The 113,491-nt window shown below is 42.5% G+C and overlaps 2 protein-coding genes across 2 annotated transcripts; one reads left to right on the top strand and one right to left on the bottom strand.

Annotated features, from left to right (window-relative positions):
* Window positions 1-2,452: 2,452 nt before the first annotated feature.
* Window positions 2,453-73,864, bottom strand: LOC135712624 (adenylate cyclase, germination specific-like). Its single transcript, XM_065235577.1, has 7 exons — window positions 73,034-73,864; window positions 4,754-4,889; window positions 4,469-4,683; window positions 4,057-4,188; window positions 3,498-3,978; window positions 2,884-3,439; window positions 2,453-2,817 (listed from the first exon to the last, which is right to left on the bottom strand). The coding sequence occupies exons 1-7, from the start codon at window positions 73,378-73,380 to the stop codon at window positions 2,594-2,596; spliced, it is 2,091 nt and encodes a 696-aa protein (XP_065091649.1). The 5' UTR covers window positions 73,381-73,864; the 3' UTR covers window positions 2,453-2,593.
* On the top strand, window positions 30,731-31,825 carry LOC135712642 (uncharacterized). Its single transcript, XM_065235596.1, has 2 exons — window positions 30,731-30,852; window positions 31,174-31,825. The coding sequence occupies exons 1-2, from the start codon at window positions 30,731-30,733 to the stop codon at window positions 31,823-31,825; spliced, it is 774 nt and encodes a 257-aa protein (XP_065091668.1).
* Window positions 73,865-113,491: the final 39,627 nt, after the last annotated feature.

Below are 113,491 nucleotides of genomic sequence, written 5' to 3'. Positions count from 1 at the left end.
AAAACCTCTGACGCAGCGTCTCGCGTGCCAAGTGAAAATCAAATAAGGAAGCAACGCGATTGAAAACCCTTTGAAGCCCATTAGCCCATAGCTAGTGGTTGAACGTTAACATCGATTTGTTGTAGTATAGAAGGACAATCGATTCTGCCCTGTAGAATGTCTGCCACAAACAGGGTCCTTTTCGTATCTCTTCGACTCCACAAAGGATCCAGGTGAATTAACTGGCACCGACTTTCGTAGCTTGGAAGGCGATGAGGATCCCTCCAATGCAATCGTCGAAGGGCAAACCTGATGAATTTTCGTTGAATAGACTCTACTCTTTGTAAACAGTTTTGGTAATTGGGATTCTATACAGGGCAGCAGTATTCTAACACCGACTGGACGAGGGAGCAGTAAAGCGACTTCAAACACTAGATGTCCGTGAAACTTTTAGCTATCCTGAAAATGGAACCGAGCGTTCTGGATGCCTTGTCGATCACGTACGAGATATGCTGGCTGTATGTGAGTTGACAATCTAAGATGACTCCCAGATCCTAAATGTGGTTCACACGAAGTACGTCAACGCCTTCTAGGATATAACCATAGAGGTAACTCTAAGACAAGAAGGTCCCGAAGAAACGTGCTAAACTTTTTGGCTCAGCTCTGGTACTATCTTCGGTCCCAAGCTAATCGAGGACGAAATTGACGTCGTTGAAATATACTAGAAATATAAACGGGCCGAGGTGACTACCTTGCGGAATACCCGTAGTGGCAGGGAATGAAGGAGTCACAGAAGATTGGAAGTAGTCGACCGCCCTGCCATGAAAACATGCTGGTCTTCGCTCAAGTGCTGTTTGAAGTGAGAGACTAATGGTTCCATAACGACCAACTCGAACAGTTTAGACATGGCACACAACGATGTGATGCCGCGATAGTTGTCGATGTATCTTTTGCATCCCTTCTTATGCACTGGAAACATCTCAGCTGATTTCCAGCAGGAAAGAAAGATGTGTTGCTTGAGAAAGACGGAAGGAACTCCGTCAGGTCCAGGCTTAAATGAAGACTTCAGTTGCGAAGCCACCCTAGTTATTATAGCGAGGTCGATGTTGATAGCTGTCAAAGACTGACCAGACATTGGAACATTACTGGCTGCTAGAGAAACGTGCTCGTCAGGTAGGTTCTCATCCGAGAATACACACGCAAACCTGGTTGAGAACAGACGGCAAATGTGCTGAGGGGATGAAGCTTCTTCGCCGTTCAGTACCATAGTCGATGGAAGGCCAGACTCCTTTTATTGCTCATTCACATAATTCCAAAAAGTTTTCGGGTGAGATCGAAGCTTCCGTTGATAACGCCGATAACATTGGCGACTGGTTCGTTGATACGCATGATTGATCCTCGCATAATGGTCCTTGACTTGTAGGGTGTGGTACTTGGTGTATTTTCTTAGCGCGGCTCTTTTGGAAGACTTTAACATACGGAGTTCACTTGTATGTCAAGAATGATAATTACCTTGTTTAGGAACTTTTTTCGGAGAGCATTTGGGCAGCTGCATTGACATCGGCAGGGACGAGTATCATGTGTAAGTCCAAATTCGAAAGAAGTTCCCCGATACTGTCGTGGTCAGCATTTTGGAACGAGCTCAGGAATTTGGTTGCCTTAAAGTGATCGCCAAGAAATTACCGGTAGATTGAAGTCGCCAATGATTATCATCTCGTCAGCAGCTGTTGCGATCTCCATTATAGCTCGAATAGACTGACTGTGGGATTCAATTAGCGTAGAGTCACGAGTTCGATTCGGATGAAAGTAAACTATACACAAAAACAAAGTGCGGTCAGCGAGCTTAATGGCAATCTAAACTTGTTCCACACAATTCCATGAATCCGTTTTCGATAACTTTTGCCTTCAATCCAGAGCCGACCGCTATGAGAACGCCTCCACCAGTAGATTTGCGGCTGTTGTGCGGATTCCGATCGCATCGAAAAACCTCGTATTCGGAACCTAACACTTGATTTGACAATGAGCGAGTATCGAGCCAAGTCGTCGAAGCAACGATCCGAAACCGCTGAGCGATAATCATCGATGTTGGAATTCATCCCACCAGCGTTCTGGTAATACATGCAGATGGCCTGACTGCGACGATAAGTAGCCTGGCGGGGGCTGCATTGCGATCTAGTATTGGCAACGACACCAGGCAGGGGATGTTCCAAGACAGACTGATTAACTCTGGTGTCAACTTCAAAGCAGCTGGACATTCTTGATCGGGATTTAATCCTCGGATAATACGGGTTGGCACTTACCACCATTCAGGTAGTACAAGACCGAAATGCCCTGGAACATCTTAAGATTCATAAATTTCGTCTGCTAACTTCCAGAACTTGGATTTCGGAGCAATAAAAAGTGTTTGATGATTTTTTTTTACTACTACTGACAGTACTGGTACTGACGTTTAAGGAACTACACATCACTTCATCAGACAGTTATTTGTTGGACCCTCTAAGAGATTCTCTTGCCCCACTGTGTAGGGGGCTCACATCGATAACAATCATTTCACTACACAAACAGCTAACCATTTTCACGTCCTCGTCCTTCACACATACTCGCATGTCCATTCTCAGTAGATTATCTGCAGAAAGTCCGGTTCCGTTACGACTTCCGGCTTGTATATCGGAATCACCGTATCCGGTGACAGGTGCTCGTATGTGGTATGACCCAACAGCCAGAAGGTATCCATCGTTCCTTTCCCCTTCACTTCGATCGTACCGCGGTGTTTGATTTTGAACCCACCGAGCTTGTCCAGGATTGCCTTGGTGTTTTCCGACAGGTGAATCTTCATGGCTGCCATAAAAAAAAAGTTGTATAATTTCATAAGAGACCGTCAAATAATATCATGAGAGAGCTTACGTTCCCCGGTGGACTCCATCCTGGACGCGGTATTGATCGTATCGCCAAATAGGCAGTACCGTGGCATGGTTGTTCCAACCACCCCGGCTACGCACGGTCCCGTGTTGATTCCGACTCGTATCTCCAGCGTCCTGTTCCTCATGTGCGGTATGATGAATCCGGAGATGCCGCACACCAGATCCAGTGACATCATCGCAATCTCGCCGGCATGCTTGTCGCCGTTGCGCTGTGGAAGCCCGGAAACGACCATATACGCGTCGCCGATCGTCTCCACCTTGTAGACGTCGTACTTCAGGATGATGGTATCGAACAGCCGATACAGGGTGTTCAGCATGGTGACCACTTCCATCGCCGTACTGTCAGCGGATATGAACGTGAATCCAACGATATCGCTGAAGAAGATCGTTACCGAATCGAACGTCTCTGCCGGGACTTGACGCTGTTGTTTCAGTTGCCGAACGACCGCCGGCGGTAGCATTTGGTACAGCAGACGATCTGCTTTGCTCTTTTCGCTGCGAAGCTCCAGGGTTCGGGTGATCAGTTGATTGGAGAAGTCCTGAAAATGGATGTTGTTGTCGTTAGCCGTTTGATTGCAGTGTGTACCGGTAGTTTACCTGAATTGTGTCCGTAGCATTCCGAACCAGGATTACCAGAACCGGACTGATGAATATGGTCAACAGTACCAGTACGATAGAGATTGTCTGGTACAGCCGGGCGTCACTCATCTCTTCGTCAACCGTTTGTAGGACCGTTACCTGAAGATTCGTTTGAATGGTGAGCAGATTCTGGATGAACTTGTTCACGGATTGGTAGTATTCTACCAGGCCTTCCTCTCGACCAACGGTAGATGAATTCATCAACACCTGGTGGCGCCACTTGCTCAGTACGGCATACTCCTTGCTGTTCGTAATCTCGACGTTGGCCATGAAATTTTCCGCCGCTCGTAGATGGTCCATGGCAGCAGCGTCTCTGCGGACAAACTGTGAAAAGTCATCCAACCCGAGACGACTTCGCTGGATGAACTGAAGCACCAAGATGGCGGCGATGTTGATGTTCTCAACCGCTTCGATTATGTTCTTGTACACGACCAGCTGTCTATTGAGCAGAAGAGAAGCGAAAAGATCAACTTAGGTTAGCATTCAGCAGAACAAAACACTCTTACGAAGTTGTTACCGCCAAATTACTCCACTTAAAGATAATCCCACGCTTTGGCTAATCTGGTCTATTAGGTGACGGTTCAGGTTGTTGTATGATTCAAAGTACACCCCTATTGAGGTATTAATGATCTCCGCCGGAGAATGAGGTCTGTAACCAGAGAGGAATTTATGTTTGTTAGAAAATACACATAATCTATCACCACAGACAAACAGACGTATCACATTTGCCAGGAATAAACTAAGCTTCTGTTTTAACGCATGCAATAACTAAAATGTTGAACGTCTTTTTGTCTGTAATGCCATCCTTGAGGAAAAGTGAATGCTTTCACCTCATCAGCAAGTCCCTGGTTTCGCTTGAAATGTAAATCTTTGCATAAAAATCGGGGCTCAAATTCATAAAACGAACAATTTCATTAATCTTTCCATACCTGAGATCTCCGGCGATGGTCTGATTGGAGCGCTCGTCGAATTCGATGTCCCATTCCTTGCTGCGGGCAATCAGTCCGCTTAGGACCAGATCCGTTTCGACAAAGGCTTGCTCGACGGCGGGTCGGTTCTTCCGGGTCAACACAAAGTAGGTCAACAGTTTACGCTCAGTCTGCACGACCCGCACCAGGCTGGTTATGTTGATGGTCATGCGGATCTAGAGAGCAAGACTCAAACGAAGGCGGATAAATAAAAGGATTGAGTTCTAATTTATAATCATCCCATACCTCTTCGCCAACACGCTTCGTTGTCTCGTATTTCGTAATTTGCTGGCGCAGTAGGATGCTGTTCTGCAGCACGACGGCCACTATCGGTATTATCAGCACCACGAGCATGTGGCACATAAACAACCGGCGGCCTTCTCTGAAAGAAAAAGGTTATGAGAAAGGGACAATTAGCTTCACAGGATCGCAAATGAATAGGGGGTGATGATTGTTTGGTGGCGTTTATAATGCGATTAGAAAGTGGAAAGTTGCCAATTTGTCGTACACGCTCATAGGGTTTCTCCAGGTTTCAAAACATTTACTGATTTGGGTTGTTGAATAGGGTATTTTGAAACCAATCGTCATCGAGATGAACGAAATGTCTTCACATGTCTGCACCGTTACTTTTAAAATTTGCGTTGGATGCAGGTAGGTTAAGAGAACATCATTTGATTTCAGGCTACTTCGTAAAAGTTCAGGGGATCGTTGTAGGAATTGAAGAAACTTCGTAGATCTTCAGAAGACTTCGTAGAACTTCAGGAAGCTGCGTAGAAGTTCAAGGGACGTTCTAGGAGTGTAGAAGCTCTGCGAGCTGTGTTGTATTTTAGGCCTAGCAGTTGAGGCCTTAATAGTTCTTCTATCGAGAGTCTGCGTCATCAAATTCACTGAACTCGTGCTGCAGTGTTTCACAGGCAGCGTTACAGCAACAATCAATACGAAACTAACGATTTTAAATTGGCTCACTACTTGACTAGCATATTGGTCCCAAGCAAATCGATTAACGTACCCCATTCTAGTCGAAATTCTAGTACTACACAATGTTTGTTTTGAATTGCTATGAAAGTTTGACAGTTTTCACCATCGGTTCTGTTCAATCGGTGCTCAAGCTTTCCGTTGACCAATAAGAATAAGGCACTTCGTTCACTTGAATTCAGCTGTCACATCGTTATATTTGTCCAGATTTGCCGTCAGTTTGCTGCTAGATACTGACGAGTAACACTCGGTGCTTCCGTTTGTTTGATGAAATGGACAATCTGCGGGCGACATCGACATCATTCGCCTTATACCACTCTAGCACGTCCTTCGTGTAGGGGCATGATGCCAAATCCGGCCAGAAGATCATCAAACCGTCGTGAGCCTTCAGGAGAGGGAGAAGCCGCTTTTGGAGACACTCTTCCAAATACACCTGTCCATTCATGGTGTTTGCGGTAACGAAAGGTGGACTCCGCTTCCCGCAAGTACAAATCGCTTGTCAAATTAAGAACTTCTTGGTGAACTTCGACATCTTCTGTGTTCGGAGGTTCTCGGGAACATCACACTTATCCTTATTGACAGTCACATACAGGTTTCCTGGAATCTGATTCAAGTCTGCCTTCACATATGTCTCGTCATCCATTACGCAGCAGTGTGGTTTCGTTAACTTCTTCCGTATTCTGTTTCTCGTCACGGTTTGGGGACTTCTGAACCTTAAACGTACGTAGTCCAGCTCGAGTTTTGGTATTTTGCACAAAAGTCTTGCTCACATGCAACTTTTTAGCCACATCTCTGAAGAGGTTTTCGGATGGGCAAACAAAGGAAAAAAAACTCACGGATTGATAGAGAGAAAATAAAAACAACGTGTATTCACTTGGTTTGATTTGGTTGTAATAAAAACGGAAATGCAACTGTCAAAACGGCCGCAGCCGAAAATACTCCAGTGGTGTGGAAAAACAGTGGGGGCACATGGAGTGCAGTGGTTGCCATCTCAACACCCCTGCTCAAGCACAGCACGTCTCCAATCCTAGCTTGGACTGAAGAACCTTGAAGACAGCTGCCGGTAGACCCTTAGTCATAAGGTCCGCCTGTTGCTCTGCCGATCGCACGAACTTGATTTCGATCTTACCTTGTTGTACCAACTCACGCAGGAAGTGGAACTTGGTATCGACGTGTTTCAGCCGCTTGTAGTCCTTAGAATCCTCGGCGATCTTGATCGTGGACTGGTTATCCTCATAGATTGGGACAGCTCCGTTCAACGGCTTCCCCAAATCTGCCAGCAACCGCATCATCCACATGGTGTGACACGCAGCTGTGCATAACGCCGCTAGCTCCACCTCCGTCGATGACAATGATACGGTCTGCTCTGCTGTTTCCTCGTAAGCCAACTGACGGTACTCTCATACAACTTCATCACGCAGCCGGAAACCGAACGGCGATCATTCGGATCGTTCGCCCAGTCCGCGTCACAGAAGACTTGCAGCAACGGTACATTTTTTTCCACCTTATACACTAGACCAACGTCCGTCGTTCCCTTGATGTAGCGGAGAATCCGTTTCAGGTGGATCCAGTGTTCTTCATTCGGGCACGACTGGAACTGGCTGAAAAAGTTCACAACCGCCGCCAGATCCGGTCTCGTTGTGATCGACGCGTACGTCAAACACCCCACCAGTTCGCGGTAGGGCTTAGACGTTCTCTGCTTCTCGTCTCCCTTCTTCAGTCTCAGCCGGTTCTGCATCGGCGTCGAAACGGGTTTGCAATCCACCATGCCAAAGCGTCGCAACAGCCCTTCGAAGTAGTCCCACTGACTGATCTTCAGAACTCCTGCCTTCCGGTCACGATCGACTTGCATACCAAGGAATTGTTTGATCTCACCTTCGTCGGTCATCTCAAACTCCTCCGCCAACTTGCGTTTCACTGACTCCAGCATCTGCAACGACGAGCTGGCCAGCAAAATATCGTCAACGTAGATCACAAGGATCATCTTCTCCTTCCCAGTTCCACGCGTGTAGAGGCACATATCGTTGGTGCTCCGAACAAATTCCAGCTTGCTGATAAAACTATGGAACCTGTCGTTCCACGCTCGGGACGCTTGTTTTAACCCGTATATAGAGCGGTTTAGCCGACAGACCAGTTCACTTCCTTGCTGGAACTCTTCCGGCTGGGTCATATAAATCTCCTCTGCTAACTTGCCGTTCAAAAACGCGGTCTTGACATCCATGGTGTGAACGAACATCCGGTTCTCGTTGGCCAACGCAAGTACAGCCCGCAGCGTGTCGAGCTTCACTACTGGAGAATACGTATCTGTATAATCGAAGCCTTGCTTCTGTGTAAAGCCTCTCGCAACGAGCCTTGCCTTGAACCGATCCGACTTCCCGTCGCCGCCACGCTTTACCTTGAAGACCCATTTACAGGTGATCGCCTTCCGCCCAGGTGGCAGCTTGACCAGCGTCCAAGTTTTATTCCGCTTCATGGAACTCATCTCCTCGTTCATCGTAGTCTTCCACTTTGGCCAGTAATAACGCTACTTCAACTCGGCGATCGAATTCGGAATGTCCTCAATGAAGTTCATGGCGTTCAAAGCAAAACTGGCGTATTCCACGTCGAAATCCTTATGCCATGCAGGTGCCGACCGTACTCGTTGAGGCCGTCCGTCTCCAGTTTGACCAGGGGCTTCATCACCCAAGTTGTCATCATCAGCTTCTTCACCATCAGCGGAGTTGTATTAATCGTCTGAAACGTCTTCTTCCTCAGGACCAACGTCGCAGTCGTCGTCGATCTCCTCGACGCTCGCCGGTGCCTCTTCAATCAACTGCTTGTCGGCATTGATCTGCTTCCGCTGCGGACGCCCTGTTTCGACGAAGTCTACATCGCGCGCTGTCACGATTGTCTTCTTTACAGGATCCCAGACACGATATCCATTGTGCGCATAGCCGACGAGGAGTCCTTTCCACGCCTTGGGATCAAAATCCGCCGTAGTTCCATCGGCACGTGAACGAACACATCACAGCCGAAAACCCGAATGTTCAACACATCAGGCTTTCTCGATTCCCACAGCTCGAACGGAGTTTGCTTCTTCTCGAGCACTGCAGTCGGACTCCTATTGACTAGGTAGGCCGCCGTCAACACAGCTTGCCCCCAGAACCTCTTGTCCACCGCCGAATCGTCCATCATGGCTCGCACCTTTTCAACGAGCGTCCTATTCATTCGCTCGCTCAGCCCGTTCTGCTCCGGCGTATATGGCACCGTCCACTCGATTTGGATGCCTTTGCGTTTGCAAAACATTTGGAATCGCTTGCCTCGATATTCGCCGCCGTTATCGCACTTCAGCCGCGTGATCAGACGCTCAAACTTCGCCGTGACGAATGCCTCGTACTCCTCGAAACACTCCGCTACCTCGTCTTTCGACTTTATCAGATACACCACCGTGAAGTGGCTCCAGTCATCGATGAACGTCACGAAGTATTTCATTCCGTCAAGTCCAACCGGCGTCACCGGCCCACAAACGTCCGTATGCACAAGCTCGAGCACTCGCGACGATCTTCGTTCTTCACGCGACGATAAAGGCTTCCGCGTTTGTTTACCCACTACGCACGGTTCGCAAACGATGGTATCACCGGTCGCACCAGTTGCATTCAACTTCAGTCCCGATACCATTTTGTTCTGCACCAAACACTTCAAGCTTCTTTCATTTAAATGTCCATACCGACGGTGCCACAGTTCGAACCTTTCTGCACTCGACCACACGTCAACAACGAGGCATCATCCGCACTGTGCCTTTCGGAGTAAAGGTCTAGTCCATACAATTTATTCTTCAACGAACCGCACGCGACGATTTCCGAACCACTGTAAATGTTTACTTTTCCAGTCTCAAAAACGACGCGCATTCCAGCCTGCTCGACGCGAAACACCGAAAACAAATTGCAACGCAGCTGCGGAACGTACAGAGCGTTTTTAATTGTACAGTCTACTGGCTTACCTTGAACCACCGCTACCACCTTCACCATGTCGGAGTATTCCGCTCGAATCGTTTCGCCATCCTTAGCCACCGCAATCTCGATGGGCTTCTTCAAACGATGCAACTCACAGAATAATCCTTTGTCACGCACAAGATGATCCGTAGCTCCCGAGTCGATGAACCGCTGCGTTCGGTTCTCCTCGGAAAGGTTCACTCTGTTGACACTCACGAAACAAACACTCTTCCGTTCGCCAGACTCCGCCATATTCGCCTTCGAGTTCTGCTTCTGCTTCCGAGTGGACTTGTTCTTCTTCTCTGGACACTCGGCCAGCTTGTGGCCTTCCTTTTTGCAGCCAAAACATTTCAGCTTCCTTGCCGGCTTCGATCCGTAGAACGCTGCACCCGATTCGGAATGGGAAGACATATCCATGCCTTTCCGCTTCGTCTCTTCGTCAAGCAGGCGACATTTGACGAATTCGAGAGACAAGTTCTCCTCAGGCATGGTCTCCAATGCCGTCACAACACCGGCATACGACGATCTCAGCGTGAGGAGCAGGTGACACACAACGTCCAAGTCATCCAAAGCAGCCCCAGTGGCACGGTACTCTCGGACCAACTTGTCAAACAAGAGGAAGTGATCCTGCAGTTTACCTCCTTCGAACCGCATCGTCAGCATTTGTCGCTTCAAGTGCATCCGGCTGGCGATGCTGCGACGCTCGAACACCCGGTGGTGTGCATCCCAGATGTCTTTCGGTGATTGCTTGTCGTGGATATACTCTAGCTGCGAGTCGTGTATCCTTGAAACGAGCAGCGATTTGCAGCGGCGATCTTTCTTAATTCGCTTTTCCAGGGCCTTTTTCCTTTCTTCCTTCCTCTGCGGCGTGTCGCCCCGCTGCTCCTGCAGCTCGTCCAAATCCGCGACGTCAGTCCGCACACGCTCCAAAAGCTCGTGCTCATCTAGGAGTATCGCCATGCGGAATTTCCATGCCGCGAAATTAGAGCCATCGAACAGCGACAACAGCAACACCGATTTTTCCTCCGTCATAACGCCCGACGAAACCGATAATTACTTTCGGACAAAAAACACGCGAAACGTAACCTGGGCCCATAACCTGAAGAGGTTTTCGGATGGGCAAACAAAGGAAAAAAAAACTCACGGATTGATAGAGAGAAAATAAAAACAACATGTACTTTGTTTGATTTGGTTGTAATAAAAACGGAAATGCAACTGTCAAAACGGCCGCAGCCGAAAATACTCCAGTGGTGTGGAAAAACAGTGGGGGCCCATGGAGTGCAGTGGTTGCCATCTCAACAATCTCGAACCACAAACGAAGTGACAGACGACTAACTGACCAATTAAAATAATATGGTTCGCTGTAATAGAATTTTCTTAGAAGCTTGTGCCAACATCCACCAGATGGGATAGTATTTTTGTATTGGTTTTGCACAAAGTTGATTTTGTGTTCAATGATTCTTTGACAGTGTGCAAAGAGTGTATCATTTTGTCATTTTTTATGCATTTCAGTTTTGAGTAGAGTGAAAGAGATAGAACCAAAACATTCTAGTACATTTGGTGAAAATGCTAATTCAAGCCAAGTGGTACAATCAACAATCAGTACGAAACTAACGATTTTAAATTGGCTCACCACTTTAGTAGCCTATTGGTCCCAAGCAAACGATTAACGTACCCTATTCTAGTCAAAATTCTAGTACTACGCAATGTTTGTTTTGATTTGCTATGAAAGTTTGACAGATAAAATGAGGGGTTATTGGTTTTTCCTATGTTTTGAGGGGTGAATCGATTAGCTTGGGACCGAAGAGAGTACCAGAGCTGAGCCAAAAAGATGAGCACGTTATTTCGGGACCTTCTTGTCTTAGAGTTACCTCTATGGTACAATCCAGTAGTAGTGGTGTCGCCATGTGGTACACTGAAAAATTGCAATAGCAGGTTAGTCACCAAAGTTTTCGAGCCGCTCCGTCTGTCACTTCGTTTGTGTCTCGAACTGAGGCGTTCGGTTTCCGTTTAAAGCCCCAACCACGCGTTTCTTATCGTTCTCGTTGACCTGACGGCTTTTTTTTCTGGATCTTCGCTTCCGATCAACAGTCAGCCGTACTTCGAACCGTTTTATGATACCAGACACCGTGGAATTCACGATTCCCAACTTATTTTCCGCTGGCACGATGCGACAGATCCTTATTCTCAAAGTACTCGTGCAAAACTTTTTCGGGCACGCACTGTTCTTTCGCCGCCATTTTGAAAACTTTTGCGCACCTGATGGAATAAACCCACAGAGTTTAAACAATACAAATTAAAGTATGTCTACACAGAAAAAAATGTTGTTGAATATTACATCCAAACTGCTGCAACCAGGTCAATCCATCGGTTGTGTAATATAACGTTGTACGATGTACATCGATCTTGCGAACAAAATTACATCCATTGATGTAATATTGTATCTGATTTTTGCTATTACATCATTATTTCATACATCAGCTTGAATTACATTAATCGATATTACATTTTTTTTTTGCTGTGTAGGCAAAATTTCAATTAATTTTACCCAACGGAACAGACGTTAGAGCAATTTCAGTGAGTGCGGATTTTAAACGGTACACCCTTTAAGAGGAAGTGGAGACAATAGGGGGACTTTTATTAACCAATTTTCTGTCAAACGTGAACCAGCGCCTGATTGGTCGGGCGAACGTATAGAAACGCTAGACTTTTTACAACCGGTAATTTTTTTTTTTGTATTTTGACAGTCGACTGCGTCCCTCGTCCATAGTGAAATAGTTTTTGCACGGTCATTTCCGCCAGAGAAGAAGAACACGTCACAGACAAAAAGAAGTCAGTTGTCTCTTCTTCCTCTTAGATAATACATGGAACAGACCTAGGGGCGTCTCACTTTTGGAATACAGGTTCAATATGCATTTAATTTAAAAATAAATGCATTTAATTTCCATCGTTTGTATCAACCATTCTGTGGGATGTGAACATCAAAACAAAGCATGCGCTTTTTTGCTGACACCTCTACATGCATCGATGCGAAGATAAACAAACACAACAGGAAAAGAAAACTCTTCGCTCTTCACGATTTCGGTGGAGTAGAGAATTCACGAGAAATTTCCTGCAAGCGCCTCCGGCAGCAACGAAAATCTCCAACGAAATCCTGCAGAAGCTCCCTCCAGAACTTCCACTTCCACTGCCAACATTGAAATCACGCAAAACCTGCTCCGCCGAGAACGCGGGACAACTCCGTCGAAATTCCGTAGAACCTCCGTAGGCATCATCGGAAATCTCCACCGGAAACATGCGGAAGCTCCTCCACCGAAAACACGAGATAATACCGTAGAGATTTCCTGAAACTTCCGTTGGCAGCACCAACAATCACCACCGCGAATGCGAGAAAATTCCGATGAAATTGGTACCTCCGCTGGCAAAATAGGAAACATCCATCAACATTGTGAAGAACATTGTGAACATGGCATCGGAATTTCGCATTGGTTTTTGGGTCATACTTTATGTAATTTTAATTTATTTATTTGTCAACAGCAACAGACTCAATGTAGCCTCAATGTAATTCATTTAGTCAAACCGAGTCAAACGTAATCCCGGTGGATGAACCCTTTATCAAGACAAACAAAAATCCTAGAACCTTCGTTGGCAGCATGTAAAATCTTCCCCGAAATCATGCAGAAACTTATCCGCCGAGAAGGCAAGGAAAATCCGTTGGAATTCCCAAGAACTCCCACTGGCAGCATCCAAAATCATCGAAATCACGTGCAACCTCGTCCGCCGAGAACGCGAGAAAACGCCGTCGATATTCCCTGGAACTTCTGTCAGCAGCATCCAATCTCTTCACTGGTATTGTGCAGAACCTCCTTCGCCGACAATGCAGGGAAACTCCGTCGAAAGTCTCTGGGAACCTCCGTTGGCAGCATCTCAATTTTCGCGGGAAGTTTCGCCGGAGTTTTCACCTGTTCATGGCTGCGAGGGTTCCGGTCAATTTCAGTGGAGATTTTCGGGGCTGCCAACGGAGGTTCCAGCGAATTTCAACGGAGTTTTCTCGCGTTTTTGGTGGAGGAGGTTGTGCACGATTCCGGTGGAGATTTATGATGGTCGAGGAGCTTCTGAAATAAATTTCTTGAGTCAGGAGTATGGATTTGAATGAACCAAGGCGAACAACAAAACAGGACAAAACTTTTCATGCATGGATGGATGTATTACATTAAATACATTTAATTGTTTGATGTTACAATAAATATACCTCAAGTGATCTTCCCCTAGGAACAGACTCACCATCTACGACGGACAACAGTCGTACCAACCGGAGGAAACTAACGATTTTAAATTGGCTCACTACTTGACTAGCCTATTGGTCCCAAGTACATCTATACGCGTACCCCATTCTAGAGGAAATTCTAGTACTACACTATGTTTGTTTTGATTCGCTATGAAAGTTTGACAGATAAAATAAGGGGTTCGTGGAATTTACTGTTTCGAGGGGTGCATTGATTAGCTTGGGACCGAAGATAGTACCAGAGCTGTGCCAAAACTTGAGCACGTTTCTTCGGGACCTTCTGGTCTTAGAGTTATCTCTATGATTGTATCGTTAAAAATCAAAATCTATTTTGTCTCCCGTACAATAATTTAACAATACATTTTAATGTACTCAAAATTCAACAGTAAAAATAATGGTTACCCTAATAAAATTGTTATGGTTATTTTGCTTAACGACGTGTTCCGGGTATCATCCAAACCATTTGTGGAATAGTTCTATTATTTGGGTTGTCGTTCGTTTATGGTTATTTTTTATTAGGGTATTTCGTTGTTTTATTATAATTATTTTTTTCGGGTAGCGAAATAGAAAGATTACATTTCAGGGAAAACATGTCAGAAGGGTATAACCACAGACAAACAGACATAACACATTGAATATTTCTCACTGTAAAACATCGTCGCTAAAACATTACCGCCATCTGTTGAGTACACTGTGGTGGGTAGTACGCTGAACAGATGGCGGTAATGTGTAAACGTCAAACTCAAGGGAAATGACTATGCGCGCCACAGGTGGCGGTACTACCAATTACGATACGTTTAAATTGACCGTTAAATGCTTGTTCGATGAACAACTTGCGAGTGTTATGTCTGTTTGTCTGTGGTATAACCATAGAGGTAACTCTAAGACCACTGGGTCCCGAAGAAAATCATTATTATTTTTGGCTCACTCAGTACCAGAACAACGGTCCCAAGCAGTCCCAAGCTATTTCACTCACCCCTGCATGTTCTGCATGAATCCACACACCCCTGATGTTATCTGTCAAACTTTCATAGCGAATCAAAACAAACATAGTGTAGTAAAAGAATTTCAACTAGAATAGGGTACGTTAATCGTTTGCTTGGGACCAATAGGCTAATAAAGTGGCGAGCCAATTTAAAATTGTTAGTTTCGTATTGATTGTTGCTTTGAGTTAGTCCGCTTTCCCTAGGTCGATCACTTAACACCCACAGTCACTTATAGTGACAATATTAACACCTGCGTCTGGCGCAGACGGCGTTGACGGCGACTCTGTAACCGCAAACGAAGTGACAGACGACTAACTGGCGAAGAAATCATTTAAAATAATGTGGTTTGCTGTAATAGAATTTTCTTATAGAAGCTTGTGCCATCAGCCACCAGATGGACTAGTATTTTTGATTTGATTTGAACAAAGTTGATTTTGTGTGCAATGATCTTTGACAGTGTGCAAAGAGTGTATCATTTCAGGCATAACATTTGATAACGGCACAAAAGCATTTGTAAACAAACTTTCTAAGGCCCTTTACACGCGAACCACAAACGAAGTGACAGACGACTAACTGGCGAAGAAATCCATTTAAATAATGTGGTTCACTGTAATAGAATTTTCTTGGAAGCTTGTGCCATCATCCACCAGATGGGTTAGTTTTTTTGTTTTGATTTGAAGAAAGTTGATTTTGTGTACAATGATTCTTTGACAGTGTGCAAAGAGTGCGTATCATTTTGTCATTTTTTTATGCATTTCAGTTTTGAGTAGAGTGAAAGAGATAGAACCAAAATATTCTAGTACATTTGGTGAAAATGCTAGTTCAATCCAATAGTAGTGTTGCCATGTGGTACAATCCAGTAGTAGTGGTGTTGCCATGTGGTACACTGAAAAATTGCAATAGCAGGTTAGTCACCGAAGTTTTCGAGCCGCTCCGTCTGTCACTTCGTTTGTGGTAGGAACTCTTCTGCTCGAATGTTCATCTATAGAGTTCTCTACCACCGATATTATTAGCATAGAGGTAACTCTAAGACCACTGGGTCCCGAAGAAAATCATTATTATTTTTGGTTCACTCAGTACCAGAACAACGGTCCCAAGCAGTCCCAAGCTATTTCACTCACCCCTGCATGTTCTGCATGAATCCACACACCCCTGATGTTATCTGTCAAACTTTCATAGCGAATCAAAACAAACATAGTGTAGTAATAGAATTTCAACTAGAATAGGGTACGTTAATCGTTTGCTTGGGACCAATAGGCTACTAAAGTGGTGAGCCAATTTAAAATCGTTAGTTTCGTATTGATTGTTGGTATAACTCAAAACGTAAACAATGACTTTGAACGTCGATTTCCCGTGAAAGACCACACACCCACGGGATCTAACTACACCAGTTCATAGAACGATCATTTCTTTGTCAGATGATTTAGTTAGTTTGAGTGGGTGTGTTAACAATTGTCATTCGTAAGAAACCGACGATCCAAGTCATTGTTTACGTTTCGAGTTAGACCCTTCTGACATGTTTCCCCTTATTTATTTCTCTTCACTTACAAAGTTGTCAAGTTGGTAATAGAAACAATACGAAATACACACACATAGACCTTTTTGACGTTTAATCGTCTTTCTCTATCTAGCACACATGAATGAATGGATGGTTTGTTTTCCCACTAAATGGTGCAGTAGTGTGCACCGATTAAACGTCAAAAAGCTCTATATACCAAGGGGGGGGGGGGAAGTTGTCTGTCAAATACGAACAATCTACGCCTACCTTGCATAACTGGTTCCAAACGTAAACAAGCCATAAGAAACCTACAGGATTTGTTTACGTTTGGAACCAATTTCACACAAGAATTATCAGTAGGCTGATTTGACAGCACGTCCCATCCCAGCTATATACACGCAGCAGTTGGACAATAACACAGAGTTGTCCAAACCTGCTAGGGGTACAATGATGGAGGTGCGATGATTGCAGAGATTGTAATTCTCAACAACCTATAGTATAGTATCCCTATGACCATAGGAAAAAAGAGTTTCTGCTAACCTTATTTGCTGTTGGCTTTTAATTCTGCGTTCCTTTTCGGATGGTTCCATTTCACTTTACTCTATGCCATGTGCTAGATGACGTTTGAGCAATGTTTAGCTTGCACGGCATGCAGATTAGCGGGGTTTAAACTAAATAGTGTTCAGATTTAATACGGTCAGATTACCGGGGGTCCACGGTATTTCAATGTTCAATCAAAATCAACCATAAAATGTTACCCGGCAAATAGTTGAGAAACTCTCATGAGATCTTTTATGAAACCCCATACAACCACGAATTAAATCTTATTAGCACCTCTTTCCAAGAAAATTCAAATCATATAAAACGAACACCGAGTTGTTTTTGTGTGTGCTTTGTGAGTACCGTAGAACAGGGGAAACATAAATCTGAAAAGAATTTAACCTGCTCAATAAAACAACGTGGAATCTGTGAGATTAGAATTTTCCTAAGAACGGCTTTATGTGGTAAATTGTTATTAATTGTCTACAATTAGGCGTCCCAATCAACTTCCCCCCCATTTACGGTAATGACGAAATGGAATCTTATAAATCCTGTTCCAGATACCTCCTCTGCGACAGGCATCCAGTGAGCGATGAACGAAAATTAACTTGGAATCATTCCAAAAATAAAACCCATCTTCTGACGAAGTGGACAAGTAGGTTTATGTCGGGATTTACCCCCCCCCCTTGTTGGTATGATGCGTATTTTTTAATCTTAACGGTTTCTCTTCTGTTCTGGGTATCCGCTTGTGTCTATCCTCACATCAAAGAAAGGTTTTGTTTTAAGTGGCTGCAAAAATTGCTTAAACATGGATGTTGTCTATAGATTTGAATACACAGCCACATGAGACATGAAAACCCTTCGCGAAAACCGCAATGACGCAGGATGGTTCGTTGTCTTTGCGGTAATCATAAAGTAAAATCAACAGCTACCTTTTGAACCATTTTAGCCTAACCAGCCTAACCTATCCCTTATTTTTTTTTCGAAAATGGGAAATGTTATGTATTCGACCTCTGAAGAATGTTCGTTTTGGTTTGAAATCAGATATGTATTCTGAAATTTGGGCAGAACGTTGATGTTTAGAGGTCGGACCTTAAGAACTGGTTATATGGACGACCCATTGTGCAGTGACAAACGCGTCCAGTTTTTCCAATGCGTCATTTGACGTGGAACTGATCATTTTCTTTATGTGCATTATTTGCCATAACGCCAGCCATAATTTTGGGATCAATTGGGTTCTATAACTTTGAAAAATATTAGCGGTTTTTATACAACGTCTGAAATAGTCTTGTTTTCTGAGCACAACGATTTTTTTTCGAATCCATATACTTTCATCTTGATTTCAAGATTTAAAACAAAATAATAACTTCACTGTTAGCGTTAGCGTTGTTATGATATACTTCGTAGATTGGATACTAGCGACACTCACGTCTCTTCTGAAATTCTCAGTTAGACTACTTTCATGAATAATGCTGGAGAGTAAACATTGGGTCCAACCTAAACAAGAGTAACAGAAGCATGACTGTCGCTATTCCCGGCCACGCCCATCTTTACCATAACTAGGTATAGGGAAGGAAATGTTGATGTAGTACTTACTTAACGAAAGGCCACCGACTTAGCGACACCCTCATAAGTGCTACGGAGTTGGAGGGTTGGGTAGGGTATTCGGTTAGGATTCACCTCAAGTTGGCGATGCAACCAAAAGTATGTATTGTTTATTTAATCTCTCGATAGCCGGCTATCAACAGAACATATTCATTTTGTTTAGTGATCATGAATTTTAAGAGTCATGACGAAGAGCTTGGGATTAAACCTATGATTTTCTGCTCAGTTAGCAAAAACGATCCCTCCAGGGTCATCGAGCATCTCAGAACCATAACGTTTCGCGACAATACAGGACTACGTTTTCGCTTGATATGCAAATAGTTTCCGAGGTTAATATTCAATATCAAATATACAAATGATGGTGGCGATTTATTGTGCTGTGGAAGAGCTTGGGGTTAAATCCATGATTTTCTGCTCAGTAAGCAAAATCGATCCCTCCAGGGTCATCGAGCATCTCATAATCCACACTTACTTACTTACTTACTTAAGGGTCCTGTGCACCACCAGCGGTGCAAAGGGCCAACGTGAAAGACTTCCATCCTGGGCGGCTGCTCGCTTTTGCCTTGACCTGGGCCCAGGTCAGATTCCTATCGACTTGCTTAATTTCCTTATTGAGGCTCCGCTGCCATGAGCCCCTGGGTCTGCCTCTGCTGCGATGTCCTGCCGGATTCCAATCAAGCGCTTGCTTGCAGATTTCGTTTCCGCCCCGTCGAAGTGTGTGGCCGACCCACCTCCACTTTCGCTCTCGAATTTCTGTTGCTATCGGCTTCTGATGACATCGACGATGGAGCTCGGCATTCGAGATCCAGTTGTGAGGCCACCAGGCACGAATTATATACCGCAGGCATCGGTTGATGAAGACCTGCACCACGTCTCGCTGGCGTATAACAAGACATATTTCACGTTCGAGTTGAAAATTCGGATTTTGGTGCGTTGACTTATCTGGTTGGATCTCCATACGTTTCGTAAACTCATAAAGGCAGCCCTCGCCTTCTTGATTCGTGCACCTATGTCGCTCTTGGTCCCGCCGTCCGACGCTATTTGGCTGCCATGATTTTGGAAACTTTCGAACTTCTCCACTGCTTGCCTCGCTACCGTAAAGTTGGAAGGGTTGCCCGTGTTGATATAGACCGATTTGGTCTTGTTGACGTTGATGGTGAGACCCGCCGCAGAGGAGCGTTCTGCTAGGTCATTGAGCTTACTCTGCATATCAGAGCGCCGTTGTGCTAGTAGAGCAACATCATCAGCCAAATCGAAGTCGTTGAGTAGATCCATGGTGATAGGCTGCCAAAGCAGCCCACGGTTCGGTACACGGTCAATTGCACCTACCATGATTTCGTCGATTACGATGAGAAACAGTAGCGGTGATAGTATACATCCTTGTCTCAAACCAGCGACTACCCGGATAGGGTCGGACAAGGCTCCGTTATGCAGAACTCTGCATGTGAAAGCCTCATACTGCGCTTCGATGAGGTTGACGATTTTATCCGGGACTCCCTTGCGTCTCAGGGCGCCCCACAGATTCTCGTGATTGAGACGGTCGAAAGCTTTTTCGTAGTCAATGAATACCAAATAAAGGGACTCTTGGAATTCATTGACCTGCTCCAGGATGATGCGGAGCGTGACAATATGGTCCACACAAGATCTTCTGGCACGGAATCCTGCCTGCTGCCGTAGGAGAGTCGCGTCGATCTTCTCCTGTATCCGATTCAGGATAACTTTGCACAGAACTTTGAGAACAATATACAGTAACATGATGCATCGCCAATTGTCGCACACAGTCAGATCCCCCTTCTTTGGGACCTTCATTAAGATGCCCTGCATCCAGTCGGCCGAAAAAGTCGCGGTGTCCCAGATATTACAGAATAGTTGATGCAACATTTGTGCTTTGAGCATCTCTGCTGATATGCGATCGACCCCTGGAGGCTTGTTGGATTTCATGCTTCGGATAGCTGCTTCAATCTCCTGCAGTGATGGGGCCTCGGAATTGACGCGAGTGATGCGCCGCACCCTAGCCGGATCATGCCGAGATGTTGATGGCTGGTTGGCCGTCGAAACTTGAAGAAGTTGCTCGAAGTGCTCAAACCAGTGTTTCAGCTGGTCAGTGGGGTCGGTAAGCAATTGTCCAGTCGTGTCCTTCACTGGCATCCTCGGGTTCATCCTTGCTCCACTCAGGCGTCGTGATGTATCGTAGAGGAGGCTTATATAGCCAGTGTTTGCGGCTTTCTCCCCTTCGTCGGCCAGGGAGTTCACCCACGCTCACTTGTCCCGTCTGCAAGAGCGCTTGACTTCCTTCTCTAGAGCCGAGTACCGTTGACGGGCTTCGTTCTTGGCTCCTCTGGTTCTCGCCCGCTCTATCACGGCTTTTGCTTCTCTACGCTCCTCACCCTCCTAACCCAAGGTATTCTCGCTTGTTTCTATAAAGGCATTCTTGATGGCCGTCCTGAAGAAGTCTGCATATTGTAGACGAAATACACGTATAAGTCAAGGATAAGCAAATAAGGTAGTGGAATTAAATGGAAATTACCAATCCTTCTCTCTCTCATTATTAAGAATTAATCGTTTGAGGCATATTGAAGCATTAAGAAGGTGATATGTGTCACTATAAGAAATCATCATCGTGGCAAATATTAAGAAATTAAACATAACCCTTTGCTTCTTCTTCTTCTTCTTTCCTTTATTTAACGTCGGTCTCTGTTCCGCAATCTAGTGCCAATCACCGACGGACATCGATTGCCATCCATTGACGGCAATCGAATGTGCAGGAAGGCAGCGTCCACACCTGCGTAGGATATCACACCCATTCAACACACATGGGCCGGGACCAACGGCTTTACTTCCCTTCCGAAGGAAGACGTGACCAGAGATTTTTATGCCTCAGAAAAATCCCACCGACCTCGGCTGGGATTGAACCCAGACCCATCGGGATGTTGGAAAACAGTCACGCTACACCACCGGCGCCGGCAACCCTTTGCTTTAGTACCGTCAACCTCCATGTCCATGGGGAGGGAAAACAAAATAATAACTTCACTGTTTGACACAAAGCTAACAAATTGACAGTTCACTCCCGTACACTCAAAAAATTCCACACGTTTGATCGAAATGTTTAAGCACTTGATTTTCTAAATGCACAATCACATTTACTTTAAGTGTATTTGTTAAACACGTGTAATGTGTAATGTGTAATGTGTAATGTGTTAAACACGTTAATTTCTAGTGTTTCAAACTTTGAAATGTTGAAAATCTTTCACTATCTATTCAAGTGTATTGCACATTGAATCACACAACTGTTCAAAACAGATGGATTTAAAGTGTTTTGCATTTCAATGCGATGTGAATTGCTTGCTCAGAAAGGTAAACATCGAAAACAAGAGTTGTGACTTTATCCTATCAACCCGCCTCATATATGAGAACAACCGTGGCACAGTGAGATAGAACGAAGACTCCGGCAGCAGCACACCCCAACAATCCATGATCGAATCCCAAATCAGACCCATTAAAAAAAAGATAAGTGAAAGCTCTGGCCTCTGGCAGTTTTGACTATATATTTATCGATTCATTTTTAGGGACGGCAAAGTAGAAGTTGATAAAGTAGAAGTCGATAAAGTAGAATATTGTAGAATATTGATCTGTGATGTGCAAAGCTATTGATATCACCATATGAAGCACATATAATCCAAGTGTGTCACAATTCAAATCCATAATGTTCAGGCATGATGCATAGCATAAGATTCACACATGAAATGGATGTATTTCACAATAAGCGCAAAATTAAGTGTGAGACACATGATGATGACGGGTAGAATTTTTTGAGTGTACAACGGGGAGGGCATTCTAAGCAGTCATTTTTCTTTGTGTGGTGGCAGTGCCGACAGTTCCAGTCATCGAGTTTATCACTGAACAAAAACATCCGCAATACTTCGACTGATTATTTCATTGCTCGAGCCCTTTAACAATCTGCTTTCGAATTTCGGATGATTGCCTTATGGTTGAATTCGTCATCAGCTGATGATTTATTTGAAAATTGACTGTAAATCAAACAGCGCTCAGAGGGCAACAATTTAAGAATATGATGTCATGTAAATGCTTTAAATTAGATTTATAATTCGATTGTTTACATTTCCATATTGAATATCCATAGAATTCCAATATGGATATAAAAATCGCTTGTCGGTAGAGGAAACTACCTCCACCACGAAATAGACAAACTTCGGTTTCCACGCTTTATCAATGTTTGTACCACCTCTGATAGCGATGACAATATGTTTCTACCTCGTTTATCAGCTCAGATCAGCAAATGGCGTTCGATAGAATTATTTACATCATCATTTTGGATGATTTTCGTTATGGGACTCAACCAATACCGTATGCATTTCAATTTGGGATGACAATCATTGTACATTCATTCATGCCGGATGCGTAAACCATGGTAAACTATCCCACAAATGGTTTGGATGATACCCCAAACACGTCGTTGAGCTCTTTTTTATGGCTATTTTTTTATTAGGGTTACGTATATCGACTGAGGTCCGCTCGCTTCTCGTATAAATGTTCATCCTGTATTTGGGAGGAGTATCATCTGATTTCAAAACAACCGTCAACCGGTTGCAGCTATCATTCGGAAAAAGCGATTTTGATATTTCGTTTTGAATGGTCTGGGGCTTCATTCGAACTTCGATTCGAACAGAGGATGATGTTCTGGTACAGTGTACTTTGTTTGTTTGTGAATAATTACATGGTATTTTGACAGCTCGAATGTTTTGTTTTTCTCGCTGAAACCGAGAATAATACCAACCGGTGGAAGCTAACGATTTTAAATTGACTCACTACTTGAATAGCCTATTGGTCTCAAGCAAATCGATTCACGTACCCCATTTTAGTCGAAATTTTTGTTCTACACTATGTTTGTTTTGATTCGCTATGAAAGTTTGACAGATAAAATGAGGGTTCATGGATTTCCCAATGTTTCGAGGGGTGCATCGATTAGCTTGGGACCGAAGAGAGTACCAGAGTTGAGCCAAAAAGTTGAGCACGTTTCATCGGGACCTTCTGGTCTTATAGAGTTACCTCTATGATAATACTGGGAGCAAGGTGGCTACATATATATAGGTATTCTAATGTGTCAAATTCATGATTCAGCCATGTTGGATTTTTGTTGGGACAGCGACCGAGTTTGTTTACAATTTGCTCTAAAACCGCACTTTTTCCCCCGCGATCTCCTCGCCCATGTAGTGATAAAGCTGCATCACCATGTATATACCCACCATGACTGGGAGTACGCTTTGGAGTACGCGAACCGAGACATGGGCCAAGCTGCGGGATGAATTTTCCTAGATTTGCGAAACGTTGTTGCACCGTTGCAACTTTATATGCTGTACGATGGATTGGCCGGTGTAGCTGCAGCAGCAAGCAACCGCCGTGGAGGGAAGCAATCAGGCGAAAAATAACAGCTCAGAATCACGACGAGCAGCTTCAATTGGAAGGTAATTATGACGGCTACAATGTTTTGGTTTTTGCTATTGACCTTCCGGAAATTAGTCCACAATCAGTTGTTTGTAGTGTACACGGAACGGATAGAGCTCAAGGAAATGTGGTCGGGTTTTTAGATCTGGGTAATGATTTTCATTACGCAGCAGGAGAGTGCATAACCGAACTTTTTGTCAGTGCGAACCTCAACCTGAGCTGGGTTTTAAAAACAAACGAATAAACTGACGTTTGTCTGAAAACAAGCAGACCCAATCGTGATACCCGATCCAGGTTGGAACTGAATAATAAACGAATTCGCTATTAGCAACCGGTGGAAACTAACGATTTAAAATTGGCTCACTACTTGACTAGCCTATTGGTCCCAAGCAAACCGATTAACGTACCCCATTCTAGTTGAAATTCTAGTACTGCACTATGTTTGTCGGGAGCAAAACGTACAACCATAGAGGTAACTCTTAGACCAGAAGGTCCCGAAGAAAAGAGTTCAACTTTTTGGCTTAGCTCTGGTACTATCTTCGGTACCAAGCTAATCGATTCACCCCTCGAAACATAGGAAAATCCACTAACCCCTCATTTTATCTGTCAAACTTTCATAGCGAATCAAAACAAACATAGTGTAGTACTGGAACTTATAATAGAATGGGGTACGTTAACCGATTCGCTTGGGACCAATAGGCTAGTCAAGTAGTGAGCCAATTTTAAATCGATAGTTTTGTATTGGTATTTGTGGTATCCTAGATTAGAGTGCATGTGAAAACGAGGAAGAGTGCAGATTAACGTGTCAATAAAGATAGATGTGATTGTAATATCATGAACTTCGTACTTAAAATATACCAGTGATTTTCGGAATACCACATTGGCGATCCTGCCATGATAGAGGTGCACTGGATGAGTATGGTGAACTTCAGAAAATATGCAATTTTTTGCGACCGGCAAGTAGTTTTAAAAACAACATAAAGATCATGGAAATGGACGGAAGTTTAATTCCCCGGAAGTGTTGCTAGGAATGTTGAAAACGTGAAATAAATTAAGGAAGTTAAATTATATAGTCTTTTCGTTGATTTATGGAGAAGAACATACCCAACACTCCAAGAAGATGTATGTTCTATTTTAATAAAACACACTAGATTTAGTTTAGTAACACTCAAATAGTCTCTTTATTCACTAGCGAACTGTACTCTTCGATACGCAGTAGAGTTATGAATGAATCAACAAAAGCATGAATGAAGTGAGAGGCAAGAGAATGAACGACAACCCAGAAGGGGTGCACATACTCTGTAGGGATGTTCAAGTAATGCAACATCCTCCCTGTTTCAACAAAACATCACTTGTACTCAATAACATAGTCCATCAGCTTCTCTGGAATACGAGACACCCGTTTCGGACGACTGTTGATGGAACTGGATGCTGAATTCAAATTCTCCTTAGGCTTCGGTGACTGACACATACGAGGCGCTGCGATCGGTAGAATCGGCGAAGTCGAAACTGGCACCACTGCCTGAGCTGGTGACTTGTTGTGAGAATTCTGGGTGAGAACTGATTGAGAACTGTCAACTGGATAACTGCAATTTTCTTCTTCGTTTTCTCCCTCCGATGGCTTTGGAACTGTGTTTGTTGTTAAATTTTCTGCCGACGATTCGGGTTCCTTACGCGGCTTCAAGTGAATCAAACTCCGACGATAGTTGCTGCCATTCACATTCACGGTGTAAGACCGATCACTGAGGCGATTGGCAACGGTTCCCGGCGTCCACTGTTTTGAAATTTCCGGATTCATCTGCACATAAACGGGTGATCCAGTCTGTAGGTCAGGTAGGTTTCTTGTTTTTCTGTCGTAATTCAATTTAATCTTCCTTCTGTTCTCCTCGATTGCTTCAGGAACATGTTCGACAACTTTCGGCATAAGATTCGCCCCGGATGTTGGTATTCCACAACGTGTAGAACGAGAAAACAAACGAGCAGCAGGACTAGAGCCAATCTTATTCGGGATGTTCCTCCAATGCAAAAGTGCATACCAGAAGTCCGTTCCGGTTTCCTCCGATTTCTTCAGTAAGCGCTTTGCAATCTTCACGGCTGCCTCCGATTTCCCGTTAGCCTGCTGATGATGAGGAGCCGAAGTGATGTGTTTGATGTCCCATTCCGTTGCAAACTTCCTCATTTTCTGGTTGAGGAAGTTCGTTCCATTGTCGGTCAACAAGGTTTGTGGTTTTCCATGTCGAGCGAAATTTCTACTGCAAGCTGCTATAACCGATTCCGGTGTCAGATCCTTTAGGATATCCACCTCAAAGAAATCTGAATAGTGGTCGACGGTGACCAGGAACTTCTGATTGCGACCACGGAACTCACTGAAGAAAACATCCATCGAGATCAACTGGAACGGATACAGGGGAATTTGATGACTCATCATGGGTGGATTCGGCTGCGACGAAGCAAATTTTGCGCAAACCGGACAACCTTTCACGACATCCTTGATTTGACTGCTCATGCCTGGCCAAAACAGGTTTGCTCTAGCCAACTTGAGAGTCGCTTCACTCCCATTGTGACTAACGTGACACTTTTCGATCATCTCTCTTCGCAAAGCATGTGGAACAAGAATGCGATCATGTCGAAAAACGATTCCATCCTGTACTGATATCTCATCCCGATACCCGAAATACACACGGAGTCCATCTGGTACTTTATCAGCCGTTCCAGGCCAACCTTGCTGAACAAAAGTGATGATGCTCTGCATACAAGGATCCCTCACCGTTTCATCCATGATCTCGTTCAGGCAACTGTCCGATATGTTAAGAAACTTCGTAAGCTCCAACCCTTCGACATCATCAAACACTTTGTAAATGTGCATCTTGTTATATTCGTCTTTCACTGCCTTGTCATCGAACGGTGCACGGGATAGCGCATCAGCCACAACATTTTCCTTTCCTGTGACGAACTCAATTACCAAATTGTAACGTTGTAGGTTGAGCAGCATATGTTGCAATCTTCTTGGAGCAGACAACAAAGGCTTCCGGAAAATGCTGATCAAGGGCTTATGATCGGTCTTCACAATCGTTTTCGGATTTCCAACCACAAGTTGGTCGAAACGAACACACGCAAACAGAATCGCCAACAGCTCCTTCTCAATCTGCGCGTAGTTTCGTTCAGTCGCAGTCAACGTCCTTGAGGCATAGCCTATTATTCCTTCATCCTGGTAGACAGCAACTCCCAATCCAAAGCAACTTGCATCGCATTCAATGGTCAATGGTTTTCTTGGGTTATAGTACTGCAAGGTTCCAACGTCTGCAACCAAGCCCTTTACTCGGTTGAACTCTTCCACCTCAATATTCGTCCAGCGCCAGGGAACTTCATCTGAAATCAGCTTACGAAGGTTTGTCAGGTTGCTGCTAAGATTTGGAATAAATCTGCCCAAATAGTTCACCATTCCAATAAAACGGTGTATTTCCTTCCGGTTGAGAGGTGTAGGAAAATTTTGGATCGTAGCAACCTTCGACTCATCTGGTAGAAGACCTTTGCTTGACAGGACATGTCCGAAGAATTTCACAGACGTTTGGCAGAGCTTGAGCTTCGTTTTGTTCAGTTTTACGTTGTGCTCTTCCAGGCGAATTAGAAGATTCTTCAACTTGCTTCTCAGGGCGATCGGAACACGACGAGGAGGTTGGATTGAAGGTGTAACAGAATGGTCTACCTCCAACGATACTTCCCAACAAACAATTTTAGCTGCAGATTAGCTTATACAGCCAAAATTTGCCTTATGCAGCTAATTTTTGCCTGTATAAGCTAAGCTGCAGCTAAAATTGTTTGTTGGGTTGACCTTCAAATTTTCCGTAACCAGAAAAGATTCCTTTGTGGCCTTGGATAATCTTCTCCGCTTCGATCCTGTGAACATTCAACAAGTTTGGCGAATTTGCTTCATCAGACTTACCGAATGTGACCGATTTGCAGAACTTGACGAAGCCCAGAACACGTGATGCCTTTGCCGACAGTAGGGGGCAATGGTCCACGTCCACAACTTGCAGAACCAATCGGTATCGACGCTTCATCCGACGGCACGGTATCTTCACTTCCCCAAGCACTTTGATGGGATTCCCACCGAAGCTTTGGAGCTTGTACGTCGACGGCATCATCTGCGGGGTTTCCTCTCCTGTGAGTTTGACCAACCAATTATGGCCAATCAGGCTGGTATTAGCTCCGGTGTCCACTTCGCAAATCACTGACTTCCACTTGTTATCAAAGTTGAGATCCAACTCAGCCATCACGCCACCTCCTTTCGATGAATTATCGAAAATCTTGCCGATTTCGTATTCGTCCTCGCTTGCTTCCGATGAACCTTCATTGCAAGAAAGTGCTTGCTCCTCCGAATCAGTGCTTTCGTCCTTCACCTCCTTCACCTTACGAGACTTCCTGTTCTGGAATCTGTTGCTGGCCTTGCATACCTTTCCGAAATGGTTCCTTCCGTTGCACCTATGGCACCGCTTACCAAGAGCGGGACAGGAACCTTTAGAGAAGTCATGACGGTCTCCGCAGAACTTGCACCGCTGTGATTGAGGCTTGGAACGGAACTTAGCTTTCGCGACTTTGTTCACCTCTACTTCCGGATAGAAAACTGAAAGTTCCTGGGACCGCTTAGTCGTGATCTCCTCCGCTCGACACATGTCTATCGCTTTCGTCAATGTTATGTCTGCAATGCTTAACATTTTTGATCGCATACTTGGCCACTTGTTGGACGTGACCACCTTATATGCGATAAGGTCCGTCTCTAGCACTCCGAGTTTAGCCATTTTTGCCAGAGTCTTGAGACGAGAGGCATAATCGTCGATTGATTCTCGAGTCTGCTGTGTCGTAGAGAAAAAGTCGAGCCGGTCCACTATGACATTCCTCTTCGCAACAACCTTCTCTCGTATGGCGGCCAATGTGGCCTCCGGATCTGCACCTTCCGCTGCTGTCAACTCGAAGTTGAAGTACTTTTTCCTTGCCGGCTCTCCTATGACCGACAGCAAGAAGCTTACCTTCTGTGGGTTTTCTTCTGGCGGCCACCGATCCATACCAATGGCCTTAGCGTAGTCTTTCCAGCTTTTCTCAAAAAAATCCATGTTTTCCTGCATGTCGCCTTCCACTGCTAGCGGCGATGGTTGCGGAACCTGCACATTCGACGCACTTGGCCGCTGCATCGCTTGAGCCTGATTCTGCGTCGCTTGCATTCCCTCCATCATCTTCGTAAACATCTGCATTTGTTGCTCCAACAACATTTTCATTTGATTTGCATCCATTTTTATGCGAATCACTCTTCACTCCCGATCCCGACCGAAAAATACAAAATGGCCGCTGACACGACGCGACTTGAGAACGATTTTCCCCGGACCGATTTCCGATTCGCGATTTCGATAATGACGCGAATTTTCACTTGAAGCACACGGTAACTTCTGACACCATGTTCTATTTTAATAAAACACACTAGATTTAGTTTAGTAACACTCAAATAGTCTCTTTATTCACTAGCGAACTGTACTCTTCGATACGCAGTAGAGTTATGAATGAATCAACAAAAGCATGAATGAAGTGAGAGGCAAGAGAATGAACGACAACCCAGAAGGGGTGCACATACTCTGTAGGGATGTTCAAGTAATGCAACAATGTATGTATTCAATTTTTTATGCGGAGTCATCTTGAAGCCTAAATAGTTGAGTCGGGTTAAGCCCAAGACCAGCTTGTATATATAACACCATGATGGTTATAACGCGCACAATTGCATAGTTCCATTTTCAAGTCCTCACTTTCGCCCAGCCAAAAAAAAAAATTTTTTTTTGATTGTTATTGTTATCCGCACTTTCGGACCATCAATATTCGCGCATATACAATAAACTATAGATAGTTCACGACAAATCAATTTCAAGACTATGTTGAGTCGGGTTAAGCCTAAGGCCATTTTTTTTGCGCCGAGTTCAGCTCAAGGCCAAAACCGCTTAATTTGAAACAGTTGAGTCGGGTGAAGCCCAAGACCACCTGATATTTTTTGAGTCGAGTTCAGCTCAAGGCCAAAATAATGCATTCGAACATTAAAAACATAAGCCGGGTAAAGCCCAAGGCTAAGTGAGTTATACATAAATGTGTCTGCGCCGAGTTCAGCTCAAGGTCAACGCATTTATAGCCAAAGAAGTTGAGGAAATAAAAGAGGAAAATATTGTGTATTTAGTGAGTCGGGTTATGCCTGAGGCGAAGTGGAATCAAGATAAAATAAAAGAAATAATTAATGGCCACACTGCTTACTAAAAGCAAGTGTGTAGTGGAAGGCGAGTTTACAATGCTAAAATAAAGTGATCAAGCAAGACAGCAAACGTTGACGTTTGGCGAATTCGAGTTCTAGATCGATGCATAGTATGGAGTGCGCCAAAAAGAGAGGCAATACAAAAACCAACGATCAGGATTCGTTTTTTTTTTCTCACTGAACCACAGTCAGCGAGCTGGTTAGTTGAAAAGTGTGTTAGTGTTTGTAAGCTGAGTTATCCGTTCAATTGAAATATTACACTCACATATAGAGCTGGAAACCTCTAGTACAGCATAATCATAATTCTCTGGAAAGCGTTTCAGTTCACAAGATATCGTCCATTTCTGAACATCGGTATTGAAATTTGGTAAAATGAGTGGTTTGTGGCATGAAAGTGACATCTCTTCATCCGACGAGTCGGGTTCAGCCAATTTAAATTTTGAAAGTGTTGAGAACGGAAATGTTCCAGAAAAAACGGTATTACAAGATTCCACCGTGGGAAAATCTCTATGCGGTGCTAACGGAACACATCAGACGAAAGCTAAGCATGGAAAAGTGGCTGCAAAATGAATCAGTTTGAGCGAATTTCCGCCTGCAAGGAATCTGTTGCACCTGCCATGCAGCTGGACGGATTGAAAATCTTCGCTGGCAATTATTTACTAAGTGTAATCGAGGTTCAAGAAAATCTTTCTGCTGGTTCGGATGATATTTATAGCGCAACAGTATCGGCGCTAAACAGGTAAAGGTTTTTTTTTGTGTTGTGTTGTTTTATATTATGAATTTCTTGTTTTTGTTTGTCGGAGAGTAGAACAGTGTTTCTCAAGTGGTAATATACAACACCTGGAAGGGGGTTTTGCAAAACTTGTAGATCGTTTTATTTTAATTTATTTTATATTTTTTTTTATCAACGTCGAAAATTGTGAAAACTTTTTAATATTCATTATTTACTTACGACAAAGAACATGATTTTGAATAAACGATACGAGTCCCTGAATCCATAGTTGAGAATCACTGTTATTGACTGTAGTCTCCCTTATTAATCTCCCTAATATTGTAATAGGTATTTTGACCAAACGTGCGACTACACGAAGGAGAGGATGAAGTTTCGTGAAATGCGAATGGGCACCTCAGAACCATTTGTTGATTGGGTTTTGCGATTAGAGACTCAAGCAAAGTTTTGCGAATTTGAGGCAGAGCAGCGAAACGAAGAATTTGTTCAAGCATTAGTTCGACGATCTGTACTGCAAATCGCAACAAAGTTGTACGAAATGAGCAATATCTTCAACAACAATCTTGAGTTGATTACTGCCCACGGTAGACATCTTGATTACATTCGGATGGAATCTGAGGAATCAAAGCAGATAGTCATGAACGAAGGTGGTAGCAGCATTGAAGAACTAAAGACACATGAAGGGACTGTTGTGAAGCCAGTTAATGCAGTAGTTAGTCAGAACTCGCATTTCGGTCCAATGCGTCACGGTTCATATCGAGGATCACGATCGGAAGCCAACAATAGGAATTTCCGATTTCAAGGTGTGAGTTCTCTTGGTCGTGCAGGACGGTTCAAAAATACCAGCCAGAACTGCTTGAAGTGCGGCAGTATTCACGGTCCTAAGCAGTGCAGGGCCTATCGCGTCAAATGTTACACATGTGGGAAAGAGGGGCACTTTGCCGAGTTTTGCTTTTCGAAAAACAGCGCTACTAAAGGGTGATACGGTCAAAATTTGGTCAAGGCAAAACGCGTGTAAATCGGTGAAATCGTTTATTTAAAAAATCAAATTAAATTTCTTTTTCAAGTTCAATTAGTATAAAATTCAGGAAAAATATTCAGTTAGGCTTCCGCTTTTCCAAATCCGAATTGCCGGGCCTTACGCTTGACCCCTGCCATCAGATTTTGTACAGCCACCTTGTCCACCTTCTTCGCCGCAGAAAGCCAGTTTGCCTTGAACTGCTGCTCGCCCTTAGCAGTTTTTTTTGTCTTCTTTAGGTTCCGCTTGACAATAGCCCAGTATTTCTCAATTGGGCGGAGCTCTGGCGTGTTGGGAGGGTTCTTGTCTTTGGGAACCACCTGCACGTTGTTGGCGGCGTACCACTCCATGGCCTTTTTACCGTAATGGCAAGATGCCAAATCCGGCCAAAACAGTACGGAACAACCGTGTTTCTTCAGGAAAGGCAGCAGACGTTTATTCAAACACTCTTTCACGTAAATTTCTTGGTTGACAGTCCCGGAAGCTATGAAAATGCTGCTTTTCAAGCCACAGGTACAGATGGCTTGCCAAACCAGATATTTCTTTGCGAACTTTGACAGTTTCATGTGCTTGAAAACATCTGCTACCTTTGCCGTATAAAACTCCTGTCCCGGAAGCTGCTTGTAGTCGGCTTTGACGTAGGTTTCGTCGTCCGTTACCACGCAGTCAAACTTCGTCAGCATCGTCGTGTACAGCCTCCGGGATCGCGCTTTGGCCGTCGTATTTTGTTTATCATCGCGATTTGGAGTCACTACCTTCTTGTAAGTCGATAGTCCGGCTCGTTTTTTGGCTCGATGCACGGTTGTAGACGATACACCCAGCTTATTTGCGGCATCTCGGAGAGAGAGGTTAGGGTTTCGCTTGAAACTACCGGCAACTCTCTTTGTCGTCTCAGCGGCTTCCGGTTTTCGATTTCCCCCCGATCCAGACTTCCTGGCTGTCGACAAACGTTCCCCAAACACTTTAATTACATTTGTAACGGTTGATTTGGCAACTTTTAGCGATTTTGCCAACTTTGCGTGCGAGTAGCTCGGATTTTCGCGATGCGCGAGCAAAATTTTGATACGCTGCTCTTCTTGCTTGGACGGCATTTTGACAACTGAAGAGTGAATTACAAAATCAAAATAGGAGCAACATTCTACACACACACACCTTCAAAATGAGGGGTGTTCAGGTTTTTAAATGCAAAATTGAAAGAAATACGTCAAGTTGATATTGACCAAATTTTGACCGTATCACCCTTTATCATTGTTTAAGCTTTTATTTTTGTGTGTTTATATTCTTATTAATAATCGTTTCAGCTTATAACTGGGCGCAAAAACTCTTCACTAGGACATGAAGATCCTAGACTTGTCAGTTGTAAGATTGGAACAGAGAGTTTCCAATTTTTGATTGATTCAGGTGCTACTGTCAACACCATGACGAAAAATGGGTGGCAAATGATCAAGCGTAATTGCCGTTCAGTTATTCAGGATTTTGTGCTTTACCCTGAAGAAATTTTGCGAAGTTATGCAAACCAACAACCACTAGAAGTAGAATGCTCATTTAAAGCGTACATTGGGGTGAGCAATCAACCATTGCAGCTGGCAAAATTCTTCGTGGTCAAGGGAACTGAGTTATCGTTGCTCAGTTACGAAACAGCAAGTAATTTGAACTTGATTCGTATAGGGCTGCAGGTTTCACTCTTACATAACAGCAGGACCGAACCGAACACTTTGCACTCAATCTCTGATACTCGATTGGAGCCCAAAATGCTCGACATTTCTGTAGCCCGTGAAAACGAACCGCAGGAGTTTCCAAAGATTCCAAATGCCGCCGTGAAATTCAAGGTGGATGATTCGGTCATGCCCAAACAAATCATCCGGTACAACATTCCAAAGGCGTTTGAAATTGCGACGAATGAAAAGTTGAGACGAATGGAGGATAGGGGTATTATTGAAAGGGCAGATAAAGAACATGATACAATAACATGGGTTTCACCGCTTGTGTTAGTTCCGAAGGGTGTCAATGATTTTCGAATTGTTGTAGATTACCGTGAGGTAAACAAGGCGATCATTCGTGAACCATATCCAATGCCGTCGCTAGACAAGATTTGGACCGATATTCCAAATGGTACGATGTATTTTTCTAAGCTCGATTTGAAAGATGCTTATTTTCACATCGATTTACATGACGAAGTTCGCCATTTTACAACCTTTATGACAGCCAATGGATTGATGCGGTTCAGAAGACTTCCGTTCGGATTATCATGCGCTCCAGAGCTTTTCCAGAAAGTGATGGAGAAACTACTGATAAAGTGTAAAAATATCATTATCTACCTCGATGATGTTTTGGTGCATGGCAAAAACGTACCAGAGTTGAGATACCATGTTGCCGAAGTGAAAAAAGTGTTGAATGTTAATAATCTCACTATCAATGAGGAAAAGTCGATGTATGATCAGAAAACAATAGATTTTCTGGGATTCACAATTGATGGCACTGGAATTTTACCAATGCGAAAGAAAATATCGGATGTTAAGTTTTTCGAAAAGCCGAAGGACACGTCTGAAGTCCGCAGCTTCTTGGGTATGCTGACCTACATAAGTCCATTCATCAAGAATTTCTCGCATAAAACTAAACTGCTACGTGATCTCCTAGCAGAAAACACGAAGTTTGTGTGGACTTTGCAACACCAGGAATCGTTTGAAAAACTCAAGGACGAAGTCGAACGCGATCTAATTAAAAGAGGATATTTCAAAGAAAATGATCGAACTGTTCTCTATACGGATGCTTCACCTTGGGGTCTAGGAGCAATCTTGGTGCAAGAGGGGATACAAACTGAAGAGCGTCGAATCATTGCTTGTGCCCCCAAGAGCCTGACAGAAGCAGAGTGTCGATACCCACAGCTTCATCGAGAGGCGTTAGCAATCGTTTGGGCAATGGAGAAGTTCTCTTACTATCTATTAGGTCGACGTTTCACCCTACGGTCTGACAGCGAGGCACTCATGTTCATGACAAAGAACAAAAACCGTAAAGACGTCGGTAAGAGAATCTTGTCGAGAGCTGAGGGCTGGATGTTGTAACAAGTGTAAGCGTTGCGTCCAAGATTGGTGAGATTAATCGCGTGTAGTTTTCGTATATTTAGTTATTAAATTCTAAGAAAATGTTTAAATGTTCGTAAAAGGTAATACGTCCCAGAATCCTCACGAACGCAGCCAGTAGGAGACACTTCCCTATAAACTGTAGAACAATGCCACTAGCCACCACCAGAGCACGCTGTGTGTAGTCATGAATGGACGTCCATAGGGGTGGCGTAATCGGGCCATTGCGTGGAGAATTCGTGGCACGTACGACGGTTCAACGGTCACGGTTCGGGGTCATCGTCCACCAAGAGGCACAGTCAGAAGCCTGGTGATCATTATAGACTACGGTCACATAGCGTTTGATAGCGTTAATAGTTTGAAGGTGAAAACTAAGTGCTAAAGTGAGCTAAGTTGGAAGTTGTAGTTGAAGAAGTTGTAGAGGAAGCTGCCACATACCATTGGACAGCCAGGTAATTACCATCGCCAAGAAAACCCCGAACCAATCCAACCGTTGTCAGGTCGATAACCGCCATTTCGAATTCTCCTTCGCGCCCACAGGACCTCGCGGTTTTATCGTAACGCCAGTGAATTCAACGAATTTTCCGGAGACGACCACGCCAATCGCCGATAGTGTGTCCGAATCGCAGTTCCAGAATCTGATCCCTCAGCTACAGTGTGCGCAACCAATCCAGGCAAGTCAACTTACCCTTGTGGTTCGTTGAAACCTCGAGTCCGTCACCATACTCGAGGGGCGTACGGGACAGGTAGAGGCGTCCACCCCTGGCCCAAGAAGGTGATGCGGTACCAGAGGAAGGAAATGAACGACGACGACGGCAGTGGCAGGTGAAGTGGCCCCGAAGACAAAAGAAGAGTAGTGCTAGCACAAGGTAGGAGTGGGAAGTGGGAGACCGTCCGTGAAGTGAGTGTCGTCAAAACGAATAAAGTGGGAGTTTATCTTAAGTGAACTTTGAGTGTTTTCTTAATTCGCGGAATAATCACGAGCGTGTGCCGACCCTGAGGCTTGGAGACGGGGGTCTCATCAGTGCTGGGAGTAACACCGCACTGGCACGTTACAATGTTAAGGATGGATCATTTCGCTTATGATTTCGATCACGTTGCTGGCAAAAACAATATTGCTGACGCTGCATCGAGAATCGGTGTTAAGCGAGAATATCCACAGTTTGGTACTGAAAAAGAGCCACACGAATTATTTTCTGTCTTCGCCAGCCCAAGTGTTATCAACGACCAGTTGTTGGCTTTAACAAACACAGAAGTGAAAACTGAATTACTCAAGGATCACGAGCTTAAGGCAGTCATTGAATGGCTTGGAAAAAAGGAAAAATGGCCCGCACATATTGCAAAATATCAGGCATTCCAGGGAATGCAAGGAGAGCTATTGATGAAGCGTGAGAAAATGGTTTTACCGGCATCATTGCGGAACCGAGCCCTGCTTTTGGCCCATCGTAGTCACCCGGGTATGTCAACCATGAAAAATTTCCTGAGGCAAGGTTTATGGTGGCCAGGCATTGATCGAGACACAGAAGAGTTTGTTAGAAGTTGTCCAGAATGTCAGCTCGTTACTGTCACTTCAAATCCTGTTCCCATCGTGATGACCGAACTTCCTCAAAACCCATGGGATTATGTATCGATGGATTTCTCCTCGGCATCGGATGTGCATAACTGGAAGGCACTAGTTTTGATTGATAATTATTCCCGATTTCTTGTTGCTTTGCCAATGGATAAAACGGATACGGAAACTGTGAAGAGAGCACTCAGAAGAGTTTTCAACTCGTATTATATCCCGAAAACATTGAAAGCCGACAATGGGCCTCCCTTTAACAGTGTAGACTTAAAATCTTGGCTTAAGAATGTCTGGGGAGTTAAGTTGATTAACAGTACCCCTTTAAACCCTACGGAAAATGGTCTTGTAGAAAGGAGCATGCAGGGCATTAACAAAATCACAGCCATTGCTAAACTTGGGAAATTAAACTGGAAAGAGGTTTTATCGGAGTATGTGGCGGCATACAATTCATGGCCACACCACGTAACGAAGATCCCTCCGGCGGAATTGATGTTTGAAAGGGCTGTGCGAAGTGTACTGCCAAACATCCGTACTGATCAGCAACAGTTGGTTGATGAAGAGCTTCGAGATCGAGATCAGAAGGCAAAGTTTGACCGTAACACAAGAGAGGACAACGTTCGTCGAGCTCGGCAAACTGAAATCGAAGTTGGAGATACGGCATTGGTCACACAACAAAAACGTGATAAGGCTGACATGCCATACAAAAACTCTTTCCACAAAATAATTAAGATGCAGGGAGCTGGCAGAGCTACCGTCATGGATACTATCACAGATAAAACATACGACCGGAATGTTAAGTGCTTGAAGAAGTACGTGAAACGTAAGAGTGACTTGGACGATTATGGTAAAATATTTTTTTTTATTTTGGCACACCGCCGCATCACATTTCGTCTTTTTGATTTCCTTTTGCATTTTCCTTATTTTTTTTAGTGCCACCGGTGGAAGAAGGTTCTGGACAAAGACAACGGCTAACTAATCAACCTTGTTCAACTGATGAAACGACAGTGAAGGATACTACAAGAACCCATCCGTCTGAAAGTAATGTATTGGATAACGTGGAACCCATTGCAAAACGCCGTAATATCCAACCGATTCGAAAGCCGCAAAGATTCCTTAACGTGGTTGAATAGTCTGCAAATTGAATTAATTAGTTAGGCTATGTACTACTATGTTGTTGTTTTCTGTCAGGGGAGGATGTGGTATCCTAGATTAGAGTGCATGTGAAAACGAGGAAGAGTGCAGATTAGCGTGTCAATAAAGATAGATGTGATTGTAATATCATGAACTTCGTACTTAAAATATGCCAGTGATTTTCGGAATACCACAGTATTGATTGTTGCTTGTACCACCTACGAATGGGTGCTACTTGCTCAATGCGAATGCACTCCCAGTGTATTCCACAAAGACGTAGTCCTACGTCAAAAAAACAAAGTCATTGACCGCGCTTTTTATCTCCGTGCTCTACTCGCCACAGCTGTATCACCTTCCCTGCTCAAGTGGAAATAAAAATAAGGACACACTAAAATGCTTATTTTTTATCTGAAATCATGGATCGGTAGACATACCAAATAGTTCGTGTTTAACAAATGACTTGTAATTCCAACTGGTTCTGGAATTCGGAAAAAAAACATGCCTTTTCGCGTGTCCTCATATTAATTTCCTCTGGTGTATAACGGATGTCCACATCCCTGTCAATCATCCTGACATTATGGTCTAAGGCAAAAGAACCAAGCGGGTAACCTAAATTGTTCTTGGAATCGTCTTACGTTCCCGTGAACAGCTGGAGGAAAGAAGAAACATCATACGGAAAGAAGTAATTCTTGGAACCATGGTGTATTGCTCTGCTTGGCTGCTCATAAGAGAACTGAACTAATCCAGGATAGGTGAAAATTTGCAGCATTTTTGCATTTTACGAAGATACCATTGAACATTTATTATTTTCAATGCCATACCCCATTTTTCTAGGAACCCATCAAGTACGGAATAGACTGTCCTGCCCCCGTGAAAAAATCCTAGCTTCGCCAGTGTACATCCCGAATCTCTGACTCTTTCTTTTTCTGGGGTACAATCCTCGTCTAGCGTCCGTTAATCTCATCAGTAAGCAATTTATCAATTAGTGTATTTACTTTCTCTCTCTATATCGTATACCGCGGAATATGAGATTGGATTAACCCAAGCGTCTTCGAACTGGTATTGATTGGGCATTTGGCGGCTGACTTGAATGTGCTGGATAGCTCTCGTGAAATCATTGAATCGTTTGCCGAAAAGCGTCCATTTTGCAGGGATCAATAGGCGTGGTAGCATAAATAAATATGAGCATGCTTAGAATAATATTTAACATTTAATATTGTTCTGGCGAGTCACCTGTTGACATTGAGCGGGGGTGGCATCATGGCTGGAGGGGAGACCTTGAGAGGCTCTTGTGTTTACCGTCCAACTTCACTCAAGGGTACTAGAGTTCAGGTGAGCTTAAGGTTCAATTTATTTTGATGGATTTTCGAAAAATTCAAAAGCAGTTTTGTTTCGAAGCCCGCGTCATTGTATTCCTTTTGCTATTTTATACAAAACTGCTTTTGAATTAAATTAAACCTTAAAACCCTGCCAACACGGAATCTGCAACGGTCAGCTCTGCATGTTGCGATATTAAAGAGGACTCCATCGATGAGATAGAGAGAAATTGAGGCAGGGTAGCTGAACAGCCTGAAGTGTTTACAGGACCCGGCATAACCAACGAGATATAGAGCTGCTGTGGGGGTTTTGCCTCCTTTGCACTAGTATACCCACTCCTACCTACTCGTTTTAGAAGGGAATCTTCTTCAGCTATGCATATTCATTGAAATTAAATGATGGGAAACAGCTGGTGCTAATGCGTTAATTCTCTGTAGAAGCCTTATATTTTATGTGCGTGATAAGCAAGAAAAATATTTTGCCGAAACCGTTGCACTTGTATCACCCTTGTATGCTATCGGATGGAATTATCAAGCTCCCCTCATTTTTGAACGGTTTCAAACGAAAAAGTGGCCCCATAAGAAGAAACAAAACCACTCTCAATATTGAATACATCCAGTTCCGAGAATAATGTTTAGCCAATAATTTGAGGAGTTTTCACGAATGGCATTCATAAATTATGCTTAACAACCTCCCACCACCCCTCCCCCTTCTGTTTTCACTCTTACGTACCGTTCTTATATGTCCGTCGCAGCCCCCGATTGTGATTCGCTGGCCGATCATTATCATCAATTTACGACCCAACTACACGGTAAGACAAAAGTACCCAACGGCCAGTGCACTTTTACCTTACCGTCCAGAGTGGCCAGATTATTTTTTTCATTATCGGTAGGTTCTCAAAACTTTTATCGGTAGTTATCGGTAGGCCGAAGGCTTTCCCGAAACTTCAAACCTTTGTGAACGGAGGCGGGGAGGGGGTTGATGAAAACAAATCACACGCAATTGACCACTTTGTCAAGCAGTTCTGGCGTGACTTTCTACCAGCGATTTCACAAAACTGGACCAACTAATTTCTATTTTTTTATGAAACGTACAAATGTTGGCTACTTTTCTCGTGGTTCTAGAAGAAAAAATCTCATTGGATTTTCGAACCGATGTTTTTTGAATAGGGTGAACGCATCAGTATTGGTCATATTCCTATTTTGGCCACCTTTTGACGATATTTCACGTTGTTCACAATTCTGAGATGTTCAGTTGCGTTCAGTTTGTTGGTACAAATCATATTCATCGGTGTACATAAACATTTTGACCACAAAATGCACAAGAGATGAACTAGCCTATGGCTAAAAATCTCTTTAATAAAGAAAAAAAAAAAAAAACCACAAAATGCACGAATATTGTAATTTAATCGGTTTTCTGAGGCGTGGCCAAAATAGGAACTTACGGCCAGTACCAAGTAGGGAGAAGAATAAGTTCTTGGCTATGTCTATACAGGTCAAGGATACCAGGGTTACGCTGCGCATTTGCCTGTCGAACTACGACGATAAAGCGAACGTTTTACAGTAAGAAATTGTTCTACGCTTTTCGGGGAACATACAACGGAAAACGGGGTTAATTTAGACTGATAAAGTAGTTTAATTAGCATTTTGCTAGTAGTCGATGTTTTCATTTGAACATAAATTGCCCAGTTTTAGCTATTGGAACCACCAACGACAAGGTGCTGGTGATTGAGGATTGCAAAAACACTAGCATCGTTAGCATTCTGATCCGTGGTGGCAATTAGATTATCCCTGTTAAATCGAAGCGAGACTTATACAGCTCGATCTTCGGCTCGATCGTTCCAGAACGCGACACGTAAAAAAAGTTGATTGGTTGGTTTTTTTTATTTAAAAGTTCGAACAATCAATACTCATGTATTCACATGTCATGTGTTAAAATAAATTGATTAAATTTAAGTTTTACAATTGTTGCTGTTAGCTGATAGAATCAATGAAAAAATGAATTCAACATCAACACATAGAATATATGGCTTATCAATCATGTCCAGCTCTAATAATAATGGTTTAACATATGAGAATTGACGGTTCCAAATTCGAGGAAATGTAGCTTGAGCTTGAGCTTGATTGACCGCCCACGGTTGCTACTCTGTTACTGCCAGATCAGCTGTAATTACACAGAGAACCAATAGACGATGCTTGGGACTAGCAATCATCCTCAATGTGTAAAAACTGGTGATCTTAAATTAGGCAATACCAGCGCCGGCCGCGCCCGAACACAGGTCAAGAAAGGAATGGGAAGGATTGTGTTGACATGACACTCGCTTTGATGGAAGCCGAGAACACCTCTGCACTTCCACGAGGAATCACTGGGATGTTGGATAAGATGGTTGGGTTTGCAGCAGGGTTCGTTTTGGTAAACGATAAGCTGAATTGATGTCCTAACGATCATATAACGCGAAGGAGCTTGGGACTAAACCCACGGTCTTCTGCTCAGTAAGCAAAAACGTTTGCCACTAGGCAGACGAGCACCTTTTTAATCACCGAGTTGCTATTATTACCATGTAGTCATATTAACAAATAAAACGACTGACGAATCTTGAATGTGGATGGGCCTGAGATTAGACTCATGATGTTCTGCTCAGTAAGCAAAAACGGTTGCTCTAAGGCCACCGAGCCCCTCATATCACATAATACCGTTGCTCAAATTTGTGTATCCATTCAAACCCGGAACCAACGACAACAACGAGTTTCGCAAAATACACGATACACAAGCGATTTTACCATAAATCTCTTTGATATGTAAGGACCTGGGACCGCGTTTTTCTGCTCAGTAAGCAGGCCACTGTAACCGACGATCTTTCAAATCCGAAAACTAAAAACTACGAAAAGTACTTAGGCCTTCATTAAGTTCCACTTTCACGCGACGTTCAATGACAGGGTCCTATCCAGGATTACATCTGAAAAATACAAATCTGGCCAACGCCCACCCTAAACCTAAACCTGTTCTAATCCACCTGAAATGACTAACGAATGGAAGACTTTGACTACCCAGCCATGCAATAGTCTCATTCCGTGCCTTATGGCAACTTGATGATTCTATTGCGCTCATCTTTTGGCACCACCCAGGGGAGACTTGGTCCTGTACCCAATGCTTACCTTATCTCCATTCCACTCAGCTACTCGCAATTTCTTGTGATATAGTGGGCGGAATATTATTATATGAGACAATTCAATGCAGACGTCTTTCCAAATTTGGCAGATCGACAGGTAATCGGTGAGTTACCACGATAGTTGCTATTCAACAACTCGACAACGTCCCATCGTCAACGCCTGCTATGAGAATTTCCCATTGCAGACGCCAACGAAATGACGTCATCGAGCTATCGATCAACTACCCTGGTTATCGCCTGGTACCTTATAGCACGATGCTAGGAGGCGAACCGGAAGAATCGATGAGCTACCTCTTCCAAATTCGAGGAAATGTAGTTCATATTTACAACATGCTTACTATATACGGCAAAGTGCCATAATTCTGCGCAGCACCTAATTCCATGCATTTCGCTAAAATTTTGCAGTATTTTACAGTTGTATCTAAATTTATATTGCACATGCACAAGAAGTTAATACCTACCATAATGTTCAATTAAATTCAAATTATATATAATTTCTAATTATTTTAGAAATTTTCAAAACAGCCCGGAATTAGGTTTGCGCAAAATAATGGCACTTTACGGCAGAATAAACACGTTCGGTGGGAAGCTACAAGATGCGACTCTCCAGATGCCACAAGCTCGGCAAAAAGTACAATGCGAATGGTGTGGAAAGCCTTCACAACTTCTTCGATAGTCCTAAGCGTCTTAAGTTAGTGTTACATGGCCAAATCATAACGGTCTAAAAGTATCGAATCTTATAACGCAACGATCGAAAATACCAAACGAACAACGAGGGAAAGGTTACATGATTGTCAACCTGACTGCTTCCTGTAACATGTCGAACGGATCATGCTAAATGCATATCAAAGTGAGACGTAAATGTAAAAGTGCAGGTATAATGCAAAAATGGTGCAATTCGGTTCTAAATTGGAGAAATAATCAGCGGCTGTTTTTTCCACCGTTGACGATTCTTCTCCACTTTAATAGGTGTATCATTTTTTCAATAAGCTTCTCTTATTCAAAGATCGTATCTTGATGCCTACAAAACAAAAAGAAACATTTGAAATAGTTGTTAAAGCTTAAAATATTAACACTGCAGTTTTCGAATATTCACACAAAATCCTTGACGACATCCGATAAATAAACAACTAAAATGTGTTTAGCAACGGTGGTCACAACCTAATTCAAAATATAGGTTAAGTATTTTAAAGTATTTCCAAGTATCTTAGGTATTTGTAAAAACTTTCTGAGTATAACGCAAGAAATATAAAGTTTAGAGTGGGATGCCCCCGAGGGGGGCGACTCTATCTACGATGCAGGAAAAATGGTGTTTTGTTGTGATTAGCTGCGCGCACGCTGAGTAGATAGAAAAAAGATTAATGATGATTCTGAAAATTTCCTGCAAAAAGATGATATGATTTCCTGCAGGTAAATGCGAGAAATGAAAGAAGATTTGTTCGAAGATTGGTTTGCTGGTGTGAGATTTGTTGAGGATCTATAATTGAGATTTAGATGTGTCGCCCCCCTCGGATGCCCCTAGAGTACACTCAAAAAATTCTACACGTCATCATCATGTGTCTCACACTTAATTTTGCGCTTATTGTGAAACACATCCATTTCATGTGTGAATCTTATGTTATGAATCATGCCTGAACATTATAGATTTGAATTGTGACACACTTGGATTATATGTGCTTCATATGGTGATATCAATAGCTTTGCACATCACAGTTCAATATTCTACAATATTCTACTTTATTGACTTCTACTTAATCAACTTCTACTTTGCCGACCCTAAAAATGAATCGATAAATATATAGTCAAAACTGCCAGAGGCCAGAGCTTTCACTTATCTTTTTAATTGGTCTGATTTGGGATTCGATCATGGACTGTTGGGGTGTGCTGCTGCCGGAGTCTTCTGTGCCACGGTTGTTCTCAGTAAATGTGATTGTGCATTTAGAAAATCAAGTGCTTAAACATTTCGATCAAACGTGTGGAATTTTTTGAGTGTATAAACATATTTACATACTTTTCGGTACAACTAACTTACTTTTGGATAGAAATGTACACTCTTAGCTACGTTTACCTAAAATATTCGGTAAAAAGATGTCGGTATTTTTTACCGATAAAAATCGTTACTTTTTACTTTAAATAGGCTTTTTTTTTACTATAAATTAGGTAATATTTAACGTTAATTATTGGTAATCCATGATTAACGATAATTTAGGTATGTGCACTTTCTTCGATTATCGGTAATTTCTACCGATATTTAGGTATTCTTTACCGACTTTAAGGTATGTGCATCTTAGCGAGTAGGGCTTTAGCTTTACCTACTTTTGGGCAGAGTGGATGTTATAATAAGAGTCCCACCAAGATAAATGTTGCGAACAAGCAACACTTTTGCTGATTTATTTTTCGTCAGAGAAAACGGTAACCAGATTTTTTGCGTTAGCATCGGATGACTTTCATTCAGAAGTGAAAAATTTCATGTCGATAACGGAGCTTCTGCGAGACAAAAACAATTATAGAACATGAAAAAGGCTCAAACAAGTGCTTGGTATAACTTATAATTACCACAATGTACTAAATAATGCGAAGAAATGTTTTTCATTTAAAATTACTAAAATATTGTCAGTAATGAAAGCAATACTTGTAGTTCACTGGCTGTGGGAACAATGATGTTTATTTACTTTGCTTGTTTGGTACCTCACCTGACAGTTCCATTGGTACTTCTGGATTCACTCTTGGCGGGACTCTTATACCTTGTACAGACATACAAAGTTCACTGTTGTACTACCGTTGAACCATAGAGGTAACTCTAAGACCAGAAGGTCCCGCAGAAACGTGCTCAACTTTTTGGCTCAGCTCTGGTACTCTCTTCGGTCCCAAGCTAATCGTGTTGAGCGTGCACTGTTTCACTGCTCCTTATCAGCGAACCCCTCGGTGGGTAGTCGAGCGCAGCCCTATTGCGCTCGCGCAGCTCTATCGCGCAGCCCTATCGATCGCGCCAAAACAACAACAAGAGTGTTGACTGTACTTTTTGCATTCCAAGCATTTCCATCGCCGCGTACACAACGTGTTTATTTTATTCGTTTAATAAAGTTAATTTTCTACCGAAAGTATTTCCGCGAGTTCATTCTTTTCGTACTTCCTATCCCGGAATCCGATACGCTGGTTTTTCTGCTGCCGTTGTCCCTGATCCGCCGTCAGGTTATGGGCCCAGACGCGGAACGGAATAGAAAGTGCGAAAAGTGTTCCGGCCGAGAGAGCCGAGGTGGTTTGTAGTGCCAGTGATTTTCCGCTCCCTGTGGACTTTGTGCTGTTGGAGCGACGTGAAATAAACCGCGGAAGAGCGAAGAAATTCGGACAATAAGTGAAAAAGAAAAACATAAACAATGAGTGATGCCAAGTTTGTGATCCCGAAATTGAACGGGACAAATTGGCAAACGTGGTCCGTACGGGTGGAGATGCTGCTGTGCCGCGAGGATCTGTGGCAAGTCATCGAGGACGACCCGCCGGATGAGAACGCAGTCGTCGATTACGCCAGATGGAAAACGACCGACCGGAAAGCGCGAGCCACGCTGGTGCTGCTGTTGGAAGACAGCCAGCTGCCGCTCGTGAAGGGAAAAGTGCACGCCAGGGAGGTATTCAGTGCGCTCCGAAGCTATCACCAGAAAACGTCCAGATCCGTCCGGGTGAGTTTACTCAAGAAGCTTTGTTCGACCAATCTACCGGAGAATGGCGACCTCGAGCTACATTTGATGGTGGTGGACGAAACGCTCGATCGCCTCACCGCTGCTGGTACGGACCTGGACAAGAACACGAAGATATGCATGGTGCTCCGCAGTCTGCCCCCGTCGTATGACAGCATCGTTTCGGCACTCGATTCACGGTCGGATGATGACCTGTCGCTGGACGTGGTAAAGGCGAAGCTGATGGACGAATACCAAGAAGCCCGGCCATATTCGCCGGTATTGCAAGAAGCTGCTTGCCTCCAAGAAAGAAGGTGAGTGCAGTTCAAAAAGTGAGCCGAAAAACGAAGGGGCCAAAGCCGCCCACAGTGACAGTCGGAGTGTTGCATTCACTGCCGGTGAGAAGTGTTCGTCGTGGGTCATCGATAGCGGGGCGAGTGCCCACATGACCAATGACAGGTCGTTTTTCGAGGAGCTGCGGGAAGTTCCCGGCGGCTGGATCACGGTGGCTGATGGCAAGAAGGTCCAGATTCAAGGCGAAGGAAGCGGAGTGCTGATAGGCGTCGATGCGGACAACAGAACCGTCCGGATTACGATGGCGGATGTCAAGTACGTTCCGGAGCTGTCGACCAGCCTGATTTCCGTCGGCAAGCTGGCGCAGAAGCAGCTGACGGTGTGCTTCGACGAAACGAGTTGCCGGATTGTTGATGCTGCGGGTGATGTTGTTGCTGTAGGTGGTCGCTGCGGAAATCTGTACTATCTGCGGTGCGGAGAATCCTCATTGAAGGTGAGTGAAGGCCATCATCTCTTGAACTGCCAACACCAGTGGCATCGTCGGTTGGGCCACCGCGACTGGGCAGCCATCGAGCGCATCAACAAAGAGCAGCTGGCGAGTGGCGTCAAGGTGAGTGATTGCAATTTGAAATTAGTATGCGAGTGCTGCTTGGAGGGCAAATCTGCCCGTAGTCCCTTTCCTCCGGTGGTCGACCGGAAGTCGTCTGCCGTTTTGGATATCGTGCACACAGACTTGTGTGGCCCGATGAAGCACACGACGCCGAGTGGTAATCGGTACGTGATGCATATTGTGGACGACTACAGCAGATTTACCGTCACGTATCTGCTGCGATGCAAGAGCGAAGCTGCTCAGAACCTGAAGGATTATGTTCGCTGGACAGCGAATATTTTCGGCCGCAAACCGAAGGTTGTTCGTTCGGATGGCGGCGGCGAATTCGACAACGGAGAGCTTCGCAGGTTCTACAAGGAAGAAGGAATCAAACCGCAATTCACCACACCCTACTCACCCCAGCAGAATGGAGTGGCCGAACGGAAGAACCGGTCGATTACCGAAATGGCCACATGTATGCTGCTGGATGCTGGGCTCGACAAGCGTTATTGGGGTGAGGCGGTGCTGACAGCGACCTACCTGCAGAACCGTCTGCCTTCCAGATCTGTACCCAAGACGCCGCACGAGCTTTGGTGGGGCCGCAAACCCGATTTGAGCCATCTGAGGGTGTTCGGTTCCCAAGCTTACGTGCATGTTCCGGACGTTAAGCGCAGCAAGATGGATAAGAAGGCAACGAAGTTGGTGTTCGTCGGCTATTCGCTCGAGCATAAGGGCTATCGTTTTCTAGACCCTGAAACGGATTTGATTACCATAAGCCGGGACGCGAAGTTCCTGGAACTCGGCAATGGTACGTCTTCCGTCGAGATACCAATGGATCCCAGTGAGAAACCTGCAGTGGATAGCGAGATTCAGCTAATACCCTTCAAGGAGAAGATCGAGGAGCATTCTGAGAGTAATGACTCGGAAGCTGACGAATATTTTGAAGCTGCTGATCAAGAAGAGGAAGGAACTGCTGACGGCGCCGTTCGGCGATCCCGTCGACAAACGCGCGGAAAGGCTCCGCGACGTTTTGATGATTTTGTACTGGACTACGATGTGGGCATGGCTGCTTGCGCCTTGGAAGAGCCCGTGAGTTTCGAAGAAGCTGTGAAGAGCCCGCACTGGCGTCGGGCGATGGACGACGAAATGAAATCGCACGAACGGTGCGGAACCTGGAATCTCGTCCCACTACCTCCTGCAAGGAAGACCGTGGGTTCAAAGTGGGTATTTCGTCTGAAGCGGAACGAGCACGGCGAAGTGGTGAAGCACAAAGCTCGTATCGTGGCCCAGGGGTTCTCCCAACGCCCTGGCATTGACTTCGAGCAGACTTTTGCGCCGGTTACGTGTCATGCTACGCTTCGCACGTTTCTGACTGTAGCGGCCAAGAGAGGGTACGTCGTCCAGCACTTCGACGTTAAAACGGCGTATCTCTATGGCACGCTGGAGGAAGAAGTGTACATGAAACAGCCCGTTGGATATGAAGCTAAGGGAAAGGAGGAGATGGTGTGCCGCCTCCGACGGAGCATTTATGGTCTGCGACAGTCGGCGAGGTGTTGGCACCGGAAGTTGAACGAGATCTTGACGAAGTACGGATTCAAGGCAGCCAGTTCTGATCCGTGCCTCTACGTCAAGCAGACTACTACGACTACTGTGTTCCTGTTGGTCTACGTGGATGACCTGCTCATCGGATCATCAGAGGAAGCTGAAATCACGAAGTTGTTCGAGAATCTGCAGCAGGAGTTCCAAATGACCCGTCTCGGCCAAGTGCGCCATTTTCTTGGCATGGAGGTGGAACGCGACGGTGATCACTTCAAGGTACGTTTGGGAACTTACATCGACAACTTGATCAAGAAGTACGGCATGGTTGATGCGAAGACAGCGAGATCCCCGATGGACGTGGGATACCTGAAGTCCGAAGATACGAGTCAGCCTATGGACGATGCAACACGATACCGGAGCCTTGTAGGGGCGCTGCTCTACTTGGGTGTCGTAGCCAGACCGGATATCGTTGCGAGCACAGCAATTCTGGGGCGGAAGTTCTGTTCGCCCACCGAAGCTGACTGGAGCGCCGCAAAGCGGCTGCTGCGTTATCTGAAGGCAACTCGAGACTATGCAGTACGGCTAGGAGGAGATTCGAAGCAGGACCTGATCGGTTACTCCGATTCCGATTGGGCAGGAGATCAAGGCACGAGACGATCGACTTCGGGGTTTGTGTTCCTGTTCGCTGGTGGAGTTATATCTTGGGCCAGCAGAAGACAATCAAGCGTCACACTATCAACCATGGAGGCCGAATACGTGGCGCTCAGCGAGGCATGCCAAGAGGCCATCTGGCTGAGGCAGTTGCTTCAAGAGTTCGGCGAGAAACAAGTGAACCCCACAACCATTATGGAGGACAACCAGTCCTGCCTGACTTTCGTGAAGAGTGAGAGGCAGAGTCGTCGGTCAAAACATATCGACACGAAGCAGCGGTTCGTGTACGAGCTGTGCGTTACGAAGGAGATATCCCTGGAGTATTGCCCTACAGACAAGATGTTGGCGGACGTTTTCACTAAACCATTAGGTCCGCAGAAGCATAAGAGGTGTTGTGAGCTGTTGGGTCTAGGAGATTTCCAGTGAAGCAGTTCCACATTGAGGAGGAGTGTTGAGCGTGCACTGTTTCACTGCTCCACATCAGCGAACCCCTCGGTGGGTAGTCGAGCGCAGCCCTATTGCACTCGCGCAGCTCTATCGCGCAGCCCTATCGATCGCGCCAAAACAACAACAAGAGTGTTGACTGTACTTTTTGCATTCCAAGCATTTCCATCGCCGCGTACACAACGTGTTTATTTTATTCGTTTAATAAAGTTAATTTTCTACCGAAAGTATTTCCGCGAGTTCATTCTTTTCGTACTTCCTATCCCGGAATCCGATACGCTGGTTTTTCTGCTGCCGTTGTCCCTGATCCGCCGTCAAATCGAAGTACCCCTCGAAACATAGAAAAATCCACAAAACCCTCATTTTATCTGTCAAACTTTCATAGCGAATCAAAACAAACATAGTGTAGTACTAGAATTTTGACTAGAATGGGGTACGTTAATCGTTTGCTTGGGACTAATAGGCTAGTCAACTAGTGAGCCAATTTAAAATCGTAAGTTTCGTATTGATTGTTGGTTGCACTGCTTTAAGCTAGTACCACAAATTGTACATTTTGAGGTACTAGATTAAAGGAGTACAACCAACAATCAATACGAAACTAACGATTTTAAATTGGCTCACCACTTTAGTAGCCTATTGGTCCCAAGCAAACGATTAACGTACCCTATCCTAGTTGAAATTCTATTACTACACTATGTTTGTTTTGATTCGCTATGAAAGTTTGACAGATAACATCAGGGGTGTGTGGATTCATGCAGAACATTCAGGGGTGAGTGAAATAGCTTGGGACTGCTTGGGACCGTTGTTCTGGTACTGAGTGAGCCAAAAATAATAATGATTTTCTTCGGGACCCAGTGGTCTTAGAGTTACCTCTATGGTACAACGGTACTAATTTGTATGTCTGTCTGTGGTATTATTATAACATCGACTCTGCTTTTGGGTTCCTGCACTATACACGCTATTTCAAAACTAACCCAAATTTGGGTAAAATCCACCCAGATCGGTCAAAACTGAACCTACCCAAAAAATGGGTAAACTATGTTGAGAGTGACAAGTTGACAAATGGACAACATCGGCATGAATCCGATCGACCAAGGTGACTACATATAGGTGTTCTAATGTATCAAATTCATGATTCAGCCATGTTGGATTTTTGTATGGGACAGCGACCGAGTTTGTTTACAATTTGCTCTAAAACCGCACTTTTCCCCCGCGACCTCCTCGCCTATATAGTGACAAAGCTGTATCACCATTTATATACCCACCATGCGATCGACTTTGTTCATTTGTCAACTTGTCACTCCCAACACAGTTCACCCATTTTTGGGTAGGTTCAGTTTTGACCGATTTGGGTGGATTCTACCCAAATTTGGGTTAGTTTTGAAATAGCGTGTATAGTGCCGAGATGAGTGAAAAGAACTTATTGCGCATTCCACACCAAATTGGACTAATAAGCGCGTTTTTACTTATTAAAAAGTGTGATAAAATTGCAAGTTTACGTCTAATTGTCTTGGTGTCTCCGGTGTGTCTTCCTTATGATGCAAGCAATAAGTGCTCCGAAGACATCAAAACTATTTGACGGAAACGTGCACTTTTATCACACTTTTTGCATTTTTGGGATAGTCCAGTTTTAGATGCAATCAGCAATACTTTTGGGTACTTTTTTTTCTTACCGCACTGAACAAAATCATCCTCCTGTTGTAGAATGAATTCGCATTCAGTTGACTACCCCAGAAAAAAAAAGTTGTTGAATATTACATCCAAACTGCTGCAACCAGGTCAATCCATCGGTTGTGTAATATAACGTTGTACGATGTACATCGATTTTGCGAACAAAATTACATCCATTGATGTAATATTGTATGTGCTTTTTGCTATTACATCATTATTTCATACATCAGCTTGAATTACATTGATCGATATTACATTTTTTTTTGCTGTGCAGTTTCTATGTTTCCAAATTGTGAATGACAAAACCATTTGGATGAATTTCTGCACAAGAACGTGTATTACTTTCGACTGACGAATGAATATTAACATATTTTTCGAATGTGAACCATTTACAGAGCATATGCTAGGTATAATGGGTAGTTTTCAGCTCAAAACAGAAAGAATTTCTTTTACAAATACAACATTGGTAAAAACATTCGATATATGCGAGGGGGACGAAAGTAATCCATTCTACATATCATTTAACAGATTTCAATAAAATTGGCTTCATAAAGTCGATTTCTGTGGATTTCTTCGAATCGTAAAGAATAAAAACACGTGCTTGCCGATATCATCCGATTTCATCCGCTATTCATCGATAATCTTGAATAAGTCAGAATTATCTAACCATTCTCTCATTTAATTTTTAGAGTGTATTACGGTTTGACTGTCTGTTACTTTCTTTATCGCATCTCGGACCACTCATAGCTAGCTAGCAGCAGCTGCTTTTTGATATTTTCAAAAAGTTGTGCGGAAATAACCAAGGATATAACATATCCCACCAAAATTGTACATTCCACAAACCATCTACAGCAGAAGCACACTCTGAAGTTCTTCGTATGAAGCTCCCAACCAACAAATTTCTTTCATAGGATCTCACCGAATACTTCCAAAATCCATCCATCACCCGAAACTCGTTTGCCTTCGCAACCACTCCCACCTTCGACTTGGAACACCTCCAAACCGTGACATTATCATCATCCTCATCTTTTCGTTTTCCATTGTTTTGCTTCATTTTTTAACTGTTAAATTCCTCTCAATTGAAAACAAAAGATCTTTTGGTCTCTTACCCCATACGACCACTTAATGTGATGTAAACATGCAGGGGAGGCAATGTGATTGTTTCTCCATTGCTCCATCAACCAATCAAACAGCGGGAGAATGAAAGCGACGACAAAACCGCAATGTTTACATCGCGCTCAATACCGTAATCTGTCATAAGATTGTAAAAGATGTGATCCGATATTATAGAGATGTGGTCGAAAAAAAACGATACTATTAATTTTGGAGATTATATATCGGATAAAGGGGCATTATTCAGATATGATATCTTTTCATAAAACTTGAATAAATCTAGGAGTTTCGAACCCCTCGGATATATGTCATATAATTGCTCGCATTCTAACTTTCTACATTTGAAAGAAACATGGTTAAACACGCGGTACGTGAAACTTTGGTGGAAGTCACATAGGAAAGTGGAAATTTAATTAAGTGTTCAATTGTAGGCGTGTTGGTAGGCAAAAATACTAATTTGCTGTGTCAACATTTTGCCAAATAAAGGCCCAAGCGCAATGACAGCGGAAGCGGAACGGCAGCGGCAGCGGAAAAGCCCGATCTGAGTAAGCCTACTTGTCGGATTTAAAACTAGTTAGAACCAAATCGACTTCGGTTAAGCATCTTGATGTCTTTTGTGACAACTGTCAAACTTTCCGTTTCCGTCCACATTGCGTTTGGGCCTTAAATATGTTATTTTTCAGATAAGGATTTAGGGCAGAAACAATAACACCATAAGTTTTGTTCAAGCAGAGCATTCCGAATATAAGCTACTCCCAAAATAAAAAAAACATGGTGTGAACATTTGTTTTTTGAAGTTTTTTTTTATTTTGCTATGTATCAATCGCATGTTATGGACTCATCTCCAGAGAAGCAAAATCCGTGAATTTCAGAGTAGTCAACAACCTCTGGAATAAAAAAAAATAACGATAAAAATCATTCAGCATGAGATTTAGCCATGCCACCCCTGCTAAAGGGTGATACGGTCAAAATTTGGTCAATATCAACTTGACGTATTTCTTTCAATTTTGCATTTAAAAAACCTGAACACCCCTCATTTTGAAGGTGTGTGTGTGTAGAATGTTGCTCCTATTTTGATTTTGGAATTCACTCTTCAGTTGTCAAAATGCCGTCCAAGCAAGAAGAGCAGCGTATCAAAATTTTGCTCGCGCATCGCGAAAATCCGAGCTACTCGCACGCAAAGTTGGCAAAATCGCTAAAAGTTGCCAAATCAACCGTTACAAATGTAATTAAAGTGTTTGGGGAACGTTTGTCGACAGCCAGGAAGTCTGGATCGGGGGGAAATCGAAAACCGGAAGCCGCTGAGACGACAAAGAGAGTTGCCGGTAGTTTCAAGCGAAACCCTAACCTCTCTCTCTCCGAGATGCCGCAAATAAGCTGGGTGTATCGTCTACAACCGTGCATCGAGCCAAAAAACGAGCCGGAATATCGACTTACAAGAAGGTAGTGACTCCAAATCTCGATGATAAACAAAATACGACGGCCAAAGCGCGATCCCGGAGGCTTACACGACGATGCTGACGAAGTTTGACTGCGTGGTAATGGACGACGAAACCTACGTCAAAGCCGACTACAAGCAGCTTCCGGGACAGGAGTTTTATACGGCAAAAGGAAGGGGAAAGGTAGCAGATGTTTTCAAGCACATGAAACTGTCAAAGTTCGCAAAAAAATATCTGGTTTGGCAAGCCATCTGTACCTGTGGCTTGAAAAGCAGCATTTTCATAGCTTCCGCGACTGTCAACCAAGAAATTTACGTGAAAGAGTGTTTGAATAAACGTCTGCTGCCTTTCCTGAAGAAACACGGTTGTTCCGTACTGTTTTGGCCGGATTTGGCATCTTGCCATTACGGTAAAAAGGCCATGGAGTGGTACGCCGCCAACAACGTGCAGGTGGTTCCCAAGGACAAGAACCCTCCCAACACGCCAGAGCTCCGCCCAATTGAGAAATACTGGGCTATTGTCAAGCGGAACCTAAAGACCAAAAAAACTGCTAAGGGCGAGCAGCAGTTCAAGGCAAACTGGCTTTCTGCGGCGAAGAAGGTGGACAAGGTGGCTGTACAAAATCTGATGGCAGGGGTCAAGCGTAAGGCCCGGCAATTCGGATTTGGAAAAGCGTAAGCCTAACTGAATATTTTTCCTGAATTTTATACTAATTGAACTTGAAAAAGAAATTTAATTTGATTTTTTAAATAAACGATTTCACCGATTTACACGCGTTTTCCCTTGACCAAATTTTGACCGTATCACCCTTTATAGGCTGTTTCTATGCACCACCAATGCAGAGTGCGCTAGGCGATTATAAGAGGAAACGTCAACCAAACCGTTTGCTTACATCAAAATTACAATTTTTACTTTTCAAATTAACGCATATTGTTATGCTCAAATATGTTCAAATTAATTGCATATTTCCATTGGGAGGGGTCTTATTTTATTATTTTTCACAGGGGAAATGCAGGTAATGTCGGCCTAAGTATCCCTAATTTGGGCCCATAGATAAATTCAGCAATCGACTAAATTTTCAATAGCAACCAAAAATATCCATTCGTAACGTCCCAATAACGCATTCATCTAGATAAAATTGATAAATAGCAGATTTTTAGCGATGGGCCCAATCTTAGATCCATAGGCCAACATTAGAGACATTTCCCCTATTTGAATGGATTTACAGCTCAAATAGCATCACATTAAAAATCCGGAATATCATAACCGCTGGGGTAGTTTTATAAATCTTCACTTTTCTTAACAAAAATATGTGGAAGCGCCAGCCGGATCACAGTAAATAGATACAGAAAACACAATATTCCATGTGGATGATGATTACAACGAGGATTACAAGCAGCTGCGATGGATAAATAATCAGAAAAGGTAAAAACATTTTCCTCTTCGTATGCTTCACGGCGAAAATGCCAGCCCTCATCACTGTTTTGATGGTTCCCTTATTCACCACCAGAGGCTGAAACGATCGCTTAGTTTCTATTGGATTCGTCTATAATGTCAGTCTGCCCAGAAAGTCCATTTGTATATAAATATAAGCATATGAAATTAATCTTACCATTCGAGATCAATAATCATTCGAGAGACATATGAACACTATTTCACTATTAAATTATTTTTCATTTGATTTACGTCTACGTAGGCTTTCAAAAATTGAACTAAAATCATCCAATATTAAGATGACAAGCATCCGAATTGGTTTGCTATGAATCGAATGACGATCATCTCAATATCATCTGATAAGTGGTATAGGGCTTGGGTAAGCGAATAATCATTCAAACCAAAGATGACGTTTAGGTTCAGTGCGGGTACAATTAGGTAGGGTAAGTGCACGAATTTTGGCCATAGTTTCCTACTCTGCCCTAATAAATAAGTACCATAAACGAACTGTATCCCGGATGGGTAAACTATCCATCAAATGATTTGGATGAAACCCCGAACACGTCGTTAAGCTCTCCTTTATGGTTATTTTTATTAGGGTGGCCATACGTCAGAAGAACAAAGCTCTGAATATTTGAACAGTTCATCAGATGGCGGTTACCGGTTACAGAAAAGCATGGAAATTCTGTCGAATACCCCACAATATGGGTATTTTTGGAATCGGAGTGAAGTGCAGGAAGCGGAAATCGATGTCTGACGCCAATTTCAAATCCAAGATGACGGCTTTCGGTTATAGACAATCTGGGAAATACTGTGAAATACCCCACAATATGGGTATTTTTGGAATCGTAGTGACGTGTAGAGGCCGGATTTCTTTTTAGTTGCAATTCAATTCGTGTCATGCCATCTCAAGTGACTGTTAAGAAATACATTTCACTGCGCTGATATTATCACCATCACGAAGAGTGACATGGTAACAATAACAATTTATCATTCAACTAGTAGCTTTCAACTGATCTAGATCAATACTGACACATCGGATGATATAGTATGCAATATTGTATGGAGAAGCTTTAGTGGCAAACTAGAAGCTATACAACTTGTATATAACCTGCTTATAGTATTTGAATGTGTGCTATCTCCAATATAGGCAATAGGGAGATAGGGAGTGTGAGAATAGGAAGCAAAAATGAACTATGTTAATAATGAACTATCGATATTGGAACATGTTTAGCCTTAGTAACCAGACGTATTGAGTTTCAATATAATCAAGAGTATACCATTATTATGATTATTATTATTCTCGAAGTTAACAGGTAGTTAAGATAGCATAAAAATCAATCCTTTTAATTTGTTGAACCTCTTAACGGAATCCCTATATGAAGAGCTTTGAGTGTGTTGGTTAATTTCCTTTAAATTCCGTTATAATTACTTATCTTTTGACAGATACGCGTATTTCGTCTACTACTTACAGACTTCATCAGTGCCAAGTACTCAACATCAATCTAATCAATACTTATCAATATGTATTAAAAATCAGCAGGTATCCACTGCCATGTCACAATTTACCTAACCAGGGGCACAATCTGACAAAGGATAGCATTAATATCCTGCGGAGTGTATCTTCGCCTTGGAAACTAGACGTAGCTGAGAGTTGTTACCGTTGCGACCTAATATCAACAATCAATTCGAAACTAACGATTTTAAATTGGCTCACTACTTGACTAGCCTATTGGTCCCAAGCAAATCGATTAACGTACCCCATTCTAGTATAAATTCCAGTACTACACTATGTTTGTTTTGATTCGCTATGAAAGTTTGACAGATAAATGAGGGGTTCGTGGATTTTCCTATGTTTCGAGGGGTGCATCGATTAGCTTGGGACCGAAGATAGTACCAGAGCTGAGCCAAAAAATTGAGCTCATTTCTTCGAGACCTTCTGGTCTATGCTAATATCCCAACTTGCTTGCCTAATAAAAACGTATTCGTATTAAAACTTCAATGATTAATTGTTATATGTCTAATTAGTATTTGTATAGGTCTAAAATTAAATATGAAAGTTAATATAAACAGTAACATAAAGTTGCATGCACACTCTACAAGTTAAAATATTGTATTTATGTATAATAAAAGCAAGAACAAAGTTTGTTAAAATACAAATTTAGTACACACAAGAACACGTTAAAATTGCTGCAGGGGATGGTTATTGGATTGTCGCGGGTGGATATAGGACTAATGGAAAGAGAGGAACAAAAAAGGAGGACGGCAAGCTACTGGGTCTTGAGCGATAATCGAGGTTTTTTCCCTAGTAGACACGGAAGTTAGAAGACCATCGTGCGAGAATTATAAAAGTAGCTAGAACCTCACGAGCGATTGTAGCCGTTTTCCCTAGACACTAGAGTGATGCAAAATTTGAAATTTTCACTCCACAATACATAAACGATTCCAAATTTGAAATTTGTATGGGAATTACTATGGTGAAACCAAGATTTTTGTTCATGTCTATCTAATAATTCACCATATCGGTCTGCTTCAAAAGCTTTCAATTGTGCTTGTAGGAAATTTTCCCAGCTACAACTTTGTTCAAGACCACTTTTTGATTAAATGCAAGGATCGAAATCTATCAATGGTTCAATGCGCTGATGTCTTATGATCATCATCAATCAACTGCTCAGCAGGCCACATTGGTGTTTCTGGGGCGTTGAATAGGACACACAAATCATGGCTACTATGTCACACTGCAAAATACAGTGTTGCCTACATAGCAGCTGCTTGATCATGTCATAAGTTTTCCAATCTCTTAAATAATTAATAACTTTTTTCTGTCTCGTTTTACATAGAAACGATCTTCTGCAAAATTTTAGCTGAGAAAATTTTCTATAAAAATGGCTATCGAACTGTTCCGCAGCTTATTATGGAAAAGGACTAGAAGGCAATGAACAAAAAGTTGAGATTTCTCATAGTAATTTACATGTAAACTTCAAATGGCTTGTGCGAAGTCTGTTTCTAACCAAATGAGTTGTAACTTTGGGAGGCTAAGATTGGACTCTTGAATAGCGATTCCATGACAAAAGCCGAACCTGAGAGCGAGAGGCCTCAAGCTCGAGCTAGCCAGTAAAAAGAGGTGGATGTAGCCCAACCCAGACGACCTCCGTGGCTATACCAGTGGAAAGGGGAACCTTTAGACTAGCCCTTCTGGTCAGTCAGTAACAGAGTTTAGAAATATTTAAACATAATCCATCAACATCGGTTAATAGAGATCAAGGAAATGGATTCTCGAAACTCTTTAGCATGCTACCTAAAACCACACATCGTAGCATGCATCTACCTGTTGGAGACTGAATTTAGGTACCTGCTTAGTTAAATTTGGCATGGCAGTGGATACCTGCTGATTTTCACTACATATTGATTAGTATATAACTCGTAGATAAAAGATGGATTCTTCAGTGGTGTTGAGTACTTGGCACTGATGAAGTCTGCAAGTAGTAAACGAAATACGCGTATCTGTCAAAAGACAAGCAATTATAACGGAATTTAAAGGAAATAAACCAACACACTCAAAGATCTTCATAAAAAATCAGTGATTAACTGATCATCAGAGCAGCAGACAACCGTTGGACAGATTAGTGGACCTTAGGTAATTTCCAGAAGGATGGCTGTAGCCCATGATCCGCAAACGCGACGCCTCAGTACTGTTTTGGCTGGATTTGGCGTCGGTTTATTACTCCTAGGACACGGTAGCCTGGTATAAATCCAACAAAATCCAATTCGTACCCAATGAGATGAATCCGCCAAACTGTTCCCAGGCCAGGCCAATCGAAACTTTTTGGGACCTGACGGAAACATGTAAAGGCAGGGGATTCCGTTACAAAGTTTGCGAAAGACTGGGAAAAAGAATCCAAATTTGTTGGAAGGCATCTGTGCTGAAGAAAATGTGTAACGTGAGATCAAAAATCCGCTCCTTGGCTTACGACTGATCGGATCTCGGATTTTCTACGTTAACCTGTAAGAGAATACTATACTACCGAATTAGCTGTAAACAGAGTAACGTTATCGTGTTTTTTAATCGTGCTTAGACATTCTGTTACACCCTATATTATCACTAAAGCACAAAACCGAAGTTGGCTGAGAATTTTTAAATGATTATTTTTTTTATTTTTTGTAGTTCCCCGCTAATATGAATATGAAACTTCATGCATATTAAAGGGATTCATTTTTAATTTGCACTTCTAGCAACAATCAATACGAAACTAACGATTTTAATCTAGCTCGGTAAAATATCCAACAGCCGATTACCTCGGCATTTACTTTTGCTGATATCATCTGTTTGTTAGCTGATATCTCAGCAAAATTTTATTTGTTAGCTGAGTCTCGGCAATTGTTTTACTGAATCACAGCAAAATAAATTGCAGAACTACTCGGCTGTTGGAATCTCGGCAAAAAGAATTAAGTGTGCAAGCGAAATGGAACATTGCGAAACAGAACGCAGAATCAAAACAAAACAGAAAGTAAGGCTATCAATATATTACATTCATTTCTGATACTGATAGGGTTACTAGAAGCAAAGAATAACACTCTTTTGGCTCAGAAAGAACCAGATCTTCGGTCCCAAGCTAATTTTAAGCACCCCTCGAAACGTAGGAAAAAATAAACGAGTCCCTCATTAAACTCTGTCAAATCTATAAGGCGCATCAAAACAAAAACAATCTTTGACAGATTTACAAACTTTAGTACGAGAATGTGATACGCTTATAGCTGTACTTGAGACCAATGGGCTAGTCCAGTAATGAGCCAATTTAAAATGTGATACTCTAAGGAAGCCTTAGCGTGAAACTTTAAAGGCCCAAATGTCAGCTTCCACAAAACATACAAATTTGAAGTTGCTACTCCTTGTTTGCTGTGATACTACAAACAGAGAGTAGCAATTTCAAGTGTGTATGTTTTGTGGAAGCTGACATTTGTGCCTTTGAAGTTTCTCGCTAAGGCTTCCTTAGAGTATCACCAGTGTGTGCCTTCATTTTATGTGCTGAATGACGTTTGAGCAGTTTTCGTGTAAATTAAAAAGTGTTCAGAATAAAAGCGGACCCGGAGGTTCACAGTATGAGCGATATTTTGTTGAGGGATTATTTTTAGCGCAGAAGCCTACTATGGTGCGCATTGCAACATAAGTCGAAAAAAATGCCTTCCCACCGGACCATAATTGGGGTAACCTTCTATTCTTATCGTATCGTTTTCTTTTGTCGGTTCATCTTCGCGTCGTTGGCACTTGCAACCCTTTTTGGTGAATTTTTCACTCAGCCTTGAGTGGGGAACTCCGTTGGGCCAACTTATTTTTATTTAATTAGGATTTTATCGCTCGACCCTTGTAACCGACGGACGGCTGGCTTCTCATTGCCATTAAAACTGCTGCCTGATTAGGTGTGAGATTTTTTTCTTGCTCCCCTATTATTGAACAGATCCAGCAAAACTTTTTATGTTAAGGGTTGCAGTTTGTTGTATTCCTTTTCTTGGAAAAGTTTGGTGCAACCTAGAAGAGAATATTATTGATTGGTTAATTTTTTGTCTGACTTATTGTTTGAATTTTTGTTAGGGTTTCGCCGGCTACTGTTGTTAATTAATTAAAAATAGCATTTTTTTTAAATTGTCGGTTTCAATAATTTCATGAAGCAATAATTGGGTTCTTTAAGGGTATTGAGGTAAATGCATATTCGTAATCTGCATTAAAAATGGAACCCAAACCCAAAAATTCATCAATTTTGGCACACTGGAACTATTTTAAATAAGTACGATTACATTTGCAAACATCACCTAATTAGCGCCCCTCGGTGTCACTTTGTATGGGAGCGAGCTGTCAGTTTGTCAGTTTAGTGTCAAACAGTGAAGTTACTATTTTGCTTTAAATCATGATTAAAAAATCGAGATGAAAGTGCGTGGGGTTGAAACAAATATCGCTGTGCTCAGAAAACGAAGCTCTTTCAGATGATACATAAAAACCGTTTTTTGTTTTCAAAATTAAAGAACCCAATTTCATGAAGCAGCTGGCGAGTCAAGTCAAAGTCAAATTGTGCGGAGACCCTATTGAAGGGTCTCTGCAAACCACTGATTGCGCTGAACGTGCTTTAATTAGTTCGCTGTATGAGCAGGCGCAGCATTGAATTATTCTGTAGGGCTCTGGGTTGAACATTGATGTCAATTTGCTCAAGGAGAACAGGGCAATTGGTGCGTCCTTGCAAAATATCTGTAATTAGCAATGCCTTTGCTGTATCTCTTCGGGCCGACAGGGGCTCCAGATGGATCAGTTGCAAACGACTTTCGTAGCTAGGCAATCGGAAGGGATCCGTCCACGGCAGTTTACGTAGCGCATATCTCAGGAACTGTCGCTGAACAGACTCAATTCTTTCGATCCCGTTGTTGTAGTGAGTAGTCCAGACAACCGAGCAGTATTATAATATGGAGCGGGACAAGGAGCAGTACAACCAACAATCAATACGAAACTAACGATTTTAAATTGGCTCACTACTTGACTAGCCTATGAGGTAGCATTGACTAGCATAGAGGTAACTCTAAGACTAGTAGGTCCCGAAGAAACGTGCTCAACTTTTTGGCTCAGCTCTGGTACTATCTTCGGTCCCAAGCTAATCGATGCACCCCTCGAAACATAGGAAAATCCACGAACCCCTCATTTTATCTGTCAAACTTTCATAGCGAATCAAAACAAATATAGTGTAGTACTAGAATTTCGACTAGAATGGGATACGTTAATCGATTTGCTTGGAACTAATAGGCTAGTCAAGTAGTGAGCCAATTTAAAATCTTTAGTTTCGTATTGCTTGTTGGTACAACGATTTAAGGCAGTAGATATCCGTGAAGTATTTGGCAATCCTGAAGATAAACCCTAGAATTCTGGAAGCTTTGTCGATGGCATACGAGATGTGCTGCTTGAGTTGTGTATCCAGAATCACACCTAGGTCCTTAATTTGGCTGACGAGCTCTGGATTTCAGTCGACGCTATTAGCTCGTATGCCATAGTGGATGGGTCGTATGATGATGAATCTTTTTCGGAACGTGTCTGTCAATATGCCAAGACATTCGAAATAGTTTGAGCGGCGGACTCAATGTCAACGGTGACCAATAAGTCGTCCCAAACTAAATTGGAGAGTAACTCGGCGATACTACCAACCTGTGCAAACTAACGATTTCAAATTGGCTCACTACTTGACTAGCCTATTGGTCCCGAGCAAATCGATTAACGTACCCCATTCTATTCGAAATTCTAGTACTACACTATGTTTTTTTTGATTCGCTATGAAAAATTGACAGATAAAATGAGGGGTTCATGTATTTTTCTATGTTTCGAGGGATGCATTGATTAGCTTGGGACCGAAGAGAGTACCAGAGCTGGGCTAAAAATTTGAGCACGTTTTTCCGAGACCTTCTGGTCTGAGAGTTACCTTTTTGATAATACCATAATTAAATGAACACTTTATTTATTTTCAAAAGATCACTATTGAAAATTGCACGCATGTGAAACTGTTGCTATAATAATGAAAATTATCATTGATTGACTGCGAAAAGTGCTTTCCCTAACACAGATTTAAGAATCGAATTCACTCCTGTATCACCAAACGGTGTTTACTGTTTATTCAATCACCACGTGTTGTGAGTGGTGGTGTCCAGTGGTGATAATCAGCAGCAGCAGCAGCAGTGCTTTCCCAAGTAACATTGCAAGTTTTATTGAGGTTTTAAAGCATGCTACAAGTCCAAATCATGGTCTACAGAACCCTTATAAAACCGAAATTGTTACTTGGGTTCGGCGCGTGACATTGTAGATTGTTCTCCAGTACACGACAAAAGGCTGCCCGCAAGCGCTAGTACAGCCCACTGAGCGGTCCATTCGCCAAAGAAGAAGGAAGAAGTTGCACCGCTACTGATCGGATTTCACCAAAGGGTGAGACAGCTTTACCATAGAGGTAACTCTAATACCAACAATCAATACGAAACTAACGATTTTAAATTGGATCACTACTTGACTAGCCTATTGGTCCCAAGCAAACGATTAACGTACCCCATTCTAGTCGAAATTCTAGTACTACGCAATGTTTGTTTTGATTCGCTATGAAAGTTTGACAGATAAAATGAGGGGTTATTGGTTTTTCCTATGTTTCGAGGGGTGAATCGATTAGCTTGGGACCGAAGAGAGTACCAGAGCTGAGCCAAAAAGTTGAGCACGTTATTTCGGGACCTTCTAGTCTTAGAGTTACCTCTATGCTAATACCCCGTACAGACTATGGCTTAAATCATGTAATATAGGCTGTCTTGCAATGAGCACTCATACATAGGATTTACAGTGAAAATTAAATATATGAGTGCTCATTGCAAGACAGCCTATATTACATGATATAAGCCATAGTCTGTACGGGGCATAAGACCAGAAGGTCCCGAAGAAACGTGCTCAACTTTTTGGCACAGCTCTGGTACTATCTATGGTCCCAAGCTAATCGATGTACCCCTCGAAACATAGGAAAATCCTCAAGAAAATACACGAACCCCTCATTTTATCTGTCAAACTTTCAAAGCGAATCAAAACAAACATAGTGCAGTACTAGAATTTCGTCTAGAATTGGGTACGTTAATCGATTTGCTTGGGACCAATAGGCTAGTCAAGTAGTGAACCAATTTATAGTATTGATTAGAGGAATTGAGATAATGGACCTTGCTGAATCCAGGAACCTTGTCCTTCTAAACGATGGATCCACCACCTACACCAGTGGTCGGAGGGAATCGACCGTTGATATATCCTTCGCCAGCGCCAGTATTGTCAATAGAATCCTTTGGTTCGCCAGTGATGACCCAATGGGCAGCGATCACCACCCAATAGGGATCCAGCTAAACGAAAGACCTCCCGAGATATCTCGGAGACCACGATGGCTCTACCATCAGGCTGACTGGGCTAAATATCAGGAAGCCATCAAGGAAACCTGCCGGAGAACGAGCCCCACCAGCATCGCTGAGCTCACCGAAACAATATACGAAGCAGCTACCGGAGTCATCCCTAGATCTAGCCCTACACCAGGTAGGAAAGCCCTCCATTGGTGGTCACCCACCACCAAAGCCGTTATAAAAGCCAGAAGGAAAGCCCTCCGGGCTGCCAAGCGCTTACCTGCCGACCACCCAGATAAGGAGACCGCTCTGAAGCACTACAGAGCAAAGAGAAACGAATGTAGAGACACCATCAGGGAAGCAAAAAAAACAGCTGGGAAGACTTTCTCGACTAAATAAACCCTAGCCAAACGACCGTCGACCTGCGGGGTAAGGTGAATGCCCTCAGCGGAAAGAGGAAGGCACGGGGCATAATCATCGAACACGAAGGGACAACCACACGAGATCCAGATAAAATCGTCGACGTATTAGGCAATCACTTTGCCGCTCTATCATCAATTGAAGGTTATGATGAGAATTTCCACCAGATCAACAACCCGTCCATTGACTCAATTGTTAACATGCATATACCAGAAGAAGACGACTCAGCAATCAACCAGCCATTTAGTATGCGCGAGTTCTCTCTTGCCTTATCGAAGGCCAGAGGAGGGTCCGCTGGACCTGACGAAGTTCGATACCCTCTTATTCGAAACCTTCCCATGGCCGAGCAGGTAAAATTCCTGGAACTGCTCAATCAAGAATGGCTGCAGGACTCTTTTCCGGAAAAATGGAGGCACAGCCTCACCATTCCGATCCCAAAACCGAACACCTCAGGACACGGAGTCGATACATTTCGACCAATCTCGCTGACCTGTTGCGCATCTAAACTGATGGAAAGGATGGTGAACCGAAGGCTCATGGATTTTCTGGAAACTGGAAGGTTACTCGATCGCCGACAACATGCCTTCAGACCGGGACATGGGACCAACACCTACTTTGGGACCCTTGGGCACTTCAGGATGCATTCGCCAAAAATCACCACGTCGAACTGGCCACCCTGGATGCTTGGATGCCGGGGGTGTTAGAACAGCTCAAGAAATGGGGACTTAAGGGCCATATTCTGAAATTTATACGAAACTTTCTGTCACACCGTACCTTCCAAGTTACCCTTGGAAATTGCCCCTCCAAGACCTTCAACGAGGAAACCGGGGTACCCCAGGGATCGGTGATTGCGGTTACACTATTTCTCATAAGGATGAACGGTGTCTTCTCGCGGTTGCCGAAAGGAGTCCTTATATTTGTATATGCTGATGATATCGTACTCATGGTGGTCCGAGCAACAGTCAGAGCATTACGAAGAAAACTTATACAAGCCACCGCCTACGTATCAGCCTGGGCTTCGCCAGCTGGATTTCAGCTCTCCGCAAGCAAAAGCGGTTATACACACGTATGCTCGACCAATCACAAGGTCTTGAGCACCAAGATCCTCATCAACGGGAAACCGATCCCATTCCATAAAACCATTCGAATCCTCGGAGTCTGCTTCGACCGTCACCTCACATTCGGCCCGCACTTCAACGAGGTTAAAAGCAGTTGTAAACAGCGAATCAACCTGCTGAAAACTCTGGCTGGGCGCCACCCAAATGCCAACCGGCAGACTCGTCTGAACGTTGCAAAAGCTATCATAAACTCACGCCTAACATACGGGATTGAAGCAACCTACCTCGCAATGCCTCTGCTGGTGGAAAAAACTTGCATCTGTCTACCAGCAAGCCTTACGATTATCATCGGGCCTCCTCCCAGGTACTCCTGGAATAGCTGCCTGTATCGAGGGCGGAGTGCTCCCCTTCAACAGGTACATAACCAAAACAATCTGCCATCGAGCCATCAGCCACTGTGAAAACACGTCCGGTAGCAGGAAGGAAGGTTTCCTCCTCGTTGAGGCTAACCAACTCCTCAGAGAATCATCCAACCAAGTACTCCCACGGGTGTCCAGGGTCCACTGGTGTGGAGCCAGGGGTTGGAGCCTGCCAAAAATTCGAACCGACCCTACAATCAAAAATAAGTTTAAAGCAGGTTCCAACCCTTTAGCAGTGGCACAAACGGTCCTAGACCTTCAAAAACGAAAATACGAAGGATACTCAATCAGATACACCGATGGCTCGGTCGCTCAGGGGAAGGTGGGGATCGGGATCTGTGGTCCCAATCTCAGCGAATGTCATCGACTGCCAGACCAGTGTTCGATATTCTCCGCCGAAGCCGCCGCGGCTTTCATAGCTGCCACCACCTCCGATGAACGACCGATAGCCATCTTCACCGACTCCGCCAGTGTGGTTGCTGCCCTTGAGTCCGAAACGAGTAGACACCCCTGGATCCAGGCGATCCAGGAACATGCACCAAATAACACAACATTCGTTTGGATCCCAGGGCACTGTGGTGTTCGGGGGAATGTAGAGGCGGACCATCTAGCAGCCTCTGGTCGGCACATGGCCAAATATACGCGAGAGGTACCAGGACCAGATCTAAAAAAAATAGGTAACCAAAATTATCGAGGATTCCTGGAGCCGCGACTGGATAGCAGCTAGAACACCAGCTATTAGAAAATTAAAAGAGAATATTACTAGATGGGACGATCCATCACTGCACCGAGAGCAGGTCGTGATATCCCGTCTCCAAACTGGCCATACAAACATCTCCCACAACTACAAGGGAGATGGGCCTTTTAGAAGGATATGCGATCTATGCCTCACGCCGCAAACTGTGGAACACTTCATTTGTCATTGTCCAAAGTATGAAGGAGCTAGAACATGCTACGACATTCTTGAGAATATCCGCGATGCTCTAGGTAATGAGCCAACAAGAATAGCGGCCCTACTCGCCTTTTTACGTGAAGCCGGACTCTTCAACCATATATAACACTTAAAATCCCTATCATGACCAACCGTAACGAAAAAGGAAAGCTAAGGAACGAAAATATCACCACGACCCAAACGAACACAAACCCTTTATACACCAGACCTAACGCAACGTAAACGGACCAACCGGAATCAGAAACCCCTTAACTGAAACGAGACAGGAACAAAACAAAAAACTCTGTTTAAAAATACTCTGTAAAAATATGTTTTCAGGAGTTCCCATCTGGAACATCCATCCCTACCTTTTTTGAGAGCCTCCCCTCTGGAGGTTTAGAGATGAACCAGCCTAAGGCTGAAAGTCTCGTTAATAAAGGAAAAAAAAAAATAAAAAAAAAATAAAAAATAGTATTGATTGTTGGCTTTACTCTGAGTTGCTTTTATGCAGCGAGTAACTCGCGAGTAACTCACTGTACCTCAAAATTTATAGTCGACGTTCGTCGATGTTTTTGTCTGGGTACTCCTTGGCTTATTTCGTTTATCCCTTTCACATATTAGACTTAAGTCTTGTTTGTAAACGAAATAGAATTGTTCGGCTATTGAAACGATGTGAAATGGGTTCTTTAATTTTGAAAAATATATCAGTTTTTATCCATCATCTGAAAGAGCTTCGTTTTCTGAGCACAGCGATATTTTTTTCGAACCCACACACTTTCATTTCGATTTTTAAATCAAGATTTAAAGCAAAATAATAACTTCACTGTTTGACACTAAACTGACAAACTGACAGCTCGCTCCCATACAAAGTGACACCGAGGGACGCTAATAAGGTGATTTTTTTCAAATGTAATTGTAGATATTTAAAATAGTTCCAGTGTACCAAAATTGATGAAATTTTGGGTTTGGGTTCTATTTTTAATGCATATTACGAATATGCATTTACCTCAATACCCTTAAAGAACCCAATTCCAGAGTTTGTTCAGAAAATGGCTTGAACGATGCTGGAAAAGCGTCGAAAGGGGGCGCATTGGCGTGGATTTTCATCTGCTTCTCTGTGCCGATTAGCTGCTGTTGCTGCTGTTATTGTTTGGAAGTGCTTTTTGCCGTTTCAAAACGTTGAATGTGAATTAACTGTAGGTAGGTGGACATGTGCAGATATCCACCAAGGAAAACGTGAAATCGTTCTGGGAAATCAATGGCATACATAGGAAATATCTTCCCTGTTGTATAAAAACCGATTAACATCCGATTCCCAATTCGAGCTCCGAAGGAAACGCTGCCAACCACTACCCCAGAATGTTCAGCCAGAGCATCAACACAGTCGACACTGCTGAAGTCAAAGAGGAGGAGGACGATGAAGACACAGCTGCCAATAATTTTGGTGAGTAACCTCATCCGGACTTCAAACCCATCATCGATCGACGAAATCAAGAGCAAATTTTCATTATGTCGTAATAAACATTCGCACCAATCCGAGAAAAATAAAGTTTTGTTTTGATGACCGAAAAGTTATTCCTATTTCCAAGTAAACACATATAATCTCATAGTGATAGCAAGGTTTAACATATTTAGCAGGGTTTTAATCATACAAATGCAAATCGCTAGCTTTCATGCTAAAAAACACTGGTTTTTGAGTCAAAAGTTATTATACGTCGTTTGGTGGCCCCTATTGTTACTTAAGTCAAAGTGTATATACCAGGATATTCGGGAGAATTATCAATTACGTCTCCTTACGTGCAGCCCATTCATCATTTTAGGACCACCGAAATCATCTTAGCAACAAACAGTTCGATCTATTCACTTTAATAATGAGAAAACGAAACGACGAACGTACACTTTTCACGGGTTTCTCAGCGCTGTTACTTAAGTCAAACGGCATCTCCATAGAAATTGGGTGACTTAAGTAACATCGAAAACTTTTTTGATCGGAAGGTGATTACGTCAAAAAGCAATTTGACTGGTAAATAAATTTAAAAATGGGATTTGATCCTATATTCGGACAGTATATAGTGTAATAGCAGGAGAATCGATTGACACTGATAGCTCGACTTTGTTTACCTTTGTTACATTCGACGTAATGAAAATTTGCTCTTGAAATCTAAGTGAAAACCGGTGAGGAAGACGAAGAACAAATCAAGCGGAACATTGCATTAGCTCCTTAGTAACATTGGGAGATTCTCTTCGTCGACTTTCTCTTTGTATGCCCACGGCCAAGTAAAGACATTTCCAGGTATTTTCAGCACACAGATCGATAAAAGAAGCTTTTATCTAGTATCTAATATGACAAACACAGCTAGAAACGGTTCTGGGATTAAGTTATTAACGAAAGAGATAGTCGACGAAGAGAATCGATCAATGTTACTTAGGACCTAATGCTCCAAGCTACTGCAGATGGTTCAGAAAGAGTGGAAGGAAAGGGTTCTTGGCGATCTGAAGATTCCCAAGAGTAAATCCGATCCAACCAAGTACATGATTGACGAGACGAAGAACGAAACATGCTCCGAATATAATGAATAATAGTAAAAAAAGCAACTTTTTTCCTTCTGGATAAAATATTTTCTTTAAAGAAGTTATGTTCAACTTCAACGGAGACTTCCTTTGGCGGCCGCAGCAGAATCTCGGTGGTGTATCGCAGAAAACGGCAGGTTGTTGAGCGATGGGAACTTGATCACCACATCAAGCCGGTTTTTTGTTGTTGTTTTGCTTGACAGCAGCTTTTTCATATGTTGCTGTGATGTGAAAAGTGAAAATGCAAATCTAGACTAACATTTGAAAAGGGCGTAATTCCAAAATGACCATATCGAGAAAATCGCTTCTGAATTTTGTTGACCTAAAAATTAATCCTATTTCACGACTTTCCATTTTCTGGTTGATTTTATAAGCTTGACATATAGTTAATAGTGTAATCTATCATCATGCATCACTAAAAACTCAAAAAAAGTTTTCTTTGTCGTGAAAATGAGAAGAAAACATCATACGCCCTGATAATTTCATACATGTTGTTACCCCCCAGATCTTCCACCCTTTGAACTGCCAACACTGGTGATACGCCGTGGAAGTACACCCTCGGGATTTTTTGTTTGTTGTTCCGCCTTGGTTCTTCGTTCGCAAATTTTGTGAGAGTGGAATTACGCCCGGAGATGTTTTGGTCTTCTTTTTGTTCGTTGTTTACACGTGAACTATCAATCGGATGCATTTCAAGTGAATCGGGCGTGACTAGATACCACAGAATCAAAACATTTGGCATATTAAAACGATATAATTCGTAGTTCTGGTGCAAGGCGAAACAACCAGATTCATCATAGAGTTGAAAGTTGGAAATACGCCATGTAAGAAAAAACATTTTTGATGATTTGAAGTGATATTTTCTTCTACTTTTTCGTGTTTATCGAGTAGTTTTTGAACTATTCTCTCTATATGTGGCAAAATATGGTTTGTTTACATTTTGGCTCTTCCGCCCCTTTCAAATGTTAGTCTAGAAATGACAGTGATCTTGCTCACTGAGCAATGTGAGTTACGCGAGGCGCCTCAAAAGCAACTCTAAAATTGCTCATGATTAGATGCTGTCTTACCCCTTGAGCCAAACGAACTGTCAAAGCCAGAGCCAATCGAGCAGCGCCTATCTTGATTGCATTGGTAGTGTTGCTAGAAATCACCTAGGCATATGTTGTCAAGGCAGTTTATTTTGAATCCGCTCCTCTCTTACACAGAAAAAATTCTGAATTTTAACTATCGCGTAAAATCTCCCCTCGTTTAATTTTGAGTTACGCTCAAAATAATCGACACGTTGAAATTACGTGAAAAATCACGTAAGCTCTCTCTTTTTCCACTCCCCTCAGTTTTACGTGACTCACGTAGAATGTATGTGATACCCCTTGAATATCGAAGGGATTTCCGATTAAGCTCGTATCACCAGGATTGTTTGGGATCCGTATCGGATATAATTAAAATTTTTCTGATGTCGTGTTTTTTGGAATATGTGCATTAATAAATAAAGAAATATTATTAGATTTCTATACAGAATTGATTTTATCTTATAAGGAAAACTTTTGTAAACAACTTTAAACAAAATGTGATACTGAAATCCACCAGTCAATGCCATCGACAAATTCATGTAACTGCTACGTGATAATCCAGTGACATTTCTCGATGAACATTTCAAATGGTCCTATCTGCTTTGATCGATTCTCTTCATCGACTTTCTCTTTTCATAATCACTGCTATGCAAACAGATTTCACGCTAATTCTACCACATAGTTTGATAAAGGAGGTTCTTATCTAGCGTCCAAAACATCAAATACAACTGGGAAGGGTTTTTCAGCTGAGTTATTAACGAAAGAGAAAGTCGATGAAGAGAATCGATCAAAGCAGATAGGACCATTTGAAATGTTCATCGAGATTTGGGCTCAATAAAATGAGTACCCCTGCATGACAATCACGCAGCTCTTACGTGAAATGTACACTCAAAAATATTACAAAACGAATATAGATTAAATTTTATGCATTTTATACATTGGTTCGATTAAAATTTTCGTCAAAATTATACTAAGTCCGAATAACGGAGTGGAATTCGATCAGTGTTTACTAAAATGACAGGAAAAAGAACATCTGGATTCCCTTCGGAGCTTCGTGCTGGTGAAAAGCTTTGTCCCGGCGGATTTCTACTGCGCCTGTAATCTGCTGGGCAGCATCGAAATTGTAAGTATTTTTTTTAAATAATATTCATTAAAAATAAACTAATTAAAAAAGCTTCCTGAGACAATTTTTATTTCTATTCGAAAACAATAATATTTACCATAAATAAAATAAAGAAGCGAAAAATACATTCTCTCGAATAAACCGTACCTATGCATTGTAAGTATATTTCGATTTTATACTATGGCACGCATAAACCATTTTTATACTAAGTTTGCATTCTCTCCCTTTATATCGACCTTTGCGTCGGTACGGAGAGTTGCGATTTAGCGTAACTTTTATACTATTTAGATTTCAATATTTTTTGAGTATATGATGGAAAATATCTACGTATGTTTTCATGTAGCATTGAGGTGAACATTATTTTGAGTTATACTTGCGAAATAGTTTACAAGCTTGCATGCAATATTGCTAGTTTATGCGATATTGCGCTTAAATTTACTCGAAATATCGCGTAAAGTTATACCAAATCTAGAGTTAATTTTATGTGCGCTATATATCGCAGAAAATTACAAGAATTTTTCAAACGGTGTAAACTAAACCCTCTCTACTGTGCCCAGGCGTGCCCAAGCTTGTTTTTGGCACACTGTGCGGAATGACCAGCCTTTTGCTCACAGCAAACAAAAAATTTCATCTCACCAACCATAACAAATCTCACCAACACGAATACGCCGGGAAAGGAGTATGCAAACGCGTGTTTATACTTTTTAATCCGACATTTTCCGGATTATCGAGTCGTCGGATTAGCGAGTGTCGGATGAACGGGGGGATGCTGTATTGGATCACCATATAACGCAAATCAAATCCAAGTGTGTCACAATTGAATTAATAGTGCTCAGAAATGGTGCAAAGCATAATAGCATAGCAACGTGTGGATTTTTCTTTGCGACTAGATACGAAGAATGTATGCTTTCCCTGTGCTTCGTTGGAACAGCACTAAACTTCTATTGAATCAGACTATGCCGACTTTGCCTTTCCAAGCCCTTCCCCCCGCATTGGTAACATATTGATAAAAAAATCAATTGGCAAATCAAAGTTGGCCCCCCGTGGAGAATAGAAGAACTATGAAAGTGATGATGATTTCAAAATTTTGCAATCTTAAAATCCATTTATTTTGCGAACAAATTATTTTAATAAAATCACAACGGCTACTCAATAGACATATCTACTACCAGATTTAAATAAAATGCCCCATTTGCAAAATAAAAGCAAAATTTTGAAATCTTCACTTTCATAGTTCTTATGTTCTCCACGGGGGCTATCTTTGATTTGCCAATCGCATGTTTGTGTTCCCTACATTCGTTCCTGGTGTCCAGCGTAGTGGCACGGGAAGCAGTCTGAAAGCATGCTTCTGATTGAGTAAATTAAATTGCCAAACTTTCCTCAAACGAACGTCCCTTCAGGGAACAGCCCTACCCCCCTGAGTTCCAGTGAGAAGAATAAAAAGCTCGGAAACTTTTTTTTTTTCAGAAAACAAGTTGATCTCCTCTCCCATTATTTATCCGTGCAATCCTGCCTAGGTACACAGGTTCGATAGAGCGTTACCGACTTACGAGAGATAAAATAATAGCAACAATCGAAAAACAAACACACTCACCTTGAGTTGGGATTGAACATGACGCAACCGTACATGGTGACCCTCTGGTTCCGTTCCGGGGCCAGCATATCCGAGTTATTGGACGGCCGGGAGAAGGAATTGGCAATCGAAGGTGAGGACCGGCGCAAGATGCCTTCCTTTCCGACCATCATCGCTCGCATCGTCGTCGTCGTCGTCGATGTGGGATCCTCCAGTAGTTCACCTTCGACGTGCACGTTCACCAGCTCCGGAACCATGTGACCAGCGACGTCCACCGAATGGGAAACAACCGATTTACCACTCGTAACGTCAAACACTTTCATCTTCGTCCCGATCGGTTGAGGTCCCGTTTTCAATTGATTGCCCATAAATGACCAATCAACCGGAGGACCGTGTACCTTGGTGGCAAATTACCAAACCGGCACCCCGGCACACGATGTTGGTATGGTGTTAATTTTAAATTAAAATCGTTATCGATCTTCGGGCATTTGGCTTGGCACGGCCGGGGATTTATTTTCGAACTCGGTCACCGGAAACACTCGTATTATACGCTTCACACAAGGATAGTGTCTGTTTTGTTTGTTTCGATTTTATTTTTTTCCATTTGGTAGGTGGTTATGCATGTGATTGCCCGCCGCCGCACACCCAGTGCCTCGGGGCAACCGTAAACAGAGGCAAAAGCGCCACACATGCCTCGACATCTGTTCAATGCCGTCGCATGATAAGCAGACGATGCGATGATGGGTGGGAGTGGCGGGGGCAGGATGGAAATATTTTTGTTTTTGTTTTCAACAAGCACTGTCAAATCGCACCATTCTGATCAAATTAGTTTTATCTTTTTCCGTTACGGCTGGCCGGCTGTCCTTTGATTTGGGTCGAATAGGATGTTGGATTTGCTGCATATTGTTGTGCTTCCAGCTAAGCTGCTAAAAATGCCTACAAGGATCACAAATGGTTGTTAGAGGGGACTCACGTTTGCCCGGCGGCTCTGATGGTGATTAGGGAAGTAGGCGATGGCATGGCAATTGTCAATGTAACATTTTGTATTTGGAAAATACAGGTATGTAAGTCTTGTGTTCCGGGAAACTCAATGTGGAATGGCTTCCATTGGAGTAGTTACGCATGATTGGATTTAATCATATTGAGGTAAATATGAAAGTTGGCATTTGATTTGTTTCATTCTCTCGAGATATTTTACGGATTGTTACCCAGCACTGTCCCATGTTCGGGTGGAACTTTTATGGGTCGTGGATTGCCACTCTACAAAGACTTATGGTTGTTTAAAGACCTATTTGATGTGAAAAGTTCTGTTGCTGGGCTAAAACGTTCTTTTTTTTTCTTCCTGATTGAAAAACTTTCTGTTCTTGGTATTATTAAAGCTGAGTTTTCTGTTCCCAAAAAAAAAGGTTCAGTGGATAAAATCTTTGTTAATATCCTGAATACTGCACAGCTGCTTGGACTTAATATAGCTTTTTGTTTCTGTTTTGTTTTACCACCAACTAAATACTCTTAAAGAGCACCTCCACACAGTTGTTAATTCAGAGCAGATACCCCGATCACATTTCAGCACTGATATGAAGGAAGACTCAAGTGATATACCTTGAGTCTCCCTTCAGTACCCGTACATAATGTTTTCATTGGCAAAAATATGTATGCCATTTGATATCTATATTGTATACATCACGTAATATTCACTGTAGTTTAGTCGGAGTTGTGTGGCAATTATCCACAATTACATGACCGTACCGGAAATTAAACCCACCGCCTCTAGCGAGGGTTTGCTTTCAGGCATCCACTTGTCTGACTAATAAGGGACGCTGAGCTAAACCTACACAACAAATCTTAAATTTCAAGAGTTCTATAATTTTTTTTGAACCCTTTGATTCTGGCTACAGATTCTTTCATTTATTTATATTTATATTTTCACTAATAATCCAACAGGGTACAGGAAATTACTTCTCAAAACAAATCCACTCGGGAGAACCATGAAAACGTCAATTTACGATATATCTATGTTCTGTTTTGATCGGAATGGATTTGACATGAACTCGTCTCGGTACATTATTTCCGCATGAAAGAATGATATTAAAGGGATGTATCACATGAAGATAGGGCGTGGATTATTTTCAGTGTAAATTATTTCTTCTGTACACGGAGAATCTTATCTTTTTTATCTTTCTTTATTAAAGAGACTTTCAGCCATCGGCTGGTTCATCTCTGGCTGCCCCAGAAGGGGGTGCCCCAAATAACAGAGTTGGGATATTTGTGGCCCCAGAAGGGGGTCCCCGGCTAGAAAGTGGGCCTCGGAAGGAGGTTTCCCTAATACAGAGTTTTTTTTTCAGAGTTCGGAGTTCAGGTTTAAACAATAGTACACACATAATAGCTGAGTAGTGTCACAGTTGCTGGCGTAGTTTAGGTAGAAGTAATTTGTCGAAGTCGGTAGTCAGTGTCGATAGCGGGTTGTTGGTGGTCGTGTCAGTTCTTGGGCTTAAATACTTTCATAAAGATTGGCGTCTTTAATAAAGCAGATGACTACTGTTTCGGTTGATGGGTCATTCGATAAGGCGTTCCTTATGCTATTCGGTATTCCGTAGAGACTTCTTTTAAAGGGTGATACGGTCAAAATTTGGTCAATATCAACTTGACGTATTTCTTTCAATTTTGCATTTAAAAAACCTGAACACCCCTCATTTTGAAGGTGTGTGTGTGTAGAATGTTGCTCCTATTTTGATTTTGGAATTCACTCTTCAGTTGTCAAAATGCCGTCCAAGCAAGAAGAGCAGCGTATCAAAATTTTGCTCGCGCATCGCGAAAATCCGAGCTACTCGCACGCAAAGTTGGCAAAATCGCTAAAAGTTGCCAAATCAACCGTTACAAATGTAATTAAAGTGTTTGGGGAACGTTTGTCGACAGCCAGTCTACAGGTGTATCGTCTACAACCATGCATCGAGCCAAAAAACGAGCCGGACTATCGACTTACAAGAAGGTAGTGACTCCAAATCGCGATGATAAACAAAATACGACGGCCAAAGCGCGATCCCGGAGGCTGTACACGACGATGCTGACGAAGTTTGACTGCGTGGTAATGGACGACGAAACCTACGTCAAAGCCGACTACAAGCAGCTTCCGGGACAGGAGTTTTATACGGCAAAAGGAAGGGGAAAGGTAGCAGATGTTTTCAAGCACATGAAACTGTCAAAGTTCGCAAAGAAATATCTGGTTTGGCAAGCCATCTGTACCTGTGGCTTGAAAAGCAGCATTTTCATAGCTTCCGGGACTGTCAACCAAGAAATTTACGTGAAAGAGTGTTTGAATAAACGTCTGCTGCCTTTCCTGAAGAAACACGGTTGTTCCGTACTGTTTTGGCCGGATTTGGCATCTTGCCATTACGGTAAAAAGGCCATGGAGTGGTACGCCGCCAACAACGTGCAGGTGGTTCCCAAGGACAAGAACCCTCCCAACACGCCAGAGCTCCGCCCAATTGAGAAAAACTGGGCTATTGTCAAGCGGAACCTAAAGAAGACCAAAAAAACTGCTAAGGACGAGCAGCAGTTCAAGGCAAACTGGCTTTCTGCGGCGAAGAAGGTGGACAAGGTGGCTGTACAAAATCTGATGGCAGGGGTCAAGCGTAAGGCCCGGCAATTCGGATTTGGAAAAGCGGAAGCCTAACTGAATATTTTTCCTGAATTTTATACTAATTGAACTTGAAAAAGAAATTTAATTTGATTTTTTTAAATAAACGATTTCACCGATTTACACGCGTTTTCCCTTGACCAAATTTTGACCGTATCACCCTTTATTTGCTGAATACTGGGAAATCTACCAAAATGTGTTCCACTGTCATGGTAAGGTTGCAAGTTGCACAAGTTTTCCGGAAATTGGAGGAGCAGCCCACACGGCGAATGAGAACGACTCAAATTTGAGTTTAGTTCACTCATAATCGCCAAAAGTGCAGGAACTCAGCGATGAGTAAAATTTGTCTCATGGTTTCCTATGGAAAACCAAAAAAAATCTGCCGGAAAATGAGGAAATTGACGAAAATTTTATTCAGTCTCGAAGTAGTACCAATAGACTAAGTGAATCCAATCTTTACTTTTCTCAAATTCAGGAATTGTTCCCTGGAAAATCCTGGAAATACCTGGGAAAACATGAGGCAAATTAACTCATCGCTGAGTTCCTGCACTTTTGGCGATTATGAGTGAACTAAACTGAAATTTGAGTCGTTTTCATTCGCCGTGCATGTTGTGAGTTGCACGTGTGTGCCCGGAACGGAGACGATCAAGAGCAAATTTTCATTATGTCGTAAGTAACACTCGCACCAATCCGAGAAAAATAAAGTTTTGTTTTGATGACCGAAAAGTTATTCCTATTTCCAAGTAAACACATATAATCTCATAGTGATAGCAATGTTTAACATATTTAGCAGGGTTTTAATCATACAAATGCAAATCGCTAGCTTTCATGCTAAAAAATACTGGTTTTTGAGTCAAAAGTTATTATACGTCGTTTGGTGGCCCCTATTGTTACTTAAGTCAAAGCGTATTTACCAGGATATTCGGGAGAATTATCAATTACGTCTCCTTACGTGCAGCCCATTCATCATTTTAGGACCACCGAAATCATCTTAGCAACAAACAGTTCGATTTATTCACTTTAATAATGAGAAAGCGAAACGACGAACGTACACTTTTCACGGGTTTCTCAGCGCTGTTACTTAAGTCAAACATAGAACTTAAGTCAAACATAGAAATTGGGTGACTTAAGTAACATCGAAAACTATTTTGATCGGAAGGTGATTACGTCAAAAAGCAATTTGACTGGTAAATAAATTTAAAAATGGGATTTGATCCTATATTCGGACAGTATATAGTGTAATAGCAGGAGAATCGATTGACACTGATAGCTCGACTTTGTTTACCTTCACAGAAAAACAAAACTACCCACCGCTTGAGTTTTTTAAACTCAAATTTGAGTTATTTGACCTCTGCCCGTTTCATTTCCTCTCGCTATTGTTGTCAAAGATAGAACGAAAGATTCGACTCAACCGTCTAGTTCCGTACGAGAAGCCAAAATTGAGTAATATGCGATATACCCAAATTTGAGTTAATTGAACTTAATTTTGGGTAGAAAAAATTGAAAATAACTTAGCGATGGGTAATTTTTTTTTGCCGTGCTTAAATGCAAACTACTTTGAGCCGGTTTACCCAAATTTGGCTTATCGTACGGAACATGGGAGATGAGTGAAAAGAACTTAATTTTGGGTTGTTTTGAATTTCTGTGACTATATGCGATTTACTCAAATTTGGGTTATTGGGCTGAACCCCGGAATTGAGGGAAAAACACTTAATTTTGGGTAGTTTTTCATCTCCGTGTACACGCTATTTGGAGGCTACTCAGTGACTAGGTAGATCGCACTCTTTTTTGCATGCTGCACACTTAAATTTGATGCCGAGATGGGCACCACCGAGCAACTCGGCATTTTATTTGCTGGAACTCAGTGAAAAACTTACCTAGATTCAGCAAAATTTATGATTGTCAGGTGAATCTCGGAAAGTTTTTCACTGAGATCCAGTAAAGTAAAATGCCGAGCTTCTCGGTGGTGCCCATCTCGGCAAAAAAATATAAACAACAATCAATACGAAACTATCGATTTGAAATTGACTCACTACTTGACTAGCCTATTGGTCCCAAGCAAATCGATTAACGTACCCCATTCTAATCGAAATTCTAGTACTACACAATGTTTGTTTTGATTCGGTATGAAAGTTTGACAGATAAAATGAGGAGTTAGTGGAATTTCCTATGTTTCGAGGGGTGAACCGCTTAGCTTGGGACCGAAGATAGTACCAGAGTAGAGCTCGTTTCTTTGGGACCTACTAGTCTTAGAGCTACCTCTATGATATAAGTGTGTGTATGGAGCTTTTTGACGTTTAATCGGCGCACACTAATGCACCATTTAAATTGAAGGATTGCGAGCAAGATGGAAACAGACTATTGGGAAAACAAACCATCCGTTTATCCCTGTGTGCTAGATAGAGAAAGACGATTAAACGTCTAAAATGTCTATGGACTTGATTTGGCTCCGATTAGTGGAATCTACCCAAATTATGGGTAAATGACTCTGATATCAATTTGTCCTAAGTTCAAAATGGGACACTTTGAAGTTGTGAACAGGCGATTCACAGTGAGTCTAAAATTAGCTTTTAGAAGTGAAGCAGCTACGTAACAGTCGTACCATATAGGTAACTCTAAGACTAGTAGGTCCCGAAGAAACGTGCTCAACTTTTTGGCTCAGCTCTGGTACTATCTTCGATCCCAAGCTAATCGATGCACCCCTCGAAACATAGGAAAAACCACTAACCCCTCATTTTATCTGTCAAACTTTCATACCGAATCAAAACAAACATTGTTTAGTACTAGAATTTCGATTAGAATGGGATACGTTAATCGATTTGCTTGGGACCAATAGACTAGTCAAGTAGTGAGCCAATTTCAAATCGATAGTTTCGTATTGATTGTTGGTCGTACCCCACGGTGGAAACTAACGACTTTAAATTGGTTCACTGCTTGACTACTCAACTAACAATTTTCACAAGGTAAACGCTTTGCTTATTTCATTTATACAGCCTCAAGCTGCATGCAAATGCTATACGATATGAGGTAACCTTTACTCAACCTCTATACAAGTAAATCTGGCGAACTTAGTCAGCTACTTATGTATGGCTGATAGGATGGTTGTGGCAAGCTCTTATTGCATATCGATTTACGCTTCTATACAGCTGTTAAGTTGTGTGTGAACTTGAAAGGCGCTTATTCAACCAATTCCTGATTATCCGATAATCCCTACACAGCTTGATCTTGAAGCCGGGTTAAATATTGTTTGCTTTTTATATGATGGGGGATTTATTGAATTTATTTTACTGCTAATCAAATTACTCGAAATTATTTATAAGCACACACACCACCAAATTATTACCCTGCACTGAAACCTGGGGCCGCATTGCGCATCTCGAAACGAAAAACTTTTTCATACAAGCGTTCGTACAAAAAGTCTTTCGTTTCCTGATGCGCAATGTGCCCCCTGGACTCGAATTCGAGACGACCGCATTGGCAAACCTTGACACTACCAACTTCGCAACACAAACACTTTGACTTGACGTAAACACATCCACATTACTTTCTACAACAAGATCGCTGAGTAGAGGCTTTATAGTAGTGCACACAGCCAGTTTTCTCAACTAGTTAGTTCAGCTTTGTAAAAGAGCGGAGTAAAAGCTGTAAAACTGCACAGGTCTAAAAATAAACCTAGGTGACTTTAAAAATGCCTCCAAAGTAGCGCTAACACAGTTTATTAGCTGAGTACAGGTTGTGTAGTTGTTGAAAAAGCACTTTTGATGTTTATGTTATTCAACAAGAGTGGTTGGTTGTGTAGAAGCCATCAAATAAGTAATATGTTCGCTTTATTAGCTTTGTTTTGAAGCTAAAAGTGACATTAACGTTTGTTGGGTGATGTTATTCAGTGCGACTGACAAATTGAATAATAGTTGTAAAAAAGTTGAGTAAACGCTCTCCAAAACTATTTAGCTAGCTTCTGCTTGTAGCTGTATCTGCAGCTTTTTTCAGCTACTTTACAGCACAATGTTGGAAATGATGGCCTTCAAAGCTGAAAATGTTTGTTGGGTAGCCTATTGGTCCCAAGCAAATCGATTAACATACCCCATTCTAGTCGAAATTCTAGTACTACATTATGTTTGTTTTGATTCGCTATGAAAGTTTGTGAATTTTCCTATGTTTCGAGGGGTGCGTCGATTAGCTTGGGACCGAACAGAGTACCCGAGCTGAGCCAAAAAGTTGAGCACGTTTCCTCGGGATCTTCCAGTCTTAGAGTTACCTCTATGGTAGTACAGCGAAAATGGCGTCAAAGTGGCTCCCAAGAAGATGAATCCGGCCAATATTCCGGAACTAAGGTCCATTGAGGAATACTGGTCAATTGTGAAGCACGGCAATGTCTTTTCCTTATCCATGTACAACAATAATGATTTGTAACTTTGCCCATGGAAATGGTTTGGAAAAATGCGGAAAAATTTCGATTCGGCATAGTTTTAAATCCGTATTCGCCGTCCGGAGGCCACCACCTTGAATTCAGATCCGCCATCTTGGATGCACATCAAAGACGACGTTTGTTGCGTCATTTCACTCGTATTTCGGTGCGTTTTGGTTCTATGTGTTTCAATTTTTAGTCAAAGAAAATATGTAATAAGGTTACACGTTACGCTAGTCTTTCGTTATGACTCCAACTTTTGTCTGATATTCTTTCCTACCCAAATAGGACTGAATGAATTGCATAATCTCTTTGACATGACAAATCTAAAACAGGTTGCTTCAATCTGGACTTGACTCGATGGACCAGAAGTGGAAGAATGAATCCCGTAACCCTAAAAATAATGTGTTAGCTGCAAGGACGAGAGCTGATGATGGCTTCTTTACACAACGTAAAACTTTTGTTATTATTTCATAAAGCATTTGTTATTATTGCATGTTGTTTCGTCTCTTGAGCCTTGGTGAATTATTGTTATGGGTGCTGGTTGTTCAATCGTTACGGCATAGACGTATCTCTTGGAACAAATTTCTACTCAGAACTGCGTCGTAATGGAACTGTCAAAGCTGTCAAATCCCTTACATTCTGGTTGAATGCAACACTCTGAAGCAATGGAAAAATTATAATGTTTCATAAGTATTAGATTTTCATCTACGGGTACGGGTACGGCACCTCGCGAGTAAGGTATAGATTGTAGAGAAACGTCAAAGTGCTCCGATGGGCTATCGTAAATGGGTAAATAACGACTTCGGCAATACCTTGTTCTATTATCGTCAGGTGGGTAAACAACATCCTTGAAAGCTCAATTTCGGCATGTGGATACATTGTGTTTCAGACTATCTATTGGCCAATTTTGAGTGCTCCAGGACTTTTTTATGCCCCTGACGATAATAGCACAAACGAAGTGACAGACGACTAACTGGCGAAGAAATCAATTAAAATAATGAGGTTCGCTGTAATAGAATTGTGTTGCCATGTGGTACAATCCAGTAGTAGCATAGAGGTAACTCTAAGACTAATTGGTCCCGAAGTAACGAGCTCAACTTGTTGGCTCAGCTCTGGTACTATACCTTCGGTCCCGAGCTTATCGATGCACCCCTCGAAACATAGGAAAAACCACGAACCCCTCATTTTATCTGTCAAACTTTCATAGTGAATCAAAACAAACATAGTGTAGTACTAGAATGGGGTACGTTAATCGATTTGCTTGGGACCAATAGGCTAGTCAAGTAGTGAGCCAATTTAAAATCGTTAGTTTCGAATTGATTGTTGGTAGTAGTGTTGCCATGTGGTACACTGAAAAATTGTAATAACAGGTTCGTCTCCAAATTTTTCGAGCCGCTCCGTCCGCTACTTCGTTTGTGAAAATAGCATGGAAGTATTATTATCACAATAACAGCATAGAGGTAGTCCCGTAACATGGATAGATCACCTTTTCGTGATACGTTACGGCATGTAAGATCCACCACCGATTCCTAGTCCCAACTACTTCAAACTAGGGGAACAGGATTTTTCAGTAATCCAAGGAACACATCTTAGTCCTTGTTACTTTTTATGCCTTGTTGATAGTGACAAGACTCGGCTTTGCCCACCGAGGAAGATCCCAACAAACAATTGAGAGCTCTTATAAACACCTGAGTTGATCAAACGTTGAATAATAGCTTCCAGAGTTGAACAAGAATGTAGTTGTATTGCCATTTGATTTAAAGTTTTAAAAGCTGTTGGAGCACTCTTAAATGATTGTTTACGTTCGGTTTAACTATATGCTTTATAAGACCTACGATAACTTTTATAGCACCTTAGTTAAACTGATTCACAAGAGTTATACAGAACGTGGAATAAACGCATCAAAACAAACAATTGGGAGCTCTTATAAAACACCTGAGTTGATCAAACGTTGAATAATAGCTTCCAGAGTTGAACAAAAATGTAGTTGTATTGCCATTTGGTTAAAAGCTTCAAAAACTGCTTGGAGCACTCTTAAATGATTGTTTACGTTCGGTTAAACTGTTTGACAGGAGCCATATAGGATGTGGAATAAACGCATCAAAACAAACCATTGGGAGCTCTTTTACAACACCTGAGTTGATCAAACGTTGAATAATAGCTTCCAGAGTTGTACAAGAATGTAGTTGTATTGCCATTTGGTTAAAAGCTTCAAAAGCTGCTTGGAGCCCTCTTAAATGATTGTTTACGTTCGACCAACCACAATTTTGTTGCTAAAAATAGCACAAGTGATAGGCATGTTTATATAACCATAAGGCAATGATTATTCGACTGCAAGAGAAGTCACTCAAGATGAGCTTGATATACTTCTCTCATATGATCAAAATATGTATTCAAGAATAGAGCAGATGGAAACAGAAGCGGCTGGCAATCCGGGATCATGAGTTCGAATCTTGCTTCGAGAAACCTTTGATGGAGTAGAGGTAAATTATATATAGGTGTTATTAATAAATGCAAACATTAATTTAAGACATATATCATATAATCAACGATAACATTTCTAGATAAATTCTCTCAATTAATGATTAGAGAGATTAATTGAAAGAATATCAATCAAAGATTAAACAGATACTTGTTACTACTTCCTCCATGATCACAGAATGTGAATTATGGCATAATTACATATTTTTTCAATGTGCACAAATAAATAAAATTAATAAAAACTGTACAAGCAATTATTTTGGCGCACCACGACAATTGTTAAACTAATTTTAATCTGTGAATATTGTGAGTACTTACACAACGGTTATTAAGGAGTCATTAAAAAGTGCTATAAACGCTTTTCACCGCTTGCTGTATAGTGATTATTTAGGAGTCATGAAAGAGTGTAACAAACGCCTCTCAGGTTCAATCTCTAATACATTTCGAAGCAGCTGTTAGGAGGTGTCTACAAACGTTGTATTAGAGCTTTCACCAAAACTAACTAAAGCTTGAGTTTAAATATGTATCTATAAACGTTGTATAAAAGTTGCTTCTATCCGGTTGTTAAGGAGTCATTGAAAAGTGCTATAAACGCTTTTCACCGCTTGCTGTACAATGATTATTTAGGAGTCATAAAAGAGTGCAACAAACGCCTCTCAGGTTTACTATCTACTAAATTTCAAAGCAGCTGTCAAGAAGTGTCTACAAACGTTGTATAAGAGCTTTCACCAAAATAATAAAGCTTGAGTTTAAATATGTATCTATAAACGTTATATAAAAGTTGCTTCTACTCCTATACCGCGTATACATATAATGGTGTAGTTGAACAGGTTCTCCAAACCAGTGTAAACAAGAGTTTTACAGAAGTTGTAATAAACTAATTGTACAGTTATTATTCAGCATGCAGTTGAATAAAATCACAATGGAAGCGTTTCTTCAACAAGAAATTGATTTTGGATAAATGTTTTACTGAATACGTTAGACAACACCTTTGTGTTGCAGTTGTATAGGTTCTCGAAACCAGTGTAAACAAGGGTTTTATAAAAGTTGTGGTGAACACATTGTGCAATTATTATTCAACATGCAGCTGAACAAAATCAAAACGAAAGCGTTTCTTCAACTGGAAATTGTTACTTGGGATCTTGAAACAAGGAAAAAATGAGTTAGTTAGTCTTCATTTTGTTACCAATACACTGGTAACATTTCCTTGCAGTCAAATGCTACATCCAGGTGGGCATAGTCAGCTCAATTAAATTAAAGAATTGTATTATATTAGTTATTAATAAATTAAATTAGTGGCACATTAGGTTAGGAGTTAAAATTAAAGTAAAAAGAAAAGGAAGCATTCGCCACATTAGGTTTCTTGAAACGAAACACAAACGCATTCCAGGACATATACGCGCTGAAATCAGTATACTGTGCTCTCGTCCGCAGTCTTCTAGAGTATGCTGTTGTTGTGTGGGCACCCTTTCACGCTATTCAAGCTAACAGAATCGAAGCCATTCAGCGAAACTTCGTAAGATACGCTTTACGTGTTCTGCCCTGGAACGATTCGGTAAATTTGTCGCCTTACGAAGAACGGTGCAGGCTGATTGACCTGGACACGTTGGCAGCAAGGAGGAAACTACTTCAGCGACTCTTCATGTTTGAATTGCTTATCGGTGACGTGGATTGCAACTCTCTTGTGAGCCAAATCTACATCAATGCTCCTCAAAGAGTTCTACGTAATTACACGCTTCTGTGGCAACCAACCCATCGGACCAACTATGGCTTCAACGAACCGTGGACTTTGTGCTGTCGTGTGTTTAATGAAACGTTTGATGTATATGATTTTAACATTAGTTAATCTACTTACAGACATAGAATTCGACACCTAGCCTAGAAAATATCTGTACAACATTATGTTGAAGATTTAATTAATTAAATAAATACGAGGGTCGCTTTTGATTATTATTTAAATTATTAGAGACGCAAAATTCAGATCCGAATCAATTTTGGAAATAATTCTAATATAATTCGTAAGTGCGTAATTCGTTAAAGAGTTCTGAGAAGAATTCTATGATGATTGAATGAGGATTCTAGGTCCAATTCTAATAAGAATTCAAAATTCGTTCTGAAATTTTGCTTAAGGGGGCTCTGATGAAAACTCCATGAAAATCCCGTCAACTCCAACTGCGGATAGTTCTAAAAGAATTCTGGGTGATTTCTCACGATACTTCCGAGACAATTCTAAAGAGTTCAAAATAAATTCCGAGAAAAATTCCAATGGAATCGAGTTTTGAGGGTTCAATCTCAAAGGAATTCTGAGAAGAGTTTTAAAATTTGTGATGGATTTTTGTTTTGAGAATTCTGAGAAAATACTATGGGGATTCTAAGGAGCATACGAATTGAATTTCCGATTGAATGTAAGGGAGAAGTCCAAGGACGAACATCCTAACGAACGTTATTGGTGCAGTGGATCCCCGGTGAAGCAAATTGCCCGGTTGTTCGGCGAGCCCAGTGCTAGTGTGTGACGAGCGTTGAGCCATTGCCGCACCACACGTGGCGGGTGAGTGGTAACGGACGTTGTGGAGGTGAGGATTTGGCCAGGTCCGTGTGGGTTCGCCCCCGCTGGTTGGATCCAATATCCGATACGTTACCGCCCCGTTAGCGAGCACGAGGGACGTCGGACCGAAGACACGCACCACGTGAAATCGAGTCAGCCCGTAACCTCAAAGCCGATCCGCTGTCGAAGAAGAACGAGAAGAAGAAGTTATCGGCGAGTCCCGTGCTGGTGGTGCACGAGCGTCGTACTATTGCCGTACCACACGCGTCGGGTGAGTGGTAGCCGAAGCCTTGGAGGTGAGGGTCTAGTGAGGTCTGGCGGGTCCGCCCCCGCTTGCTAGTGCCCAATATCCGATGTGCTACCACCGCGGAAGCGAGCACGAGGAACGTCGACAGGAGTACCAGCATCGGACCAGATCTCGGAAACCCAGCAAAACCACCAGCCCGTTAAGGTAACGCCAAGCTCTCTCTCTCTCAGCATGCATGCTTAAAAAAAACACCACGGCCGAAACGAACCTCCCCCCCCCCCCCCCCTTAACAATATGTATCTTTGGTTAAATAAAAAAAATGTAAATCAGACAATTTATTGTGTTTGTGCCACTATCCCCCAATAAGAAGTCCCTGCATGTAGTCCGACTGTGTGGTTGTTGTCTCGTTGTCGTTGTTGTCGGTAATACCAACAATCAATACGAAACTAACGATTTTAAATTGGCTCACCACTTTAGTAGCCTATTGGTCCCAAGCAAACGATTAACGTACCCTATTCTAGTTGAAATTCTATTACTACACTATGTTTGTTTTGATTCGCTATGAAAGTTTGACAGATAACATCAGGGGTGTGTGGATTCATGCAGAACATGCAGGGGTGAGTGAAATAGCTTGGGACTGCTTGGGACCGTTGTTCTGGTACTGAGTGAGCCAAAAATAATAATGATTTTCTTCGGGACCCAGTGGTCTTAGAGTTACCTCTATGGTAATACCAACAATCAATATGAAACTAACGATTTTAAATTGGTTCACGACTTTAGTAGCCTATTGGTCCCAAGCAAACGATTAACGTACCCTATTCTAGTTGAAATTCTATTACTACACTATGTTTGTTTTGATTCGCTATGAAAGTTTGACAGATAACATCAGGGGTGTGTGGATTCATGCAGAACATGCAGGGGTGAGTGAAATAGCTTGGGACTGCTTGGGACCGTTGTTCTGGTACTGAGTGAGCCAAAAATAATAATGACTTTCTTCGGGACCTACTAGTCTTAGAGTTACCTCTATGATATAAGCACAAACGAAGTGACAGACGGAGCGGCTCGAAAACTTTGGTGACTATAACCTGCTATTGCAATTTTTCAGTGTACCACATGGCAACACCACTACTACCAACAATCAATACGAAACTAACGATTTTAAATTGGCTCACTACTTGACTAGCCTATTGGTCCCAAGCAAACGATTAACGTACCCCATTCTAGTCAAACTTCCAGTACTACACTATGTTTGTTTTGATTTGCTATGAAAGTTTGACAGATAAAATGAGGGGTTCGTGGTTTTTCCTATGTTTCGAGGGGTGAATCGATTAGCTTGGGACCGAAAAGAGTACCAGAGCTGAGCCAAAAAGTTGCCTTTGAGCGGCAGATGACGCGGTTGCACCAACAACCAATACGAAACTAACGATTTTATATTGGCTCACTACTTGACTAGCCTATTGGTCCCAATCAAATCGATTAACGTACCCCGTTCTAGTCAAAATTCTAGTACTTCATAATGTTTGTTTTGATTCGCTATGAAAGTTTGACAGATAAAATGAGGGGTTCGTGGATTTTCCTATGTTTCGAGGGGTGCATCGATTAGCTTGGGACCGAAGATAGTACCAGAGCTTAACCAAAAAGTTGAGCTGGTTTATTCGGGACCTACTAGTCTTAGAGTTACCTCTATGATAGCATTGTGCATTGCCACACAATATACACATTCATGCATTGGTATTGGCATTAAAAGTAGCTTAAACTGCGAATAAATAAGATCATTATGCAGCTTCTGTGGAGTATGATGAAACGCCCAGTCTTTGATCAGCAGCGTAGATTAGATCTAAATCCTTTCGCTTTCCTTTCCTTCCGAAAAGGGTTTTTCTTTTATTTTTCAGAAATTAGAAGAATTTCAGTTTGGGTAATGATGTTTACGAGTAGTATCAATCCAAGCCCCATCGAACTACAACCAGGATATCAGCTGTGAGCCTGCAACCGCAACAATAGGTTGCAGAAATATTTGGAATTGGGAGAAACATTTTGGAAATTTTGGATTTTTATTAGATTAATAGAACTTAGCTATCTGGATTAACTGAACATTTAAGTGTAAAAAGTAATGAAAAAGTCGCAAAAGAGCGATCCATCCCTGCTTCAGTAATCGGTCCCATCTCTAGAGATGCACATTTAAGTGATATTTATAATGTACACTTGGTTGTCATTTCGTGGATTGTTGTTCGACAAATAAAATCACTATACCAAACCTAGGTGAAATTTATCATGTCTGTAAAATATTATCTTGAAGCAAACAACTTTTCTCTGATCCAGGTTCTCCGGTGGGCAATAAGACCCCGATAAAGCTGCTCCATAGAAACACATCAAGCTCTACATTGTTTTGGTTAATAAGCTACATTAAATTCCTCTTTAGTTTTTTGAATTATATTTTGTGTATTTTTAAGAGGTCTTAAATTAATTTTAGAACATTAAGTTCAGCTCTTGGACCATTCATTGCTGTATAAGTTAAAGTTCCAATCAAATTTCACTTTGAACTATCTTGACGTAGCAAATGACGCTAGATATGTGCTAGATGAAAATAGCATAGCCGTGGTTATCAAAAGAGAAAGTCGATGAAGAGAAATCCTGGCTGCGCCACTGCTTTGAGCTAATTCTCCTAAATCGACTCCCCAATATATTTCCCACGTTCCTATCTTCGCACTCATCGTGCTAGATAAAAAAAAGAATTGATCCAATAATAATTGCCGTGGCTCATCGACTGTCTAGCTCTCCATGTTATTGCAGCTCATGACATCGAAAGCCGCGGAAATTGAAATTTAAATTCCAGCGGGAAAAGCGCTACCCAGCGAGATCGACTGCCAGGGAGTCAGTCGCAAACAAGGCATATCAACACTTCCTGGAAGTTGGGCTTTTTGCTAGGTTTTCTCTCTCCTTTTTTTTTGCCAACTCTTCAATCCTCTTTGCGGAAGGACGTGCTTTTATTGGAGATATGCATATTCATGCTGTAACATATGTAGGTGAACTCATCCGGACAAATTTGACAACGGTTCTGGGCGGAATTTTAGAAGCACATTTGATTTAGAGAGGAGCCAGCAAATCAAACATAACTTGCAAAATCAGTTATGATGAATACATGAAACGAATATTTGCTTTAGGACAATATTTGCTGAGCGTGTTTGCTATGATTGCTAGCTGGTCCGAAAAGGATATGTTCACTTGATGGAGGTAGGTACCGTGCGAGTTTGTGTGTGTCACTGTTTGCACAACAAGCAAAAGATCCTTTATCACTGGAAGGAAGTACTTTGGCTAGCAAAAAAAAAAATCCTGTTGATGTAGATAAATAGCGATTGTGGCGCAGAGCTATCATCTTCAGCTTTACGTTTCCCAGGGGCAGTACACTCTCCTCTTGGGAGAATGAATGATACGTGACACCGTGTCGACAAGAACTTTAGAAGGCATTCTCTCGTCGCAGACAGCCGGAAATGGGTTGGAAATACCAGCATTTTTCAAATTTTGCCTCATTCACACCCACCATCATCAATTCGCATCCAGTCGTGTGAGGGGGCGGGAAAGTCACTCATGACCACTTCGGTACGTCTCGGGGGTGGTTGTAAAGCTGATAATTGCCCTACTCCCCTGGGGGCACGCACGTTTGTATCGATAACGGTTTAATATGTAGCTAATTACAACTTTGTCTACTACAAGCGAGCGTCTGAATAGAGAGCGTTCAACCACAGCAACAACAACAACAACAACCAAGAGCAAATGATATTCACTGTGACTTTCGATGGCGGTTCAATTATGTAGTTTAATTCTCAGAATTCGATCCTTGACACGCGATTGCAGATCTGGCGCCGTGTGCCTTGCTTTTCACGAAATTTTGTAAATTATTACAATTGCAAATTGACATCCGGCGTTTTATGACTCTAGGATCCTGTCCACAATGTCACGTTACCATGCATCTTCTACGACCTTCATACCACCATCCAAACCACCGCCACCACTTCGGACTGGAGTGGCAAGGTATGCAACAATTTTTTTCCTCACAATCGGAAGGCACACACAACGATTAAATTCCGTCCGTTAATCCACTGGCAAAACAATCCGATTGGCATAGCTCACCGGCAGCCCATTCCGTCACGGGCTACTGTGAAGCTGTGAGGTACTCTTCACATCAACACCACCACCACCACCGCCACCATCAAGGAGATACGAAAGCAAGAGGAATTACACCGTCGGCCGGCGTACGCGAGGTACTGAATCCGAGTGACGAGTTGGGATGCCTTTTATAATATGGTGCGAGTATCTCTCACGGATTCGGCACTTTTGGGAGCCCTCCCCCGGCGTCACTCGGGACGATGCTGACGACGCGGGAAGATTTCTTTCTGAATCGGATGCTGTGCGGGCACAGGCGTCAGCAGGCCTGGGATAAGCTTTTGGTGTTGTCAGCTGAAAACAAAATTGAAGACTAGGTAGGTCGGTCATACGGGTGGTAAACCTGCACGAAACGAAAATCAATTATTTTATTCATATGTTTCACTTATACATTTTTGCCAAAACAACAGCCTTATACATTCCATAAGACATACCACATAGGTCCTATAATAATGCATAAAAGGTATGTGTGACCGCTTATACATTTCATTTGACACATGATCTTCATTAACTTTTTTGCAAGGCGTCTGCTTATTAGTTGACTTATACATTTTATGAATAATCAGCAAAAGAAATTTGCCAAAAGGTATAAGGAGATTTCTATCCGTGTGGGGCTACATTATGCGAAGCCAAGTCAAAACATACAAAAAACGCTTCGTTTCGACTTCCCCAATGAGGCCCATATGCATATGGGGCGTGAGCCTTATTTACTAGAAAAGAAAACCCCCACTATTTATACAGCTATTATAACATTATGAAGGTAGCATGCAACTTACCTTTTTCCCTCAGGGGCTGCCTACTCTGTCGATCGGGAGATTACGTTGGGCCCGCGCCGTCGCTCGCTGCTCTCTGCGTCGTCGCAGGCGTCGGGGCAATTGCGGCAGGGATTCTCCTAGGAATCCTGCGAGCACACGTGGTTAGGCGTACTTCTTTTGGTTGCGGCGCACTTTTCGGACAGAGGTACGAAATTTGATTTCACCACTCGCGCACTAATGTGGACCGTTCTAACGGCCTGTTCTTTTCCGGCTTCTCGGACCAACACTACACACTTGAATTTTTTTGCCGAGATGGGCACCACCGAGCAGCTCGGCATTTTATTTTGCTGGAAATTCAGCAAAAAATATGTTTGTTAGCTGAGATCTCGGCAAAATTCCCGTTTGTTAGCTGAATCTCGGCAAGTTTTTCACTGAGATCCAGTAAAATAAAATGCCGAGCTGCTCGGTGGTGCCCATCTCGGCGAAAAAATCTAAGTGTGTAGGAGCTCGAAGGAGGCAATTATTCACTCCTTCGGCTACCACACAACCGACGGACACTCGCGAACTTAGGACTGTGCACCAGCTCGGTGGCAAATACTACGCACGCCACGTGTAGGTTTCGGCACACTTCGTCCGAACACCAGAGTTATGCACTACCGAGCCTGGTTTTAGGATCTTCTGGCCAGGTTACAGGCCGTTTCACTCGCCACACTCGGCGTCACACACGCGAAAGGTAAAAATCCGTATTATACTTTCTATCTCGACTGTATAATTTTGCGCGTCCGTACGGTCACAAGGTTTTCCACAAAAGAGGCCTCCTCAAGCGGTCGAGAGCCTATTTATCTCCTCCCTCGCTCGCAATGGGAGGACTGAACTTCCTTCCACACACGTTTGCCCACCGTTGAGAAGGGGTGGTAGTCGTCTACTCGAGCAGTTTTGGTAGCGGACGGCGCTCAAATAGGCGAGTTTATTTTAAATATTCTAACAATTTCTAGATCTAGCTCCTATCTTACAAACAATTACAATAACAAGTATATTTTAATTTAATGGGACATGCTCTAATGTTACATTTCCCCCGGGGCACAATAAAAAAAAAACAATATTTATATTTTTTTTTTGAAACAAACGATCAACGCTATTTAATAAATTATGAACAGATAAACAAAAGAAACAATTAACAAAAATTAGAAAAAAAAAATGCAATAAATATATATTTGTATCCAGAAAAAATACTGAAAATTAATTTGAATACTAGTTTACAATGTTGATCTAAAATTTGAACAATGGGTTTATTTATAAAGGTGTTCGAGTCGGGTACACGCAATTGGGGGACCCCCGTGATCTGGCACGCCATCACGGTGAATCCAATAAAAGTTATTCGGAACTCATCGAACACCCGTTTCTCTGCCTTGAGATCAGAGCTACGCTGGGTAACTATTTATCTTCGTCCCACCTACGTAGGTATGTTGCAGCATCTTCATGTTAAAGGCTACCAGGAAAATCTTTCGGAAGTGGATCTCATCAATTTTTTTTTTTTGACTCCGTCCCGTTCAATACAGAAACCTATAACCATTCACAAGCCCTTTTCCCCACTAGAATGATCGTTCAAGAACTCCCTAGCCTTACCATCTTTTCTTACAAAAGATTTACTAGGCTCTTCTCACGATCGGCTTGATTTATTTTTGACTAATAAAACTTATTGAAGTATCGGCCGGCCATTAAAATATGTTTCTAGTCTTACATCACTCAAACGAGAAATAGCTCTCCTATATAGGCCTTTGGTATCACCTACTCCCACAGAGAGGCACATTAGACCTTACACATGAAGAACTAGACCACTGACAGCATACAAAAGACTCTCAGCACGTATGAGAGATAAAAGATACTGAGTGGTATGGGGTGTGAGCTTTTATTCACAGGCTAAGGTATCTCATATTACATAACAAAGAACGGATTTTCAAATTTAAAGAGATAGATCTATCGATTGCAAGCGTAACGGTTTTCATTCAACTATGGTTTTATATGTTCTGCGGGCCAAATTCCAATTTTTTTCCCATCGTGATCCTCTAGTTCATAAGAACTAGTCCCGTGTTTGGCCACGACCTTACAGGGTAAATACATTGGTGCCAATTTTGCATTATAATACTCTCCTGCGTTGGATTGCTTGAAATTTCGCCGATACACTTGCTGACCCACTTGAAAATCTTCTGGCCGCGTTCGTTTACGCATGTTGTATCGCTGAGTGCCAGTTAAGTAGGCTTTAGTCAAGTTCTTCTTGACAATGTCGTAGACATCTTCGTTTATTTTTTTCTGTTTGTCGGTTCGATCATCGAGTGAATATTCTTCTTTTCGGCGCATCCTCAGTAGGGTGCTTCATTCTGAAAAAAGTGATGAATTTCTGATGGGCCACCCTCCAGTTCGATTCATAGCCCCAAAATATGAACCTGTGCAAAAATTGGTAAAGATTGATGAAGGTTTAGAGGTCGCGCCAATGATTTGAAATTTGTATGGGAATTACTATGGAAGAATTTAAAAAATCGCTTATATCACTATAACTTTGCTTCTACTTGTCCAAATGTCGAAAAAATTTAGTATGTTATTGCATGGCAATAAACAAAAAGCCTACAGTTGCTACGCTCAGTTTTGCAGCGTATCAAGAATTATAAAAATGTGAAAAAATGGCAAAATAGGGTAAATTGACAGATGAATATGTACAAGGCAACAACGCCAATTTCATCGCAACAACAACAGGCTTGTTGATCATTGTCATGACAACCACATATTTTTTTTTTCAACGTTTGGACAACTACAACCAAAGTTAGAGCAATGTAAACGAAAATCAATAATTTCCCATACTAATTCACCAAAATCTCCATACAAAATCCAAATCATTGGCGCGACCTCTAAACCTTCATCAATCTTTACCATTTTTTGCACAGGTTCATATTTTGGGGCTATGAATCGAACTGGAGGGTGGCCTATCAAAAATTCATCACTTTTTTCAAAATGAAACACCCTAATCCTCAGATGGTCATCTCCGCTTATTGCGATCTCATGTTTTCTGGTCACAAAAAACGGTGTCAATCCAGTAGCTGAATGAACTGTATTATTAAATACATGCTCGATGTCGGTAACTTTTAAATCCCAGCATCTTTGATCCTTCTGGCAATACGTTCGGATAGCGGCGTTAATCGATCGATTTAGTCTCTCTACCGGGTTTCCTTGACTGTGGTGACGAGAAGTGGTCCAGTGTTTAACACCATGTTGAACCAACAACGCCTTGAACTCTTTAGAGAGGAAGGTGCTTGCGTTATCGGTCAACACAATTTCTGGGATTGAGTTTCGAAGAAACCATACTTCTCGCAGGATCTTACATAGGTTTCCGGCTTCGATTCGGCGAACTGGGTGCATTTGACACCACTTGCTGAAAAGATCCTGAATCACTAATATATGTATGTTTCCCGCTTTGCTTTTTGGCAGTGGACCTATATAATCCATCGCTATTATCTGCCAAGGGTGGTCGGCTATCTTCTGCTTGCCCATTATAGGTACTGTTGGCACCGTGGCTGGTTTACTCTCTTTACAAATAGTACATTTCTGGATCCATTTCCTAGTGTCCGATGCCATATGCGGCCAATAGTAGCGGAGTTGTAGACGACACAACGTCTTCTCAACCCCTCGATGAAAGCTATTTTCGTGTTCCTGCTCAGCAATGCGCTGTCGGTTTCCGGGCGGCGGGATCATCTTCCACTCAAACCTCACATCAAAAGGTTCTTCATCGACCGAGACATACTTCCAAAGCTGTCCGTCTTCGAAACGGAAATCAGAATAGTTCTCCGGCTCTTCTTGTACCTTCTGAATCAGGTCTTCGTATGATGATGTACCTAGCCTAGAAGCTTGCACAGCGCAGATGCTGCGAGACAACGCGTCCGGTACGATGTTATCAATTCCTCGTCGGTGTACGATCGTCATGTCCAGATGTTGCAGATCGAGACTCCAGCGACTTAATCTGGACGATGGTCGCCACTTATTGTTCCGGATGTACTGGAGCGCTGAGGCATCTGTCACTAGCGTGAAGTGACTACCTTCGATATACCCTCGGAATTTTTCCACAGCTATAAGCACCGCTAGTGCTTCTTTTTCCGTTGCCGAATAGTTTTGTTGAGCTGCATTCAGCTTCTGGGATACGAAACTAATTACCTTTTCTGACCCTTCTTGCATTTGAGTTAGCACTCCGGCTACTGCTCGATCACTCGCATCCGTTTGTACTATAAATTCCTGTTCAAAATCGGGGTTGGTGAGAATCGGGGCTGCAATTAGCCTTTCTTTGGTGATCCGAAATGCCTCGTCTGCTTCCTTAGTCCATCGTATTATCTTCGGTTTCCCGGCGAGAAGATCTGATAACGGAGCTGTTATGGTGCTGAAGTCCGGTATAAAACGCCGGTAATAATTTACCATTCCGAGAAAGCGTCGGACCTGTCGGATGGTCTTGGGAGCTTCGAAATCTAGGATTCCTTGCACTTTTGAAGGGTCAGGTCTGAGCCCATCAGAGGACAATAGATATCCTAGAAACGGAACTTCGGATCTACAGAATCTAGATTTTTCAATGTTTATCGATAAATTGGCGTTTTTCAGCCTCTTCGCCACCTCTTCCAACAACCGAATATGATCTTCGAACCTGTCACTGGCCACAATGATGTCGTCCAAATAAACAAACACCCAGGGCTCCAGTTCTCCAGAACCAAGGATCTTATCCATTAATCTGGATAAGGTAGCCGGGCTGTTAGTTAGGCCAAATGGGAGGCGTGTATACTGAAACATGCCTCGTCCTTGGATACAAAACGCGGTGAGAGGTTTTGATTTTTCACTCAACGGTACCTGAAGAAATGCGTCCTTTAGATCTATTGTACTTAGGTATCTAGTTTTTCCCAAACGTCCCAATATTCGACCGATATGTGCCAGGGGATAACTGTCTCGCTTGGTTCTAGCGTTTAGCTTACGTGCGTCCAGGCATAAGCGTACAGTTCCGTTGGGTTTCTTAATTGGGACCGCATTTAGCGCCCAATCGGAATTAGACTCTTCAATTACTCCAAGTTGAAGTAATCTATCGATCTCCTCGTTTAAAGCCTTGTGTATAGCGGGAGAATACGGGAAAGGGGAAACTCTTACCGGTGGTGAATCTTTAAATTCATCCTTTAGTTCTATCTTATGTTGGGTCAGCGAGGTTACCTCAAGCTGACCGGACATAGCTAGTTTGAACTTCTGCTTAACGTTATCTAGTGCCGCTATCTGTTCGGAGCTAAGCTCAACAAAATCAGAAGGGTTACTATCAGTGCATTCATCGACATCCACTAGAAAAATGGTTTCCTCACCTTTTCTTATGTGGAGGTCAAAGGCAAGAAAGAAGTCCATGCCAGCGATACACTCCACTGGTAGGTCTTCAACAATAGTGGTCTCTAAAACTTTGATTTCATCTCTGAACCGAAACGGTAGATAAATACTGCCAACAACCTTTAGTGCGTCTCCAGAGGCACTAGTGAGTTTCAAGTTACTCGGAAATATTTTGGTTTTAGGACCCCTCCATAGAGAAACGATTTCTGTGGAAACAAGTGTTTTTACACTACCACAATCTAAAAGTGTACGAATGGAACGACCAAAAACTGTTGGTTTGATATACGGCCGATTATCGTTGATAACTGCCAAAACTGTAGAAATGGGAATATCCTCATTGGTCTCTTCTTGAGAGTCGGATACTTTTTCATATCCACACGCCGTCAAAATGTCGTCTATTGATGAATTTATTGAATCGGCTGCCTCCTGGCAAACGGTTATTTCGAAGGATCCTTGTCCTTCTGACGCTGGCCGTTTTATGAACAATACGGACAGCGGTGTGTTGGGAAACCCTGAAATCCACACACTTGGCAATGTATCTTGTACTGTTGCGAGCAGTGGTCTGTCAGATGCTGCTGACTACGGCAGTTGAAACAAACGAACTTATCGTTCAGTGGCACATGAGACCGTAGTTGGGCTTCCACTCCTTTACTAACGTCTTTTATCGCAGAGCTATCCTGAGACTCCGAATCGCTGGAACTCTTTTTCTCCGGCTTTTTGTTTCCATAAGATTTTCCTTCCTGATTAGGATGTTGTTGATCCTTTTTGAACGGTTGTTTGGTCGCCGGGTTGTTAGAGCTAGATTCCTGATTCGGTCGACTTGTCATAAACTTCCGTTGGTTTGAATGTTTCTGAAACTCCTGTGGCGTTTGTCCACATTTGCGGTTATAGTTGTTCGAAAATGATGGCTTTCCGACAGCTTGTATCGCATTTGTTTGCGCATTGTTTTGGGGTTTCGAGAAAAGGTATGTGTTAGTGGCGTCAATCTCTTGTCCTGCCATCTGTAGTTCGAACAGGTCTAAAAACTCTCGGCCTATAAGAGCTCTTTTGTAGTCTGGGCGCAGATTTCGCCGCACCGCTTGTGCAATGTCCTCCTCTGATACTGGTTTTGCCAAACTTTTAAACTTCCTTTCAACGTCCAAGAAAAACTCCAGAAAACTTTCGTTCCTCTGCTGTCTTCTTTGATGAATTTCTAACAGTACGAAGTGGTCTAGGTCGGGATGCCGAAATGTGGCTTTGAGGCTTTCAATAAGTTCTGAATAGGTTGTGAACCTGTGTTTATTACTCATAAACCACATCTTTGCCTTTCCTGTAAGTAAGCTACCGAATGACCTCAACAACTCCGGTTCGGAAATCAGCTCTGATTGCGTCCAATCATTCACTTCCCATAGGAAAGTATTTAGACCTGCCCCTCTGTCTTCTCCCGCATATCGCATTGACCATTTAACGACAGGAATGGTTTTCATTCGATTTGCAACAGGTATGAAATCCACATCCTGATAGGGATTTAAATGAGGAGTAGGAACAGGGGTGTTGCATCTAGGATTAATATTAGGGTAGTGGTTCGGATTCAACGGATGTATGTTGAATCCCCTAGGTATATATGGATTCAGGTTCGGAGTAGGTATCGGGATATTGTTTGACCGCGGATCAGGTCTTAAAAGATCGTCCGGGTGAAAATCAGATCTATTCTGAACTGAATTTGCAAAACGGTTCGGGGTGGGTTCTCTCGGAGGCCATCCAGCATAGGGGTTAACCGTTGGAATAGGATGGTCATGAGAGTAAAAGGGGTTCAAGTGAATCGGATGATGATTTGAAGGTTGACTAGTATATTGATCAAAATGTATGTGCGGGTTATTCACCTGGGTTGGTTGAGTTCCCGCAGCATCATATGGATTGGACCATTGAGATGAAACCGGAGGAACATCTCGTGAAAATGTGGAAGAGTTCCGATTAGGTTGCGGTTGAGTTACCGGAAAATCATATGGATTGGACCATTGGGATGAAACTGTAGCAACACCTGGTACGAATTCGGATGCGTTACGATTCACTTGCGGTTGAGTTAGAGGATTGGACCATTGCGATGAAACCGGAGGGCCGCTCAGTACAGATGTGGATGGATTATGCTCTGGTTGTGGTAGCCTAACATTAGAGCTGTATGCTCGCTGGTCCTCTCGAGAATTGCTAATAAACTGCGATCCGGATCCTGGTACACTGCTTACGCTAACCGAACTCACTGGATTCACCACACTGGCTGGAACCGAAGTATTCACTCCCGTAGATCGCGACAGATCCAATAAATTATCTGGTAAATCACGTATCGTGTCGAACCGAACTTGCCTAGCTTGTTGTACACGCGACGCGACATGATACCGTGGTGTTGACCACGTAATATTTAAAGCACTATCTGAAGCGGTAGTGACAGTCGATGTATTCAAGGTTGGCATAAAACTGGTAAACGATGTTGAACTTGAATTTATACATAAGTTCTGTAAAAGTGGCTCAATTTCCGGGGCTATGTGTAAGGTTGGACCAGAAAGAGCTTGTGTTACCACCGGCGATATTGTCCGCGATGTGAGAACCGACGTCATCACGAGAGCCGATTTTGTCGCCACTGGCTGATCCAATGTATTTAAATCTTGAGTCTGTTCTGCCTGAGCAGCTAAGCTAGCCGCTCCCTGTAATTCCTCAGAAACTGAGTCCGAAACAGACACTGATAATGGTGAGTAAATGGCATTTTCATTAAAGTGTGTCAAATACGTTTGAACCACCTTTGAAAAAATCCAATTGGCATCATTAGCACGCCTACTAACGCCATATGTTCGTTTGAAAAGTTTCAAACGATGATAAAGATGCAGGAGAGCAGTCTTGGACATCAATGGATCAAAAGTATTAGCTTCTATTTCATTCCACACACGCTCTAATCTTTCTCTACACTCCAACATTTCCCTTTCAGGATTACGGTTGTATGAAAAAATACGAACGAGCCCATCCGCTTCTTCTCGCAAAGCATTCTTGAGTTTTCTGCGGTTAACACTAAGGCTTCGTTCTTTTCCCACTAGCATATTCCTGATCTCAAGTTCAAAACCAACCTCATCATTGGTCAAATAAACGACACACATCCCCGTCTGATATTCTCTATCCATACTTATGATAGAAATTGTTTGCCCACCGAACTGAAGTCAACAAAAATTGTCTACTTATGTGACCAAAGTTTGTGGTCTGCAAAAAAAACCTTGTTACGCTTGCAAAAAAAATAGTAGTGTAATAATAACGGTGCACCTGCACACGCTATATCTGGTAAGTAAGGGATAGAAACGGAGATCAGAAAAACAACTATTGTGTGGCTCAGTATACCACTTCCCTATACATTGGGTCTACGCTTAAACGACATGCAAAAAAATAAACCTATTGATCGAAATGCGTGCTCTATATTTCAGCCTATTATCCGAGAAGTTCAAGGCCGATCGTGAGAGTACCTTTTGCTTGAAAGTGTTAGCTGAAAAAAAAAACAATTTCCTGATAGCAAGTGCTATATTCTTTCTCTTGAATGATCACTATCTGTGGGTGCAATGGATCGTGCCCAATCGCACGTTTCTGTATCGAATGGAAGAAACCAATTTCGATGTTGAGAGAGGTAATTTTTTTAAACGGTGATCAAACACAGGAAAGATTTCCCCTCAACCAAACGAAAAATTAACTCTCGAATCGATCTAAAGTGGACTTTTTCGTTGGAGCGCCAAATATAACATTATGAAGGTAGCATGCAACTTACCTTTTTCCCTCAGGGGCTGCCTACTCTGTCGATCGGGAAATTACGTTGGGCCCGCGCCGTCGCTCGCTGCTCTCTGCGTCGTCGCAGGCGTCGGGGCAATTGCGGCAGGGATTCTCCTAGGAATCCTGCGAGCACACGTGGTTAGGCGTACTTCTTTTGGTTGCGGCGCACTTTTCGGACAGAGGTACGAAATTTGATTTCACCACTCGCGCACTAATGTGGACCGTTCTAACGGCCTGTTCTTTTCCGGCTTCTCGGACCAACACTAGGAGCTCGAAGGAGGCAATTATTCACTCCTTCGGCTACCACACAACCGACGGACACTCGCGAACTTAGGACTGTGCACCAGCTCGGTGGCAAATACTACGAACGCCACGTGTAGGTTTCGGCACACTTCGTCCGAACACCAGAGTTATGCACTACCGAGCCTGGTTTTAGGATCTTCTGGCCAGGTTACAGGCCGTTTCACTCGCCACACTCGGCGTCACACACGCGAAAGGTAAAAATCCGTATTATACTTTCTATCTCGACTGTATAATTTTGCGCGTCCGTACGGTCACAAGGTTTTCCACAAAAGAGGCCTCCTCAAGCGGTCGGGAGCCTATTTATCTCCTCCCTCGCTCGCAATGGGAGGACTGAACTTCCTTCCACACACGTTTGCCAACCGTTGAGAAGGGGTGGTAGTCGTCTACTCGAGCAGTTTTGGTAGCGAACGGCGCTCAAATAGGCGAGTTTATTTTAAATATTCTAACAATTTCTAGATCTAGCTCCTATCTTACAAACAATTACAATAACAAGTATATTTTAATTTAATGGGACATGCTCTAATGTTACACTATTCCATGTCGGGATACAATGTTCACCTGTTCACTAAACGGATCTTGGTCCTTCATGTGCATTTGCCGTACCTGTCGAGATTCACCTCATGGAGTGCAAGAGTAACAAGAAGTAAACATTCTGTGTCAGTCCAAAGTAAGTTCTTGTCAGAATAAGTTCTTGTACTATAACTAACAATCAATACGAAACTAACGATTTTAAATTGGCTCACTACTTGACTAGCCTATTGGTCCCAAGCAAACGATTAACGTATCCCATTCTAGTCGAATTTCTAGTACTACGCAATGTTTGTTTTGATTCGCTATGAAAGTTTGACAGGTAAAATGAGACGTTATTGGTTTTTCCTATGTTTCGAGGGGTGAATCGATTAGCTTGGGACCGAAGAGAGTACCAGAGCTGAGCCAAAAAGTTGAGCACGTTATTTCGGGACCTTCTGGTCTTAGAGTTACCTCTATGGTTTTATCCAGGAGCTCTGTGACAGGAAGGAAATCGTTCTGGAGTACTGTTCAACAGACCTTATGATCGAGGATCTTCTTACGAAGCCCCTGGGACCTGTGAATCACCAGAAGTTCTGTAGTACGATCGGATTTCAGATGAAGACGTGAAAAGGCTGCTCATCGAGGAGGAGTGTCGGGATACAATGCTCACCTGTTCACTATACCGATCTTGGTCCGTCATGTGCATTTGCCGTACCTGTCGAGATTCACCTCATGGAGTGCAAGAGTAACAAGAAGTAAACATTCTGTGTCAGTCCAAACTAAGTTCTTGTCAGAATAAGTTCGTGTACTATAACCGTTGATAATTAAAGCATAAAGTTAAAAGTATTCTCCCGTGTATAGTTTTCTTTCTGTGCCGAATTCTCGAAGCTGTATTCCGTTGTGTTTCCCCAGTCCGCCCGTCATTCCATCTTCTTCTTCTTGTTCGCATTTCAAGCTTATTGCTTAGCGCATATTAGCTTATTGCGTGCTCTCAACTTAGTGTTCTAAATGCACTTCCCCAGTTATTAATTGAGAGCTTTCGATGCCAATATCAATGCATGACTTTGTATATTGTGTGGCAAGCACAATGATACTCTATGCCCAGGGAAGTCGAGAAAATTTCCAACCCGAAAGATTCCCTCGACCGGACTGAAAATTGAACCCGTCGCCTCCGGCTTGGTAATACCGTGCCTTTACTGACTAGGCTATGAGGCCCCGTCATTCCGATATAGTGGTAGGTAAATCCAAAACTTTTCCACAGGGACAGGCACGGTGAAGTGGCCTGGGCTTGGAGATACAGATTCACTAGTAGCACGCATTAGATTTTGTCCTTTCTTGGAAATAACGCAGTTTTTTAGTGTGTATTTTATTTTCTGAAGAAAACTTTGTCTTAGACATCATTCGGATTAGATAAGCAGGTTTCGTGCTATGATTAATTGAAAATTAACGAATAAGCCGATTCATCAGTTTGCGTAGATTTGTTGGCTAAACCAAAGATATTTAATTAACAAGATATCTCACTTATCAAGTCCTCGAACAAGGCAATGGATACACCATTAGACTGATGCAAAATTTGACTTTTTCGCTCCACAGTGCTTAAATGGTTTCAAATCGGGTCCTGATTAGCCTCCCAAAGTTACAACTCATTTGGTTACAAATAGACTTCGCACAAGCCATTTGAAGTTTACATGTAAATTACTATGAGAAATCTCAACTTTTTGTTCATTGCCTTCTAGTCTTTTTCCATATTGAGCTGCGAAACGGTTCGATAGCCATTCTTAAAGAAAATTTTCTCAGCTACAATTTTACTGAAGACCGTTTCTATGTAAAACGAGACAGGAAAAAGTTATTAATTATTTAAGAGATTGATAAACTTATGACATGATCAAGCAGCTGCTCTGTTGGCAACACTGTATTTTGCAGTGTGACATAGTAGCCATGATTTTTGTGTCCTATTCAACGCCCCAGAAACACCAATGTTGCCTGCTGAGCAGTTGATTGAGCATGATCATAAGACATCAGCGCATTGAACCATTGATAACTTTCGATCCTTGCATTTAATCAAAAAGTGGTCTTCAGCAAAGTTGTAGCTGGAAAAATTTCCTACAAGTACAGTTGAAAGATTTGGAAGCAGACCGATATGGTGAATTATTAGATAGACATGAACAAAAATCTTGGTTTTAACATAGTAATTCCCATACAAACTTCAAATGGTTTGTGCCATCTCAGTTTCTCACCAAATGGGTTCAAATTTTGAGAGGTTAGTCAGGATCCGATTTGGAATCGTTTAAGTATTGTGGAGCGAAAAAGTCAAATTTTGCATCAGTCTAATACACCATCCTTATGTGATCGCAGTGCCATCTGATGAGTGCACATTGAAACTGTTGGGAGTCCCCCGCCAAATTCACCACCAGGGCTCAATAAATGACAGGTGTCAGCATGACATATGCCAGCGTGGACGTTGATAGTCAGCCGGGGGAAGAGGATGCTCGATGTCATCATTATTATTTATTTATTTATTTAATTTATTTATTTAATTTATTTATTTAATTTATTTATTTAATTTGTTTTTCTTCATCGGACTTAACGTGTCTAAATGAAGCCTGATGGGGAAAAGCCTAGAAAAGGCGTAAAACCCCATATCTTTTCGAAATACATGAATCACAATAATACAATACAATTACAATGAACATTAATCAAGTCTATAGCATAAAAAAAAGATATCCTCCTCCCCAACTAACATTTTTGGCTTTGTAAGCCAACTTTTCCAGCGTTGCTGCTACAAGCAAAAGCTAGCAAAATAGTTTTGGAGGGCGTTTACTCAACTTTCTCACAACCATTATTCAATTTGTCAGTCGCACTGAATAACATCAGCCAATAAACGGTAATGTCACTTCTATACACTCACTAATCAACTTTCAACTTGTAGCTGCAAAACAAAGCTAACAAAGTGAATATATTACTCATTTGATGGCTTCTAAACAACCAACCACTCTTGCTGAATAACATAAACATCAAAAGTGCTTTTTCAACAACTAAACAACCTGTACTCAGCTTATAAACTGTGTTAGAGCAACTTCGGAAGCATTGTCACAGTCAACTTGGTTTATTTTTAGACGTCTGCAGTTTTACAGCTTTTACTCTGCTCTTTTATAACTAGTCGAGAAAAGTGATTCGTGTGCACTATTATAAAGCCTCTACTCAGCGATTTTGTTGTAGAAGGGAATGTTGATATGTTTACATAAGTTCAAAGTGTTGGCGTAGCACCAAAGATGAATACTAAGATAAAACTGTCGGAAGAAAAACTTTCTATTTTAGTGACTTCTTTCACGGTCCCTTTCATCCAATGAGAACCCCCCGTATTCAAGGTAATTTTGTGGTTTTGCTGCCCCCTCGTAAGAGAGGAAATTTTGCGCTCATTTTTATCAAAACAATCACACCAAAATCATAGATGTCCCATTTTTTAATTACTCGATTAACAACTAATCGATTATTTTTTGTTCGCTGTGCTGCCATTTTTCCACCAATGAGAGTGCAGCACATGTTTGAAACGATCGGTGATGATCCTGTGGAGATGTTAATGCTTATATCGGCATGATCTAACCGATTATAAATAGTTTACTTTTCGGTTTGTTAATCGATTAAACGATTATACCATAGAGGTAACTCTAAGACCACTGGGTCCCGAAGAAAATCATTATTATTTTTGGCTCACTCAGTACCAGAACAACGGTCCCAAGCAGTCCCAAGCTATTTCACTCACCCCTGCATGTTCTGCATGAATCCACACACCCCTGATGTTATCTGTCAAACTTTCATAGCGAATCAAAACAAACATAGTGTAGTAATAGAATTTCAACTAGAATAGGGTACGTTAATCGTTTGCTTGGGACCAATAGGCTACTAAAGTGGTGAGCCAATTTAAAATCGTTAGTTTCGTTTTGATTGTTGATTATACGAATGAAAATCGGACATCAGATGAATGTGAAACGTCATTTCAAATATAAGGCCGTTCATAAATAATGATACAATTTGAAAGGGACCGGGACTAATCACAAATTACGTCTCCACGGTAATTGAAATAAACACGAGTGTTCACCGGTTGGTAGCACAGTTGGTAGTGTCAAGGTTTGCCAATGAGGTCGTCTCGAGTTTGATTCCAGGTTCCGGTGCAGGGAAAATAATTTCGTGATGATTTGTAACTAATTTCGATTAATTTGATTTCACAGCAAAATAAACTCAATAAATTCCTTCATAAAAAAGCGTAAACAGTATTTAACCCGGCTTCAAGAGAAAGCTGTGTAGTGATTATTGGATAACCGGGAAAAGGTTGAATAAGCGCCTTTCAAGTTCACACACAACTAAACAGCAGGATAACAGCTGTATAGAAGCGTTAATGGATATGCAATAAGAGCTTCTCCCGACCGTTCCAACAGCCATAAGTAGCTGACTAAGATCGCCAGATTTGCTTGTATAGAGGTTGAGTAAAGGTTTCCTCATATCGTATAACGTTTGAATACAGCTTGAGGCTGCATAAATGAAATGAGTAAAGCGTTTACATTGTGAAAATTGTTAGTTGGGTATGGCATAGAGTTGTCCGTGAATCAGGTAGAAGTCCTTGCCATGCAGTTGAACCGGGAACAAAAAATAAACAGGTAGCACCATCCTTCACGTGTACATTAAATGGACAGCTACTCACCTTCTCAGGAGTCTGCTCGTCTGCCGAAGCTGAGTGATGACGATGAGTGATGACACCGCTTCGTGTTTTTAATTTGCGCTGTACCCTCCGCTCAGTGTTGTGGGTTCGTACATAGATGATGGTGTGCGTGTTTTCTTCCAACGCTGCAGTTCAACGTTGTATCATCACAGACCTATTGGCGCTGCTATCTGTCTCTATAAATTCCAAAGAGTTAAGGGGGTCTGCTAAAACGCTCCCATAGTTGCTGTACGTTATGTAACGTGCCAGTGCGGTGTTACTCCCAGCACTGATGAGACCCCCCGTCCCCAAGCCTCAGGGTCGGCACACGCTCGTGATAATTCCGCGAACCAAGAAAACACTCAAAGTTCACTCAAGACAAACTCCCACTACCTTAGATTTCTACTCCTACCTTGTGCTAGCACTACTCTTCTTTTGTCTTCGGGGCCACTTCACCTGCCACTGCCGTCGTCGTCGTTCATTTCCTTCCTCTGGTACCGCATCACCTTCTTGGGCCAGGGGTGGACGCCTCTACCTGTCCCGTACGCCCCTCGAGTATGGTGACGGACTCGAGGTTTCAACGAACTACAAGGGTAAGTTGGCTTGCCTGCTCGGAAAAAAATCCGTTCCCGAAAACGGCCAGCTATCCAGAACAAAATTTTCTCAAATATACACCGTGAACTATGGTTCACGGCTGTGGTTCACGAATATGGGAACTCTTTTTTCCCCGTGTGGATTGGTGGCACACACTGTAGCTGAGGGATCAGGTTCTCGAACTGCGATTCGGACAGACTACCGGCGATTGGCGTGGTCGACTCCGGAAAAAATACGTTGAGTACGCAAATGTTACGGTAAAACCAACCGGTGAACACTCGTGTTTATTTCAGTTACCGTGGGGACGTAATTTGTGATTAGCCTCGGTCCCTTTCAAATTGTATCATTATTTATGTACGATCCTTATATTTTAAATGACGTTTCACATTCATCTAGTGGTGGCCGATTTTCATTCGAATAATCGTTTAATCGATCAACGAACCGAAAAGTAAAATATTTGTTATCGGTTATATCATGCCGATATAAGCATTAACATCTCCAGAGGATCATCACCGATCGTTTCAAACATGTGATGCACTCTCATTGGTGGAAAAATGGCAGCACAGCGAACAAAAAAATAATCGATTAGTTGTTAATCGAGTAATTAAAAGATGGGACATCTCTGATTTGGGTGTGATTGTTTTGATAAAAATGAGCGCAAAATTTCATCTCTACCGAGGGGGCAGCAAAATCACAAAATTACCTTGAATACGGGGGGTATTCATTGGATGAAAGGGACCGTGAAAGAGGACACTAAAATAGAAAGTTTTTCTTCCGACAGTTTCATCAACCGGTGAACACTCGTGTTTATTTCAGTTACCATGGAGATGTAATTTGTGACTAGCCCCGGTCCCTTTCAAATTGTATGATTATTCATGAACGGCCTTATATTTGAAATGACGTTTCACATTCATCTAGTGATGTCCGATTTTCATTCGAATAATCGTTTAATCGATTAACGAACCGAAAAGTAAACTATTTATAATCGGTTAAAGGGTGTCCACGATGAAATTGCCACACTATGAAATTGCTCTAACTTTTTAACCGTTGGGTAGAATTTAATGAAAATTTGGGTGGATTTAGTTCATAGTGCATTATTTACATCCTGCAAGTTTTAAAGTCCTGTGATCAAAACTCGCGGAAATGGAGTCGAAAGAACAGCTTGTGTGTGATAAAATCTTGCGCATTCATCACGAGAACAAGGATCTCTCGCATTGTTCCATCGCTAAAACGTTGGGAATCGCGAATTCCACGGTGTCGCGAGTGATTAAGCGGTTCGAGGAACGGTTGACCACCGATCGGAAGCCCAGAAGTGAAGGAAAAAGTATTCCGTACAACACCAAAAATCACAACCGCGTAGTTGGGGCCTTCAACCGAAATCCGAACGCCTCCGTTAGGGATGTGGCTAAGAAGCTGCACCTAAGCCGAAGTTTTGTCCAGAAGGCCAAAACTAAGGCTGGGCTTCGAACGTTCAAGGTAAAAAAGGCCCCTAATCGCGACGAGAAGCAGAACAAGTCCGCCAAAACCCGTGCCAGGAAGTTGTACCTCAACATGCTGACGAAAGTTGAATGCTGCATCATGGACGACGAAACATATGTGAAGGCCGACTTCAAACAGATCCCCGGCAACCTGTTTTTCACGGCCAAGGATAAGTTCAGCGTTCCGGAGCATGTCCGCACTCAGAAGATGTCCAAATTTGCGAAGAAATTCCTGGTTTGGCAAGCCATCTGCACGTGCGGGAAGCGGAGTGCACCTTTCGTGACCCAGGACACGATGAACGGACAGGTGTGCATAAAAGAGTGCCTCCAGAAGCGGCTGCTTCCTCTCCTGAAGGCCCACAACGTCCCAACAATCTTCTGGCCGGATTTGGCCTCATGCCACTACTCCAAGGACGTGCTGAAGTGGTATGCGGACAATAAGGTCAATTTCGTGCCGAAAATGTTCAACCCTCCCAACACTCCGGAGCTCCGCCCCATCGAGAAGTACTGGGCGATTATGAAGCAGCACCTTCTTAAACGACCTAAGGTAGTGAAGACAGTCGAGGAACTGAAGAAAGTATGGGTTTACATGCAAAAAACGGTTGATTCACAGGTTGTGCAGAATCTTATGGCCGGGGTTAAGGCCAAGGTGCGGGCATTTGCGTATGGACTGTAAATAAAATACGAGTAAAATGGTAAAATGAAGTTTAATAGTTATTTCTCAATCCCTGAAAATTTGATGGCAATCGGATGAAAACTCGAATTTTGCGAATCAATTTTGTGTGTGGCAATTTCATCGTGGACACCCTTTAGATCATGCCGATATAAGCATTAACATCTCCACAGGATCATCACCGATCGTTTCAAACATGTACTGCACTCTCATTCGTGGAAAAATGGCAGCACAGCGAACAAAAAATAATCGATTAGTTGTTAATCGAGTAATTAAAAAATGGGACACCTCTGATTTTGGTGTGATTGTTTTGATAAAAATGAGCGCAAAATTTCCTCTCTTACGAGGGGGCAGCAAAACCACAAAATTACCTTGAATACGGGGGGTTCTCATTGGATGAAAGGGACCGTGAAAGAAGACACTAAAATAGAAAGTTTTTCTTCCGACAGTTTCATCTTAGTATTCATCTTTGGTAAAACCGCGAGGTTCTGTGGGCGCGGATGAGAATTCGAAATGGCGGTTATCGACCTGATCTCACTAGACAACGGTTGGATCTGGTTCGAGGTTTTCTTCTTCTTCTTCTTATTCGCATTTCAAGCTTATTGCGTGCTCTCAACTTAGTGTTCTAAATGCACTTCCACAGTTATTAATTGAGAGCTTTCGATGCCAATACCAATGCATGAATTTGTATATTGTGTGGCAAGCACAATGATACTCTATGCCCAGGGAAGTCGAGAAAATTTCCAATCCGAAAGATTCCCTCGGGGTTTTCTTGGTGATGGTAAATGTCCAATGATACGTGGCAACTTCCTCTACAACTTCTTCAAACTTCCAACTTAGCTCACTTTAGCACTTTAGCTTTAGTTTTCACCTTCAAACTATTAATTTTTAGCTTTGACTTTCGCTATGTGACCGTAGTCTATAATGATCACCAGGCTTATAACTGTGCCTCTTGGTGGACGATGACCCTGAACCGGGACCGTTGACCCGTCGTACGTGCCACGAATACTCCACACAATGGCCCCCATTACGCCACCCCTATGGCCGTCCATTCATGACTTCACACAGCTTGCTCTGGCGGTGGCTAGTGGCATTTTCCTACAATTTATATGGAAATGTCTCCTACTGGCTGCGTTCGTGGGGATTCTGGGACGTTTTACCTTTTACAAACATTTAAACCTTTTCTTGGATAAAAAAAAAACAAAATATACGAAAACTACACGCGGTTAATATCACCAATCTTGGACGCAACACTTAAGGCCGGCGCACAATAGATACGTTTTCGGGTTTTTTGACAGATAATGTATGGGCTAACTGTCAAAAAACCCGAAAACGTATCTATTGTGCGCCGGCCTTTACACTTGTTACAGTTAGAAGCGTTATACCCCGTTCACATTACAGCGTATATCACGTGATATACATACGCTGTCTTGCAATGAGCACTAATACATCTAGTTTTCATTGGAATTCCTATGTATGAGTGCTCGTTGCAAGACAGCCTATATTACATGATATAAGCCGTAGTCTGTCCGGGGTATAACACTTCTAACGTATCGCAACTATGGGAGCGTTAAGCCTAGCTGTTAATGCAAGAACTTTTACGAGCAAAAAACGATATGCACGCCCTAACGTAAGACAGGAGGGGCGGCATTCCCTGCCAGTTGCCCAAAGCCGTGCATGCGAGTGGCGCTGCTGGAGCTCTCGGTGCGCACTCACACGACCGACGAAACGAGGACGACCATGCCGTATCGAATGTTCGGGACCACGTGTACTTTGGCGCAAAGGATCTCACTCTCAGCCGGTTGAATTTTGTCTCCATCAAAAAGCACTCGGCTCTAGGCTAGATGGGGTCGGGTGGTGACGCATAATGAAAACATTGCCGTTTTTTTTTTTTTTGGTATGTTGTGTTGTTGGTGGCTTTGGTGGACATTCTAACCGGCTTTATGGGGTTGTTTTCCAACCGCCTTTTGCAGAGGAATGAGATCTTTTTGTAGGTTCTTTGCCAGACCGAAGGAAGGCTGAGTGCAGCATTGCGGTGGCGGATGTCATGAATGGTTTCGGTTCGTGAAAGATTCAATGGGAATTTTCGGGCGAAAAATTCATCCCAAACGAGAATCTCACGCCTCTATTAGACGACCCCCGGTGGTTTCGGTGTATGTGTAGGAAACGGAAACCAAAAAAAAAAAAACGGTTCAAATCTTCGGCGGGGTTTCTTCTTCACCAGGCTACTACTTTTGCATAACTTCTTAGAAGAACAGGTAGGTTGCCACAGTGAACAGGGAATTTGCTATATTTATAGCAACATGGTAGTGAAGGTGATTTGCGAGCTCTTCTTCGCCTATACCGGCTGAAACCTGCTGCTGGATAAAGTTTCGTTTGATTGCTAGAGAAAGGTAATGGAGAGTTTTGGGGTGGAACAGTCGACCTTTGGGGAACGTGAATATTTGATATTGGGGTTTGGGGTGGGTTCGGAGCATGATAGTGCCGTGAACCATTCACTGAATGGATGTTTTTTTTTATAGGAGCGTTGAACCGGTTGACATTTACTGTCGTCGGAATTGTGTCACATTTTTCAACGTAAGTTGAATCTTGAAATCACATCTCGTAAAACGGAGTTCAACTGTCAACTGCCATCCTGTATCGAGTAGAAACCACAAATTCGGTGTAAACAGAGGTTTGTGAAGCATTAATGCGTATAGGAATGCCATCATTCACTACTCGCTCAGACATGTTGGTAGACAACATAGGTAGGTACATGAAAGGCAAGAGTTAATGTAGAATTGAAAATGAATCATTGCAGTCGCGGATGGAATGATTTGGCGTGGGTGTCCAATTACATAGGAAGCTTGCTGGATCGAAAATCTAATTTGTTCCGATTTGTATCCTCCGCGCTGATTGCATGCGGAAATGTGATCAGTTTCATTAGAGGAATGATAATTTTCTTCTGCTTCTTAAATGTCGCCCAGGTAATTTGACTGTTGTAGACTTCCTGTATCAATTTTGTGCGAGGCGGTGCAGGCATTTCCTTCTATAGCAGACAAATATTGGAGGAAACCGTCAAGGAAAAGGAAGCCAAACTATGCAACAGCATCTGAGCGGATTTTACCGAGGTGAGTAGGTTGGCAACAAAGTCAAGTTGCAGTCACAGTGCATGGGAAAATGCCTTTTCAATGTAATTAAGTGCAGCAGAAGCACTTTGGCCCTCGTGACTGACCGTAGACAAGGTTCATGGTAGTTAATTTTCGAGAGTGGAAGCTGCACACACTGATGATGAAATTAAATAATCGTGGTGGTCTTTGTCAGTGTGGACAGCGTGAAGAGTAATGTGAATTCATAGTTTATTTTTACTTAATACCCAGTTCACACTGCAGCCTATGCTACGTGATATAGCCTAACTCGATATCAGCATCCATTATGTTTTCACTGGAAATAATGTGCACGACTTTTGTTATCAAGGTGCTCTATACCACGTAGTGCGAACGGGGTATAAGACCCGCACCACATAACATATGTGGATCTACATACTGGATACCTTCCAAAAAGTGAAGTCATTTCGCTATCCTAAATCTGTTATAACTGAAATAACTGCACATCGAAATTAGAGCTCTGCGCCGCCGTCACACGCTGCTTCCGCTAACGTTTTTGAGGCGACGCGCCGCCTTGATGATTTTTGATAAACCACCGTTAAAATTTTTGATACGCCGGCAATGTAAATAGAGTCAAGATTCCTATAGTACGGTTAATAGGGACCGCACTATGGGAACCGGCATTAACGAATACTCGTAGCATATGGGATTAGAGCTAATTGGGACCAAACACTGATTGTCGGGCAATTTGAATAGATAACTTCCTGATGGCTTCTGAGAAGTTGTTAAGCAGAAAGTTGACCACCTTTTGGTACGATTCAGTTTCCGGTAGAACACAAGTCTGATTCTGTGGGAGATCCGGAATATCCGTAAAAGTGGCCAATTCATGAAACTGATCCTAGAGCTCCGCGGATTTTTCGGAACCACTCATAGACGTCTTATCAGAATGAATTCTGAGTGTTGACCAGAATATGAACCCTGAGGACCACGGGATGGTTCACTAGAAGATCCGGAGCATCCGTAAAAGTGGTCAATTCATGAAACTGATCCTAGAGCTCCACGGCTTTTTTGAAACCACTCATAAACGTCTTATCAGAATGTATTCGGAGTAGTGTTCGGAATATGGACTCTGGGGACCACGGGATGGTTCACCGGAAGATCCGGAATATTCGTAAAAGTGATCAATTCATAAAACTGATCCTAGAACTCCGCGTTTTTTAGAAACGGAAATTGTTGGAGAAAATGATTCTTTTTCGTCTAGACAAATGGGTCGAGTCGAATGGTTTACTTTCAGATACGCAATTTGGATTTCGGAGAGGCAAAGGAACGAGCGACTGTCTTGCGTTGCTTTCAACTGAAATTCAACTGGCCTATGCGCAAAAACAGCAAATAGGTTCAGTTTTCTTGGACATTAAGGGGGCTTTTGATTCTGTTTGTATCGATGTCCTTTCGGATAAACTCCACGATACGACCAATTATGAACAACTATTTGAGCAACTTGTTGTCTGAGAAATATATGAGCTTTTCTCATGGAAACTCGACAACTTCACGAATTAGTTACATGGGTCTCCCCCAGGGCTCATGTTTAAGCCCCCTTCTTTATAATTTTTACGTAAAAGACATTGATGGTTGTCTTGATGAAAATTGCTCGCTAAGGCAGCTTGCAGATGACGGCGTTGTGTCCGTTATAGGGCCAAGTGCACCGGACCTGCAAGGACCATTGCAAGATACCTTAGA

This window comes from Ochlerotatus camptorhynchus, unplaced genomic scaffold, assembly GCF_037179485.1.
Source record: "Ochlerotatus camptorhynchus isolate MF236.1 unplaced genomic scaffold, CSIRO-AGI_Acam_v1.1 ptg000498l, whole genome shotgun sequence".
Lineage (NCBI taxonomy): Eukaryota > Metazoa > Arthropoda > Insecta > Diptera > Culicidae > Ochlerotatus > Ochlerotatus camptorhynchus.
Note: the sequence above shows the minus strand (reverse complement) of the source record. Positions and strands in the feature narration are given on the sequence as shown.

Coding starts and splice junctions, on each gene's coding strand:
- LOC135712642 (XM_065235596.1), top strand. CDS start 30,731: ATGCAGCTGGACGGATTGAAAATCTTCGCTGGCAATTATTTACTAAGT. Junction 30,853..31,173: donor ACAGTATCGGCGCTAAACAG/GTAAAGGTTTTT, acceptor ATATTGTAATAG/GTATTTTGACCAAACGTGCG.
- LOC135712624 (XM_065235577.1), bottom strand. CDS start 73,380: ATGGGCAATCAATTGAAAACGGGACCTCAACCGATCGGGACGAAGATG. Junction 4,189..4,468: donor ACCATCGCCGGAGATCTCAG/GTATGGAAAGAT, acceptor CTCTGGTTACAG/ACCTCATTCTCCGGCGGAGA. Junction 3,979..4,056: donor TTAAGTGGAGTAATTTGGCG/GTAACAACTTCG, acceptor TCTGCTCAATAG/ACAGCTGGTCGTGTACAAGA.